This window comes from Monodelphis domestica, chromosome 3 (genome assembly GCF_027887165.1).
Source record: "Monodelphis domestica isolate mMonDom1 chromosome 3, mMonDom1.pri, whole genome shotgun sequence".
Lineage (NCBI taxonomy): Eukaryota > Metazoa > Chordata > Mammalia > Didelphimorphia > Didelphidae > Monodelphis > Monodelphis domestica.
In genome coordinates, this window is record NC_077229.1 from 201,776,766 (window position 1) to 201,920,944 (window position 144,179).

Here is a 144,179-nt window from a genome sequence, read left to right on the forward strand (position 1 = left end):
CACCAAGATAAATTCAAAATGGATGAATGACTTGAACATAAAGAAGGAAACTATAAGAAAATTAGGCGAACACAGAATAGTATACATGTCAGACCTTTGGGAAGGGAAATACTTCAAAACCAAGCAAGAATTAGAAAGAATTACAAAATGCAAAATAAATAACCTGGATTACATCAAATTAAAAAGTTTTTGTACAAACAAAACCAATGTAACCAAAATTAGAAGGGTAGCAACAAATTGGGAAACAATCTTCATAAAAACCTCTGACAAAGGTTTAATTACTAAAATTTATAAAGAACTAAATCAATTGTACAAAAAATCAAGCCATTCTCCAATTGACAAATGGGCAAGGGACATGGACAGGCAATTCTCAGCCAAAGAAATCAAAACTATTAATACGCACATGAAAAAGTGCTCTACATCTCTTATAATCAGAGAGATGCAAATCAAAACAACTCTGAGGTATCACCTCACACCTAGCAGATTGGCTAACATGACAGCTATGCAAAGTAATGAATGCTGGAGGGGATGTGGCAAAGTGGGGACATTAATTCATTGCTGGTGGAGTTGTGAATTGATCCAACCATTCTGGAGGGCAATTTGGAACTATGTCCAAAGGGTGATAAAAGACTGTCTGCCCTTTGATCCAGCCATAGCACTGCTGGGCTTGTACCCCAAAGAGATAATGGACAAAAAGACTTGTACAAAAATATTCATAGCTGCGCTCTTTGTGGTGGCCAAAAATTGGAACATGAGGGGATGCCCTTCAATTGGGGAATGGCTGAACAAATTGTGGTATATGTTGGTGATGGAATACTATTGTGCTAAAAGGAATAATAAAGTGGAGGAGCTCCATGTGAACTGGAACAACCTCCAGGAAGTGATGCAGAGCGAAAGGAGCAGAACCAGGAAAACATTATACACAGAGACTGATACATTGTGGTACAATCGAAGGTGATGGACTTCTCCATTAGTATCAATGCAATTTCCCTGAACAATCTGCAGGGATCTAAAAAAAAAAATACTACCCACAAGCAGAGGATAAACTGTGGGAGTAAAAACACCACTGAAAAGCAACTGCTTGACTACAGGGTTGGAGGAGATAAGACTGAGGAGAGACTCTAAATGAACACTATAATGCAAACTCCAACAACAGGGAAATGGGTTCGAGTCAAGACCACATGTGATAACCAGTGGAATCATGCGTCGGCTATGGGAGAGGGAAAGGTGGGGGGGGAGGAGGGGAGGGGAGGAAAAGAAAACGATCTTTGTTTCCAGTGAATAATGTATGAAAACGACCAAATAAAATAATATTTAAAAAAAAAAAAGAAATGCTGATGACTCGTGTGGGTTTATTTTGTATCCTGCAACTCTGCTAGAGTTGTTGATTATTTTGGCTAAATTTTGATTAATTCTCTAGGATTCTTTAGGTAGGCCATCATATCTTCTGCAATTACTGATAGATTGGTCTCCTCATAGCCTATTTTAATACCTTCAATTTTTTTCTTCTCTAATTTCTACATCTAGTGTTTCTAGTACCATGTTAAATAATAAAGTTGATAATGGGTACCCTTGTTTCAATCCTGATCTTTTTTGGAAGCCTCCTCATTTATCCCCATTGCAGATTATGTTTGCTGATGGTTTTAGATATATACTCTCTATTATTTTTAGGAAAGACCTCTCTATTTCTATGCTTTCTAGTGTTTTCAATAGGAATGAGTGTTGTATTTTGTCAAAGGCTTTTTCTGCATCTATTGAAATAATCATGTGATTTTTATCAGTTTGCTTGTTGATATTGTCAATTATGTGGATGGTTTTCCTAATATTGAACCATCCTTGCATTCCTGGTATGAATCCTACCTGATCATAGTGAATAATCCTCGTGATGACTTGCTGGATTCTTTTTGCTAGTATCATATTTAAGATTTTTGCATCTATATTCATTAAGATTGGTCTATATAGTTTTCTTTGTTTTTGACCTGCCTGGCTTTGGAATCAGTACCATATTTGTGTCATAAAAGGAGTTTTGTGGAAGTCCTTCTTTACTTATTCTGTCAAATAGTTTGTATATTATTGGGAATAGTTGTTCTTTGAATGTTTGATAGAATTCATTTGTGAATCCATCTAGACCTGGCAATTTTTTCTTAAGTAGTTTTATGATGGCTTGTTCAATATCTTTTTCTGATATGGTATAGTTTAGGTAATCTATTTCTTTCTCTGTTAGTTTAGACACTTATATTTCTGTAAGTATTTATCCATATCACTTAGATTGCCATATTTATTGCCATATAATTGGACATAATAGTTTTTAATGATTGCCTTAATTTCCTCTTCATTAGAGGTGAGGTCTCCTTTTTCATCTTGGATACTGTCAATTTGGTTTTCTTCTTTCCTTTTTTAATTAGATTGACCTGTACTTTGTCTATTTCATTTTTTTCAAAGTACCAGCTTCTAGTCTTATCTATTAAATCAATAGTTCTTTGTCTCATAATTTAATTAATTTATCCTTTGATTTTTAGGATCTCAAATTTAGTCTTCATCTGAGGATTTTTAATTTATTTACTTTCTAATTTTTTAATTTGCATGCCCAATTTATTGACCTCTGCCCTCCCTAATTTGTTAATATATGAACTCAAGGATATAAATTTCCCCCTGAGTACTGCTTTGCCTGCATCCCATAGGTTTTGAAAGGATGTCCCATCATTGTCATTTTCCACAATGAAATTATTATTTTTCTATGATTTGTTTTTTAACTATCCAGTTTTGGAGAATTATATTGTTTAATTTTCAATTAATTTTTGATTTGCCTCCCATTTTACCAACTATTTTCATTGCATTGTGATCTGAGAAGTTTGCATTTATTATTTCTGCTCTTTTGTATTTGTTTGCAATGTTTTTATGCCCTAATACATGGTCAATTTTTGTTTACATGCCATGTGTTATTGAGAAGAAAGTGTATTCTTTTTTGTCACTGCTTATTTTTCTCCACATATCTACTAATTCATTTTTCTACTACTAACTAATTTTCTAATTTTTCTAAAAATTCATTTATTTCTCTTACCTCTTTCTTATTTATTTTTTGTTTTGATTTATGTGGTTCAGATAGAGGAAGGTTCAGGTCTCCAATTAGTATAGTTTTTCTATCTATTTCAGCCTTGAGCTCCCCTAGTTTCTCCTTTAGAAATTTGGATGCTATGCCATTTGATGCATACATGTTGAGTACTGATATTTCCTCATTTTCTATATTGCCTTTAATCAGGAAATAATTACTTTCCCTATCTCTTTAAACTAGATTTATTTTTACTTTGACTTTGTCAGATATCAAGATTGCAACTCCTGCCTTCTTTTTATCAGTTGATGCCCAATAGATTTGGCTCCATCCTCTTACTTTCATCCTATGTCTCTCTACCTTCCTCATGTGTGTTTCTTGTAGACTGCATATGGTAAGGAATATAATCAAATTATATTCCAATTTTCCCAGCGGTTTTTGTCAAATAGTGAGTTCTTGTCCCAAAAGCTTGTATCTTTGGGTTTATCAAACACTAATTGGCTGAGATCATTTACCCCAAGTCTATCCCATTGATCAGCCAAAGCAGTCTTCACATGCTGGGTGAGCAAGGCCCTGGTTCACCAGGGGTCTATGACCCAATGGCTACCCTCACAAAGTTTGGCTGGCCTGTCAAAGCCGTTGCCTGGGGGTATGGCCACTGGGCATGTTAGCAGCTACTAATAGCTACACGTGGGAGCTGGGTGTCAGGTGGGGGTCAGAGGATGGAGAGCTGCCCTAGAAGGGCATGACAAGCCCTCCATACCAGAGATACTACCCCTCCCCAAACACCCCATACACCTTCTGTACTTCACAGACAGAAGAAACCAATAAGAAGATTCAACAGCTGAGATGGTGACGCAGCAAAGCACTGTGGAGTGCTTAGGGCGTGTTGGAGCACAAAAGACAACACGGCCATCCAATGCAGCTGAGGAAGCCTCCAGGTGTAATGACTTTTCGTGCCAATAGACCCAGGCTTCCAACACCTAGAGACTGGGACTGTCTCTGTGCATCAACTTTTCCACTTAATTCTCCTTCACACACAAGTGTCTTTGTGCACACTCATCTATCATAGATGAAAATGCACAAGACAATCATCATCCTCGGTTACCGAGAGACTATTACTATATGGTAAGGTATTGGATTCTAAAGCACTCTGCTATTCACTTGCATTTTATAGGTGAGTTAATTCCATTCACTTTCAGAGTTATGACGATGAGCTGTCTGATTTCCCAGCATTTTGATTTCTCCTCCTGGTCCTGCCTTTCCTTCTCTCACTATTTTGTTCTACACCGAAGTTTATTTTTAGTAAATACCCCTAGTTCCCACCCTTATTTTACTTCTTTTTCTAACCCCCTCCCTTCTTATTCCTCCCTTATTTGTAGTCTTTGTAGTCTTTGTAGTCTTTCTAAAACTACACCCCACCCTTTCTCTTCCTTGTACTACTTCCCTCCCCACCAGTCTATTTGTCACCCTAATACTCCCTTATAGGGCACAAATCTATTCTCTGCCCCAATGCATTTGATTGTTCTTCCCTCTTTGAGTCAATTTCAATGCATGTAAGAGTTGAGTATTTCCTATCTCCAACCTATTTACCCTTCTAGTGTATTGATGTTCTCCATGCTTCCACCATGAGCTTCTTTGTGACATATAAATTTACCACTTTTTGTTTCTTTTTCTATTTCTTTTAGTATTAACTTCTTTTGTAGCTCTAGTTATATATATATGCATATATATACAAATGTCATATGTATTTATGCATACATATATCTATATACCTATTTATGTCTTGTCATTTCATCATATACAGTTTGTCACTGTTCGCTCTAAGTGTAATTCTTCTAGCTGCCCAGTTGAAAATAACAATTTTTTTTTAAATTTTTAAACATTATTTTATTTGGTCGTTTCCATACATTATTCACTTGAAACAAAGATCATTTTATTTTCCTCATCTCCCCCCCACCTTTCCCTGTCCCATAGCCGATGCACGATTCCACTGGTTATCACATGTGTTCTTGACTCGAACCCATTTCCCTGTTGTTGGAATTTGCATTATAGTGTTCATTTAGAGTCTCTCCTCAGTCTTATCCCCTCCAACCCTGTAGTCAAGCAGTTGCTTTTCATTGGTGTTTATACTCCCACAGTTTATCCTCTGCTTGTGGGTAGTATATTTTAGATCACTGCAGATTGTTCAGGGACATTGCATTGATATTAATGGAGAACTCCATCACCTTCAATTGTACCACACTGTATAAGTCTCTGTGTATAATGTTTTCCTGGTTCTGCACCTTTAGCTCTTCATCACTTCCTGGAGGTTGTTCCAGTCTCCATGGAATTCCTCTACTTTATTATTCCTTTTAGCACAATAGTATTCCATCACCAACATATACCACAATTTGTCCAGCCATTCCCCAATTGACAGGCATCCCCTTGTTTTCCAATTTTTGGCCACCACAAACAGTGCAGCTATGAATATTCTTGTATAAGTCTTTTTCCTTATTATCTCTTTGGGGTACAAACCCAGCAGTGCTATGGCTGGATCAAATGGCACACAGTCTTTTTTCACCCTTTGGGCATAGTTCCAAATTGCCCTCCAGAATGATTGGATCAATTCACAACTCCATCAGCAATGAATTAGTGTCCCTACTTTGCCACATCCCCTCCAGCATTCATTACTTTCCATAGCTGTCATGTTGACCAATCTGCTAGGTGTGAGGTGATACCTCAGAGTTGTTTTGATTTGCATCTCTCTGATTATAGGAGATGTAGAGCACTTTTTCATGTGCTTATTAATAGTTTTGATTTCTTTGGCTGCGAACTGCCTGTTCATGTCCCTTGCCCATTTGTCAATTGGAGAATGGCTTGATTTTTTGTACAATTGATTTAGTTCTTTATAAATTTGAGTAATTAAACCTTTGTCAGATGCTTTTATGAAGATTGTTTCCCAATTTGTTGCTACCCTTCTAATTTTGGTTACATTGGTTTTGTTTGTACAAAAACTTTTTAATTTTATGTAATCCAGATTATTTATTTTGCATTTTGTAACTCTTTCTAATTCTTGCTTGGTTTTGAAGTCTTTCCCTTCACAAAGGTCTGACATGTATACTATTCTGTGTTCACCTAATTTTCTTATAGTTTCCTTCTTTATGTTCAAGTCATTCACCCATTTTGAATTTATCTTGGTGTAGGGTGTGAGGTGTTGATCTAAACCTAATCTTTCCCACACTGTCCTCCAATTTTCCCAGGAGTTTTTATTAAATAGTAGATTTTTGTCCCAAAAGCTAGAATCTTTGGGTTTGTCATATACTGTCTTGCTGAGGTCTCTTGCCCCCAGTCTATTCCACTGATCCTCCTTTCTGTCTCTTAGCCAGTACCAAATTGTTTTGATGAGCTCTGCTTTATAATATACTTTGATATCTGGGACTGCAAGACCCCCTTCCTTTGTATTTTTTTTTCATTATTTCCCTGGATATCCTTGATCTTTTCTTCTTCCAAATGAACTTTGTTATGGTTTTTTCTAAACCAGTAAAATTTTTTTTTGGAAGTTCCAAGGTTATGGCACTAAATAGATAGATGAGTTTGGGTAGGGTGGTCATTTTTATTATATTGAATCGTCCTATCCATGAGCAGTTAATGTTCTTCCAATTGTTCAAGTCTAGTTTTAGTTGTGTGGAAAGTGTTTTGTAGTTGTGTTCATATAGATCATGTGTTTGTCTCGTGAGATAGATTCCTAAGTATTTTATTTTGTCTAAGGTAATTTTGAATGGGATTTCTCTTTCTAGTTCTTGCTGCTGAGATGTGTTGGAATTATATAGAAATGCTGATGACTTATGTGGTTTTATTTTGCATCCTGCAACTTTGGTAAAGTTGTTGATTATTTTAATTAGCTTTTTGGTTGAATCTCTAGGATTCTTTAAGTAGACCATCATGTCATCTGCAAAGAGCGATAATTTGGTCTCCACCTTGCCTATTTTAATGCCTTCAATTTCTTTTTCTTCTCTAATTGCTACTGCTAGTGTTTCTAATACAATGTCAAATAATAGAGGTGATAATGGGCATTCTTCTTTCACTCCTGATCTTAATGGGAATGGATTTAGTTTATCCCCATTGCAGATGATATTAATTGATGGTTTTAGGTATATACTGTTTATTTTTTTTAGGAATGACCCTTCTATTCCTATACTTTCTAGTGTTTTTAGTATGAATGGGTGTTTTATTTTATCAAAGGCTTTTTCTGCATCTTTTGAGATAATCATGTGGTTCTTGTTGGTTTGCTTGTTGATGTGGTCAATTATGTGGATAGTTTTCCTAATGTTGAACCAGCCCTGCATCCCTGGCATAAATCCTACTTGATCATGGTGGATGAACCTTCTGATCACTTGATGGAGTCTTTTTGCTAGTATCCTATTTAAGATTTTTGCATCTATATTCATTAGGTAGATTGGTCTATAATTTTCTTTCTCTGTTTTTGGCCTGCCTGGCTTTGGAATTAATACCATGTTTGCGTCATAAAAGGTGTTTGGTAGAACTCCCTCTTTGCTTATTATGTCAAATAGTTTGTATAGTATTGGGATTAACTGTTCTCTGAATGTTTGATAGAATTCACAGGTGAATCCATCAGGCCCTGGGGATTTTTTCTTAGGAAGTTCTTTGATGGCCTGTTGGATTTCTTTTTCTGATATGGGATTATTTAAGAAAACTATTTCTTCTTCTGTTAGTCTAGGCAATTTATATTTTTGTAAATATTCATCCATATCACCTAGGTTGGTATATTTATTGCCATATAGTTGGGCAAAGTAGTTTTAATGATTGCCTAGATTTCTTCTTCATTGGAGGTGAGATCCCCCTTTTCATCCTTGATGCTGTGCCTTTCTTCTTTCCTTTTTAAAATTAGATTAACCAGTACTTTGTCCATTTTGTCTGTTTTTTCAAAGTACCAGCTTCTAGTCTTGTTTATTAGCTCAATATTTCTGTTACTTTGATTTTATTAATTTCTCCCTTAATTTTTAGGATCTCTAGTGTGGCTTTCATCTCAAGTTTTTTGATTTGCATTTCCAATTCCTTGATCTCTGTCCTCCCTAATTTGTTAATATATGCACTCAGGGATATGAATATTCCTCTAAGTACTGCCATGGCTGCATCCCATTAGGTTTGAAAGGATGTTTAGCCATTGTCATTTTCTTCAATGAAATTATTAATTGTTTCTATGATTTCTTCTCTAACTATCCGATTTTGGAGTATCATGCTATTTAATTTCCAATTAATTTTTGATTTGGCTGTCCATGTACCCTTGCCGATTAATATTTTTATTGCCTTGTGATCTGAAAAGGCTGCAGTTATTATTTCTGCTTTTCTGCATTTGAGTGCCATGTTTCTATGACTTAGTTTATGATCTATTTTTGTGAATGTGCCATGTGGTGCTGAAAAGAAGGTGTATTCTTTTTCTCCCTATTTATTTTTCTCCATATGTCAATTAACTCTAATTTTTCTAAGATTTCATTCACCTCTTTTACCTCTTTCTCGTTTATTTTTTGGGTTGATTTATCTAAATTTGATAGTAGTTGGTTCAATTCTCCCACTAATATGGTTTTACTGTCTATTTCCTCCTTCAATTCTCCTAGTTTCTCTATTAAAAATTTGGATGCTATACCATTTGGTGCATACATATTGATTAGTGATATTTCCTCATTGTCTATACTCCCTTTTAGCAGAATATATTTAATTCCCTATCCCTTTTGATCAGGTCTATTTGTGCTTTGGCTTTGTCAGATATCATGATTGCAATTCCTGCCTTCTTTCTATCAGTTGAAGCCCAAAAGGTCTTACTCCAACCTTTAATTCTAACGTTGTGAGTGTCAACCCATCTCATATGTGTTTCTTGAAAACAACCTATGGTAGGGTTTTGGGTTCTAATCCAATCTGCTATTCGTCTACGTTTTATGGGTGAGTTCATCCCATTCACGTTTAAGTTATGATTGTCATTTGTGGATTCGCTGGCATTTTGATATCTTCCCCTAGTTCTGACCTTTCTTCTTTAGTTTTCTCCTTTTGAACCAGTGATTTACTTTAGGTCAGTCCCCCTAGTCCCCTCCCTTGAGATGCTTCCCTTTCTAGCCCCTCCCTTTTGATGCTCCCTTCCACTCCCCCTCTCCTTCCCTCCCTTTTTATACTCCCTCCCCCTACCCCTCCTTAATTTTCCTTTCTTTCTTGCCCTAATGGATAAGATAGAATTCAGGATCCCACTGGAACTAGATGTTCTTCCCTCTCAGATTTGATTTCACTGAGAGTAAGGTTTAAGTAATTCCACTTCACGCTCTCTTCCTCTCCTTCTCATATGAGAGTTCTTCCCCTCGCCTTCCCATGTGTATCTTTATATGGGAAAGATTATTCTATTGAGTCCCCCCATATTTCTTGAAGTTGATCTTTGTATTATCAACAGTTCCCCCCTCCCTTTGCCTTTCTTTGCCCCCACTTTCCCCAAATCTTATTAATACCCCAATCATTCCCTATGCATGTTTCTTCTAACTACTCTTATGATGCTACAATTTATGAGAGTTACACAAAATATTTTCCCCACATATTAATATATATATAATTTGATGTAAATGTAGTCCTTATAGAAGAGAGTTTGACTTAAAGAAAAAGATAAGATTTATCTCCTTTTCCCTTTCTTTCATATTTACCTTTTCATGTTTCTCTTGCTTTCTGTGCTTGGATATCGAACTTTCCACAGAGCTCTGATCTTTTTTTAGCAAATGCTTGGAAATCTTCTATTCTGTTGAATGCCCATACTTTCCCCTGGAAGTATATAGTCAGTTTTGCTGGGTAGTTGATTCTTGGTTGAAGACTCAACTCTCTTGCCTTTCTAAATATCGTGTTCCATGCTTTGCGGCCTCTTAGTGTGTTAGCCGCTAAGTCATGTGTGATCCTTATGGGAGCCCCCTTATATCTGAGGCTCTTCTTCTTGGCTTCTTGAAGGATTTTCTCCTAGTCACTTTTTTCCCTTTCTTCCTGGAGGCTTGATTTTGGGCGATGTGAGCCATCCCTTTGGTGGTTTTATTCCCCTTTCCTTTTTGATCTTGGGTCTGGGTTATATGGGCGGTTTTTCTGTGAATTTAGGTTGCTTCAGACTAGTTCTTCCCAGCCTCTGACCTTTCTTAGAGCTCTGGGTCCCTGATCACAGCCACACTGCCCAGGTGTTCAGCTCTGCCCAGATAATCAGCGCATGGTCCGCCCCTGGTGTTTAGCTCTGTGGAGATGTTCAGCACAGCCGCCCCAAGTACAGCTCCACTGACCCCCGTAATCAGCGTCGGGTTCTCCAGTGAAACCTCCCTGAGATGTTTTTCCTGGCAGTCCCCAGATCCCAAGGACCCTGGAGTGCCCCCCCCAGACAGAGACGTTCCCGACTCACTCGCTCTACGGTGAGCGCTCAGGTAGCTCACTCTGGTTTGGTGGGGGAGGTGGGGTGGGGGAAGGGAGGCTCAGTTCACTTTTCTGTGCAAGCTTTTTCCTCTTTCTTATTATAGTGTGGAAATGTTCAAGCCCCACGTACCTTCACCTTTGTGGGATACTGGGGAGTCCTGTTCCACCAAAGTTGATTTTTATGCTCCTTTGATGTAGTCTATTTCGTTCGGTGCCAGGGAGAGGAAGCGCGTGGCGTCTAGATTGCAACCATGGTTCAAAAATAACAATTTTTAAGAGTTACCAATGACCTCTTTTCTTATTGGGATACATATCATTTTAACTTATTGAGTCTCTTAAAAAAAGTTTATTTGTTTTTCTGTTTTTTTTGTTACCCCCCACCCCCCTTCTTTTTTAATTTACTTTTGATGATTCTCTTGAGTTCTGTGCTTGGGCATCACATTTTCTGTTCAGGTATGGTCTTTTCTTTACAAATATTTGGAATTCTTCTATTTTGCTAAATGACCATACTTTCCCCTATAAGAATACAGTCAATTTTTCTGGGTAGTTGATTTTTGGTTGTAGATCTAGTTCCCTTGCTTTCTGGAATATCATATTCTATGCCTTTTGTTCCTTCAGTATGGGTGCAGGCAGATCCTATTTTATCCTGACTTTGGTTCCATGGTATCTGAATGACCTCTTCTTAGCAATTTGTAATATTTTTTCCCTGATTTGATAGTTCTTGAATTTGGCTATAAAATTACTGAGTGATGTTAGTTGGGGTTATGTACAGGAGGCGATCCGTGGATTCTTTCAATCTCTACTTTTCCTTCTTGTTCTAGAATATCGGGGCAGTTTTATTGGATAATTTCCTGTAGTATGATATCCAGGATTTTTCTTTTGTCATGGTCTTCTGGTAGAACAATGATTCTTAAGTTGTGTCTCCTGGAAAGAATTTCTAAACCTTACCTTTTGTGAATGAGGTGCTTCATATTTTCCTCAATATTTTCATTCTTTTGATTTTGTTTTATAGCATCATGCTGCCTTGTGAAGTCATTTTTTTCTAGTTGTTGTATTCAGGATTTTAAAGACTGGATTTTGTCCCTGACTTTTTGGTCACCCTTCTTATTCTGGTCTGATTTTCTTTGGAGATTATTTTTTCATCTCCCTTTGCCTCATTTTCAAGCTGGTTAATTTTGGCTTTCAAGATACCATTGTCTTCTTTTAGTTCAAGTCCCTCTGTTTACAGATAACTTATCTTACTTTTTCAGTTCTTTTCTCAGTTGTCTTCAACCTCTCTTAATTGTGCTTTGAATTTTATTTTGAGTTATTCCAGAGTCTGTATCCAATTCGCTGGGATATGTGTTTTTTTTTTTGATTGTTGTTCCTCATACTTTTCTTTTCCATTTCCTCTTTGTTCATTGCCTGTATAGAAGTTGTTGATTGTAATTTCTTTTTTCTTTTTCTGTTGTCTGCTCATATTTACTCCTTATTTACTCCCTGCAGTTACCGACACTCTTGCTCCTCTCATTTTTTTTGTTTTTTTTTTGTTTGGGGCTTTTCTGTCAGCCTTCACCTTTGGAGATTTGTCAGCAAATCTCTCAGTACAGTCTGTGGGGAAGGGGTGCTGGAACTTGAGCTTCCCTGCCCTCTGAAAGCTTTGAAAGTGATTAAGTCCAGCTGGCTTGAGCTGGATGTGCCCTGAGGCCAAAACCTTGGGAAAGGGGGAAATATGGTGTATTCTTGCTGCTGCAACTAGGCTGCCTGCTCTGCACTCTGACCTTCTTCTCTAACTGCTTCCCTGCTGACTGTGTTTGAAGCTCTGAGCCTGGCATAGCTTTGGCCACAAGGTACTCCCTCCAGACTTGTACCCTTGCCTGCCTGGAGATTCCATCTGCCATTGGAGGCTTAGCACTCTTGGTGGGGGAGGGGTCCCTGGATCTTTCTTCTTCATTCTCCTTAACCCTGAGTGTTCTCAAATTCCATCTTTTTGGAGTGTATCTTTTGAGTTGAATCTAGCAGGAGAGTTCTTTGGCTCTGTCTTGTTGTTAGGTTTGATTTTCAGTCCCCTAGGAGCATTTAGTTTATAATCCATAAGGAAGGGTTTTAAGAGGTGTTTTGCTCTCTCTATGCCACCATCTTGACTCTGCCTCCCCTATAGCAAATTTCTTTGAAAAAGGCTTGTTTTGTCAAACATATAAAGAACTGAGCAAAATTTATGAGAATTTTAAAAATCCCCCTTTGACAAATGATCAAAATTTGTGAACAGGAAGTTCTCAGATGAAGAAATAAAAACAATCTTTTGACATAAGAAAAAATACTCCAAATAACAATTAGACCAATGCAAATTTCACCAGACTGACTAACATGACAAAAAAAAAAAGAAAAGAAAAACAAAAGGAAAATGATAAATGATGGAGGGGATGTAGAACATTTGGGACACTAATATACTGTTGGTAGAGGTGTGAACTGACCTAAACATTCTGGAGACCAGTCTGGAAGTATGTCCTAAGGGCCATAAAACTGTGTATACCCTTTTCCCAGCAATAACACTATTAGGTCTATATACCAAAGAAATTAAAGATAAGGGGAAAGGATCTACCAGTACAGAAATATTTATATAGCAACTCTTTTCATTTTAGTAAATGACTGGAAACTAAAGGGATATCCATCAATTTGATAATCACTGAACAGTTTTTGATATATGAATGCAATACCATTGTGACATAAGAGATGAAAAATAAGATGATCACATAACTACTTGGATATGTTTATATGTAGCGATGCAAAGTAAAATAAGTAGAACCAGGGAAATGTTGTACACAGTAATAAAAATAATGTATGATGAATATCAATTTTTATCAACAAAAGCAGGAATCCAGGACAACTACAAGTGGCTCATGACCCCAAAAAACGAATATCCATTTTCATATAAAGAATAGAAGGAATATGAATAGTTACTGAAACATAATATTTTTCACTTTATTTCTCCCATGGATTTATCTCTATTATATCTTTCACAACAATTTTCTATGTACCTCTAGTCTTTTCATTAGAAATTCTTGAAAGCTCTCAGTTTCATTAAGTATCTATTTTTCCCCTTCAATTATACTGAGTTTTGCTAAGTAGATGATTCTAGATTGTATTCCTAATTCCTTTGCCTGGAATTTCCAATTAGTAAACATGGTTCAACTTTGGATAGTTAAAATGTTACAAAATAAAATAATAAAAATCACTCTAAACCCTCAGATAATGAAATGAATATCATATTCCAACCTTTGAGATCCCTCAAAAGGTGATTGGTGGATTGTCTTTTTCAATTTCTATACTACCCTTCGATTCTAAGGTATCATGGCAGTGTGATTGATCATTTATTTATTTCTATAAATGCTATGAAGTAATCTCATCTTATTCTAATTTTAAGGTATGGTTTTCTTCAGTTAGGTTTTACATCTCATTTTCCATTGACCTTGTTCTTCTTTTTCAGAATTGTTTTCTTCAATGACTTTTTATACCTCCTTTTCCATTTAACCAATTCTACTTTTAAAGATTTGTTTCCCTTGGCAAATTTGTGACATTTTTTCCAATTTATTTTGTTTCCTTTACCAAGTCATTGACTTTTTTTTATGGTTATCCTGTATTATTCTCATCCCTCCCCCACCCGATATACAATTTTATTTTAAAGTTGACTTTTATTATCAATATCTTTTATCTTCTTATTTGACTTTTTTAAAATATATTTTATTTGATCATTTCCAAGCATTATTCATTAAAGACATAGATCATTTTCTTTTCCTCCCCCCCACCCCCCATAGCCGATGCGTAAGTCCACTGGACATTAGATGTTTTCTTGATTTGAACCCATTGATTTGTTGATAGTATTTGCATTAGAGTGTTCATTTAGAGTCTCTCCTCTGTCATGTCACCTCAACCTCTGTATTCAGGCAGTTGCTTTTTCTCGGTGTTTCCACTCCCATAGTTTATCCTTTGCTTATGAATGGTGTTTTTTTTCCCCTGGATCCCTGCAAGTTGTTCAGGGACATTACACCGCCTCTAATGGAGAAGTCCATTATGTTTGATTATACCACAGTGCATTAGTCTCTGTGTACAATGTTCTCCTGGTTCTGCTCCTCTCGCTCTGCATCACTTCCTGGAGGTTGTTCCAGTCTCCATGGAACTCCTCCACTTTATTATTCCTTTTAGCACAATAGTATTCCATCACCAACATATACCACAGTTTGCTCAGCCATTCCCCAATTGATGGGCATCCCCTCGTTTTCCAGTTTTCGGCCACCACAAAGAGCACAGCTATGAATATTTTTGTACAAGTCTTTGTGTCCATTATCTCTTTGGGGTACAGACCCAGCAGTGCTATGGCTGGGTCAAAGGGTAGATATTCTTTTGCAGCCCTTTGGGCATAGTTCCAAATTGCCCTTCAGAATGGTTGGATCAGTTCACAGCTCCACCAGCAATGAATTAATGTCCCTACTTTGCCACATCCCCTCCAGCATTCATTACTTTCCTTTGCTGTTATGTTAGCCAATCTGCTAGGTGTGAGGTGATACCTCAGAGTTGTTTTGATTTGCATCTCTCTGATTATAAGAGATTTAGAACACTTCTTCATGTGCTTGTTAATAGTTTTGATTTCTTTATCTGAGAACTGCCTATCCATTTCCCTTGCCCATTTATCAATTGGAGAATGGCTTGATTTTTTGTACAATTGATTTAGGTCTTTATAAATATGAGTAATTAAACCTTTGTCAGAGGTTTCTAGGAAGATTTTTTCCCAATTTGTTGTTTCCCTTCTGATTTTAGTTATATTGGTTTTGTTTGTACAAAAGCTTTTTAGTTTGATGTAGTCAAAATTATTTATTTTACATTTTGTGATTCTTTCTATATCTTGCTTGGTTTTAAAGCCTTTCCCCTCCCAAAGGTCTGACATGTATACCATTCTGTGTTTACCCAATTTCCTTATGGTTTACTTCTTTATGTTTAAGTCACTCACCCATTTTAAATTTATCATGGTGTAGGGAGTGAAGCGTTGATCTATTCCTAGTCTCTCCCACACTGTCTTCCAATTTTTCCAACAGTTTTTATCAAATAGTGGATTTTTGTCCCAAAAGCTGGGATCTTTGGGTTTATCGTATACTGTCTTGCTGAGGTCGCTTTCCCCCAGTCTATTCCACGGATCTTCCTTTCTGTTTCTTAGCCAGTACCAAATTGTTTTGATGACAGCTGCTTTGTAATATAGTTTTAGGTCAGGGACTGCAAGGCCTCCATCATATGTGTTTTTTTTTTTCATTATTTCCCTGGATATCCTTGATCTTTTGTTCTTCCAAATGAACTTTGATATGGTTTTTTCTAAATCAGTGAAGAAGTATTTTGGTAGTTCAATGGGTATGGCACTAAATAGATAAATAAGTTTGGGTAGGGTGGTCATTTTTATTATATTGGCTCGTCCTTTCCATGAGCAGTTAATGTTTTTCCATTTGCTCAAGTCTAGTTTTAGTTGTGTGGCAAGTGTTTTGTCATTGTGTTCATAAAGTTCCTGTGTTTGTCTTGGGAGGTAGATTCCTAAGTATTTTATTTTGTCTAAGGTGATTTTGAATGGGATTTCTCTTTCTAGTTCTTGCTGCTGAGCTGTGTTGGAGATATATAGAAAAGCTGAGGATTTATGTGGGTTTATTTTGTATCCTGCAACTTTGCTAAAGTTGTTGATTATTTCAATTAGCTTTTTGGTTGAATATCTAGGATTCTTTAAGTAGACCATCATGTCATCTGCAAAGAATGATAACTTGGTCTCCTCCTTGCCTATTTTGATGCCTTCTATTCCTTTATCTTCTCTAATTGCTACTGCTAGTGTTTCTAGAACAATGTCAAATAGTAGAGGTGATAATGGGCATCCTTGTTTCACTCCTGATCTTATTGGGAATACATCTAGTTTATCCCCATTACAGATGATATTAGCTGATGGTTTTAGATATATACTGTTTATTATTTTTAAGAATGACCCTTCTATTCCTATGCTTTCTAGTGTTTTTAACAGGAATGGGTGTTATATTTTATCAAAGGCTTTTTCTGCATCTATTGAGATAATCATGTGGTTCTTGCTAGTTTGTTTGTTGATGTGGTCAATTATGTGGATGGTTTTCCTAATGTTGAACCAGCCCTGCATCCCTGGTATGAATCCTACTTGATCATGGTGAATGATCCTTATGATAACTTGCTGGAGTCTTTTTGCTAGTGTCCTATTTAAGATTTTTGCATCTATATTCATTAGGGAGATTGGCCTATAGTTTTCTTTCTCTGTTTTTGACCTGCCTGGTTTTGGAATCAGTACCATGTTTGTGTCGTAAAAGGAGTTTGGTAGAACTCCCTCTTTGCTTATTATGTCAAATAGTTTGTATAGTATTGGGATTAACTGTTCTCTGAATGTTTGATAGAATTCACAGGTGAATCCATCAGGCCCTGGGGATTTTTTCTTAGGAAGTTCTTTGATGGCTTGTTGGATTTCAATTTCTGATATGGGATTATTTAAGAATTCCATTTCCTCTTCTGTTAGTCCAGGCAGTTTGTATTTTTGTATATATTCATCCATTTCTCCTAAATTGGTGTATTTATTGCCATATAATTGGGCAAAGTAATTTCTAATGATTGCCTTAATTTCATCTTCATTGGAGGTGCTGTCCTCCTTTTCATCTTTAATGCTGTGAATTTGCTTTTCTTCCTTCCTTTTTTTAATTAGATTGACCATTATTTTGTCTATTTTGTTTGTTTTTTCAAAGTACTAGCTTCTTGTCTTATTTATTAAATCAATAGTTCTATCACTTTCGATTTTATTAATGTCTCCCTTAATTTTTAGGATTTCTAATTTGGTTTTCTGCTGGGGGTTTTTAATTTGATCGCTTTCGAGTTTTTTCATTTGTATTTCCAATTGATTGATCTCTGCTCTCCCTTGTTTGTTAATATAAGCATTCAGGGATATGAATTTACCTCTGATTACCGCTTTGGCTGCATCCCAAAAGGTTTGAAAGGATGTTTCGCCATTGTCATTTTCCTCGATGAAATTATTAATTGTTTCTATGATTTCTTCTTTAACTAAACGGTTTTGGAGTATCATATTGTTTAATTTCCAATTGGTTTTAGATTTGGTTTTCCATGTACCATTACTAATCATTATTTTTATTGCCTTGTGATCTGAGAAGGCTGCATTCATTATTTCTGCTTTTTTGCATTTGCGTGCTATGTTTCTGTGACCTAATGTATGGTCAATTTTTGTGAATGTGCCATGTGGTGCTGAGAAGAAGGTGTATTCCTTTTAATCCCTATTTATTTTTCTCCATATGTCTATTAATTCTAATTTTTCTAAGATTTCATTCACTTCTTTTACCTCTTTCTTATTTCTTTTTTGATTTGATTTATCTAAATTTGATAATGGTTGGTTTAAGTCTCCCACTAGTATGGTTTTATTTTCTATTTCTTCCTTCAATTCTCCTAGTTTCTCCATTAGAAATTTGGGTGCTATATTATTTGGTGCATACATGTTGATTAATTATATTTCCTCATTGTCTACAGTCCCTTTTAACAAAATATAATTACCTTCCCTATCCATTTTGATCAGGTCTATTTTTGCATTGGCTTTATCAGATATCATAATTACCACTCCTGCCTTCTTTCTATCAGTTGAGGCCCAGAAGGTCTTACTCCATCCTTTAATTCTGCCCTTGTGGGTGTCAACCCGCCTCATGTGTGTTTCTTGAAGACAACATATGGTAGGGTTTTGGATTCTAATCCATTCTGCTATTCGTCTACGTTTTATGGGTGAGTTCATCCCATTCACATTCAAAGTTATGATTGTCATTTTTGGACTTCCTGGCATTTTGATTGCCTTCCCTAATTCTAACTTTTTCTTTTTCGGCTCTACATTTTAGTCCAGTGATTTACTTTGAATCAGTCCCACTTGTCCCCTCCCTTGATGTTTCCCTTTTTAGTCCTTCACATTTTGTTCCCTCCCCCTCCCCCCTCTCTTTCCCTCCCTTTTTGTTTTCCCTCTCCCCCTCCCCCCCTTGGTTTTCCCTTCTCCTTTACCCTTGTTGGGTAAGATAGAATTCAAGATCCCAATGTATCTGGATGTTTTTCCCTCTCAGAGTTGATTTCCCTGAGATTTAGGTTTAAGTAAAAAAAAAAAAACAAACAAAAAAACCCTTCTCTTCCTCTCCTTCTTATAGGAGTTTTCTTCCCCTCCCCTTCCCATGTGAATCTTTGTGTGAGAACGATTATTCTATTTGGTCTTTCTTTACCCCCTATTTATACATTACATTTCCCCCACATGTTAGTATACATAGATTGATATAAATGTAGTCCTTATAGAAGAGAGTTTGAGTAAATGAAGAAGATAACATTTTTCCCGTTCCTTAATATTTACCTTTTCAGGTATTCCTTGCTCTTTGATTTTCGGTATCAAACTTTCCACAGAGCTCTGGTCTTTTCTTTGCAAAAAGTTGGAAATCTTCTATTTTGTTGAATGCCCATACTTTCCCTTGGAAGTATATAGTCAGTTTTGCTGGGTAGTTGATTCTTGGTTGGAGACCCAGCTCTCTTGCTTTTCTGAAGATCATGTTCCATGCCTTACGGTCATTCAGGGTGGAACTTGCAAGGTCTTTTGTGACCCTGATTGGCATTCCTTTATATCTAAATTGTCTTTTTCTGGCTTCCTGTAGGATTTTTTCTTTTGTTTGATAGCTTTGGAATTTGGCAATTACATTCCTGGGAGTTGTCTTTTGGGGGTTTAGTGTAGAAGGTGTTCTGTGTGCTCTGTCAGTGGCTGTATTGCCCCCTTGTTCTTGAATCTCTGGGCAATTTTCTTTGATTATATCTTGTATCACCATGTCCAGTTTGGTGTTTATTTCTGGCTTTTCTGGGAGTCCAATTATTCTTAAATGATCTCTTCTCCCTCAATTTTCCAGATCTATCACCTTGTTGGTGAGATATTTTATATTCTCTTCTAATTTCTTGGTGTTTTGGCTTTGCTTTATTAGTTCTTGCTTTAAAGCCTGGTTTTCTTTTACCGTTTGGTCAAACTGGTTTTGTAGATGCATGAATTTCTTTTGCATTATTTCCCACTTTTCCTCCCAGAAGGCTTCCATCTTTTTGGTCATTTCTGATTCAAATTCTTCATGGGTTTGTGGAGAGTTTCCATTTCCTTTGGAAGATTTCGGAGCATTTTCTTGTATATCTTCTTCTATCTGCTCTGTATTTTGTATTTTGGCTCCATAGAATGTGTCCAAAGTTGCCCATTTCTTCTTATTTTTCTTGGTATTTTGGGGCTTCTGTGCTTCTGTGGAGTTTGCCATCTCTGAATGTGAAGGATTAGCTTTTCTTATCTCTGTCTGGTGTTCAGAGACTTTAGTCCTGGTCAGATTGTCGGTTCTATGAGGTTTCCCTGGGTTAAACTGAATATGCCTCACTGGAACTGGAATGGAAGGGTCGGACCATGAGGCCACACTCTCCCCCCGGCTCTCTGGGTTGGGTTGCTTTCTGGAAGTTGCCTTCAGAATAGCTGGCCGTGAGGCTGTTTCGTCGGCCTGCGGGGGGATGGGCTGCAGCTTCCCCAAGCTCCGAGGGCAGGGACTTTCACTGAGACTAGGATAGCAGGTTTCAGACCATAAGGCTGTCTTGCCCGCCTTGAGGGTTTCTGTTGTTTCGACCCTCCTCTTTGCAGGGGGAGCTCTGAGGGCAATGACTTTCACTGGGACTTGGATAGAAGGCCCTGAGGGTTGTTGTTCCGAGGACCCTGCTCTCTGAGCCGGGCCGGGCTGCGGCTTCCCGGAGCCTTGGACTCTGCGCTCCTACCCCTTAGGTCCGAGTGATCTCGGGTTCTGGCTTTTGAGGGGGGCCGTACCTTTTGATCCGGGTCCAGGTCCAGGAGGAGGGTTTCCAGGGTCTGTGCTGTTGATCGTTTTGAATTTCGGCACCTTAGGAGCTTATAGTTTGAGATTGGTCGGGAAGGGTTTTCCGGAGATCTGAACTTTAGCTTTCTCTAAGCTGCCATCTTAACCGGCTTATTTGACTTTTAAAGTCCATTTTGAGCTCTTCCATTATATCATTTTTTACCTGAGACATATATATGTCTCAGATCTCAGGTAAAATATATATATATATATATATATATATATATATATATATATATATATATATATATATATACATATATATATACATACATATACATATATATGTTTTAAACTTATATAGATGTTTTAAAACCCTTACCTTCCATTTTGGAATCAATACTGCATATTGGTTCCAAGGCAGAAGTGTGGTAAGGGCTAGGCAATGGGAGTGAAGTGACTTGCCCAGGGTCACATAGCTGGGAAATGTCTGAGGTCAGATTTGAATCTAGGATCTCCCATCTCCAGGACTGGCTCTAAATCCACTGAGCTACCCAGCTTCATCTGAGACCATATGTTTTTTGATGCTTCACATGTATTTATTTTGTCAAAGCTATCATCTTCTATATTTGTATTTTTAATTTCTATGTCACCAAAGTAACTATCAAGAGTTTATTTTTTTATTCTTTTGTTTTGTTTTGTTTTGTTTTTTGGTCATTTTTATTTGTTTATTTTGTGATTTCTAAACTATATCTAAAGTTGAACTCCATTTGTTAATTTTATACAATATTGTCCAACTTTTTTAATACTGAGGCTTGGGGGCTTTGCTTCTGCTTTGCAGCAAACCCTGGGATCTATTTCCTAGCATACACTAGTATTGGGTATCCCTGCTGACTTATACTGCTGGGAAGCCCCACTGCTGCTTTCCACTGATGGCTTTTCCTGAGAAAAGTCTCACTGCTGGGTTGGTCCAGAAGCAGAGACTCATTATTAGGGAGCTCTGGGGATGGAAGCTTTCTACTGGCTAGTGTAACAGTTAAAAGTGTTGTTGCCTTAAACTGTGACTGCAGAAATTTGGTTTCAAGACATTGTCTTGAGTTAAATCAAATATAAAGTGGTCGCCAGGGATAAATCCCCAAATATGAAATATACCCCAGACAGCTGGGTTTTTATGGAGATTTTAATTAATACAAATAAGGTTTTAATTAGAGAGAGAGAGAGAGTAAGAGGAAAACAATGAGGAAAGGGCTAGGCTCATCTAGGCCCAAGCCCTAAGAGAGAGATCAGTCAGTCTTTAATCCACTCACCACAAGATTTGTCCCATGTCCCAAGCAAGATTCTATTGTTCAGAGAGACCCACCAGTGCTCCACTTCAGCTTTCAAGGCTGAATTCCCCTCCAGAGGCCTTCTGATTCTCCTTTTAAAGAGAATTTTCTCTTATGTCATCTCCCCTAAGTTCTCACATCTACCAATCACAGTAGACGTTTTCACAGGATTGACCATTCATAATTCACCCCTGAGTAGGCTAAACTTTTGAGAAATTCACACCTGAGTAGACTAAAACCCCGCACCTCTTGCTAAGCTTGCTTGAACCTTTAGTGATTAATTTGATCTTCATAGGTACTTAGCACCTTTTGGTATTAGATCTAAAAATAGACTTAGCTTAAGTGCTTGGCCTCACTATAAGTATGGGTTAAATACTTTTCATTGTTCAGTAAAGAGTTTACAACTTTATCTTCCCCTAAAGTATGCTTAAGTATGGGTGGAGTAGATTTCTCACATTCCTGATCAAGTACCTTCATTGTTTAAAATGGGGAATAGTCTTAACCAAATCTTCTGAAGTAGGGTCTGAGAAATTTTAAGATTCACACTAGTCCCAGAGATGGAGCCTCACAAGAGGCTTGTATAATTCCTGGCTATTGGAATGCAATCTACCCTTGCTCCTGCCTCCTCAGATTTCACTCCTTTCATATCCCAATGAGACAGACATTTTGTACTAATCCTCTAATCTCCTCTGGTCTGGAAATCTAAATCTCCAAAAATTATATAGGAGATTTTTGTTTAGTGTTTTTGGAGGAGAATTTGGAAGGACTGAGGAGAGTGGCTTCTTTACTCTACCATCTTGGCAACAGAAATCTGATTATGCCACTTTTATTTCTGTTACCATAGTGTTTAGCATAGTAGAGTACCTTAGTAAATGCTTGTTGATTTATTGAGTTCTGTCATCATTCAGCAGGATCTGACTCTTTGTAACCTTTTGTACAGTAGCTATCCATGGAGTTTTCTTGGCAATGATACTGGAATGTTTTTTTTTTTCATTTCCTTCTTTTGTGGATGCTTTTTTGGGGCAATCAGAAATGAAGTTATTTGCCCAGAGTCATATAGCTAGGAAGTATATGAGGCTGGATTTGAAATGAAATCTTCCTGACTCCAGACCTAATGCTCTTAAGCAATGAGATATAGCTGCCTCTGTGTCTGATTTTACCAAGGGGAGAAAAGGGCTATATTTCTTTGCTTCAGAACTTACATTTGAAGAAAGGCAGAAAGCTCTTTTAGCTCTTCAGATAAATACATAATAGAAGTCTTCCAATGCAAGAAACATAGAAGATTTATTAAGTATATATTGTTCTAGGCCCTAACTAAGTGTTGAGGATAGAAATACTAATAAACAAGGTATTCTGTGGCCCTCAAGGAGCTTGTATTTTAATGAAAGATGTTCATCACACATTAAAAGAAGTTAGAAGGGAAGGAGTATAGCTAGGGCAAAGTGCAGATGGTCATAAAGTGACTGGTTGCCTAATTTCTGGCAAGACACTGCAAAACCTTTCCCTCATAAACCTAGGCGAAGTTGGAGTACAAATTCCTAGTAGAATTGAGATGGTCAGAGAATGAGACTTAGTAAGATGTTTTTAGAATTCATTTATGATTTCATTTAAGACAATGAAAAATGAAAGAAAAAAAGAAATTTTGTAATATACTATATCCTTAAATTTTGAACTTAATCTCTGTGTGTGCTAAGAAATGTCACCATTAAATATATACAATATATACAAATATATACAAAAATAGTCCCTCAGGAAATCTTAAATCCATGGCCGTTGTGCTATATTAGTGTCGGGATAAGGATTATATAATGATAAGGGTTGTATTAATATCATTTTTTCTCTCTCTTTCAATTTGTCTTATTAGAAATAGTTGTTCTTTTAGCATTATTAAATAATCAGGGGAGCACATACACATGGCATAACTTTAGCCCAGTTGTTGCCTATCAAGACCCTTTAAATCTTTGCATTTCTTGGTTCAATTGTAATTTGGAGGACTGACCTATACCTAGAAACAGGTTTCTCTTGGTTGGAGGCAAGATAGCCCATTTGTCTAAAATATAGATGTGTTCTTCTATGAAGAGCCAAGACAATGAATTGCTGATGGATGATCTGACCTGCTCAGAATGGTGGCAATCATTTGCTTCTTAAACTACCTCCCAATGCTTTGGCAAACGCAAACCCTTTCCTGGTGCCAAATCTGTAATTACTTTACTAAACAGTGATGACATGTGTGCCTGTTTTGCAAGAACCCATTCTGATACCTCTGTAGTTGGCTAAAAAACACTCAGTATTTGAGATAATAACCTCATTCCTGCATCTGTCTCTCTGCAGAATGGGATTTGGTGGGGGGCAGCAAAAAGTAGAATTGAAAATGGAGCTGTTTTTATTGTTTTATTTGGAATAATTTTGTAGTCATTTCAGAGCATATAGAGAATAATCTCTAAGTTAAATTTAATTGTGACTTGGATTATTAACATTCTTACAATCAAAGAGTATGCATATGAGGATATGTGGTGATCTCAGAGTCAAATTCTCCTTCCTATTTTCCAAAGGTATATTTCAAGGCCCATTGGCAAAATGAACAGTACTGAGTTAATGGGGCATTGATACACTGACTAAATGGTACCCTAGTATTCCTAGAGGATAAATGTGCCTCTCTGAGAATGTAGAAATTATAAGTCAGGTAGTAGTAATAAAGAAATCAACTGGGAGAAATTTTTAATAAATGATTTTCATCATTAGGAGATATAATCCAAAAATTATAAATAATGTACAAAGAAATTGGTTTTCATTTTTTGAAAAGGTTGTCTTTCAAGAGATGTTTTGTAAATTGTTTCTGCAAAACAGTTGATTGATATTTAATTATAGAAACTATGTATGTGCATATATATATATAACCCTTACCTCCTGTCTTAGAATCAATACTAACTATTGATTCCAAGGCAGAAGAGCAGTAAGGGCTAGGCAATGAGGGTTAAGTGACTGGTTCCAGGGTCACACAACTAGGAAGTGCCTGATCTCAGATTTGAACCCAGGATCTCCCCTATCTAGGCCTGGTTCTCAATCCACTGAGCTACCTAGCTGCCCCCTAGAAACAATATTTTTAAAATAATTTTCCTAGAATAAAAATTTATTTTTATTGTCCTATCTATCTTGCTTAGTATTTTACATGTATTGTCTCTTGAACATCCTAACAACACTGTGAAGTAGGTATACTTGTTTTTCTGATGTTATTTATAGAGGAATTAAGGCATGTGGTGGTTAAGTTACATTCACAGGCTCACAAAACTAGCAAATGCTAGAATCAAAATTTTAAATTGGGTCTTTATGATTGCAAGTTTAGTTCTGTATACCCAAGTCTAAGCTACTACTCAGAATCCTTCCCACTTTATTATGTACTGTAATCAAGAAGTCCTGAGTCCAGTTAGAATAGCTCCATTTCTGAGCCTTAAAACTGATAAGAGCCCTGAGTACCATCACGTGGGGAAAGGGAGCAATGTTAGATAGAATTGAGAGCAGAACATAGTAGGGAAGTCACTGTCTTCTCTTGACTCCACTCATATCCCAAGTCACCTAGCCGGGCTCTTCTGTAAATGCAAACCAAACATCCTAGGAGAATTATGTTGTTTATAAGCAAAGCAACTCTTCTCTCAAAAAATTCTAATACTCTGTATTCTCTAAACTCCAGAGTCAAGATTACTTTTATTTACAATTAAAGATGTTCCAGCACATACTTGCCTCTCGAAATTATGCTTATTATGCATGATCTTTTTGTTATCATGTATTTTTGGTAGCACTGTTTCCATAGCTGCTGCAGGAATAATGTAAACTTCAAACCCACCTTCATTCTCACTCCCTTTACATTACACTGTTTTGAGTCATGAGCTCATGTTGGAAAATGGTTTTAAGTATTCAGAACAAAGGAGCCACAGAGCTAAGGTGGGCCATGCATGCATGTCATGTCTGGCCTGACAGAATTGTTCATACACATTTGTGAGAAAAGTTAGTCTCCTGTGTTTATACTTGCCTCACATGTTAGTCATTCTGCCAACCCTGCTTTCTCACCTGTTCTATTTTGTAATCAACTATATAAACATAGGAATATGTTTATATCTATATCTATTTACACACACAACACATCCTTAAATGTATATGAAATGACAATATTTTCTATATATTATATGATATTATACATATATTTTTATACATACAAAAACTTTACTTTCTTAGGTATGGCAGCTGTCCCTGCTATATACTATTGTTTTCATTGTATTGGCCCTTAACTATGGGGTTGCAAGTCAGTAATACCTGTTCAATGTTACAGTGCATGTACTATTTAAATGGTGGGGGAAACCTGGGGCTCCTTTCAACTGATGCCAGAAAAGAGGTACTTTAAAGATTACCTTACATGGGAATGAAGTGCTAAAGTCAAAATTTGGGAATAAGTATGAAAGAATAATAGGCAAAGATAATTAGGAATTCCATAATAAAAATGATGTTTAAAATGCAAGCACCAAATTTTGGCAAAATTCCTTGTAAGTGGGTCAAACTATCTTTCTTAGATATGAAGCTTTTTCTTTATGATTTGGTATGGAGTGATGTCAATCATAGTGGCAAATGATGATAGGATTCTTTATTATTTATAAAAATCATAATGATTATGACATTTATTGAAAACATTTCAGCTAATTTGTTGTCACTGAGAACTAATCAGACAAAGTTGAGGTGGAATTAAAATCATTTCAAGTTGCATTTATGAAGGCCATACTCTACAAGGCACAGAGCTAAGCCCTGAGAATACCAAGGCAAGACAAATGGTTCCCATCTGTCCTCCTGGAGCTTTCCTTCAACTTTGGATTAGGGTTGAGAGAAGGGGGAGAGACAAGACAAGCAGACATATAAGTTTGCAAGCATTTGAGAATGAAGACAGCATTAACTGGGAGAAACATAGACATATAAATCATGTAATTTAAGCAATGAAAGCGTTCTTAGAAGTCAGTGATATAAACAAGATTTGAGTGAAAATGTTAAGAAAAGATAAGGGAAGACTATTTTCTGGAACTTTTAAGCTTATCAGAAACTTCAGTTTATATAGAATTTCTATGATAATTGCAAAACAGTCATTGTTTTGCATTTAATCTGAACCCTTATGTAATTTTACTGATTCACAAATATCTGTGGGTGGAAATACAAAATTTTTTGATGTAGTTTTCTCTTGTAATACAAACATCTCATACAGTTTAGACCATTAATTAATTTAGGCAAACCATTTTCTCCATATGTCTAAATTAGAAAGGTTTTACTTTACTTTATTTTACACTGATAGAAGTTATGAGTGGAAACACAAATTATAATGTCATGATATTCTTAATAACATTATTTTATTTGGTCATTTCTGAGCATTATTCATTGGAGACAGAGATCATTTACTCTACCCTCCTCCCCCACCTATCCCACAGCCAAATCGCAATTCCACTGGGTATCACAAATGTTATTGATTCGAACCCATTTCCATGTTGTTGGTATTTGCATTAGAGTTTTCATTTAGAGTCTCTCCTCAGTCATATCCCTCAACCCCTATAGTCTAGCAGTTGGTTTTCCTCGGTGTTTTTACTCCCACAGTTTGTCCTCTGATTGTGGATAGTGTTTATTTAGATCCCTGCAGATTGTTCAGGGACAATACATTGACACTAATGGAGAAGTCCATTACGTTTGATTGTACCACAGTGTGTTAGTCTCTGTGTACAATGTTTTCCTGGTTCTGCACATTTAGCTCTGCATCACTTGCTGGAGGTTGTTCCAGTCTCCATGGAATTCCTCTACTTTATTATTCCTTTTAGCACAATAGTATTCCATCTCCAACATATACCACAATCTGTTCAGCCATTCTCCAATTGAAGGGCATTCCCCTCATTTTCCAATTTTTGGCCACCACAAAGAGCGCTGCTATGAATATTCTTGAACAAGTCTTTTTCCTTATTGTATCTTTGGGGTACAAACCCAGCAGTGCTGTCGCTGGATCAAAGGGCAGACAGTCGTTTATCACCTTTTGGGCATAGTTCCAAATTGCCCTCCAGAATGGTTGGATCAGTTCCCAACCCCACCAGCAGTGGATTAGTTTCCCTACTTTGCCACATCCCAGCCAGCATTCATTACTTTCCTTTGCTGTCATGTTGACCAATCTGCTAGGTGTGAGGTGATACCTCAGAGTTGTTTTAATTTGCATCTCTCTGATTATAAGAGATTGAGAACACTTTCTCATGTGCCTATTAATAGGTTTGATTTATTTATCTGAAAACTGCCTATTCATGTCCCTTGACCATTTATCAATTGGAGAATGGCTTGATTTTTTGTACAATTGATTTAACTCTTTGTAAATTTGAGTAATTATACCTTTGTCTGAGGTTTTTATAAGTATTGTTTCCCAATTTGTTGCTTCCCTTCTGATTTTAATTACATTGGTTTTGTTTGTACAAAATCTTTTTAATTTGATGTAGTCGAAATTATTTATTTTGCATTTTGTGACTCTTTCTAAGTCTTGCTTGGTTTTAAAATCTTTTCCTTCCCAAAGGTCTGACATGTATACTATTCTGTGTTCACCTAATTTTCTTATAGTCTCCTTCCTTATGCTCAAGTCATTCACCCATTTTGAATTTATCTTGGTGTAGGGTGTGAGGTATTGATCTAAACCTAATCTTTCCCACACTGTCTTCCAATTTTCCCAGAAGTTTTTATGAAATAGTGGATTTTTGTCAAAAAAGCTGGGATCTTTGTGTTTGTCAAATACAGTCTTGCTGAGGTCACTTACCCCGAGTCTATTCCAATGATCCTCCTTTCTGTCTCTTAGCCATTACCAAATTGTTTTGATGACAGCTTATTTATAATATAGTATGAGATCTGGGACTGCAAAGTCCCCTTCCTTTGTATTTTTTTTCATTATTTCCTTGGATATCCTTGATTCTTTGTTCTTCTAAATGAACTTTATTATGTTTTTTCTAAATCAGTAAAAAATTTTTTTTGGAAGTTCAATAGGTATGGCACTAAAAAGATAAATAAGTTTGGGTAGGATGGTCATTTTTATTATATTGGTGCATCCTATGAATGAGCAGTTAATGTTTTTCCAATTGTTCAAGTCTAGTTTTAGTTGTCTGGAGAGAGTTTTGTAGTTGTGTTCATATAGTTCTTGTGTTTGTCTTGGGAGATAGATTCCTAAGTATTTTATTTTGTCTAAGGTGATTTTGAATTGGATTTCTCTTTCTAGTTCTTGCTGCTGAGCTGTGTTGGAAATATATAGAAATGCTGATGACTTATGCGGGTTTATTTTGTATCCTGCAACTTTGCTAAAGTTGTGTATAATTTCTATTAGGTTTTTGGTTGAATCTCTAGGATTCTTTAAGTAGAACATCATGTCATCCACAAAGAATGATGACATGGTCACCTCCTTGCATATTTTAATGCCTTCAATTTCTCTTTCTTCTCTAATTGTTATTGCTAGTGTTTCTAGTACAATGTCAAATAATAGAAGTGATAATGGGCATCCTTGTTTCACTCCTGATCTTATTGGGAATGTATCTAGTTTATCCACATTGCAGATAATATTAGCTGATGGTTTTAGATATATACTGTTTATTATTTTAAGGAATGACCCTTCTATGCTTTCTAGTGTTTTTAATAGGAATGGGTGTTGTATTTTATCAAAAGCTTTTTCTGCACCTATTGAAATAATTATGTGATTTTTGTTGGTTTGCTTGTTGATATGGTCAATTATGGGGATGGTTTTCAAAATATTGAACCAGTCCTGCATCCATGGTATAAATCCTACTTCATCATGGTGAATGACTCTTCTGATCACTTGCTGGAATCTTTTTTTCTGGTGTCCTATTTAAGATTTTTGCCTCTATATTCATTAAGAAGATTGGTCTATAATTTTCTTTCTCTGTTTTTGGCCTGCCTGGCTTTGGAATCAGTACCGTGTTTGTGTCATAAAGGGAATTTGGTAGAAATCCATCTTTGCTTATTATGTCAAATAGTTTGTATATTATTGGGGTTACCTGTTCTTTGAATGTTTGATAGAATTCACTTGTGAATCCATCAGGTCCTGGGGATTTTTTCGTATGAATTTCTTTGATGGCCTGTTGGATTTCTTTTCCTGATATGGGATTATTTAAGAAATCTATTTCTTCTTCTGTTAGTTTAGGCAATTTATATTTTTGTAAATATTCATCCTTATCACCTAGGTTGGTATATTTATTGCCATATAGTTGGTTAAAGTAGTTTTTAATGATTGCCTTAATTTCCTCTTCATTGGAGGTGAGGTCAACCTTTTCATCCTTGATGCTGTTAATTTGCCTTTCTTCTTTCCTTTTTTTAATTAGATTGACCAGTACTTTGTCTATTTTGTCTGTTTTTTCAAAGTACCAGCTTCTAGTCTTGTTTATTAGCTCAATAGTTCTGTCACTTTCGATTTTATTAATTTCTACCTTAATTTTTAGGATCTCTAGTTTGGTTTTCTTCTGGGGGGTTTTAATTTGTTCGCTCTCAATTATTTTGATTTGCATTTCCAATTCATTGATCTCTGCTTTCCCTAATTTGTTAATATATGCACTCAAGGATATGAATTTTCCTCTGAGTACTGCTTTGGCTACATCCCATGAGGTTTGAAGGGATGTCTCACCGTTGTCATTTTTGTCAATCAAATTATTAATTGTTTCTATGATTGCTTTTCTAACTAACTGATTTTGGAGTATCATATTATTTATTTTCCAATTAATTTTTGATTTGGCTCTCAATGTACCTATAGTGATATATTTTTATTGCCTTATGGTCTGAAAAGGTTGCATTTATTATTTTTGCTTTTTTGCTTTTGAAAGCCATTTTTTCTGTGACCTAATGTATGATCTATTTTTTGAATATGCCATGTGGTGCTGAGAAGAAGGTATATTCCTTTTTGTCCCTATTTATTTTTCTCCATATGTCTATTAACTCTAATTTTTCTAAGATTTCATTCACCTCTTTTACCTCTTTCTTATTTATTTTTTGTTTTGATTTATCTAAATTTGATAGTGGTTGTTTCAAGTCTCCCATTAATATGGTTTTATTGTTTATTTCCTCCTTCAATTCTTCTAGTTTCTCCATTAGAAATTTGGATGCTATACCATTTGGGGAATACATGTTGATTAGTGAATATTCCTCATTGTCTATACTCCCTTTTAACAGAATATATTTACCTTCCCTATCCATTTTGATCAGATCTATTTTTCTTTGGCTTTGTCAGATATCATGATTGCAAATCCTGCCTTCTTTCTGTCAGATGATGCCTAAAAGGTTTTACTCCAACCTTTAATTCTAACCTTGTGAGTGTCAACCCCTCTCATATGTGTTTCTTGAAGACAACATATGGTAGGGTTTTCGGTTCTAATCCAATCTGCTATTTGTCTGCGTTTTATGGGTGAGTTCATCCCATTCATGTTCAAAGTTATGATTGTCATTTGTGTATTCGCTGGCATTTGGTTATCTTCCCCTAATTCTGACCTTTCTTCTTCAGCTATAACATTTTGAACCAGTGATTTACTTTAGGTCAGTCCCCCTAGTCCCCTCCCTTGATATGCTTCCCTTTCTGTCCTCTCCCTTTTTATGTTCCCTTCCCCTCCCCCCTCTCCTTCCCTCCTTTTTTATACTCCCTTCCCCCTCCCCCTCCTTAATTTTCCTTTCTCTCTTACCCTGCTGGATAAGATCGAATTCAGGATCCCATTGGATCTAGATGTTCTTCCCTCTCAGAATTGATTTCACTGAGAGTAAGGTTTAAGTAATACCACTTTGCAATCTCTTCCTCTCCTTCTCATATGAAGGTTCTTCCCCTCCAGTTCCCATGTGTATCTTTGTGTGGGAAAGATTATTCTATTTAGTTCCCCCCCCCATTTCTTGAAGTTAATCTTAATATCATCAACAATTTCCTCCCTCCCTTTTTCTTTCTTTGCCCCCCCTTTCACCAAATCTTCTTGATGCCCCAATGTTTCCCTATGCATGATTTTTCTAACTACTCTTATGATGCATACAATTTTGAGAGTTATACATGTTCCCCACATATTAATATATACATAATTTGATATATAATCCTCATATAAGAGAGTTTGACTCAAAGGAAAAGATACGATTTTTCTCCTTTTCCCTTTCTTTCATATTTACCTTTTCATGTTTCTCTTGCTTTCTGTTATTGTATATCAAAATTTCCACTAAGTTCTGGTCTTTTCTTAGCAAATTCTTGGAAATCTATTTTTTTGAATGCCCATACATTCCCCTGGAAGTATATAGTCAGTTTTGATGGGTAGTTGTTTCTTGGTTGAAGACCCAGCTCTCTTGACTTTCTAAATATCATGTTCCACGCTTTGCAGTCTCTTAGCATGTTAGCTGCTAATTCATGTTTGATCCTTATGGGAGCCCCTCTATATCTGAAGATTCTTTTCTTGTCTTCTTGTAGGATTTTCTCCTTAGCTTGGAAGATTTTGAATTTGTTGATTACATTCCTAGGGGTTGTCTTTTGGGGATTTAGTATAGAGGGTGTTCTATGAACCCTTTCTATTTCTATTTTCCCCCTTGCTCCAGAACAGTAGGAAATTTTCTTCTATAATCTCCTGTAGTATAGCATCGAGGTTTTTGTTTATTTCTGGTTTTTTTTGGGCAGACCAATGATTCTCAAGTTGTCTCTCCTTGCTCAGTTTTCCTGGTCTCTCACCTTGTCAGTGAGATATTTTATGTTTTCTTCTAATTCATTAATTTTTTAGCTTTTCTTCATTAATTCTTCCTGTTTTGCAAGCTCACTGTCTTCCAGTTGCTTATTTCTGGTCTTTGGGGACTGGATTTGCTTTTCAGCTTGTTCTACCCTTTTGTTAGAGACTTCCAGCTCTTTCTCCAATTGTGAAGTCTTGTCTATCAGACTGCTGATCTCTTTCTCAAATTTTTCTTTCCAGAAGGTCTTCCATCTTTTGGATGAGCTCCAATTTGAATTCTTCCAGAGTTTGTGGATAATTTCCATTTTGGGGGGCATGTTTTGATTTCATCCTCTTTCTCTTCTTTTCCTTGGGTACTCCCACCATAAACATTTTCAATAATCACTTTTCCCCCTTTCTTCTTGGTGGCTTGATTTTGGGCCATGTGAGCCATCCCTTTGATGGTTATTTTCCCCTTTCCTTTTTAGTCTGAGGTCTGGGTGATATGGGTGGGTTTTCTGTGGATTTATGTTGCCTCCTATTAGTTCTTCCCAGCTTCCATTGTTTGTTCACATGCCTGCCCCTATGCTCAGCACGCCCCTTTGCTCTGTGATCTCTTCTCACTGGTGTGCAGGAATCTCCTGTAAAACCACTCTGAGGGGTGGATCTCTGGTATTCCCTGTCAGTTTCCAGGGAGCCTGGCTTTCCCCCCCCCCCCACCCTCACTACAGTGAGTGGCAATGTTTTGGCCTTAGGCAGTTTTTACAGAATCTCCTGAGTCCTCACTGTTTGCAGTTTGCAGAGGCCCCACAGTCTCTGCGCTCTCCAGTGCACAGGGTTCTCCTGTGAAACCGCCCTGAGAGCTCATTTCCTAGCAGTCTTTAGATTCCAAGGACCCTGGTGTGCCCCCCCCCCACCCGACAGAAACGTTTCTCACTCACTCGCTGTCCCAGTGAGCACTCTGATCCCCTACTCTGGGTCAGTGGGGGAGGCTGGAGGGGTGAAGGGTGGCTTAGTTAACTTTTTTGTGCAAGCTTTTCCTCCTTCTTATAGTGTGGCACTGTTCAAACTCCATGTACCTTCATTTCTGTGGAGTACTGGAGAATCCCACCATTCTTTCAAAGATGATTTTTATGATCTTTTGAGGTAGTCTATTTCATTTGGTGCCACGGAGAGGAAGTGATTCACATCTAGATTGCAGCCATGTTTACCCGAAAGTCCATCATTATATATATATATATATATATATATATATATATATATATATATATATATATATATATATGTGTGTGTGTGTGTGTGTGTGTGTGTGTGTGTGTTAGCTACAATTTATACATAAAATAGTTCCCATTTGGTTTTCTAATGAATTTTCTAGCAGAAAAGGCAGATGACCAAATAAAAGTAAATGACTTTTTAAAAAATTACTCTATGATTTGTGAAACACATTATATACATTAACTCCCTTGCACCTCACAGCAATGTTATGAGATTGATATTCTAAGTTTTATTATGCCCATCTTACACTCAGAAAATAACAAAATTTGAGACTTCCCCATTGTTCTATAGAGTTAGATATAGGATATGTACTCTGGTTTTCCTACCTCTTGTTAACCACCACTCTCTGGTCCCTATAATAGACTAACTGATTTCATCCCTATCCTCCTATATCTTTCCCCAATCTATACAATACTTCCACTGTGATTTCTGAAAATTCTGCTATAACAAACTTCCCTTCACATTAGATTTATACCCTTGTCTTGAAAATTACTATTAATTTTGATCCTTGAATCTAGTTCTCCATGTGCATAGTTGATCCCTAATTAAACTCCTTCCTCCCCTCCTTTCCTCAAAACCTAATATGATTTTATTAGTGGACGAAGCAGCAGAAGCATTAACACCTGTTTTGCCACTTTACCCTAAGGACCATAAGATTTTTTCCATCTGAAGTGAAGCTGAAAATTTCCATATGCAATCACTCCTTCATTAGAAAGTGAGCTTCTTGAGAGCAGAGACTTTGTTGCTTTTCAATTTATATCCCCAGAACTTAACACAGTGCTTTGCACATAATAACTGCTTAATACATGCATTATTATTTGCTCTTTCACACTTTCATCCCTATATTCATTCACCAGCCCTTCTTCCAACCAATGAATGTTCAAAGAAACAATTGTTATGGAGATGCAACCTGGACATTTATTCTGTATGTGCTATATATAGCCCCTGCCACCTCAGTATTCCTAGCTATTGAAGAACCAGCAAAGACTCACTACCATAGTCCTTGTTGCTATTAAATTGTTAAAATCAGAAACAGCTTTAGTTTTATTAATAGAAATGACATGAAAGCATACATGCTGCCATAGACTTTGTCCCTATACTTTAAGGACAATTAGACCTTCCCACCTGACTTGTAGCTGAAGTCTTCTATAGGTTGTTTCCCATTATTTGTAAGTGAGCTCCTTGATAGCAGAAACTGTCTTACATTTCCAGTTATAAAGCCAGAGACTACTTTGCAGTGTCTTTAACATAATAAGCCCTGAAAGGGGCAGCTAGGTAGCATTTTTTCTGGGTTTTTATATAATGCTAAATTGGTTTGCCAAGTTTTCCATCATTTTATAACTTGGAAATTTCCAAAGGCAGAATAATTTTCTTTCAAGTGCTTTTCATCATTAGAATATTATTGCACACTAAATGCTGTAGTACTTTGTTTTTCTTCATATTTTAAACTGTATATGTAAAGTGTATCTAAAAATAGATATAATTCATAATATGTGTAAAGCATATATGTATAGATACATACATACATTAAAATATGCTGAATTATTTTGCTCATGGAAAAACAAATGTTTTATTTCTAGTGAAAATAACCCTTGACTGATGCTGATGATGTGATGACAGTGAAAGGGAAATTTAAAGGAGTAATCAGACATAATTGCAGAATTTTAGGAGTAAAAAGGGTTTGAGAGCACATTTAAAGGAATATTAATGACCCTAAGCTTTTCCTGAAAAAAAAAGGATGCTTTTTAAAAAATCATTGTTCTCTCTTTAGACATCTGACAGGAGAATCATAAGGTACATCATTTTCCATAATTTTGAAGATAAGGCTAATTCATTTGTTAGTGGAGAGGTACATGGTGGATATTCATATTATGCAAATTATTAGGAATAAAGAATTGTATGGAAGTAATATAGGTGACAATATGTACATATACATAAATATGTATCTATACATACACATGAGCATAAATATGTAGAAAATTTGTTAAGAATTGTTGTTCAGTGGTAAAAGAATACTTTAAAACTAGCTGCCCGAACTAGGACACTATGAACATCAAAGAATTGAAGAGAGCAGCAGTCTAGGTTTATAAGGGTCATACAAAAAGACATGAGGAAAACAGTAAATCAGTGGAAGACTTACATAAAGAAATTGAAATGTTAAAAAGAAAACTAAAAAATCAGAGAGAGACCATAACCCCTTTACAGAAATCCACAGATAAATCAGTAACATACCTTTACTGTGGAAAAAAGAGGCTATGTAATAATGGTCTGTAAGAACTAGCTATGGGAAAAAATAATAACAACTTTAGAAATAATAACTAAAGAAGTGACTATGATAATGATAATAGAAATCACAACTTTTTAAGTGATAGAAATAACTATAATGACTATCAAAATTATTGAAATATAAATTGGGAAAATGATAATGCTAAAACTGAGTCAAAAGAACATACACATCAAAATAGCAAACAATATATAAAAAGTGGAGCTCATCCATGCTATACCCAGGGTGAAAATCCCCCTCAGCATGGAGAATCCCAGGAAACTGCCCAAGCACCTTTCTGATGGTGTGATGGGGGGAGGGTTGGGTGGGAGAAGGTCCTTGGAATCAAAGAAAAAACCTTTGATTTTCCAGACCCTGATATTTTAATGCCAATTATCCTTGTACATTCACCCCATATAGGAAGGAACCTTATGTCACCTTAAAGGTGAGAAATTCATACTATGATTGTCTCATGGACACTGGAGCCTGTAGGTTGGTCTTGGCAACCAAATCAGATGCAAAATATGACTCTATTGGCTCTATAAATGCATTAGGTATATCAGGAACATTTCAAAAATCCCCAAAACTTTCTTCTTGCATGGTGTGTGTGGAACCCCTAACGATTGAACACTCTTTTCTTTTAAAGCCTAGATGCCCACAAACTTGATGGGGAGGGATTTACTATGCAAATTATAGGTCACAATAATTTGTACTCCAGATGGCTCTGTGTCGTTGGAAGTACCTAAGGAATCTTTAAATTTACCTCCTCTTCTTCTCTCAAAGACCCAGGAGGTAAAAGAGCCTTCCACTTTTACAATATCTGCAGATATACCAGAGTCTCTTTGGGCCACATCTTCTTCTGACATAGGCTTACTTAAATCAGGTATCCCTGTCCAAATAAAAACTAAATTTAGCCCACCTCCTTCCTTTTCTAAGTATCCCCTCTCAAAAGAGGCAGTTGAGGGTATTACCCCAATAATAAACTAATTAATTGGCAAGGGAATCATAATCCCCTGTAAATCCGAATACAATACACCAATCTGGCCTGTTAAAAACCAAAATTGGGGCCCAATGGCAAGCACCTCTATAGATTTGTACAAGGACTGAGAGCAGTGAACAATCATGTTATAAAGAGAAACCCTATAGTTTCCAATATAAATACTATTATTTCTTCTGTTCCTAACATAGCTACTTACTTTATAGTGGTAGACTTGTGCTCTGCCTTCTTTTCCATACCTATACATAAAAATTCCAGATGTATTTTTGCCTGCACATGGAAGGGCTCTTAGAGGATATGGACTCATTTGCCTCAAAATTATGTGGAAAGTCAAGGACTTTTTGCACAAAGTTTAAGTCAATACACTAACAATATAAAGTTTTAAAACAGCAAATTAATAAAATATGTAAATGATCTACTCTTGGTTTCAACAGATGCTGAAGCCTACCAAGAGGATAATAAGCACCTCCTCCTAGAGCTACATAAAAGAGGTTACAAGATTTTGAAGGAAAAGTTTCGATGGTATCTCCCAAAGGTAGAATACTTGGGATTTATTCTAACTGCTGCTGCCCATGAAATGTCTCCTAAGCACATAGAAAACATCCAAAAATTAAGAGCTCCTACCACTAAATAGCAATTGAGGGAGATTCTTAGAGCAACAGGATTTTTTTCTGCAGTTGATCCATTGTCATTGGGAGTTTACCAAGTCCCTTTTATCACTTACAACAAAACTCAGTCCCTGAACCACTTAACTTAGAAACAGAACACCTTTACAGAAATGTACATCTTTAGTGTTTATTGTTGATGAACCTTGTAATGATTTACTCGACACCTCTTTGGATTTAATATTATTTACAGGTGGGTCTTCATTTATGAGAGATGGCATGTGCTATACAAGAGCTTCAATAATTAATGAATTTGAAACTCTGTGGTCAGCTTCCTTACCCTCAAATGTAAGCATACAAGGTGCAGAACTCACAGCATTGAAACAGGTCTGTCTCATTGCAAAGGATAAAAAAACATAATCTACATGGACTCATGCTATGCCTTTGGTATATGTCATGCTGTTGGCATGCTATGGCTCCAAAGAGGATTTTTAACTTCAGCTGAAAAATCTATAACCAATGCAGAAATTATTAATGAAGTTCTTTCTGTTTTCCAGCTTCCTGAAACCATAGCTGTAGTTAATTGTTCTTCACATAGAGGTGTCCATGACCCTGTCTCTAGGGGAAATGACTGAGCAGATTCCACTACAAAACTAGCAGCCATAGAAGGGCCTGAATTAATTTTAACATTAACAACCACTGATGACTTAAATTTATCACTTTCTTTTAATGAAAAGGAAGTGTAAAAATGGAAACAAAAATTTAAATCAAAACAGATTAATGGAGTATATCTGCCATCTGAAAGAAAACCCCCCTGCTCCCTAGAAGTTTTTATCAACAAATTTGCCAATCTATTCACAAAAATGGTCATTTTGGCACCCAGGGCATCATGGACTCTGTTAAAAGAGTATGGCTAGCCCCCCATTATGACTACTATAGTGTCTAAAGTATGTACAGCCTGTGCTACCTGTCAGGCCTTTAATTAATATGCCTTTTGTTGTAAAACTTTTGGTGGGCATCCTCTCACCTACACACCATTTGAACATTTACAAATTTATTTGATATCTATTCCGTAAGCTGGACAGTATAAATTTTGTCCGGTCATAGTTGATCAGCTGAACAGATGGACTGAAGCATTCCCCTACTGCTCGTGCCACATCTGCTTTTCTTATCAAAGTGCTTTTAAAAGAAATTATTCCCAGCTTTGGTCTACCAGAATATATTGACTCAGATAAAGGAACTCATTTTACTGATTCAGCCTTATCACAAATTTATTCATGTTTGGGGCTATGGCCAATTTGAACGAATGAATGAAGAACTTAAAACTATGATTAGAAAACTGTGCTTGGAGACTCATTTGAAATGGCCTGAAATTCTACCTCTGGCCCTATTTTATCTCAGAAGCAGATCCAGAGGTGATTTACACATCTCACCATTTTAGATTCTATTTGGACATCCACCTATTCAGGCATAACTATTTACCCCTGCTTATACATCATTCTTAGGAGGGGATACAATCATTGCTTCATATATTAGACAATTACAAACAAAATTGAAAGAACTCCATGACTCTGGAGTTGCTGTTCAAGCAGGCCTTATAGACTTCTCTCTTCATGATCTAAACCCAGGTGATAGTGTGTATACAAAGAATTTCAAACATACTGGGTTGACTGAACCTGCTTATGATTGGCCATTCCATGTCCTATTAACTACACAGATGGCTATTAAAATTAGAGAGAGAAACTCATAAATTCTTTGTAGCCATGTAAAATGAGAACCCTCTATTGATAATGAATAATTGAATAAGTTGATTATATTTAACTATTGATTATGATAAAACTTCCCTATTGATGGATCTGTACTATTTATTGCACTTTATTTTTGCCATAAATTATTTTATTTTTTTCTTGCTCTTTCTTTTTTGCATTTGAAGTACATGTAATTGTATTGAAAAGATTTTATATTTACTATTTTTGTTTTTTTTTCAATAAGCTAAGATATCTATTTGCTTAAGCATATAAATGCATACCCCAAAGCTTTAGACTATGGAAGCCTGCCATTTATTGATAAATAAATATTAATATTATGGGACTATTATTTATGATTGTGTCTGATTCTAGGGATCAAAAAAGCAGCACAGATTTTATCTACATAGTTCCATAGAAGCCCAGATTTAACCTGAAAAGTGCCAAAAGATCACACAGGCCAAAAGGAAACCAATCCATGTGGGGCTGATGAATTTCTATGCCAATATGAAATGACTTGAACCTAGTGTGAGACTCGAGGTTGTGGCACTTGACATATGTTAAGACATAGGACTCCTTGAACTACACTCCTTGTAAAATACTTTCTATGAAATTACCTAACAATTGGTTAGACTGGCTCTCTTATCCCTGAGAAATAGCAAAAGATCAGACTAAGGAATGACACTTCCCTTTTTACACAAAAATCTAGTTTTTTTTTTCTTTCATATTACTGCAACTTCCTTTAGTCCTGACATAAATGGATAAATAGGTTAGTGCAATTTTTCCCCCTACATATTTGTAGGACAGAAATTTACTTTAATTGGACCCTAATAACAAGGGCCTATTATAAATTTATTCTTTTTCTTTCAGAAATTTTAGATACATAGTTTTTTTTATATTTTGATTTTGATTTTGACTTTTTATTTCTATAAAAATCTCAATTTTTTCCTCCATTTATTTTTCTTTTATGTTTTTGGTTAATTTTTCTTAATTGACTCACATACCTATAACTCAATTACTTTGAGATGATCCAAGTGTTGATAAATATCCTCTTCAGGAGTGATTGTATTGAATTTTTATTTTAAAAAATCCAAGATTTAAATTTTGTTTGAGAAGAATTTCAGGAAAAGATGTTTGCTAACTCCTTGAACCTAGAAGAATGAATGCTTTGAAAAAAGATGTTTGTCTAAACCTACACTGCATCAGGAAGATCCAGAACGAACTTTTGGATGCAATCGATTGAACAAAAGGGTTTTGAACATTTATTGTAAATGTACACTTTTATGCTAAAGGGGACTATCCCCTAATTGACTTTTTGTCAATGAGCCTAGCAAAACATTGGTTATGTTTTTTCTCTTTTCTATTTATCCCTAACTATTGTAATTTCCTCTTAGAAATGGAAACATTGTATACATCTGTAGTTAGGAGGTTTTAGGACTACAAGATGATTCTGTTAAATGATCAATGGGGAGACTAGTCTCCCAATGATCATAAGGGGAAATTGTGAAGATTGAATTTAGATTTCCTCTGATTGTAACAATAAAGGTACTTATCTCTTCCTTGATTGTGAAGACTGAATCATAATCCTGTGTCTATTTGTTGATTTAATCCCCATAAATGTAAGCACAGTACTTGAAGTTGAGTGGGTAGATCTGCCCATGTTAGGTCTGATCACCAAGGGTGTAAATCTCCCACTTAATCATGAGATGGGAGGTCTGTGACCCACGTGTGAGGTAGTGGGTAATGAATTAGAATCAACTAATTGCCTTCTGGGAAGTCCTAGAGAAGAGTGTCTGCTGTGATTTGTAGCCATGAAATTTAGGGGAGCTGACACAAGAGGAAAAAGATCTTTAAAAAGAGGACCACGGAAGGGATTTGGATTGGAAGAACTCTGACTCAGAGTTGTACTGGAGGACAGACACTTGAGGAGAGACTGAAAGAGGAACTCTACCCTAGAGGAGCTCATGGAGGAGACTTCAGATTGCTTTCCTTTTAGATGGTCATTGTTGAAGAGTGAAAGACTGACTTAGTGACTTTGCCTTTCTGGAGGCATGAAGCTTCCAGGAAAGGCCTATCTATTGTCTTGAGACTTTTTTCCCCTGGCTGGGGCTTAGAATCTTAGAATTTCAAACATGTTATCAGAGGAAGCCAGAGTGTTCTCTCTCTCTCTCTCTCTCTCTCTCTCTCTCTCTCTCTCTCTCTCTCTCTCTCTCTCTCTCTCTCTCTCTCTCTCTCTCTCTCTCTCCTTTTCTTTCTTCCTTAATATCTTCCCTCTATTCTAAATAAACTACCACAAATTACATTTATTTTAGTAATTCATTTTTGGATATAGAAATTAAATTCCTGGTGACCACCTACATAAATATTCAGAGTCCAACCACAATTAAATTTAAAAATATACATAAATGCACATGGATATATATATATATGTGTGTGTGTGTGTGTGTGTGTGTGTGTGTGTGTGTGTGTATCCACATATATCTGTACTTATGTGTGAGGCAAAATGGTCTGGAGCATTAGGTAAGTGATTCTGGAAATATTATGAAAGCACTCAAAGTAGATGAGTGATACATTTACCAGTGTCATAAGTGAAAAACCTGGAGAATAGAAGTGATGTTTTATCTAGTTGCAATCCTTCCATGTCCTATTTTCATTATCCCCTAAAAGAAGGTAACAAATGACCTGGTTCATCTCACCCTGCTTGAGAGACCCCTATTTTCTGCTATTCTTCCATGATCTCCAGCCTCAAGTGAGAAAAGAAATGACCTTCCTCTGATGTTTTTCTCCTCTACCTCTTGTGCCCTTTTATTAGGAAACTAGCATACATATTGAATCACCCTAAAATACTGTAATTGTTTAGTTCCCCAGATTCCTCATTTTCTAAGACCTATTCCTACACAGCAACTTGACCAAATACAGAGATGCTTGTATCAATGATTTTGTCACCACCCACAAATGTACCACTTCCATGTTTAAGAATTCCAAAATCCTTGTAACTGTTCCTAAATTAATGTTGTTTTTTAAATTTCTCTACCTACCTGTAATTACCAAACCTTAACCTTTATCTTCACGTTTTTTGAGTTTTTCTCTAGGAAAAAATAATTCAATAAGGTAATTTGAATTATATTTCAATTGTAATGATATTTTTGTGTTAATAGAAATGAGAATATTATATACAGCTTTTATCAAAAAGAAAAGAATAAAAGTCCATAATTCAAGTCAATAATCATCAAGATAAGAATACTTTTTGAAAGACATTTGAATCATTTCCTGGTACTTACATCATTTTCCTTTCAAAGAATTCACAGGTATTTTTAAGTACTTCTATGAGTATCTGGAAGTTTTCAAAAATGTTGACTTCTACTCTCTTCTTTCATTTTATAATTAAAAAAAAGTTTATAACTTTTTAGTATCACACATAATGGCAAATAAAACTCAATATCATTCTAATATCTGCTACATGAACTAACCAGTGAGCATTAAAAATTATGAATAAGTATTCTTTCTTTTCAAAATTGGAAAATTTACTTTAAATAAATGGTTTAAGACTTGTTATTTTTAAATACAGAGAAATTCCATGTGGTAGAGAAACATCTCATTTTCAACTCTCATTTTGTAACAAAAATTAATTTTTAAATTTTCTTTTAATATTTCTTTTTAAGTAATATTTTGCTTCCCCCAATTACATGGAGAAACAATAATTTTAACATTCATTTTCTAATTTTTTTATTGCTTCTCAATATTTTGGTTAAGATTAAGTGTAATTTCTTTCTTACATTTTGGTTCCAATTTCTATTATGCATTTCTGATGCCCAACCCTCCAATCTCTGCTACTTCATTTATCTCCACCTGCAATGATAGAAATAAAACAATGCTTCTAAAAATGTGATGAATTTTATGGCTATTCTGAAATCTTCTAGGACTGTTGGAAGAGTTTTTGTGGCATGAAAAGTTTTCCTTTTCAATCAAAAATTTTATTTGGGTAAAAAATGCTTTCCCATTTTCAAAATGTCAGTGGCCTTTCCAGTTTCCAAATGTCACTCTGTGTGTGTATATGTGTGTGTGTGTGTGTGTGTGTGTGTGTGTGTGTTTGGTATGTTTTTGTGTATTCAATGCATCAGCATTCCTATTCTGAAAAACAACAACAACAAGGAACTGAATAATTTGAGATATGCCTGTAATTTTACCTGGTTATATATTGAAGGAAAATAATAAAGCAAAATTATAGATTCCTTAAATTAAATATATTTTTATGAATTGACAAATTAAAGAGTTCCAGATTAAAAAAAAAACTATTTATTTATTTATAATATTTCTGCATGGTTATATGATTCATGATTTTTCCCACCTATCTTCCTTACCACTTCCAGAGCTGACAAGCAATTCTCCTTGGCTATACATGTATCGTTACTCAAAACCCATTTTTATATTATTCATATTTGAAACAGAGTTCTCTTTTTATGTTAACACTCTGATCATATCCTCATCAAACCATGTGATTAATTGTATGTTTTTCTTCTGCTTTTCTACTCCCAAAGTTCTTTCTCTGGATGTGGATAGCATTCTTCCTCATAAGTTCCTCAGTATTGTCCTGGATCATTGCATTGCTATTGGTAGAAAATTCTGTTACATTTGAGTGTGCCACAATATTTCACTTTCTTTGTACAATATTCTCTTGTTTCTGCTCATTTTGATCTGCATAAGTTCTTGGAGGCATTTCCAGTTTACCTAGAAATCTTTAGTTCATCATTCCTTTAAGCACAATACTATCCCAACACCATTAGATACCATAATTTGTTCAACTATTCCCCAATTGATGGATACCCCTTCATTTTCCATTTTTTTCTTGCCACCACAAAGAGCACAGCTATAAATATTTTTGTACAAATATTTCATTTTCAACTTCCAGGCATTGAGCAAAGATGTTGGAGTAATTCAGAACATCTCTGTGCCACCATGAGAAGGTTCTCCAACTAAGATTAAAATATCACCACAAAATGAATACAGGCATGAAAGAAATAACAAGGAGACAGTGTGAAACAACTTTCAAGAAAGGAAAAACCCAAAAGGTAGCAAAGAACATCTGGGGTACTGGAGTGAGGAGAGTAGAACCAGCAAGAAGCTGTAGCAAGGAAGGAAGAGCAAGCAAAGAACAAGACACACCCCTCCACCACATATCTGCTGTCTAAGGTTTGGGAACCTATGTCCAAGCCAAAATCCATATCTAAAGATCCTGCCTAGGCAAATAGTGGGACAAGCCAACCCATACCCCTTGAAATTTCACACCTGTAGAGAAGTATGGATCCCTAGACCAGGGAATTTTAGTATGGGCATGGGATAAGGACTTAGTTCACACTTTGGGGTGTCTGATTGTGAACCTTAAAAAATTCCCAGACCCTACTTCATAAGATTGGATTAAGACCATTCCCCATTTGAGCAGTGAACTCTACTTAGATCAGGAATATGAGAAATCTACTTCACCTACTTAAGCCTGCCCTAGGGGAAGATAAAGTTGTAAACTCTTTTCTGAACAATGAAAAGTACTTAAACCCATACTTATAATAAGGCAAAAAGTTCTTAAGATAAGTACCTATAAAGGTCAAGCAACTTGAGAATTTACAAGGAACCTTTGTTCCTTGTAGGAGCTGAGAAACTTACTCAGAGCTTTCCTGGTTTGAATTACTCAAAAATTTACACCTTCTTAGGTGTGGACTAAGAATGGTCTGTCCTTTGAAAAATGACTACTGTGATTGGTAGATGGAAGAACTTGTGGGAGGTGACATAGGAGAAAATTCCCTATATAAGGACAGAACCAGTCCTTGAAGCTGTTGAGAAGAAGAGTCTCAAAGGAGGCTGTTGGGAGAGACCTCTTGGGAAATGCTCTTGAGGACAATCCTTTGAAGACAGTCAGATGAATCCCTCTCTGGAGAAGGATGGCTGGCTGAACTGGTGTCTGAATCCTTGCTTGGACAGATCTTGTGGTGAGTGATTAAGGACTGACTGATCTCTCTCTTAAGACTCAGGTCTAGGCCATATTGGCTTAAGGCCCTTCATACTTATTCCTTTCTTACTCTTTCACTCTTTCTTTAATTCCTCATTGTATTAATTAATTAAATCTCTATAAAACCCAGTTGACTTGGGTATATTTCATAATTGGGAACATTTCCCTGGCGACCACCTTATATATTGATTTAAAAACAAGACACTGTCTTGAAACATATTTTCTGTGGTCACAATTTACTCATCCACTCTTTTATCCACAACAATTTATATCTTCCACTATTTTAATCACTACAGTTTATGGCTTCAACTATTTTAACTCTTACAGTTTATGGCTCCCACTCTTTTAAATCTTACATGATAGTGCTAAGTACTAAGTACTGATCTTTTTGACTAAAGGTCAGGGCAGGGCTTTAAGACAGGACAATAAAGAATGTGCCTGGTTGGATTAAGTATACAGTAAAATAAAAAGAATCTTGAATCTAATCTTGGGACTAGAATTTGATCAATCAAGGGAAAGAGAAATGAAAGTTATGCAAAAAGAAAGGAAAGTGATGCAAGGGGAAATGAAAGTGATGTGAGAAGAATGGGACAATTGAAAAAAGAGAACCAAAAACTGGCAGAGGAAAATCAGACCTAAAAAATTCAGAACTGACCATGTAGAACCTAATGATTTAATGAAAAATTAAGAAAGAATAAAGAAGAATCAAAGGAATGAAAGAACAGAGGTAAACATGAAATAACTTATTGAATAAGCAAATGACCTAGAAAATAGATCTAGGAGAGACAATGTGAGAATTATTGGACTACCTGAAAGCCATGATCAGGAAAAAAAAAACAAAAAACAAAAAACAAAAACCTTAGACATCACATTATATTAAATTGTCAAAAAAAACTTTCAGAGATCCTTGAAGAAAAAAATAATGAAATGGAAAGAATTCACAGATCAACCCCAGAAAGGAATCTTCAAATTACAACTAGGAAAGTAATCACTAATTTAACAAAACTAAAAAGTTCATGAAAAAATACTTTAAACAGCCTTAAAGAAATCATTCAAATACCATGGAGTTAACATTAGTAACATGCAGATCCTAGCAGCTTCTACATTAAATGACTGAAAGGCATGGGATATGATATCCAGGAAGGAGAAAGATTTGAGATTCCATCACAGAAACACCTATACAACAAAACTTAGTATATTATTTTAGGGGAAATATGGACATTCAATAATATAAAAGTTTTACAAGTATTCCTGAGGAATAAGCCAGATCTAAACAAAAAAATTGAAGTCCAAACATGAGACAAAAGAGAAGCTCAAAAATGTAAATAAGAAAGAGAAAATTTAAGGGACTCATCAAAGTGTTTTTCCTTATTATCTCTTTGGGATACAAACCCAGAAGCAGTATGACTGGATCAAAGAGTAGGCATTCTTTTAAAACCCTTTGGGCATAATTCCAAATTACCCTCCAGAATGGTAGGATTTATTCACAACTCCACCAGCAGTGCCCCAATTTTATCACATCCCCTCCAACATTTATTACTTTTCTTCGCTGCCACTTGAGTAGTCAGATAGGTGTGAAGAGGTACCTCAGTGTTTACTTTCCTTCTAAATTTGGTTGCATTGGTTTTGTTTGTACAAAATTGTTTTAATTTCACATAATAAATTAGATTTTTTATGGTACTTTCTCTGCATGAAAAGAACTCACATCTTTTGATTAGATAGTTTTTGATATGGACAGATATGAGGTCCTATTCCAATATTTCTGACTTCATTCCATCATAATTTTTTCATATAAAATATTATTGTTTCTTTGTCCCTTTATGTGCATTAAGACAAATGAAAACTATGTTGTACATAATCTCTAATACTTCCTTTAATTTGAAATTTCAAAATATTTCCATAAAAATACAAGGGGAATGAAGCTAAAGTTAAATATTTGATTTACATTGAAATTCCTAAAGTCTATTTTTGAATGGCTTTTAAGAGACATGATTTATAAATCTGAACAGAGATAAATAATTTCTATATGAAATAATCAAAGTTTCAATGACTAAAATGTATAAGGCAAATAAGGAAAATGAGTTGGGTTTTATAATTTTTCTAAATTATTAACACTTTTTGTGGCACTTAACACTAGAAAACAGTAAAATATTTTAGCAAGAAGTCACAAGTTGTATCCTTTTTAGAATTTGGCTATTATGATTGAAATGATGCGGTTTTCCATTACTTTTTAGCAATAACTTTTCTCATATCCAATTTCATTTGTATTTTCCTTGTTCAGTGATTTTAATATGTGTAATATTTTCATAGAATAGCAATTCACAAATAATTATTTTATAGCATATGATATATCCATTCATTTATAAAATGGTAGTGTGAAGAGAAAAACGAAAGAAAAAACACTACTCATAGGACTTACAAAGCTCTGAATTATCTGTTAATTAAACTGTGAATGTAATCTGTTAGAAGTGAAAGAAGGTAGCTTTAAGAACCCAGATACTTTCTCAACAGTCTTACTTGTTTGGACTTGCATAATTTATGATAATAACCTTCATTACTATCGATATTATGAAAAAGTTTATCTTATAAAACTATTTGTTTTGGGAAAATTTAAGAAACAATGAAGATAACACACCTCCTTGTATATACTAATAAAATAAATTGTAAATAAGTGATAATGGAAAAGAACATGGTTTTATGGGTCACCAGTATAAGACAATGGGTTTTTATTCTTTTATAATTATGCCATTTCTAGAGGTACTCAAGTATTTTTTAAACCCTTACCTTGTGTCTTGAAGTCAATACTGTGTATTGGCTCCCAGACAGAAGAGTGGTAAGGGCTAGGCAAAGTGGGTCAAGTGACTTGCCCAGGGTCACACAGCTGGGAAATACCTGAGGCCAGATTTATAATTAAGGCCTCCTATCTCTAGGCCTGACTCTCAATCCACTGAGACACCCAGCAGCGCACCAAAGGTACCCAAGTATTGACAAACTATATCACCCCAAAATTTGTAGGGAAGAAAACTGGGGTGAAGCAGCATCTAGAAGTATAATAATAAAAATAATAATTTCAGAGTAGCAATGCTATTTTGAGACATCTGCCAGATTGTAATGAAATATGAAAATGTCTGATTTCAACTGGCTATGAAATAATGAGTACACGTAATTCTACTTCAGTTTATTGCCTGCATTTATAGTTAAAGGAAGCACTACATTCTCATTACAGGGGAATAAAAGTAAAAACACATTTCTTTCTCATTGATATTCAGGATATATTGAAATCTAATTATGGATAAGAATCTTTGATTGATATGTTCTGATATCTATCTCCTCACTTCTTAAGCTAGTTTATTTATTCATATTTTTCCATCTTTACAGTATGAAGATAAGCATCATGATGACAGTCTAACTGAGAGAACATTCCTATTTGTGTGTATGTGTTTGTGTATGTGTGTATGTGTAAAACACTTTCATGGCAAGTCCAAATCACATTTTATTTTTCCTTCATGGTACAGCGTAAAAATCCTGAATTTTAACACCAAGCAGCTTGTGTTTAAACATCATATTGAAAGTTGAACCAAAATGGCTTAGTAGCAGTGAAAGCTGAAACTGCTCTGACAATCATTCCAAACTAATTTTTAAAAAGCACCTCAAAAGAACAGGAGTAAAAAACTAACAGCAAGATGGTGTAAGGGGGCTCTCCCACTGAACACAGCTTAAAAGGTATGGAGAGAGAGAGAGAGAGAGAGAGAGAGAGAGAGAGAGAGAGAGAGAGAGAGAGAGAGAGAGAGAGAGAGAGAGAGAGAGAGAGAGAGAGAGAGAGAGATGATTTGTTGATTTCATGGAATAAGGGGAAACTGGAAGCAAAACTGCATATAGAGGAGTGTAGGCTGACCACCTCCCATCACCTACTGCACAAGGTTCCATGACTGGGCATAGGCCAACTTCTGGAACCCATGACCCTGGATACAGGAACACAGAGCAACCCATACTTCAGTCTTGAAGTCCATAGCACTTGGTCCTTTCAAGCCTGTACTGCCTATGGTGAAGAATTATTCCCAGGGCAAAAGAGTTCACATGCCCATCCCTGCAAGGCAACAACAGAAGAGACAGAATCAGCAAACAGCTTTCAGAATTCCTAGTCCACAGGCAAAAAAAAGACTGGAACAATTAACAAACTGCAAAAGAATCTCCTAACACAAGAAACCCTAGAAAATTTCTATGGTGGCAAAGAGCAAAGCACAGAACCAATAGGGGATCATGAGAGTCAGGGAACAAATGCAAAACTTCAAAGAAAAATGGAAATTTGTCTTAAGACCTAGAAGAAGTCAAATTAAAAAAAAAAACAAAGAAAAGGTTAAAGAAAAAAGGGAAAAAGAAATGAAAGTGACAAAAAAAATAATAGCTTAAAAAGAGATATCAGTCCATTGGAAAAAAACAGAAATTTAATGAAGAAAGGAGTTTCTTTGGAAACAGAATTGACATACTGGAAAAAGAGGCCTAAAAATGCCAATAATTAAAGAGATCCCTGAAAAGTAGAATGGATCAAATGAAAAAGGAGGATAAAAATGTCCTGGAATTCTGTTTTTCAAAATTAGAATTCATCAAATTGAAGCTAATGAACTCATTATATATCAAGAAACAATGAAACAAAATCAAAAAATGAAAAAAAAATAGAGGATGGATAACTCATTGAAAAAATAACTGCATTGGAAAACAGAACCAGGAAAACCAATGTATTTATATATTTATTTTATATAAAGTTCATTAATTAATTAGATAATTAATTAATTTTGAATAATTTTCCATGGTTATATGACTCATGTTCTTTCCCTCTCCACTTCCCAACACCCTCCCATAGCCAACTGGCAATTCCACTGGGTTTTACATGTATAATTGATTAAGACCTATTTCTGTATTATTAATATTTATACTGGAGTGATTTTTTTAGAGTGTATATGCCCAATCACATCCCCATTGAACTATGTGATCAAGTGGTTGTTTTTCTTTTGTGCTTCGACACCTAAAGGTCTTTCTCTGGATGTGGATACTGTTCTTTTTCATAAGTCTCTTGGAATTGTTCTGGATTATTGCATTGCTACTAGTAGAGACATCCATTACATTTGATTGTGCCACACTGTATCAGTCTCTGTGTTCAAAGTTCTCCTGGTTCTGCTCCTTTCACTTTGCATCACTTCCTGGAGGCCATTCAAGTTTACATGAAATTCCCAGGAGAGCCAACTTAAGAAATATTGGACTCCCTGAAAGTCATAACCAAACACAACCTCAAACTTGACATGCTATTACAAGAAATTATTAAAGAAAACTGCCATCATCTTCTTAAGAAAGTAGTTAAAAAGAAAGGGAAAGAATCTACATATCACTATCTTCTATAAATTCCCATATGACAACTCCCAAGAAAGTAACAGCCAACTTCAACAGCTCCCAGGTCAAAGAGAAAATATTGTAAGCAGCCAGAAAAAGAATAATTCAAATATTGTCGGGCCCTAGGCTGGATCACACAGGATCTAGCAGTTTCCACATTCAAGCACTTCATGGAATATGATATTTTAGAAGGCAAGGAAACTAGGTTCATGAAGGAGAATTACTTACCCATAAAAACTGATTATATTCTTTCAGACAAAAATTTGGTCATTTAATAAAATAGAAGATTTCCAAGCCTTCCTAAAGAAATGACTAGACTTAAACAGAAAATTTCATGACCAAACACAAAGTAAAAGAAAATCATGAAAAGGTAAATAAGAAAGAGAAAAAATTTAAGGGATTTATTAAGGCCAACTTGTTTATATCTCTTTTTGGAAAGATGATATCTGTAACTCTAAAATATTGTTATCATTATCATAGTAATTAGAAGAAGTATATGTAGACAGAGGGCATGATAGCAAGCAATTTAGCATGGTATGTTAAAAAATCCAGTGTTGAAAAAGAGCATTGTACTAACAGAAAAGGGAAGTGAGATTCCCTTACAGAGTGGGACATACAGATGTTAATCATAATCATGAATATATACATAGGTTGAACTCAGTCATAAAACAGAAATGGATAACATAATAGATTCAAAACCAAAATCCTACCATATTATGTTTACAAGAAACATATTAGAGGCAGATACACACACAGAGAGAGACTTGGAGCAGAATTTATTGGGTTTCAACTGAGAAAAAAAAGGAGTAGCAATTTTGATCTTGGACAAAGCTAAAGCAAAATATATATCTAATTAAATAGATAAGGAAAGTAATTATATTTTGATAAAAGATAGACATAAGACAAGAAGAAATATCAGTACTTATATGCATCAAAAGTTATAGTATCCATATTTGAAAACACTAGAAAGTGTAGGAATGGAAAGGCCACTCCTCAAAATAATAAACAGTATACATTTAAAACCATTAGCAAGTATCATTTGCAATGGGGACAAATTAGAAGTCTTCCCAGTAGGATCAGGAGTGAGGGAAGTATGCCCATCATCACCAACATTATTTGACAAATTAACAATTTACTAGAAATGCTAGTAGCAGTAATAAGAGAAGACAAAGAAAAGAAAAGAAAAATGAATGGAATAAAGTAGGCAATGAAGGTAAACTATCACTCTTTGCAGATGATAAGGTGATATACTTAAAGAATCCTAGAAAATCAACTAAAACATTAGTAGAAATAATTAACAACTGTAACAAAGTTTCAGGGTACAGGATTAAACCCATCATCAGCATTTCTATATATTTCCAACAAAATTCAACAGCAAGAGTTAGAAAGAGAAACACCATGTAAAATCACTCCGGACAATATATAATATTTAGGAATCTATCTGCCAAGACAAACACAGGAATTATATGAACCCAACTTCAAAACACTTTGGTCTAAATAATTAGAAAAAACAACATTAATTGCTCATTGGTATGATGAGCTAACATAATAAAAATTAAAATCCTACCCAAACTTATTTACTTATTTAATGCCTTATCCATCAAACTACCAAGGAACTTTTTTACTGAAATACAAAAAAATGTAATAATGTTCATTTGGAAGAACAAAAGAATAAGAATATCAATGGAAATAATGAAAAAAAACCGTTAAGGAATGTGGTCTAGCAGTACAGAGCAGTACCAGAACTGTACAATAAAACAGTGGTCATAAAAAGAATATAGTACTGACTAAGAGACAGAAGGGAGAATAAGTAGAATAGACTTGGGGTAAGTGACCTTAGCAAAACAGTCTATGATCAATCCAAAGATCCCAGCTTTTGGGACAAAAATCTGCTATTTGGCAAAAACTGCTGGGAAAATTGGAAAATAGTATGGGAGAGATTAGGTTTAGATCAATATCTCACACCCTACACCAAGATAAACTCAGAATGGGTGAATGACTTGAATATAAATAAGGAAACTAGAATTAAATTAGGTAAACATAGTTTAGTATACCTGTTAGATCTTTGGGAAAGGAAAGATTTTAAGACCAAGCAAGAGTTAGAAAAAATTACAAAATGTAAAATAGATCATTTTCATTATATTAAACTAAAACATTTTTGTATGAACAAAATCAAAACAACCCAAATTAGAATGGAAGCAACAAATTGGGGAAAATTCTTTATAACAAAAACCTCTGAGAAAGGTCTAATCACTGAAATTTATAAGGAACGAAATCAATTGTACAAAAAATCAAGTCATTCCCCAATTGATATATGGGTAAATGAATAGGCAATTTTCAGATAAGGAAATCCAAACTATTAAAAAGCACAGGAAAAAGTGTTCTAAATCTCATAATCAGAGAAAAGCAAATCAAAACAACTCTGAGATACCACCTCATACCTAGCAGATTGGCTAACATGACAACAAAGGAAAGTAATAAATATTGGAGGGGATGTGGCAAAATTGGGACATTAATATGTTCATAGTGGAGTTGTGAATTGATCCAACCATTGTGAATGGCAATTTGGAACTATGACCAAAGGGCATTAAATACTGCCTGTCCTTTGATCCAGCCATAGCACTGCTGGTTTTGTACCCCAAAGAGATAATAAGGAAAAATACTTGTACAAAAATATTCATAGATAAGCTCTTTGTGGTGGCAAAAAATTGGAAAATGAGGGGATGTTCTTCAATAGGGGAATGGTTGAACATATTGTGGTTCATGTTGGTGATGGAATAGTTATGTTCTTAAAGGAATACTAAACTGGAGGAATTCCATGTGAACTGGAACAACCTCTAGGAACTGATGCAGAGTGAAATGAGCAGAACCAGGAGAGCATTATACACAGAGCATGATACACTGTAGTACAATAGAACATAATGGACTTCTTTACTAGCAGCAGTGCAATGATCCAGGACAGTTCTGAGAGATCTATAAGAAAGAACACCATCCACATTCAGAGGAAGAATTGTGGCAATAGAAACACAGAAGAAAAACAACTCCTTGATCATATGGCTTAATGGGGATACGACTTGGGATATAGATTAAATGATCACACTAGTGCCAATATCAATAATAATATGGAAATAGTTCTTGATCAATGACACATGTAAAACCAAGTGGAATTGTGTGTTGATTATGGGACAGAAGTGGGGGTATTGGAAGGAAAGAATAGGAATCCTGTAACCATGGGAAAATATTTTAAATTAATTAATTAAATAAAAATTTCCAAAACTTAAAAAATAAAACTTCAGTCTCTCTTTAAAAAAATAAATAAAATCATGAGACCATATAAGATACTTGGGAATCTATTTGCAAGAAAACCACAGGAATTATATGAACACAATTACAAAATATTATAAAAATAACATTAGATAGAAAGAATTGGAAAAATATTAATTGCACATGGCTAGTCTGAGCTAATATAATAAAAATGCCAATCCTTCCTAAATCAGTTAATTCATTTAGTGCCATGTCAATCAAACTAAGAAAAACATTTTATAGAACTAGAAAAATATCAAAATTCATGTAAAAGAACAAAAGGTCAAGCATATCAAAGGAATTGATAAAAAAATGTGAAAGATGGTGGCCTAGCAATATTAGATCTTAAACTGTATTCTAAAACAGTAATCCTCAAAACAATCTGGTACTGGTCAAGAAAAAGAAGGGTTGATTAATGGAGTAGATTAGGAGTGAATGACTTCAGCCATCTAGTGTTTGATAAACCAAAAGATCCTAGCTTTTGGGATAAGAATTAACTATTTGACAAAAATCTGCTGGGAAAATTGTTAAACAGTATGGCAAAAATTAAATTTAGATTAATATCTCATATTCTTTAAGATCATATCAAAATGGGTATATGATTTAAACATGAAGAGTCACATTATAAGTAAATTATGGGAACATAGGATACTTTTCCTATCAAATCTATGGAAAAATAGAAGAATTTATGATCAAGAAGAAATAGAGGACATTACAAGATGTAAAATGAGTAATTTTGATTATATTAAATCAAAAAGATTTTGTACAAAGAAAACCAATGCAACAAAGATTAGAAAGGAAACAACAAACTTGGAAAAAATTATAACAAATTACTCTGATAAAGGTCTCATTTCTCAAATATATAAAGAATTAAGTCAAATTCATAAGAATTCAATTAACTCCCCAGTTGATAAACAGTCAAAGGATGTTAATTGGAAGTTTTCAGATGAAGCTATCACTAATCATTAAAAATATTTAAAATTCCTCTTGATTAGAAAATTGCAAAATAAAGCACCTCTGAGGTATCAGCTCACACCTATCAAATTAGCCAATATAACAATAAAGTAAAATGATAAACTTTGGAGGGAATGTGGCAAAATTGACACAATAATGCATTTTTGGTTGATCCAACCATTCAGCAGGGCAATTTGGAATTATGTCCAAAGGACTATAAAAGGATTCACACCTTTTGATTCAGTAATGCCACTTACTAGGTCTGTATCTCAAAGAGTTAAAAAGATGAGAAGGACTCGTTTGTATAATTATATTTAAAACTACTCTTTTTGTGGTGGCAAAGAACTGAAAACTAAAGGTATGTCCCTCAACTGGGGAATGGATGAACAAACTGGTATATGATGGTGATGGGATATTATTATACCATTAAGAATGATGAACATGATGATTTTGGAGAGAACTGGAAACACCTACATGAACTAATGCAGAGTAAAATGAGTAGAACCAGGATATCATTATACATATGGGATATTATATATCCCATATATCATTTCCCATATCCCATATATCCCATAGTAAATGGAATAGGCTTTTCTTCCAACAGCAATGCAATGATCAAGGACAATTCTGAGGATTTATGAAAAAGGATGCCATCCACCTTCAAGAGAAAGACACCTTCAAGAGAAAGAACTTTTGGAACAGAATGTAGATGAAAAGAAATTATTTATTTCCATTTTATTTCAGTATATGTTTTGGGGCTTTGATTCTATAATTATCTTATAATAATGAATAATTTGGAAATATTTTGCTTCATAATACATGTATAACCCAGATTGAATTGCTTGTCAGCTCCAGGAGGGGGAGTAGGGAAGAAGGAGGGAGAAAATATGAATCATATGATTTTGGAAAAGTTATATAGAAATTTATTAAAATTTAAAAACATATGAAGTAAAAGAAAAGAAAAAGATTAATCTGGAAATGTGAAAAATATCAGTTATATCATTTGTTACATCTAAGATAGTGGGCAAAAATTATTTCATCTTTTTATAAGAATGAGAATAATAAACTAGATTACCTCTAAATCCCTTCTAACTCTAAATGTCTATAAAACTTTAAAACCAGAAAGAATATTTCTTATAATTATATCTCATTTTTGATGACCCGAATAGACCATGTAAAGTGGGAATAAGACAAAGGGTGGTAGAGCTTATCATATTGAGTCTTGGTCATTCAAAGAATATCTACAAATATAAGTAGTGGCTCTGAAAGAAGGAAAAATAAATGCTATTTTTTCTCTCTTTTTTTTTCTGAGTATTTGAGACAATGTATACATTTTCTTCCTTGAAACATATTTCAAATATATTGAGAAAAGCATCTCACAGCAAAAGCCAATCCATGTTCAGATGGGAAAAACAAAAACAAAAACAAGGGCTTCCTAGGGTTTCAGAAAGGCAACTGTTTATGACAAAGGTGGCACTAACTGTTCAGAAAGATTATTATTTTAAGAAAAAATATGAAGTTTAGGGGGTTAAGGATAAAGAGAAAACAAAGGATTGCTATTGAAAAATGTTAAAGTAAAAACAGTCAAATATTCTTCTATCATAAGCATAAATTTATGTCATCATGTACATAGGAAATATTAGATGGATTGCTATTCAGTTTTCTCATATTCTCTTTCAGATTTAAAATAATTATGGAAATCTCAATTGTTTTGTTCCAATGAAGGAGCTGATTTCCATCACATTTTCTTAATAAAAGATCATACAGTCAAACAGGATAATTTTTATTAGTTTGAATTTTCTCCAGGGAAAGCACTTACCCTAAGAACCATCTCACTTGATGATAAGTAGCAATTGTACTTACTTCAAGTGTCCAATGCATGGCTTTGCCTAATTTGCATCTATTCACTAAATGGTTTAATTAATTTTGCATTGTGCTTACTGACTATTTTTAATTAGCAGTTAAATCAGTTCAGTTAACGAAAAATGTAGGTGTTTACTTGAATGCAAATCACAATGAGTTCTCAGGGCTAGATTCAAAAAACTGTTCCACACCATTGGTGTTGGATTTCTTCAGGGTTTACTTAGGAGTATAAAGTATGAACCTTTATGATTCATTAACTGGCTTGTACCTCCTTTCTCCCCCTTGTGCTCTGTAGTGGAGAGAGTGGCATGCCCAGGGCAAGGGTGAAGACACTCCAAAAGGATCTTCTCTGCTTCAATGAAGGAAAAACAAGTAGGCAAGCGATCCTTGCACTGATGCTTGAAGGCAGGATTTGCCTGATCAGACTTCCAGAGGCAGCAGTAACTTTCTGATGAGAAGATATGAATTTCCTTGGAAGATGGTTAAGTAGCAATGCATCTTGCCTCTATATCAGAATACTGTGAATGGTAGAATTTATAATCATTTTGTTGGTTATATCCTAGCTTTAATATCATGTAGTTTTCTCAAAAGATGTTTTCATCTGTTGTCCAGCTTATAGATCTTTTTGAATTGTGACTTTGGTCTGGGAACCATGTCTTATTTTCTATTCATGAATTTGAAATCCAATGAAATAAAATAAAAAACCATATCAACAAAAATGTATGAATATTTTCCCCTGACAAGTGCTTAATTATATGTCTCCAAATTGAGGCTTTTAAATATGATTTCTACAAGCTTAGACATTGTTCAATTTTGATAGGAATTATTATCAAGAAAGATTACATTTTTAAAATAGGCAGGATACATTTAAGAAGAAGATATCTTTAAACTTCCTTCCAAATGTAACTTAAAATCTCATGATCCTATATAACATTGGAATCATTTTATATTTGACATAAAATCTAAGGTTTCTCCAAGGAAAAGAAGGACAACAGGTCCAATTGACTTTGTCTGAATAGGCAAAAGTACACTGTTGATTCTATTATTTCTATCATTATTCATAAAATTTGATCAATGTAGACTATAGAAAATAATCTGGGAAAAAATGGAACATTAATGACCTATTGGTGGAGAAGAAACTGTTAAAAACATTTCTGGAGAGGAATCTGAAACAATGTCCATAGGGTCATAGAATTACATACCCTTTGACCCAGCAATACCACTATTATATATGTATACCAAAGAGATTAATGGTAGGAGAAAAGAACTTCCCTTTACAAAAAATATTTGAATCAGCTTTTTTTGTGGTGACAAAGAATTGGAAACTGAAGGGATGTCCATCAATAGGGAAATGGCTGAATAAGTTGCTGTATATGTTTGTAATGGAATACTATTGTTCCATAAGAAATGATGAACAAGACAATTACAAAAAAACCTGAAAAAACTTTTATGAAATGCTATAAAATGAAGTGAGCAGAACCATGAAAATACTGTACAAAGTAAAAACAATAATGTATGATGATCAACTGTGAATGATGTAACTATTATCAACAAGGCAAAGATCCAGGGTAATTTCAAGAGACTCGACTGAAAAACAAAAAGATATCTATCACCAAAGAAGGAACAGATGTAGTCCAAATGAAGGTTTAAGCATTCCATTCTTCAATGAATTTTTATCTGCCTTCTTTCACAACCTGACTAACATTGAAATATATATAATATGACAATATATGTGTGACCTCTATCATATTACCTGCCTTCCCTGGGAAAAAGTAGGAGGAAGAAAGAAAATCAATTGAAAAATATCAGAAAATGAATATTAAGATATTGTAATGACATGCTATCTGGAAAAATTATATAAGAAAACATAAATGACCTATTGACAAAATATTAATTTTCCTCAAAAGTTAATTATGTATCGATTAATCTTTTATTTTTACTGTTATGGTGATGCTTAATTCTTTTTCTTTTTCTTTTATACCTTACTTTCCATATTAGAGTCATTAATGTGGATTGGTTCCAAAGCAGAAGAATGGTAAGAATGAGGCAATGGGTTTTATGTTACTTGCCCCAGGGCCCCACAGCTAAGGAGTGCTTGAGGCCAGATTTGAATACAGAATTTCCTTCATCTCTGGGCCTGGCTCTCATCCACTGAGCTACCAATTGCCCCTGCCCAATTTCTTTATCCTATATTAACTATCCTATATTAAAAATGTGTAAATGGATTTAATAATAATGCACTCATCAAACATCTCTAGTTATAGGTTTTTCTTCTCATAATGCTAATATTCCAGGCATAGACAATATTTAAAATCTCAAAAACTGCATCACATACTTATTAGAAGAGAAAATGAGCAATCTGAAAACAAATATTTTCTTGGAATCATACTATCATAAAATTTCAAAGCATATAACTTCATATTGGGGAAAAAAACTCTCTTAGATATCATATAGTTTAACCCTTTATTTTTTTTCAAATCGTGAATATTTCCAACAATACTTATCTGTTTTCTGCTTTAAGATCTCTGATATCAGGAGACTAATTTTTCCATGAAGGCATTGGAATTTATTCTGTTTTCAGATGGTGTTTCTTATGTGAACATGAAATCTTCCACAGTGCCCATTTTACTAGGAAGAGGAGTTAGATGTCATGTAGTTGATAGTGCTTTTTCTGTAGTGAGCAACCTAGAGAGGTGAAGCAACTTTCCAATTGTCTCAAAGGAATAAGGCTGCAATTAAATCAGTTCAGAATTGGGAGTCTAGGTTTTACTTTTCTTACAATATACGTAGAGCTCAATTCTGTGCTTAGCAGGTAACAAAGCACTTCAAAAATTTCTGGGGGGTAATTTTCACCTTTCTTTTTGTCAATATTGAAACCCATTTCTGAAGGTACTGCTCTTCTTGTAAGTGTGCAGATTCATCACTATTAAAAATACATCTGCCAAAAACCATCTTCCTAATGCAGAAATCTGGCATTCCAGAGGCCCTGCTCAAAGATTTTCAGCATCATTCTGTGGTATATAGGGGAAAATATCAATATTTTTTAGCTTATTCAACATATGCCTGATACAAGTTAAGTTTCTAGGTTGATGAATGTTTTTCTTCTTTTGGAAAATTTATAATGAGACTAAACTGGCCTTTTGGCAATTCTTTGATTAGCCTTTACTTTTCCCCTAAGCCATTCTTTTTTCTTAGGTAATTACTTATGATAGAGTCTATTCCTATGTTAGCTTGATGTAATTCTTCACTTTTTTAGCTTCAGATAAAATGTCCCCTCAACGGAACTTACCCTAACCCACCCAGAGTAGCGATCTCTTTTTCCCCCAATTTCAGCATTCCTTGTTTTGGAGTCAAGAAGCACTTTAGGCCAAACCCTGGCTGCCTGAATTACTAACCATGTGGCCCTTGGTAATTTGTATAATTTTCAACCCTCACTTTCTTTATGAAATGGAGATAATAATACTTATATTACTCACCTCATGGGATTTTTGTGAGTGAACTGATGAATAAATCCTTATGTGTCATATATATGTATATACATACATACATATATATATATACACACACATATATATGTATATATATATATATATGGGCTTTTCTATTTAAATCTATCCTTTATGTATATTATATTCCATCATAGAAAAAACTCATATTTATCTGCATTCCTTAATTCCATCTCCACTTGCTGGTCCTTAGATGTGAAATGGGAATAATAACAGTATTTAAATCATAGAATTGTTTTGAGGATGTAATTTAATTTAATTCTGGTTTTGATATTCCTGATAACAACTCCATTCCCTTGTATATACTGGATGCTTACTATTTTTTTAAAGTGATAAAATGGAAATGTCACCAAATATAGCTCTTTCAGACCATTCTGATTTCAGTGTGAGCCTTCGTTCTTCTATACTCTTCATTGCCTAGCCTGTTTATATGTCTATTAATCATGGATCATTTTTTGACATATCATGAATTGTTATTTTGAACTATTGTTCATCTCTTGCATTGTGATTTAACTCTCTAAGTATTTATACCCTGTTTTTACTACTAGATTATAAACTACAGGAGGGTAAACTTTTATATGATAAACCTTTGTATTTTCTAATAACCTCATTCACTGTTATAATTATTTATTTGTTCACTGATGAATGCAAAGTAGTTAGGGTTTATTTGTGGGAATAGAGTTGGGGACTCAATAACTGAAAAATATAACAGGAATACTGCCAAGTCATTTTATTATGTAGAATACCCTATACTCAACTTCAATAAATGATCAACTCCACTAACCTCAATACTATACACTATGACAATATCTTTTGATTGCAGAAATGCTTTTCATAGCACTTTGTGGAAGTTGTTGATTCTTAGAACCAAATAGATTGCTGAGAACTAAAAAAAATTAACCTGGAGATGCAGATGTGATTTATTTATTAAAGTAATTAATTTACTTTTAAGGGGTTATTACTAAATGTTAGAAATTTATACATTTAAAATAATACAGTCTGCTAAATTTTTGCCTGCCTGTGCTTATTCCATTAATGCCTTTTTTGGAACCTCATTCCTTTTGCCAGGATTTCTAAAATGATATTATTTAGGTATGCCAAGAGAGGATGTACTGGTTTAACTCTGGTTACTAAAAATACTTTTTCCAGTAATTCCTTGCTAAAATGAATATTAGTTTATGAGTATATATAATCTCTCTCTATATGTACATACATATATATTTATATCTTCATTAGATATAATTCCATCACTGCATAAAAACAGTTTCCTATTAGATAATTATAACTATTCTCTTGGTTCTATTAATTTTACTAATTTCATATAGTTGTTTCTAGTTAAAAAAAATCAGTCTGATCATTGTTTCTTATGGTCCAGTTTTATTCCAACACAATCATATATCAAAATTTGTTCAGCCATTCCCCAATTGATGTACATCTCTCTGTTTCCAATTCTTTGCCACCAAGAGAGTTGAAATAAATATTTTGGAACAAATCAGTTCTTTTCCTTTTCCCCTGAGCTCCTTGGGAAAAAAAGATTCAGGAATAGTATTGTTAGATCTAAGGGAATGCAGTTTTATAACCCTCTGGGTGTAAAACCAAATAGTTTTGTAAAAAGACTGTATTAGTTCACCATTCCATCAACAGGGCATCAGTGTCCTTATTTTTCCAAATCCCCTCCAACACTGATCACTTTGCCATTTCATCATTTTAGCTAGTCTGGTGAGTGTGAGGTGATACCATAAGTAAATTAGAAGAACCCAGAATATACTATTACATTTATGGACAGGAGAAGAATTCATGAGCTAACAAGAGATGGAGAGTATTGTGAAATATAAGATGGATAATTTTAATATAATAAATTTAAAAAGTTTTATAACAGTAAAATAATATATTATCAAAATTAGAAGGAAAGCATAAAATTGGGAGAAAAAACTATAGACAACCCCTCAAGTAGAGGTCTCATATCTCAAGTATATAATGAATTTTGACAAATGTATAAGAATGAAAACCATTCCCTAATTGATAAATAGGCAAAATATATGAATAGACAATTTTCAAATAAAGAAAACAAAGGCATATATGAGCTTAAAAAATTATCCAAATCATTACTAACTAGAGAAATGCAAACCAAAACAACTCTGAGTAGGCATAGTTTTATATCACTTTTGTAGATACTTCCAAATTATCTCCAGAACAATTGGGTCAGTTTATAATGCTACCAACAGCATATGAGTGTCCTACTTTTCCCACATTCTTCCCAACATTTATCATTTTCCTTTTATGTCTCTTATGTGACACATCAAATTGAACATCTAATAGACATTTTAAATACTATACATACAAAATAAGCCAATTAGTCTTTCTCCCATAAAGCCATTCTGACTCAAAATTTCTCTATTACTGTAAAGAAAAACACCATCCTCCTACTCCCTAAGGCATCAGATCTAGGTGTCATCTTTGACTTCTCATTTTCTTTCATCCCCCACCCATATTCAATTTGTTGTCAAGACCCACTAATTTCTCTATTGGAACATTTCCCAAATACACCACCCTCCCCTCTGACATTGTCACCACTCCAATGCAAACTTTCCTCAGCTCATTCCTAGACTATTTAGATAGCCTTAAAATGAATTTTCCAGCCTAAAATCTCTCCCCACTCTAATCTGTCCTCCATTCAGTCACTAAAGTGCTTTTCCTAAAGTGCACATTTGACCATGCCATCCTCTTACAATATAAACTCTAGGAGCTCCCTATTACCTTTATGATCAAATACAAAATTCTGTTTTTGACAAAGAGCTTCATAATCTAACCCCCTCTTACCTTCCTAGTCTTTTTACTCCTTCCTCCTTAATATATAATCTTCCCAAGCAATTGACTCTGGACACCTTACAACCAAAGCAAGAAGACACTCCATCTTGGCCTCAGGTGTTGGTTTTTTTTTTCTGGTTGTCCCTCATGCCTATAATTCTCTCTCACTCTCTTCTTCTCCTCTGCCTATTGAATTTCCCCAGTTTCTTTAAATTCCCAACTAAAATCCCATCTTCAACCTTTCCCCTCCCCTCCTAATTTTCTATGATTTAGCTCTGTCAGTCCTTTCCTATTTGTTCCATTTATATAATGAGGGAAAATAACAAAGTAGGAAATCATATATATATATATATATATATGTATATATACGTATAATTCAACCATGATTTTAGTTGACTTGTGATTAAGTATATTATCTACCTTCTGACTGAAAAAATTATGGAATCTGTTTATGGACTAAATATACATTTTTGGAAAAGGCCAACATAAAAATTTGTCTTGCTTAATAATACATATTCATTTATTTGTTTATTTGTTTATTTGTTTGTTTTTCTTCCCCATAATTAGTGGGGATTATTTAGGATGAAAGGAAGAAAAAAAATGCTTGATAATTGAAAACATATAGATTACTTTTAAAAAGAAAGGATTGTAAAACAATTGTTTTTTATCCTGTTGCTAAAATTCCCTAGTTTACTGACTGAGATTTTCACTTTTCTATCAGTTGACGTACATTTAGATGTGTGTGGTGAGAAAACATTTTTGTTTCCTCTTACTCATTATATTACAAATTATTGTATTTTAACAAGACTTGATTGCTTTTTCTTCTCACTGAAGCAATGTACATTTGAGATTTCTGTAATCCAAAGCAATTGACCTATATGAAGTCAATATTTATACATCATGAGACCATCTTTCATTAAGAAAATAGAGAGATTCTATCAAGTTATATTCTATAACAGATAAATTTATAGTCTTAAGTTGAGGAAATGTGTGGCAAACATAAGACAGTGTCCTACTTTCTATTTATTGACTTTAAAAAGTAATTAAGTTAGTTAAAAGGATTCTTTTTCTCCCATACGGTCTTTCATAAATATGGTAAAATTTTGCATTTTCTCATACTCTAGCATTTCTCATTTACCTTTTTCTGTCATGTTAGTCATTGTGATAGGTGTGAAGTGGTATCTGGAGTTGTTTTAATTTGCATTTATCTAATTAATAGAAATTTAGAACATTTTCTAGCATCATTATAGATAGTTTTGACTTCTTCTGAAAACTACCTATTTGTATCATTAGACCATTTATCATTTGAATAATGTCTCATTTTTTATGATTTTGGCTCTTTTCCATAATGCTTTAGAAAAGAAGTATTTATTAGAGAAACTAACTGTATTTTATTCTCCTATTTCCTTTGTTTCTTTTAAATTTCACTGTACTAGCAAAGTCTTAAAATAAAAAATGTAAAACTTTACTATGATTATTCTTACTATTTATTAGGAGCAAAGATTCATTAGAGAAACTATATACATATTCATAAGGGGAATCATAAATCCATGTCAATGAACATGTATTTATTAAGAACTTGCATTGTGCCAATAATATATATCACTGTTACTTCCCAGATCAAAACATCTTTTCCTCTCCATCTCTTCCCTCCAAAAGTTGTCTCAACCTTTTAGAGTTTCATCTATATGAAAAGATTGACACATAGTAGGCTTTAATAATTGCTCATTGATTTGCCATATTACCAATGCATAGTAAAGTTTCATAAATGTTATAAATATAAAACAACATATAATTTTCAAATCTCAAAGTGCTATATAAATGCTAGTTCTGGTTTTCCCTAATATAATGTAAGCAAAATTCATTTATTTAGTGCTTACTATGTTATTACTTGTTGTTGTTGTTGTTGTTGTTGTTGTTGTTGTTGTTGTTGTTGCTGGTGGATCTGAGTACCAAAACAGGAGCTGATGATAATAAAGTAACTCATTTCAGACATGGGAAGTAGACTATGGAAAAGTACTAATATTTGAGATGGAATGTCTTGTAAAAGAAGAAAGAATACAGCCAAGAATATGTTATATCTGGTTGCTTTAGCATAAAAATTACTTATTCATTCAATCATTTATTTATTTTAATAACAAATATTCCACATAGGTTATCTGAACTTCTATGACCCATATTTTCCCCTCCATTCTTCACCCTCCTCCCATAGATAATAAATAATCAATATGGGTTACACATGTATAATCAAGTAAAACATTTCCATATTATTCATTTTTGTAAGTGAATAATGTTATAAGACCACCTTCCCCCAATACACACAAATAAACAAGTGATAAATGATACATTTATTTCTATTTCAATAATTCTTTCTCTGGAGGTGGATAACATTCTTTTTCATAAGTCCCTCAGAATTATCATCGATCATTGTATTGCTATTATTATCAATGTCTATCATTCCTCAATATTGTAGTTATTGTTTATAATGTTCTTCTGGTTCTGCTTATTTCACTCTGCATCAGTTCACATAGATCTTTATAGTTCTTTCTGAAATCATCCTATTCTTCATTCCTTATAGCACAATAGTATTCCATCAACATCATATACCACAATTTGTTCAGCCATTCCCCAGTTGAAGGGACATCACTTTAGTTTCCATTTTTTCACCACCACAAAAAGCACAGTTATAAATATTTTTATGTAAGCAGGTCCTTTCCCATTTTTGTAAATCTCTTCAGGATGAAGACAGCAAGGCTATTACTGGATCAAAATGTATGTATTTTTTAAAAAACTTTTGGGCATAATTTCAAATTGGTTGGATCAGTTCACAAACCAACCAGCAATGTATTAGTGTCCCATTTTTCCTACATTCCCTTCAATGTTTATCATTTTCCTTTACTGTCATATTGGCCAATCTGATAGATGTAAGGTAGGACTCAGAGTTGTTTTAATTTGTATTTCTCTAATCAAAAGGAATTTAAAACATTTTTCCTATGGTTATTGATATTTCTTCTTCTGAAAATGGCCTATTCACATCCCTTGACCATTTATCAATTGAGAAAAGACTTATAAAAATCATAAAATTGACTTGCTTCTTTATATATTTGAGAAATAAGACCTTTATCAGAGAAATTTGTTATAAAAATTTTCCCACTTTTATTGTTTCCATTCTAATTTTGTTCGCATTGGTTCTGTTTATGCAAAATCTTTTAAATTTAATATAATTGAAATTACTCATTTTACATCTTGTAATGTACTTTATCTCTTGTTCAGTCACAAATTCCTCCCTTCTCCATAAATCTAACAGCTAAACTATTCTGTGTTCTCCTAACTTATTTAACATATCACTCTTTTTGTTTGAATCATATACCCATTTTGATCTTGTATTGGTATAGGGTGTGAGATAGTGATCTAAAGCTAATTTTTAGCATGGAAATTATTTAATAGTAACAACATCATGAAATAGGTGGACTTAAAATGTAAAAGTTCATTTTGTGTGTCCCTGGATAAGTAATGTTTCATTAGCTTAGGGTACTCTCTGAAACTACATGGTACCAATGACTCCCCAATCTGCACATTAGTTGAAGGAGTTTACTCACCAAGGAGTTCTTTTTATGTAGAATAGTAAAATCATAAATCCAGTCCCTATCCCTACAAAAAATTAGAAAACAAATAGCTAAAAATCCTCTAAGAATACTGATAAAACAAGTACTTCTGAATTAATATGTTTAAATGCTTTTTTATCAGACTTCAAGTGGTTATTTTCTTTCAATGGTCTGGCTATACTTTGAAAAATATGAGATGGGTAGAGTCAAAATAATTCTCTACTATTTTCTCTATGTTTTATGACTGGGTTGTTAACAATGGAGTTAATTAAGAGTTCCCTATAAATTCTAGTTCAAGTAGAAGGAGCCAAAGTTTCTCTCCCACTGCATGCTCCCACCAGTTACAACCCTCCTTCAGAATTTTCCCCCATTGGTAAGGAAGAATGGAGAATATTTTAGAGAATGAAGAAGTACATTTAGTAGAAACTTTTTCTGGATTTAAGCATAAAGGAAGAACAGTGAATGAACTATCAGACTTGAAAGTTAGAAAAAAACTTGAATTTCAGATTTTAACTCAGACTTCCTAGTATAACTAAAGGGAGTCACCTTTCAGCAGGCTCTTTGAAAAATTTAACCTGGTGATGGGACTAACTATTGTTTTTATATGTCACCCAAAAAGTAAAATTTGATCTTTGTACTCTATCACAATATACAACCATCTTCCTTTCATGCACAAAACATTAAAAAACTCTTCAATATTTTCAAATTGATTAATATATTTCCATAAATTGTGATGAGTTTATAAGAATACTTCTCAATATCTAGTTGCTTTTGAGCTCACATTTAAAATTTTACATTATCTACTTGTAGTATAATCTATATAATCCATATTGAGCATTTTACTGCTATTGTACTTTTATTTAGACCATACTTTCCCGAGGTTACATTGTGTTCAACAGAAGAGTGTGTCTCCAATTTGAGGGAAAGATTACTATAACTACTTTTCTCAATATATCTTAGTAGATACCTTTGCTTAAAATATAATGAAGCTCTTCCGGGTAATCATGGCTGCAATCTAGACGCCACACGCTTCCTCTCCCCGGCAACGAACGAAATAGACTACATCAAAGGAGCATAAAATCACCTTTGGAGGAACAGAAGGACTCCCCAATACCCAAAAGAGGCAAAGGTACGTGGAGCTTGAACATTTCCACATTAAAATAAGAAGGAAAAGCTTGCACAGAAAAGTGAACTGAGCCGCCCTTCCCCCACCTCACCTCCCCCACTAAACCAGAGTGAGCTACCTGAGCGCTCACCGGGACAGCGAGTGAGTGGGGAGCGTCTCTGTCTGGGGGGGCACTCCAGGGGCCTTGGGATCTGGGGACTGCCAGGAAAAATCGTCTCAGGGCGCTTTCACTGGAGAATCCAGCGGAGCTGCACTTGGGGTGGGCTGCCCTGAACACCACCCACTGATTAGCTGGGCGGAGCTGAATACCTGGGCTCGGAGGCTGGGAAGAACTAGTCTGAAGCAACCTAAATTCACAGAAAAACCGCTCATATAACCCAGACCCCAGACCAAAAAGGAAAGGGTAATAAAACCACCAAAGGGATGGCTCACATGGCCCAAAATCAAGCCTCCAGGAAGAAAGGGAAAAAAGTGACTATTGAAAACTTTTATGGTGGAAGTACCCAAGGAAAAGAGGAGAATGAGGAGGAAATCCAAAAAAATTCAGAACACGCCTCCCAAAATGGAAACTATCAACAAGCTCTGGAAGATCTCAAACTGGAACTTATCCAAAAGATGGAAACCTGGAAAGAAAAATGGGAGAAAGAGATCAGCTGTCTGACAGATAAGAATGCTCAATTGGAAAAAGAACTCGAAGCATCCAATAGAAGGGCAGACAAGGCTGAAAAGCAAAATCAGTCCCTAATGACCAGAATTAAGCACCTCGAAGAAAGTGAGATGATAAAACAGCAAGAATCAATAAAGCAAACCCAAATAATTAATGAATTGGAAGAAAACATAAAATATCTCACTGAGAAGGTCACAGACCTGGAGAACAGAGGAAGACGAGAAAATCTCCATAAACAAATTGGATATTATTCTACAGGAGATTATAAAAGAAAATTGCCCCCACGTTCTGGAGCAAGGGGGCAAAATAGAAATAGAAAGGATTCATAGAACACCTTCTATACTAAATCCCCAAAAGACAAAGCCTAGGAATGTAATTGCCAAATTCAAGAGCTTCCAAGTAAAGGAGAAAATCCTACAAGAAGCCAAGAAGAAGACTTCAGATATAAGGGGGCTCCCATAAGGATCACACACGACTTAGCGGCTAATACACTAAGAGACCGCAAAGCATGGAACACGATATTTAGAAAGGCAAGGGAGCTGGGGCTCCAACCAAGAATCAACTAACCAGCAAAACTGACTATATACTTCCAGGGGAAAGTATGGGCATTCAACAAAATAGAAGATTTCCAAGCATTTGCTAAGAAAAGACCAGAGCTCTGTGGAAAGTTCAATATCCAAGCACAGAAAGCAAGAGAAACATGAAAAGGTAAATATGAAAGAAAGGGAAAAGGAGATAAATCTTATCTTTTTCTTTAACTCAAACTCTCTTCTATAAGGACTACATTTATATCAAATTATATATATTAATATGTGGGGAAAATGTTTTGTGTAACTCTCATAAATTGTGTCATCATAAGAGTAGTTAGAAGAAACATGCATAGGGAAAGATTGGGGCATTAAGAAGATTTGGGGAAAGTTGGGGCAAAGAAAGGAAAAGGGAGGGGGGAACCGCGATAATACTAAGATTAACTTCAAGAAATAGGGGGGGAATCAATAGAATAATCTTTCCCATATAAAGATACACATGGGAAGGGGAGGGGAAGAACTCTCATATGAGAAGGAGAGGAAGAGAGCATGAAGTGGAATTACTTAAACCTTACTCTCAGTGAAATCAAATCTGAGAGGGAAGAACATCTAGATCCAGTGGGATCCTGAATTCTATCTTATCCATTAGGGCAAGAAAGAAAGGAAAATCAAGGAGGGGGAGAGGGGAGGGAGTACAAAAAGGGAGGGAAGGAGAGGGGGGAGGGGAAGGGAGCATAAATAGGGAGGGGCTAGAAAGGGAAGCATCTCAAGGGAGGGGACTAGGGGGACTGACACTTTCTCACTGGTTCAAAAGAAGAAAGCTAAAGAAGAAAGGTCAGAACTAGGGGAAGATATCAAAATGCCAGCGAATCCACAAATAACAATCATAACTTTGAACGTGAATGGGATGAACTCACCCATAAAACGCAGACAAATAGCAGATTGGATTAGAACCGAAAACCCTACCATATGTTGTCTTCAAGAAACACATATGAGAGGGGTTGACACTCACAAGGTTAGAATTAAAGGTTGGAGTAAGTCCTTTTGGGCCTCAACCGATAGAAAGAAGGCAGGAGTTGCAATCATGATATCTGACACAGTCAAAGCACAAATAGACCTGATCAAAAGGGATAGGGAAGGTAAATATATTCTGCTAAAAGGAAGTATAGACAATGAGGAAATATCACTAATCAACATGTATGCACCAAATGGTATAGCATCCAAATTTTTAATAGAGAAACTAGGAGAATTGAAGGAGGAAATAGACAGTAAAACCATATTAGTGGGAGACTTGAACCAACCACTATCAAATTTAGATAAATCAAATCAAAAAATAAATAAGAAAGAGGTAAAAGAGGTGAATGAAATCTTAGAAAAATTAGAATTAATAGAAATATGGAGAAAAATAAATAGGGACAAAAAAGAATACACCTTCTTTTCAGCACCACATGGCACATTCACAAAAATAGATCATACACTAGGTCATAGAAACATGGCACTCAAATGCAGAAAAGCAGAAATATTAACTGCAGCCTTTTCAGATCACAAGGCAATTAAAATATTGATCGGCAAGGGTACATGGAGACCCAAATCAAAAATTAATTGGAAATTAAATAACATGATACTCCAAAATCAGATAGTTAGAGAAGAAATCATAGAAACAATTAAGAATTTCGTTGAAGAAAATGACAACGGCGAAACATCCTTTCAAACCTTATGGGATGCAGCCAAGGCAGTACTTAGAGGAAAATTCATATCCCTGAGTGCATATATTAACAAATTAGGGAGGACAGAGACCAAGGAATTGGAAATGCAAATCAAAAAACTTGAGAATGAACAAATTAAAAACCCCCAGAAGAAAACCATACTAGAGATCCTAAAAAATTAAGGGAGAAATTAATAAAATAGAAAGTGACAGAATTATTGAGCTAATAAACAAGACTAGAAGCTGGTACTTTGAAAAAACAGACAAAATAGACAACGTACTGGTTAATTTAATTAAAAAAAGGAAAGAAGAAAGGCAAATTAATAGCATCAAGGATTAAAAGGGGGATCTCACCTCCAATGAAGAGGAAATTAAGGCAATCATTAAAAACTACTTTGCCCAACTATATAGCAATAAATATACCAACCTAGGTGATATGGATGAATATTTACAAAAATATAAATTGCCTAGACTAACAGAAGAAGAAATAGTTTTCTTAAATAATCCCATATCAGAAAAAGAAATCCAACAGGCCATCACAGAACTTCCTAAGAAAAAATCCCCAGGGCCTGATGGATTCACCAGCGAATTCTATCAAACATTCAGAGAACAGTTAATCCCAATACTATACAAACTATTTGACATAATAAGCAAAGAGGGAGTCCTACCAAACTCCTTTCATGACACAAGCATGGTACTGATTCCAAAACCAGGCAGGCCAAAAACAGAGAAAGAAAATTATAGACCAATCTCCCTAATGAATATAGATGCAAAAATCTTAAATAGGATACTAGCAAAAAGACTCCAGCAAGTGATTAGAAGGGTCATCCACCATGATCAAGTAGGATTTATACCAGGGATGCAGGGCTGGTTCAACATTAGGAAAACTATCCACATAATTGACCACATCAACAAGCAAACCAACAAGAACCACATGATTATCTCAATAGATGCAGAAAAAGCCTTTGATAAAATACAACACCCATTCCTACTAAAAACACTAGAAAGCATAGGAATAGAAGGGTCATTCCTAAAAATAATAAACAGTATATATCTAAAACCATCAGCTAATATCATCTGCAATGGGGATAAACTAAATCCATTCCCATTAAGATCAGGAGTGAAACAAGGATGCCCATTATCACCTCTATTATTTGACATTGTATTAGAAACACTAGCAGTAGCAATTAGAGAAGAAAAAGAAATTGAAGGCATCAAAATAGGCAAGGAGGAGACCAAATTATCACTCTTTGCAGATGACATGATGGTCTACTTAAAGAATCCTAGAGACTCAACCAAAAAGCTAATTGAAATAATCAACAAATTTAGCAAAGTTGCAGGATACAAAATAAACCCACATAAGTCATCAGCATTTCTATATAATTCCAACACAGCTCAGCAGCAAGAACTAGAAAGAGAAATCCCATTCAAAATTACCCAAGACAAAATAAAATACTTAGGAATCTATCTCCCGAGACAAACACAGGATCTATATGAACACAACTACAAAACACTTTCCACACAACTAAAACTAGACTTGAACAATTGGAAGAACATTAACTGCTCATGGGTAGGATGTGCCAATATAATAAAAATGACCATCGTACCCAAACTCATCTATCTATTTAGTGCCATACCCATGGAACTTCCAAAAATTTTTTTTACTGATTTAGAAAAAAACATAACAAAGTTCATTTGGAAGAACAAAAGATCAAGGATATCCAGGGAATTAATGAAAAAAAATACAAAGGAAGGGGGTCTTGCAGTCCCAGATCTCAGACTATATTACAAAGCAGAGGTCATCAAAACAATTTGGTACTGGCTAAGAGACAGAAAGGAGGATCAGTGGAATAGACTGGGGGCAAGCAACCTCAGCAAGACAGTATATGACAAACCCAAAGATCCCAGCTTTTGGGACAAAAATCCACTATTTCATAAAAACTGCTGGGAAAATTGGAGCACAGTGTGGGAAAGATTAGGCTTAGATCAACACCTCACACCCTACACCAAGATAAATTCAAAATGGTTGAATGACTTGAACATAAAGAAGGAAACTATAAGAAAATTAGGCGAACACAGAATAGTATACATGTCAGACCTTTGGGAAGGGAAATACTTCAAAACCAAGCAAGAATTAGAAAGAGTTACAAAATGCAAAATAAATAATCTGGATTACATCAAATTAAAAAGTTTTTGTACAAACAAAACCAATGTAACCAAAATCAGAAGGGTAGCAACAAATTGGGAAACAATCTTCATAAAAACCTCTGACAAAGGTTTAATTACTCAAATTTATAAAGAACTAAATCAATTGTACAAAAAATCAAGCCATTCTCCAATTGACAAATGGGCAAGGGACATGAACAGGCAATTCTCAGCCAAAGAAATCAAAACTATTAATAAGCACATGAAAAAGTGCTCTACATCTCTTATAATCAGAGAGATGCAAATCAAAACAACTCTGAGGTATCATCTCACACCTAGCAGATTGGCTAACATGACAGCTATGCAAAGTAATGAATGCTGGAGGGGATGTGGCAAAGTGGGGACATTAATTCATTGCTGGTGGAGTTGTGAATTGATCCAACCATTCTGGAGGGCAATTTGGAACTATGTCCAAAGGGCGATAAAAGACTGTCTGCCCTTTGATCCAGCCATAGCACTGCTGGGCTTGTACCCCAAAGAGATAATGGACAAAAAGACTTGTACAAAAATATTCATAGCTGAGCTCTTTGTGGCGGCCAAAAATTGGAAAATGAGGGGATGCCCTTCAATTGGGGAATGGCTGAACAAATTGTGGTATATGTTGGTGATGGAATACTATTGTGCTAAAAGGAATAATAAAGTGGAGGAATTCCATGGAGACTGGAACAACCTCCAGGAAGTGATGCAGAGTGAAAGGAGCAGAACCAGGAAAACATTATACACAGAGACTGATACATTGTGGTACAATCGAAGGTGATGGACTTCTCCATTAGTATCAATGCAATTTCCCTGAACAATCTGCAGGGATCTAAAAAAAAAATACTACCCACAAGCAGAGGATAAACTGTGGGAGTAAAAACACCGCTGAAAAGCAACTGCTTGACTACAGGGTTGGAGGAGATAAGACTGAGGAGAGACTCTAAATGAACACTATAATGCAAACTCCAACAACAGGGAAATGGGTTCGAGTCAAGAACACATGTGATAACCAGTGGAATCATGCGTCGGCTATGGGAGAGGGAAAGGCGGGGGGGGGGGGGAAGGGGAGGGGAGGAAAAAAAACGATCTTTGTTTCCAGTGAATAATGTATGAAAACAACCAAATAAAATAATATTTAAAAAAAACAAAAAAAAATATAATGAAGCTTATTGGCTATTAGCCATTGGAAAACACAATGGTAGAGATTATTGAGTTCTAATTCTAGAAACCTAGCCATTCACTCTTACCCCTATAACTTTTATTAAGTTAGGATTTATCCACTGGGAGCTGAAACTGCCAGTGAGAGTAAGTTGAGGGAGTGGCCCCAGATGTCTTGTTACTTTTAACTCATGGGACCTGTTCAAAGATTAATCAAATGGTATTCATACGGAGTTCTGTGACACTAAGATGAAAGATGCTGGGAATTCTAAATGACAAGTAATACTATTGAGATCTTTTTTAAATCTCTAGAGTTGGAGTATTTTTGTTTGCTAATATAGAGAAGTTATAAAAAGAATTTCATGAAAAGCATAGTTTTAATATTTATTCAACTTATAGTGAGAGATCAAAGTCACTCAGGTTAATTATTTGGGGAATGAACTACTATGGACAAACATTTTTCTGTAGAACAAATATCCTTTCAAGCTTATATTTTAAGTCTGCATAATTTGAACAGTGCTACTTCCAGATAGATTTAATTTTGTAAACTAGCCCTCAGTTGTTTTGTTCAGAGCTTTAGTGCCAAAGAAACGTGACAAAAACTCTTTCCAAATCTGTAAGTGAAAAGACTGTTTGTATTGTTTTTCTCCATTTGGACTGGTTCTCAATTTAATCCTAGGATTTCATTGTGGGACCTGTTAATCTGGTACTTATTAGTAAAGCTCTCTGAGAAGCATGAATACTCCAAAAGTAGGCTATACATACATGAGCAACATGGATAATAGAGGTAATAATTCAGATAATTTAAAGAAAAAAAAGGTCTATGTAAATTTCTAAACACTTTAGCTTTAATTATCTGGATATTTTGGATAAAAAGATTTTTTTCTGGCTTTGTCAAGTGTCTGTAATTTTATGTGTATTATTTTTACATACATTGGTTAAATTATAATTATCTGGTTTATTTTTGCTTTTATCATTTTTTTTCCTTAAAGTAATTTACTCATGGCCCTTTGAACATATTAAAGAGTTTCATTTTTTTCATATTCTCTCTGGGTTCTCTTTGGACTAGACTATGAACAAAGATAATGACATTCATTCTTTCATTGCATAGAAGACATGATTTATACATGCCAAACATCATAGAATTTTGGAATGGAAGATGATAGAGAAACAATCTAATCGAATGATATTTTAGATATGGGGAATCTGAAACCTTTGAGGTTGTGTAACTTGAAAAATTCATATGGGAAGTAGTAGAACTGGTATTGAAACCAGCAGCTTTTAAAAATCATTCCTCTTATAATTAAATAATACTGTTGAGAATTAGATACCATTACATAATTTCTTTTATACAAGTCTCATTCATAACAAAATGCAAGTGTACTAGAGATAAAAACCCTGGGTTCCTATTTCTGGTTCAGTCATTAACTAGGGGGGGTGTTTTGAGAAAGTCACATAAGCCACATAAATCATATTTCTCCTATAAAATGAAGGGACACCAGCTAAATTAAATACTGTAAGACCTTTCAACTTCAGCATCTTAAAAATTAAATCAGAAGTTAATGTTCTCTCAATTGTGAACGTATTTTTCTTGGCTGATCTTATACCCTGTGAATATAATAGTGTAAAGAACATTTGGACTTAATATAATGAGGTTAATGTTTGGCACTTATTGATTGTATACTGATAAAAATTATTCTTAGTATTTCTTAGTTTAAAGTTCTTCATCTGTTAATTGTACATAAAAATATTTATCTATCTTCCTCTGAGGTTTGATTTTAGGAAAATTATTTGTAAACCACAAAACCTCATATAAGTATAGGTCTTATAAGACTATTAATCTAAATTCCTGTTTAATACCTGTTTTAGTGTTTACACACTTACAATTAGTGAAGTAATTATGCCTTTCCTTATTCTTAAGACTATCCCCCTATCCACTATACCATCCATGCTGCTTCTCAAGGACAAATTCAAAGAATTATTGGATTGAAGTAGTCTATAGATATTGTCTTCCAGCATTGCTAATGTTAACACACAGCACATGTCTATAACATTTCATTCCATGATAAAGGTTCTAAAAATGACTTGGAAGGAAACACACATTTATTAAGCACCAAATACTAAGAATTATTCTAACAAACACTTTACAAATGTTATCTCATTTATCTCAAAACTAACCTAGGAAAGCATTACATAATTCCCATGAGAGAATGAAATTAAAAGAGTTTCCTAGAATTTTGTTGTTGTTCAGAGATTTCACTCATGTTCTATTCTTCATGACTCCGTTTAGGATTTTCTTGGCAAAGATACTTGAGTGATTCGCCATTTCCTTCTCTAGGTCATTTTGCAGATAAAGAGACTGAAGTAATCAAACTTAAGTGATTTGCCCAGGGTCACAGAGTAAATATCTAAGGATAGATTTGACCTCTGGAAGTTGAGACTCATTCAAGATCTGGCACTCTGTTCTCTGTGCCACCCAGCTGATGTGCCTAGGAATATACAACTAGTAAGTATTTGAGGCTGAATTTTGAACTCAAATCTTGACTATAGGCCTGGGGCTATATCTACTGTACCACTTTCCTGCCTGTTATGTGGCTACATTATAGACAACCCAAAATCAACTTGGAATGAAAGAGGATCAATCATTTTATGTTTAATGTATCAGATTAAAAGTACTTTTCCCTTGTCACCTTACCACATTTCTTGACAAAGAAGTGAGACTGTGTATAGTAGCTTACAATGGAATTTGGGTTATGGAAACAGAAATAGTAGCCCAAAGTGGAATTGCAACTCAGTAGAGGCACAGTGTTCCTACCTGGTGCTGGGAGGGCATGATATACAATGCTAACTTGTTGTCTAGACTACATCACATGAGGGCACTGTATAGCATCATTTACAATGATCCAGGAAGTTGGAAAAAAAGAGTCAATCAGCTTCCCTGGCCAACAGAGCTTTTAATAGGCTGGCCTTTCATTAAGTGAATTCCTAAATGTTGACCAAATTCCTTTAGACCCAGGCAGCTAATGGCTCAGCATGCATGCGATGCACTTGTCATTCCATAGATACTGATAAAATTTAAAAAAAATCCTTGAAGCTGCTTTTCCCAGAAAGTTCACAGGAGGAGAGGGGTGGGGGAAGGAAAGGGAAACTTTTCTTCAGTGGTTTCTTTCATGTCAAAGAAGGAAGGTCATGTGTTTTAGTTTAGCTGATACATTCCAATAAAATGATTTTCAAAGGGACAGGACAAATAATAGGCGTTTTACATATGGTGACTGTGGATGTCAGATGGAGCTAATTTTCTAGTACACAATATATTTGTTATTCCTCAAGCTGGTTATAATTCATTTAAAGTTCTTTTTTATTTAATTTTACCTAATAAACTAATGAAATGGCCCAGTGAAGTCTTTATGGTCAATATAATTTGAGTGAGTTATTTAGCCTACATTTCCTTTAGGATATTAAAGATATATCATTACCCTCCCAGATTTTTTTTTTCACTTCCACTAAGCAGGGGGAAAATAGTGTACCTTTAGTCTTTAAAGCATCATAATTATTATTCTATGTGTTAAGATTCTAATAGAAATAAATCAGGCTTTAATTCATTTTTCTTGCTTCCAAATATTATTATTGGCAAATAATTCCCTTCATTTCTCATGGGTGCATGTAATAGCTATCAGTTGCTTTGCACCTTCATGAAATAGCGATTCCTCTGGATGGTGAGACCACCTCTGATCCATTTTTGAAGGAGGAAAAATTTCCCTTGAATGCTGCAGGATAAGTCCTGTGAAGTACTAGGAAGGGGAGGAGGAATTGCCCAAAGGTTATGAAGTGCCTTTCTGAAAAACATGAAGAAATGAGATCCCCTTTGCTTTCCTTCACATTGCTAATCAACCAAGCTCTCCTGTTGGTTTTGAGACAAAGGTTTTCATTAGAGCCCTGCCATTGTGCCTTACAATTTAGTGCATTTGTCACCTCTCCTGCCCTTATAAGAGGTGATGTGGCATCTCTCCCTAGAATCATTGTGACAGAATGACAAATTGAGGATCCAGGCATTCTCACAGCAAAAGGAGATTGAATGCCATAACATAATCATTAACCAGAAATGTAAAGTTCTAAGTTGTACTAATGGGTGGAAGGGGCTCCTCTGCATCACAGGATATAGAGTTCAATTAGCCTGAGTCAAAACACCCCAGATATACATTGCTTAAGGTAGAGGCACAGATCCAGAGCATTGGTAGTGGCACAGTCTGCAGGCCAATTGTCTCCCCACTGCAGGATGGTTTGGACTTAAGTTCTTAAATAAGTGAATGGGCAACCAGGCATATCAAAACCTGAATGACTTGTTTGCAACTAATTATCTGTCCCAAGATTTACAGCCACTCACTTTTGGGGGAGGGCACTTTCTTAGAAAGTGGAATTAAATCGCTCATTTCCCAGTAAAGATAGGGTCATTAAAAGTAGTGGATAAGAAAGATAGCACATGTTTTGAATGGCTAAAATGTATCTTTTTATAAGTGTGAGAATATGCAACACCTATAGCCTCATAGGTAGGATACAGTGTTCTTATGTGAATGTCAAGTCAGTGGAAGATGAGAGAGCATCATCAGGGGCTGCCACTCAAACCTAAGCCTTGCTATTCGTTCTCTTTTAACTCCAAGGGCATCTGTATGCCTGGCACCATAGAGAAACCCATCCAAGGTGTGTAGGCTATACATGTGATAACATTTAACAGTCATCACTACAGCATTTTAATATTCCCCATTTAGGGGCCAGTGATTGAGTGGCAAGCCCATTAAAACTGAATCCCTGTCTCCCATCACTGAGAAGTGCCTAGAGGACAGGCATAGTTAATGGCCTCACTGCTTAATCAGAGAACTCTTTCTTTTCCCTGTCATCCTTACTGTTCATGAGGTCTAAGGTTGCTTTGAGAGATTGAGTTCTTTCCCCATACAAGACCATGAGTTTCTTGATAATACCCAGTCTCATTTCACATCTCCTTTCATTTCAAACATCCTGTGCAACCTGCTCTCCCTGGACCAAATTAAAAACTGGATGAGAGCTCAACTGGCCCCAGTTTTGACAAGAGTTTAATTATGGAGAAAACAGCTGAGGAAAGTGACTAGGTGATTTCTACCTCCCCAGTTAAGTAGGTTTTATTTCCCCTGGTGACCTAACAGATGATAATCTGATTACCTTCAGGTCACTGGACTCATCACTATACTATTATATCCATCCATGATAGTTTCATAGATCCTTGTCTGTATATTGAGGAATGAAAAGCCTTTTCCACCTATTTAGTACTTATCCTTAAAATAAAAGCTTTTTATAAAGGCAGTATAGTCATCTTTGATGAATGTGTATAAATAAGGATAACTGCAAAATATTATGAGCCATTTTGTTATTATGCTGTGCTGCCATTGTTGTCCCATCATTTCTTCCTTTGTTTGAAAACATGGCCTGACATGAGTACCTGACATGAGAGTTAATTTACTTCAATAGTTGTACACTGGAAGGAGAGCCATTGAAATCACAGTTTAAAAATCTGGCTACAGAATATAATCCCAGGGTTCCTGGGACCATGGTGAGCATATATGCAAAGTCACTAGGGAAGTTGGTTTGGCAAGGTTATTTTTGAATGGCCATACTTGTAGTTCCTTCTAGTAGTACAGACATAAAAGTCCTATTACCATTGAAAAAAATATGTTACATCTATAAAGAGAATAGACTTTGGAGTAGAAGGGAAATTAGAAGTTTTAGTCTATTTTTTTCCACAGGACAAATGAGGAAATTGAAATTGAAAAGGAGGATGCTACTTGTCCAGAGACATTCAGGATATAATTACAACTAGTATTTCACCCTAGGATTTACATGTTCTAATGGCAATACTCTTTCTCTCCTACTATGCTAATATAAATAAAATATTTAGGGAAATTTCACTGAAAACTGTTACATCTACATACACATATACACACACACTAACACAAAATAAAGTCATGTGTGTGTATGTTGTGTGTAATTATTTAGTGAAAGAAAACAGTTCTCCTTAAAGAAAATTTCATTGATCTCAATTAACTATTTCATTGGTTCATATCCAGTTTGTTCATGGTGCTAATATGGTCATTATTATAGATTTAGTCCATTACTCCTTTATTTGTTTCTTTTATTTACAATTTAGGAAATATGTATATACATATAGATATATATCCAATCTTCTCACACCCACAGTTGTTCATTGGAAGCAGAATCTTTATAGTCACCTGGAATTTGGGTATCAAATAATAGGCCTAGATGCCCCTTGTACACCTTGGCCAACTTTCTAGCTGTTCATCACAAAGGGTAGTAAGCATGAAATTAGGATAAATGTATTCAAACCTATAACACACTACTACTTTAAAAATCCCTCAATATGCAGACCATAATAATTGCAGCTCAATGTTGTTGTTACCTTAATATACAAATGGAAACAACATAACTGTTACTAACTATGTGGATAAATTTAATTAAATGCAACTAGCAACTCTAATAGGTATGAGGTAGTCAGTTGTATCCTAGTACACTGTAGAATCTGGTGCTGCCAATTGCTCAGAATTCAGTCTAGATTATGTTTGTGTATGTTGTGACTCATACAGAATACCACAATTGATTTGTCTTTTCTTTTTTGAAGTCCTTAATCTCTTGGGAAGTTCTTTTCTTAAAGAAAACAATTCTGGGAGAAAACAATTCTCTTTTCTGGCAAAACTGGAGGAAAAATTCCAGGTTTGGTAGTTTTGTGAAATTGTGAAAGCCTGTGGTTTTCCTTTGAAGTTTAATGTGGGTCTTTGTGAGGAAGCAAAACAGTTTTCATGGATGAAAAAAAATGCCATTTCTTGCATGAGTAAAAAAGTTATTCAATGGTGAGGGCTTATTGTCATGAGAAAATGGAAACATTTTGCCAAGTTTGTTACAAATAAATGTTCACTGGTGGTGGTGGCAAAGTAAATATGTCACAGCTGAGATGTACATAGAACTTAAGGGAATAATTATAAGTTGCAGAAAATCTGATATTTCTGTTTCTTCATATTTCAGGTTGACCAAATACAAATACTGTTTTTTTTTTCTCAAATGCAACTATCATTAATTAAGAAAACACACACCTCTCTCCCATTTCCATCTCCACCTCCCTTCATTTATAAAACTACTTATTGGAAAAATTTCATACTGAAAGAATTTACGCAAGGTTTCAAAAATTAATCTTTCATTTTAGGGAAGACTCCTCTTATGTTTAAATTATATAAGTATCTGAATCAATGGACTCTTCTTGTTTAACAGGATGAAGAATCCAGAATAGCTTTCTACATTAATTTCATGTTTCCATCTCTGTTTCTCTTTGAATGGGGCACCATAGGTCCAAACAACATAGAATGTTCTCTCTGCTGGTGCCCTTAATCTGAGTGGCTGTTTGTTTTGAAAAAAAAAAAAAACGTAAGGACATCCTTCCTAATTGGCCACAAAATTCGGGGACATATGAAAACAAGGTGACATTTCTAAATTCCTTTACAATTTTGGTACAAGGAAGACATTGCCCTCTACTAAGTTCCCACTGGCTTGCAATAAAAATCTCATAAAGGTGTCAAGATTATGAAAGCTAGACCAGAAAAGCAAAAGCTCTAAAAGGATCCATCAAATTGGAAAGGTCTTGAGTATAGGTCTGATGCTTTGTTTGTTTGGAAAGTTGTAAGGATAGTGGATAGAAACATAGTGGAGTTGAATGAAAATAGTGGAGTTGAATGAAAATCCTTTCTGGTGATAATGGCAGCATTAATTTGGTTATGCATTTCCTTCTGTTCTTTGTAGAAATGAGAAACTGCATATGCAACCTTGAATTTATAAGACTACCAGATTTGGATAATATATTGCTTTGGTGAACTGCTTTCTTAAAATCTTATTAAAATGTTCTTTTAAATTTTTGTTAAAAGAAATTATTTTCACTGTAGGAAAAGGAGGAAGAATGTATATGAAAATGAAAGTCAAGAAAAAACATGAATAAATATTTTAAAATTAATAAAAGTAGAAAAAGTAAAATAAATAAGAACCATTCAGTTAGTACTGAGCAAGAGATAAATACAGAGAAAGTAAAAATATTATAGATCTCAAGCTGCCAAAGGCTGAAAAAGCTATCTGGTCCAACTCTTGAAGTTTACACTTACGGAATTTGAAGCTCAGAGATAAGATGTGCTTAGGTTTAGTGAGGTAAGAAATAGAAGAGCCAAGATGTATGTAAAATTCCTCAGTCTACAAATCCATTCCTCTTTCAATTGCACCAGTGAATTGTATCCATCTGGGAGTTCCTTAAGAAAGTTCAGATAAAGAAACCAAACAATACTTATTTTTTTTAGTTTAATATAATATATTGAAATAAATCTATTTTTCCATTCCACTCTGGCTAGATTATCAACTCAGTAAACAAAGATTACATTCTTCTTGAATCCCATTAAAGTTGTCTTAAAGAATTTGGAGCACACAAAGGTTTTGCTAATTGAGGAAACAGAAACTAAACCAAGAGTTTCCAAATTTTACTTATAGAACTGAATAATCCTTATTGGCTATTCCCCTGCCTCACTTCAATCAGATAATTGCCAGATTACCCTTTCACTTTGTTCAGGGGATACACAGCCCACATGAAGGTTTCCCTAATTTCTTTAAGTGGTATTGATATAAAAGGATTCTATTTTATGTGCTCCAATAATGGATCTTCTTTAACAAATACATTTTCAAAATTTGCATAAAACATGTTCCCAGTGTATAAATTCCACTCTTTGAAATTTTACTTCAGTCTTCTAAAAGCACTTTAATGGGCATAAATGGCCACACCCTGGAGTCTAGTACACAGGATGTATTTTTTTTTTTTGGCTCCAGAAACAGACAAATTAGGTATGGGAAACAGCTGATCTTCATTTGAATACAGTCCATGCATTTTTAAGGAAGAAGACAGAGAAACATTAGAAATATCATAGAAGTAGTAATTCTATCTGACCTTCTAATGAGGGTTGTGTTTATGTTTCTTTTTATATCACTGCCACCCAGGATGACACTGTTGTGGGCCAGAGGAATACTAGCTTTATTGCATGGATAATTTCACTTCTGAATAAAGTGCTGATGTCCTTTAGGAAGCCGTTAGTCTTACTGGCTCTGCTGTTACATGGTATCTGTCTTATCCCAATAAATATTTGGGGAAATTCAAAACCTGAAACATACATTGTCATTTCCTGCAGAAAAAAATATGCAGTTGGTCAAAATGTGCTTACATCAAAGAGATCTCAAATCATTATGATAAGGTTTAGGCTTGTCACTCCAAAAAAAGTAGCCAGGAGCAAAGATTAAGAAATCATATTTGGAAATTAGAGGGAAGGTTGGATAGAACTCCAATCTTGCGTATTTATATTTGAACTTAGCAGCTTCCTTGCTAGGAAAGCCTACAATTTCTGGATTTCCTACAGATTCTAGCAGTGTATAAAAGGCCCCTGGCTGAGAGAAAGTTATAGTGCCAAGGTGATAGAAAGCTATTAAGATATGTGCCAGCTAAGTCATGCCAAAATACCTGAGGGGAGCACACAGCCCATGGCATCTTCTTTTAAAATGCAAGCCCATGGTGGGCATTAACACTAAGAAATTTTAGGGGTGACTACAGTTTTTGAGTCCTTCACATAGCTCTATTTAATGCAAGGCTTTCTACTTCTGGCGAGGTTAATATTGAAAGCCTGCATTTGAGCAGCATTTCTACAACTTTTGTAAAAGTAATAATACTCTATTATAATTTGTCTATTTAACAAAGTTCCACACAAAGCATTCCTAATAGCGTTTGGCTTGTGGAAGATATTTTGAACTCTATTGATGAAATTGTACATTTTACCTTACTCCAAAAAAGTATTCATTTTTGCCTCCCCTGTCAGAAACTTAGAACTGTATTTATTGCCAACTCTAGTAATGTGCTTAACTCTGATGCCTGCTAACATGTACTCCTAGTTCCTTAAATGGTTTTGGCTTTGTTTTATTCCTAAATACTTTAAATAGATTTCACTTTAATCTATCTGCAAGCCATTTTGAGTCTTGTTTGTGTATGAGAGAGAACCTTCCACCAACTCATGGTCCAAAATATCTATAACAGTAGATTGTTCTTTGGGAATTGCCCAAGGCCCAGAAAGGTACTTTCCTGTGGTCAAATGGCTTCTAAAAATATGAAAAAGAAATAAGAAATAAAAAAAGAAGTGTAGCAAAACTAGCCTAGAAAACAAATATTCAATATTTTAATAAATGTTCTGTCCCCACAGTCCCCTAATTCTTCATGGTAAACAGAGAAAATTAATTTCATATCTCTTCTTTCGGGATAAGTTTGGTCATCATTATTAAAATTACATCATTTGGTTATTCTTTCCATTTGCATTGAACTTGGCATTTTTGGTTCAGTATTTTTTTTCTTGATCTGCTTCACTATCTTTCTCTTTATATAACCCTTCCCAGGGGTGCATGTATTCTTTAAATTATTTTTTTCCTAAAGAGCAATAATATTAAATAACTTTTAAAGCGTGCACAGTGGTTCATGATTTTCTAAATCCAAAGAAATCTTAGAAAATAAATGATAGACCTCTGTCTCTCATGTATTTTCAAAATTAGTTAGATTGACAGATATCATACTACAATGGATTTATCTACACTTAAGGAAATTGATCATATATAAGTAGTCTAGGATTAAATACAAATGCAGAATAATAGGTAGGCATATGAATGCATGAATGCATGCATATACACACATACACACCTATATATATTTGCATATATGAAGAATATGTGTGTACTTATACAACATATATATTGTAAATAACTAATAAGTATGTATATTTGTGTCCACACACACATATATATGTTGAATATATATATATACACCACACATAGATATACTATACACAAACAAACACACATCTTTGGCATGTTTGTGACATCTTTGGTGCCCTAAAGATTTAAAAATAAAAGGTACCTCAAATTCATCAGATGTTCAAAGATGTTAAGCTACTTGCCCAAGGTCACACTGGTATAAATGGCAGTGAGAGGTTTTAAACTGATATTGTGTCATTCCAAATCCAGAACACTTTTACTGGCTTCAGAAATATGCCAGTGTGCACATGTCATTTGCTTTAATCCACTAAAGAAGAAAATGGCAAACCACTCCATTATCTTTGTCAAGGAAACCCTATGGATGGTACTGGCATCCTATGGTCCACAAAGTCTCAAAGAGTTGGATGTGATGCAACAACTGAAAAAAAAGAACATTTTCTCTACCTCTTTTAACTCAATACATCTCTTCCCAATGGTGAATGTCCCTCTCTTCCCTGTTATATCCCTGTTCAGATCACTATGCCCTGGAATCCTTAATCTGTTTTATGTCACACACTTATTTGGCCATCTGTTGAAACCCAAAGACACCTCAAAACAATGGTTTTCAAATAAAACAAGATATTATGTAAGACATCAATTATATTGAAGTATAAAATTATCTGTATCTACCAATATAGAGGTCTGTCTATACGTCTCTACTTATCTATTTATGTATCAATGTTTTAAGGTTCATTATCATCAGTTTAAGAATTACTTATTTGTGAACAAACTTTCTTAGAAAGTATCTCATGCTTTGGACTCTTCATTTATGTTTCCTATTCTTGACAAAAAATCTATTTACTCCATGATAAAAAACCCACTATGTATAAAAGTGATCATTTTCATTAGGAAAGCCTTTGTTTTAGACAGCTATATCTCTGTCTAGTTGCTAGGCTGATTCTGCCAGCATATCAGCATTTGGTAAATTAATCCCACTGTCATTAGTTAGACTTCCCTATATATTTTTTCTACCTGACTCAGCAATCTTGGTTCCTTTCCTTTTCACATTCAGATACTGCTTGTCGTATATCAACCTCAATAATGGCAGGATATTTTTGCTGTGTAGCCAAATGAAGTAATTACTAGGTTTGTGCCATTTCAGGTTCCATTTTTTTCATGTCATTTGTACTACAAGTGAGATGAAGAAATGTAGACTAAGAAGTAGCAAAGCTCAGAAAATTTTACCAATCCTATCTAACCATTCTTCAACATTACTGATTAATAAACCCGTATCAGCTTCAGTAATTCCCTAATTATCTGCTACAGTTCTCTGACTTGACCATATCCTTTTCAATACTTTTATCGGTTACTTGGTTACAAAGGTAGATGTAAGGCTTACCAAGATTTGCAAAGTATTTCTTGTTTAGAGACAGGGTAATCCACTAGCATGGTAAAAGGGATCAAATGTAAAAAGATTAAATGTATTAGTAGTAAATATGAACTCTTCTACTGAGTGTCAAATATTAATTGCAGAAAAACAGAATGAGAGGAAGATGGATTGGGTAAGGGCAAGTCTAGGAATCAGTACATATGGGGTGATGGGAAAGATTTAAAATTAGCCTTGGGAATATCATGAGCCAAGAGACAATATTTTTCAACTCAATTCAACAAATATTTGTTAAATAATTATTATAAGGAAGCTACTATGCCAACCACTTTACTAAGAATGAGAGGTACAAAGATGAAGACCAATGTAATCCTTGAAATTAAGAAACATACTACTACTACTACTACTATTACTACTACTATTACTACTACTACTACTACTACTACTACTACTACTACTACTACTACTACTACTACTGCTGCTGCTGCTGCTGTTGCTACTGCTACTACTATGGATATGACACCTACATAAAGATGTATGCTACAACATAGAATATGATAAGGATAAAATAGCAGTTTGAAGTGCTTGCTTTTAGAACTGAGCCTTCACAGAGGCTTTGAGGGAGAAGTATTTCAATACTCTGAAATGTGAAAAGCACAATTAAGTTGTATTCCAAAGTATCACTGATAGGAGGAGACAAACTTGGTTCCCAAAAGCTATTTCAACATCATACCATCTCTGGAAATGTTTGTCAAGCTGAATAGTCCTTGAGTATGGCAGTGATGATGAATTATATACCTACAATATGAGGATGCTCATGCTTACATTAGATGAGTGATCATTTTCATTAGGAAGGCCTTTGTTTTAGACCACTTATTGATTTCAGGGTAGTGCAAGTTCTCATTAAAGCATATATTGAAAATCACTGGATTATTGTTCCAGGAAGATGGAATTTCTTCAGTTCAGTATAAAAAGGAAGCCTTTGAACAACTAGAACTGTTCAGATATAGAAAGAACACCCTTAATATTGATCATTGGAAATAATACTGTTGAAAGGAATCCTTCATTGGGTAAGAGATTGGAGTGTAAAGTACCTTAAGACTCTAGCAATTCATAGTTCTAGGATTGTAGGTCCCCCTGTAAGACACACACATGTAAATATATATAAATATATGTATATATATACACACATATGTGTGAATAGATGTATATATAAACACATCTCTATATATCCCTCTACATGTATCTATATGAAAGTGAGGATGACAGAAAATTATTTTTATAGTATATATATTCATATACACATACATGTGTATATATTTTCATATATTTAATTAATATGAATTCAGTTATTTTAAATTTGTTTATATTTAGAAAATATATTTTATATTTATCTTTAATTATATTTCATTATTGTTTTTATAACTCTATATAGATATAAATGTAGATGAATCAGGAAGACCAGATGTCAAATGTGGTCTCAGACATTTACTACCAGTGTGTCATTAGCCTGGAATAGCCTCCATTTACATTTGTATCATCACCTTTAAAATGGGGATAATAATAGCACGTCCCTTTCTGGATTCTTGTGAGGATCAAATTAGATAATATTTTTAAAGTGCTAAGCATAGTATTTTGTATAGCTGGTACCATTTAAATACTATTCTTGTCATTTACTTATTTACTTACCCACTCTGGTTTAAAGGAAAGAGAGTTGAACTTGGAGTACAAAAGACCCAAGCTCGAATCCCACTTCAAAAACATAAAATCTATATGCTTTTAGACTATGCCCATATGTTCAAGGAAACTTGCTTTTTACATTAGAAAAATAGAAACGGTATCTAAGGACTTCCAGAGATCAAATAATGAGGACTTTGTAAAAAACAAAACAAAGTATAAAATTCTTATCTAAGTGTCATTTTCTATCATTCTTAACCTCATTATCATGTAATTCAGTTCTGGGCTTATATGTGGAGCTCTTGAAGCTTTTACTCTTCCTGCCCAGCTTTAAAAGCTGAGGGTCATCTCCTCTTGCCATTATGGCTTTTGCATAATATTGTAGAGAAGTAGTCATTGAAACCAAATTAATAAAAATACTAACAATTTCCCCTCATTCGTTAACATTTATGAAGCTCAAAGTATTTTTCTCTTTAGAATGACTACTGCTGTAAAGTGGTTTTTCCCCTGTGACAGATTATGTACCTAAGGAGAGTGCAGATGTGGAGGAGGACAGAGGGTCAACTGCAGTTATTAAACAGGAAAAATTTACATTTTTAATAACCTTCAGAGGTTAGGCAGTGTCATATTTTAACCATATATATGGCAAGCCCTCAGTGTCTGTTTCCTCCTTTATTTGCATAAGCAATTGACAGCTCATTAAGAGCTCATTAGGAACACTGAAGACCAGAAAAAGAAAACCAAAGTGGAAAGATGAAAAGAGTCTCTTTTTATCTTTTGGAAGTTAGTTGAAAAAAATCAAAAGTTTATGAAGGAACAGATTGTGCAATCTGATTATTAAGGTATATTAAATATACATAGATGTATATAGAGAATATAGCAATTATCCAGACTGCCAACCTTTCCCCTGCATCTCATTTGCTTTAAACAGAATATAAAGCATGCATATGTGATGTATTCTATAATTCACCAAGTTTCAAATGAAATGAGAAAAAAAATTATAGGAAATATACATTTTTCCAACAGCTCTTTCTTTAACTTCTTTCATGGATACTTTCAAATTGTGGATGAATTAAACAACTTGGATCTCATAGATTTATATTTTGCTTCCTCTTCTTAAGAAAAAGCCACCAGGAAACAAACATCTTAATAGTCTTCTTGATTGTCTGTGCTCAGAATTTTTTTTAAAAGAAAAGTTAAAAGAAAAGAAAAAATAGAATCCTTATTATCATGTATTTTTTGAGCAGAACAGACTAAAATCAATTCATAAAGGAATATACATTTTCCTACTTGTTCTAGTGTTTAGGTGTATATCCTACTGTGAAAAGCAAAAAGCGAACATTGGGCATTTAAGGTACGACCTCTGCTGTATGGGGGGGCCAGTCTTGTCTTTTGTACTGCATTTTGTAATACATATTAAAGAAAAAGTACTTTTAAACACCCCAGAACCAATACAAAAGAAACAGTAGGGACATATTTATTCCTGTTTAATTTGATTTAAGCACTGAGGAGTTTTGGCTTGACCAGATGTTGCCAAGTTTCAAAGACAAATCTGTTCTTCCCTTGGCTTATTAGAGAAAGAGTGTTCTGCTCATGATCACTAAGACGGTTTTCTATTAGGCAGGCTTTTCCCCCCTCCACATATCTTTTATGGGAGAGTTTTACTTAAAAAGAGAGAACTAAAGATTCTCCTCTATCCTTCCTTGCCACTATTTCTAATGCTTTATGACCTTTCTTATTCAGGCTGCTTTTCAGCCCTTTATGAGTTAGGGTCTGAGTGCCCAATTTGGTCTCAATGGAGCATCTTTTGTAACATGAAATATAGCATGATCCTAAGGAAAAGTAACTACATATCCATCCAGTCTCTTTGATAGCAGTTGGTAAAGCTTAAATCTTGGCTCTCTGTGTGGTAGTTCCCCTCCTCTTTCTTTTCTAGCATGGTGACAAGCAGGCATTGTCCCCTCCGTGAGTTCTGCAATATTACTTTGACCCCAACCCATCAATCTGCCTCAATTGGATAATGATCTGTAATCACTTTCTTTCAGGGGAGTCTATAAATTTGCCAAAGCCTCATTCTTCTCTGAAGGACTCCTTATGTTCACTCCCATTTGTGCAAATGCTCTCTCTTTTACAGCACTAAATAGCCATGCACATGGCCCATTCTGTAAGGAGGCACCAGGCTGTTCTCTGTTGATTTTCCATGCTCGGCTCTCTTAAAGGAGACTAAGTACTACATGCCAGGACTCGGTGGGGTGCTGGCCCAAGCCATGCCACATCACAAGCAGCCGCTTTTCTCATTAAGACTGACCCATCATTAGGTTGCTTTGTACTATTCCTTGTAATCAATGAGCTTAATGTGTAGTGCAAAAAAAGTTCATAAGGAAAGTAGTGGGAAAGCAGGGGAGGGGGAAGGAATAGAAAAAAGGACAATAAAAGCCACCTTGTGTAAGCCTTAGCAACTTATCTTAAGACTAAGACTTAAAAAGAGGCCTTACTTCCATTTCTCCAAATACAATATAAATAATTCCTCATATCTTCTGGATACATCCTGTTTGTTTTCTCTAAAAAAAATCAAATGAAATAAGAAGATTTAGATTTTACTTTACCACACCCCCCTCCTTCCCAGTAGACTCTAGTCTCATTAAGTAGGATCAAAGGCTTGATGAGGGGCAGATAAGTGTGTATTCAGTGAAGCAAGCATGGGGTCCAGAGGGATATGGGATAAAGTCCATGTACATATGGACCATGAGGGTCTATTCTATGGTAGATTTGTGCATGTGTTTGTGTTTGGAAAATAATTTTGTGTTTCCATAATAACTCAGTGATAAGAAATGCTTATTGGAAATAGATTATGAGCCAAGAAGAGGAACTTTGGGGATCATATTTGCTACCCAATTGAGACTGATGAACTCTATGTTTGGTATAAGTATTAAGGAAAGGTAAATAGGACCAAATAACCAAGGCATGAGAGCATTTTCTGATGGGTAGCCATGGGTGGCAATTGGTGACAGGCATTTGTGGCTTTATGAATTTTGTAGAAGGTGTATGGATTTCTGCAGAAACCTCATAAAAGAATTGTATTTTCAACTTGAAATATAAACTCAAAATTTTGTGATATTCGCTGGGAAATGGGGGAGGGAACAAAAGAGTGAAAAAAGTATATGTACCTGCAAACCATTAAAATAATAAAAGAAAAGGAACATTTTTTTACTTTGTTTTTTTGAATTGGAAAACCTTTGTATTTTAAAAATGTTTCAATCCTCATTTTCTAGTAGAGAAAACTTGATGGAATGAAGGAAAAAAATCTGGATTAAAATTTTCTTTTTGCAATTTACCTATGGAGAATCACCTGACCACTTTGCTTCAGTTTCTTCATCAATTAAACAACAGAATTTGACTAACGGGTATCTCTAGGCTCTATATTCTTTGATGTGCTGTTTTAATTTTTGATTTTATAGAATATTTTCCCCTTCAAATATGTTGTTCTGACATAAACTTAACTCCTTTTCATTTCAATTCCTGTATTATTATAAGATTATAGTAAGGCATTTGAGAGGTACAATGTATAGAGTAGAGAGAATGCTAACCTTAAAGGACAAGCTGGCTTAAGAAGTTGTCTCAGACACATGGCAGCTGTCTGAACCTCTGCAAATCACATTCTCTTTCTTACTGATTTCTCATTTGTAAAACAGAGATAAAAACAGTTAACTATCTTACTAGCCAAATGTCTTGTTCAAATGAAATTATGTATGAAAGCATTCTGCAAACCCTAATGTGCTATGTCCATATGAACTATCACTTTCTGCATAGATGTATTATCACTTTATGCCATATTGTATGTTATTACTAACAATGTATTATTCCAGAATCATACTTTTAGAACTTTAGCATTTAGGGATCATTTTGCCTAACTTTATTTTTTTTAACAGATGAGGAAACTGAAATCCAGAGAACTTATTTAACTTTTCTGGAGTGGAACCAAGGCAAGAGCCCATGGCACTTGAAATTATACCCAGTGCTTTGCTAACAGTCAGACAATCAATATTGATTGAGCACCTACTACATTCCAAGCAATGCACTAAGCACTGATACTCTTTTGGCTTCTCCATGATAAGGATAAAGCTAAAAATTGGGTATATGATTTAATTGGTATGGGAATTACTAGAAGAGATATCTAATATTGAGCATATCTAGTATGCTATGCTGACATTTAGCCATCACTCTGTGGTTTGCAAAGTATGGTATATGCCATTGTGCATGAATTTGTATGTTTCTAGAAGGGACATCAAACTCTAAAGGTTTTAGGAGCTATTTCTATCTCTGACCTCTTTTGGCTACATGTCTCTGGGCAAGGAACCTGAAACTTTAGTCCCAGTATATAATTGCAGAGATGGTGTCTCTTTCATCATCAGTAAAGGGAATTCAGTCATCTGGGGATCCTCTATGCTAAGGAAAGCACAGACCCAACCTCCATCACCTATGCCTATATATAACAATGCATTTGATCACTACAACAATATTAGAAGGTAGGTGTTATTATCAACACTATTTTACAGACCAGGAAAAAGGGTCTCAATAAACTTTCTCTGATCATGTAATATGTGAAGATCAGAGGTGAGATTTGAATTCAGATCTCCCTGAATGACAGATCTATCTCTATTGCTACTATTTGGTATAGTGATTGATATTAAATAGTCTGTAAAAAAATCATCTTATTACTTTTTTCCATTTTAAAAGTGGGACCATAATTTCCTTGGGGAACTACTTCAAGATTATTTCCTCTTCCAAAGTAATATTATATAAGTAATATCTTTCAATTCCTTAAATACCTTAGGAATTATCATCAGACCCTGATGATTTAAATACATCCATTTAATTTAAGTACCCTTTAACTATTTTTCCTATCCTGATTTCACTTACTATCCTTATAATTAGAATTTACTCTCAATAGCAAAATATACCTGATATTTTCCTAAACACATAAAAACATTAAATCTTTATTTTCATTATTTCCTCTGATCATTATTTTCTTTTTATCATGTTGTCCTTTGTCTTTTTATCTCATTTTATTTAATATTTTTTTCAATTTCTTTTTCTGTCACTTACTAATTGCCTCTCTTCTCAAGTTCTCCTAATCTCTCCTCAATAGCTAGGTTATTTAGCAATATTTCCCTTTAGAGATCTGACTTTATGTTTGTAGCTTTCAGGTTTCTGAGTTTAATTAAATTACTATCCTGATATTTTGTTTCTTCCTTCAAGGTGAGGCCATCAGAGTTGGATTAGAGCTGAGTACTTTTGATCTTACGCTCTCTTCCCATTTAATAGATAAGAAAATGGAGTCCCCAGCAACTGTGACTTGCCTGTGTTCATGGAACTAGTTGGTGAACTTAAACTGGAAATCAAGTTGCCATAGCCTCAATCTAATGCTTTTTTATGTTCTTTTGATTGGATTATTCTTGGTCTTCAGGAATGATAGTTGCAGTGTACATAAACTTTCAAGTTTGCAGTGTTTTACATACTTGATCTCTTCTATGACGCATAACAAGCTTTAGAGGTAACTATTGTAAGTTTTATCATTCCTATTTTACATATAATAAAACTGAACTCGGAGAAAGGTCAAATGACTTTCCCCAGGTCATGTTTAGGGAAGTATCAAATTTGAACCCAAGTCTACCTGTCTCAAGTTTCAACCCTATCCAGTAAGGAACATGATCCACTTTCATTTTCTCCATGAGATCCTTTTCTTAGATTTCTATGTTTTCTTCTTTAGCTTTCCAAATTTCACACTTAACATATATTTTCTTTCCTTAATAAAACAAGGTGGCAAAGTGGATATTGTGCTGGGCCTGGAATCAGGAAGAACTAAATTAAAATCTGGCCTGAGATACTTACTGGTTTTGTAACCCTGGACAAATTACTTAACCATGTTGGCCTCAGTTTCTTCATTTGTAAAATGTACAAAACAGTACAATATCTTTGTCAACACAATTCTAAATTGGGTCACAAAGAGCTAGAAGTGACTGAACAACAACTCATTTCCTAAAGTTCATTTTCTTTTCCTGCTGACTTGTGCTATCCTATCTCAACAGATCTTGGATTTATTTTTTTTCCAAGGTTTCCATATGCATCTTTCAATCCTCACCTAATTTGTGTCTTATAACTAGACTCAAATCAAGAAGGACAATTCCATTACTGTATTCTTTTTTGTTGTTAGTAGAGAGAACATCAAATAATAACAAAAAATACTCCTTCTGCCAACAGTGCAGCTGGGAGTTTATTTGCCCCTTAAGGGGGAAAAACAGGACAGGGACAGAATGAAGCTCTTTTTGTGACCCTCTGTAAGATGATTCCTAACTGGAAGTAAGAGAAGTCCAACAGCTATAGACAGCTCATTCCCTTGATGCTAATAGAGGGAGGACTATGGCTATCCCCATCTGCATAGCCACTAGGCAACTCTACTCAAGATGTTTAACTGGAGGCTTGACCCTCTGGCATACTTTCCTTTTTTGTACAAATGGTGTGGTTGAGACATAAAATGGCACTGTGGCTGTTGCTGCTGGGGGCACTACACCCAGGCCTGGATAAAGTAATTCTGATTCATGCTCTATTCCCTCACTCCTAGATAAGAGTATATCAGAGAATCAGCCATTCCTAGGTAATTACTGATGAGGGGACTCTTTCTAAGTACCCCTCCTTGAAACTCATTCAAATTTCCTTTCTAAATTCCTCCTCTCTACACTGACTTGCTCTGATATTTTTACAATATCACCTACAAATTGGTAAAGGTACAAGGTTTGCAACTGTGCCTTATGGAAAAGTCTGTTAGTTTCAGGTCTAACTTTTCTCAGAGTCATTGCACCTTATGTCCTGCCATAGAAAACTGGAGTAAACACTCATGGATACTCTTACTGCAGGCAAAATGTTCCCATGCTTTGTTATTTAGACTATATGTAGTCAACAAGTCAAGAAGCACTTAGCAAGAAGGGCCTTCTATGTACCACAGAGTGCTACTTTATGATATATAAAGCAAAGTAAAAAGAAGCCTTACCTCAAGAAGCCCAATGAAAAGAAGTATGTACAAACATAATATACAGGATATGTTGGGGAAAATGTAGAGGGGTCAAAGATGCTCTCCTTACACTTTAACTGATGAAGATCATCCACTTACTACTTTAGGATATCCAATCTGTTTCATTGAAATTAGTGTTTTATTACAATGTTTTTCATTGTTGTAACAGTAGTTGAATTAGTACTAGTTTGGGGAGTAGCAATGTTGGTGTTTAAGGGGCCAATATTGGTGTTCCCATTCATTTGCAAAAGAGATGTAAATGAGAGTGATTGGTAAAGGATGTCAATAGGGAATGGAAATTCCTTGGGGGAGAAAGGGAAGGAAGACCAAATTATGTTACTATTTTCCTAACTGAATTTCATTTATCCCCTTAAGGTGGTACTTGTAGGTTAAGATGATGGTAAGTTATGCCAATGTCTAGGGGTTCCTTTTGGGGAGTGACATTTAATCTAGCTGGCTGTCAATTTGACATCTTTCTTTTACAAGCAGGGATTTCACAGGAACATGCCTTATGCAAATATTCCAAAGTGAGGTGGTTGTTAATTTGCTATACTTCAGAACAATTTCTTTTAATATTTTGTCAAATATTTTGGAAAAGAAGGGTGGCTGTCAGCAGCTGGAGGGATCGCCCAAGTCAATTGTAGGACTAAAGCTTACAACTAGGATTCCAGGAGCAGCCCTTGCTTTAAAAGCTCTCTCTTCCAGGATTCTGTACAACTTGTGTCAACACAATGTTTTTCACATGGAAGGGTTTTTCCCCCTTCTTTTTCTTTCTTCACATTGCTGTAAAAGAGGAACCACCCAGATCTACTTGATTCAAAACAGAGCTGCCTGACAATTCAGCTCTAACTGGTGGTCAAGGCTCTAGAGAAATATGTGTTTGCTTTGTTTTCTGTATTGTTTGCCTTATATCCATTATGCTAAATGATGACTGCTCAAAGGTCATTTGTTTCCACTATGTTGAAAGTTCCATTGGAAAGTTGCTTTCCATATAAAATGCACTAAGTACTTAATTGCCATTGGGGAAAGGTGGGGGAAGGAAAGCAACCTCCCCACACACACCTCAGGCCCCTCTCTGTTTCAGAAGATAGCTTCAGTGGAGCCAGGTCTGTTGGAACTTCTAAACTCTTCCAGGATTCTTAAATGCTCTAGTAATGTATCAGTGTCACTGGCACTTGGGAGCTCCCCTGTTTTTAAAAGCCTGCAAGGGATCCATGTCCTACTTTTCAATATCACCACCAAATCCCATTTCAAGGTGGTCAAAATTATCTAAGAATAAGAGAAAATAATTACTTGGATTCTTTGTGTCAGAGACTGGGAAAATGGAGGCATGAGGTGGAGAAATGCTCAGAGGAAAAGGTGAGTGGCCCCTTCCTCCTTTAAGTACTTTCTAAGGAAGACAGAAATGGTACCTTTTCTGGGAATAGTTGAATATGTATGTGGAGGGATTAGGAAGTATCAAATTACCATTAAGAAGTCTGAAAAAATTCATTTTATTGTGCAGGTTGCTTAAAAGGATTATTACTTTGAATAAAATGATTTTCTTGAAGGATTAGGGCAAGTCTGATGCCTTTATTGCACTTTTTCTCAAGAAAGTTAATAACCTGAAAAGTGACACTGACCTGAAGGTCATGTCTAGAGAGAATCCTTGTGTGAATTTGTCTTGCTGTCCCCTATGTTTTCCATATTAAATTGAAGGGGGTTGTATCTTTAAAACAGAGCAAAGAAAGTTTTAAAATACCCACAGTGCACCCTAAGCTTGAAGCCAATCATGCTTTTGGACCCATAAGGGGGGATAGATAACGTTTTCACCAATGGGTCAAAAGGTTTGTCTCATTTTCTTTCAATTAACAGCAAGTTAGTAAGAAGAGAAAACATTCCTCATAGATAAACATTTATTTTTTCCTAATACTCAAGTGCAAACATGCAAAAACACTATAATTTGTTAGTGGTTAAGCCAGGACTATCATTCACATCTCCTTATTCTAAGCTTAGGGTTCAACCATGATGCCACTCAATGTGAAGATAAGAATTTGAGTGTTTTTCGAAGAAGAATTAGCTTTTTATTTCCAATATGAAGAATTCAATGTGCTTGGATAGGAGTGTCAACATAGAATCTAGGAATCCAGATTCCATGTTGACAGGAGCAAGTATCAAAAATGGGTTTTACTGCAATCACACTATACTTTTCGAAAATCAGATTATTTCTATGGTATTTATTTGATTAGTTTGGGTACCACATTTTAGAAATATATTAAAAAGCTAGCCCACAGATCGTGAAAAGACTAGAGACCCTGCCATACAAAAAATAAAGGAATCATCCTGGAGAAGAGAAAAACAAAGAGGTGCCCATGATAGCTTGCTGCAAGTATTTGTTGTTTTTCCTTTTCCTTTTGAAAATATATTTTATTCATTTCATTAAATATTTCCCAATTACATGTAAAACTTTTGATTTCCAGATCATCTCTCTGGCTCCTGTTATTCTCTTGTCCTTGATAAGACAATTTGCTATTGCTCATACATGTGAAATCAAGCTAAACATATTTCTCTATTAGTCACGTTGCAAAAGACAACAGACAAAAAAGAACAATAAAGTAAAAAAAATATGATTGATGTGCATTCAGAGTTTATCTATTTTCTCTTAGAGAGTATTTTTCATCATATGTCCTTTAGGATTTTCTTGAATCATTTTCCTGATCAGAATAGATAATCCTTTCATTGTTAATTATCCCTATTATTGCTACAGTCTACAGTGTTCTACTTTTGCTCACTTTGCTTCAGTTTCTATATGTCTTCTCAGGTTTTTCTGAAACAATTTATGTTGTCATTTCTTATAACATGATAGTATTCCTTCACAATCATGTGCTAAACTTGATGAGTCATTCCCCAGTTTATGGACAATATCTCAATGTACAATTATTTGACACCACAATAGAGCTACTTTTAATATTTTTGTACAAATAGGTCCTTTTTTCCTTTCTTTGATCTTTTTGGAAGAGGCCTAGTGGTACTACTATTGGACGAAAGGCATTCATAGTTATATAGCCCTTTGTAAGAAGTTCCAGATTGTTCTCCAGAATGACTAGACAAATTTACAACACCAATAATACATTAGTGTCAAAATTTTTCAATATCCATTTCAATATTTGTCATCATCATTTTCTGTTTTTCTTTCTAATTTTGACTGCATTACTCTTTTTTGAAGAAAGCTTATTAATTTCTTCTACTCTGAATTATCTACTTTACTTCCTCTGGACTTTTCTGTCTCTGGCTTAGTCATTCTCTTCTCTTAGCCAAAAATCTTACACACATTTTTCCATGATCCCCTAATTTGTTTGTTTATGATATCATTCATCAAGTATGAATTCTCTATCCATTTTAACCTTATTTTTTGTACAGTATATGATATGGGTTTAAGATTAGTTTCTTACCAAGGCTTTTCAATTTTTCCAACAAATTTTATCAAATACTGAGTTCTTACTTCCCGAACTTAGATATTTTGGTTTATCCAACAATAGATTATTGTGGTCATTTACTATTGCAGATTTTGTTCTTAATATTTTACACAGATCCACAGCTCTATTTTTTAGCTAGTACCATATTGTTTTGATGGTTACTACTTTGTAATATAGTTTGAAATCTGGGGCTGCAAGGCTGTTTTTTTTTCCCTACATTTTTGTTCATTGCTTCCATTGATAGTACCCTGACCATTTGTCCTTCCAGAAGAAATTTAATATTAGTTTCCAACTCTACAAAATAATTGTCTGGTAATTAGATTGGTAGAGCATTGAATTAGTAAGTAGAATCATTATTTTTATTATGTTGGCTCAGCCTACTCTTGAGCAATTAATATTTCTCCAGTTGTTTAGAGCCATCCTTATTCATGTAATAAGTTTCTTATAATTGTGTTCATAAAGTTTCTGGGCTTATATATCTATACTTAATATGTATATAAAAGATAACATATCATATCTATATTTATTATATTGAAATAGTAAATATTTACTGTGACTTTTGCTCCTGTCAGTCAATGATCTGACCATAGAAGTTAAGTTTATAATCATGAAGATAAAATTAAACACTCCCCTGATTATAAAAATGAAAATACTTAATTCTTCTATGGTTGTGAATATTTAATTGTAACCCCTGCCTATTTTTAGAACACGGTACTTAGAAATTCAGTATGTAGATCTACTCATTTTTAGATTTAATCACGAAAGGTGCAAACACCTCATTTCATGTGTGTGATACTGGATGATGAATCAGAATCAATTGACTGCCTTCTGGGCAGTCCTAAAACAAGGTGTCAACTGTGATTGGTAGATGTAAAATTTGGGGAAGACACAGGAAGTGATACAAAAGAAGGGCCTTGAAAAGAACTGTTACTTCCTGTGAGATTTAATTCTTTATTTTTTGGAAGTGGGGACTGGGGAATTCTTCATGCTTTCGAGTTAAGGCTGGTGAAAAGGGGCAGAAGAATCTGCTGACTGGAATGACACGTGGTGAGTGAAAGGTTGACTCTTTAACTGCTGTATTTTTTTTTTAAAATCTATCCTCTGGAGAGACTTACTCTTGAGGGATACTTCCTGGTTCACTGAGGCCAGCTGAAACTAATTCTCCCTGCCTTGAGGGGCCAGGAGTAAATTACTTAGAGTTTAGGCTAGATATCTTACCTTATCCTCTCTATGATTTCTTGCTTCGTTCTTTCTACATTTTTAAATAAATTGTAAATAAAATCTCTTTGGAATTAATTAAATTCCTGGCAACCTCACACTTAAATAATCAAACCTAACCCTTTAAAAATATAATCCCTTTCCCCCTTTACATAAAAATGTGAATGAAATGACATGTTTGTACAATGATTTCTAAAAACATTGAAATATATTTGAGAAATGTTTTTTTCTCAAAATTGTCATAATATTTTCTCCTGTAATATTATGTGATTCAAATAGAACTTGGCTGTGTTAGTGACCTTTGATGAAGCCAGAGAGATTTGAATTATTAGATGAAAATTAAAGAATCTACTATATGGATTCTGGGGAGATAATTTAAAGAAATGCAATTGGAAAAACATAGGATGGAAAAATAAATAGTGGCAGATCTAGGATTAGAAATTAGGTTTCATGGAATCTATTCTGTTTCTTTCGTACTATCCTTTGTTTTCTCATTATATAATCATTTGAGAATAGGGTAATATAATGTTATATTATTAATAATAAAAATAAAGTTATAATAAAAATGTTTGATAATTGACAATATCATGCTTCAAATCTTATAAAGTGTATAATATACATTGTCTCATTGCAGAGTAGAAAAAAGAAGACAACCTACAAAATGACATTTTTCAAGAATGTGTACATGTGAATATCATTGAGTTTTGATTTTTCAAAGGAAAAATACCATTATAGAAGAGGCAAGGGTAAGGGGAAAATATTTATTAAATGGCTGCTATGTGCCAAGCACTGTGTTAAACACCTTTACAGATATTAACTCATTTGATCCTCATCACAATCCTGGGAGGTAGGCTATGGCAGATAAAGATAAGTGACTTGCATAGGTCACATAGCTAGTAAGCTTCTGAGATCAGATTTGAAGTGAGGTCTTTTATTGGGTTCAGATCCAGCAATCTCACCATCAATCATTCCTCTATGCCAAAGGCAAAGAGGATGAACAAGAAGATTTCAAATGTAATGTGTTCAATGATAGGGCATTTGTGAGCAAACAATTAATAATACAACATGTTAATGGTATGTCAATATCTTAAGGAGGAAAAGTAAGATGGAGATTGTTACATCAAAACCAATAAAACAGTTTGTGATAAAACCTGAGCATACCCATGAAGATATATATTCTGTAAATGTCCTTGAGGCTAAATTATCTGAGGAGAGAATATCTATAACACACCATGACCCTTAGGAGTCTCAGGCCCTGTCCATTTGTTGTCACAGAATCAATTTTTACTGGCTAGATCTTATTTTTGGTTCACTCAAAATTATTTTATCCATTTATTCATTTACCTATCATTAAACAGATAATAATCTCTTAGATGAATAACACTGTAGGAGATGAGTTTAGAACTTTAAATAATAAGTAATATTAATATTATAAATAATCATATTTATTGTGGGTCCATACATTGTGGGTCTTTCAATAAGTAATACTCGAATAGAATGGGATATCAGCTGAATAAATGGAATCATATTAGCCATATTGCAATACAAAACAAAACAAAAAGAATAGAAAGTTTTTCTCTGTCAGAGGATTAATGATCTAGTTTGCAAACAAGATACGATAATTACCATGGAACAAATGAAAAATCCCAAGGCTATTTAGAAGTTCTTACTCCCCCCTCAAATTATCTCATGTAGTAAGAACTATGGGATTTGGTCAAAGGATATGAACAGATAATTATCAGATAAAGAAATTAAGGCTATCTTTAGTCATATGAAAAATATTCCAAATCACTATTAATCTGAGAAATACAAATCAAAATAATTCTGAGGTACCACTTTATACTTATCAGACTTATTAATATGACAAGAAAAGGAAAATGATAATTGTTGGGGAGGATGTAGTAAAACTGGAACAATAATACTCTTGGTGGAGCTGTGAATTAATACAACAATTCTGGAGAATTTTTAACCATGGCCAAAGGGCCTTAAACTATGCATATACTTTGATTCAACAATAAAACTCCTAAGTCTATATCCCAGAGATCAAAGATAGGGGAAAAGGACATACCTATACAAAAAAAAAATTATAGTAGTTCTTTTCATTGTAGAACTGGGAATTGGAGGGTTGTCCATCAATTGGAGAATGGCTGAACAAGTTGTGGCATGTGATTGGAATTGAATACTATTGTGTCATAAGAAATGATGAACAAGATCATACCAAAAAACATGGAAAGACTTATATGAAATGATGCAAAATGAGACGAGCAGAGCCAAGAGAACATTGCACTGAGTAACAGCAATAATGAACAATTATCAACTATAAATGAATTAACTACTATCAGCAGCCTAAGGATACAGGACAACTTCTTGATGAAAATGGCAACCTATTAATTGTCATACAAGGAACTGAAAGTCTGAATGCAGATTCAAGCATACCATTCTTCACTTTATTTCCTCATTATTTTTTCCTAGTAAAAGTGATGCTTCCACTTTCATGACATGAGGAATGTGGAATATACATCACATGATAACAGATGTACAATATAACATATTATTTGCTATATTGGGCAAATGTGAAGACTTGGAGGGAAGGAGAGAGCAAAGTGACAGAAAATGATTATTAAAAATTATATTGAAATGTAAGAATATAAATTAAAAATGATAATGTGCTTTTCCATCTTCACTTATAAGTCACCCTTCAGCCTGTTGTTTGACTTGAGTTTGATAATTTTCATTCATCATTCTCAATTCTAGTGTAATCCAAGGGTATATATGAATAGTGTCTCATTAATTGCTAACCTGAATAATTTTCATTAATTAGTTATGCCCAGAACCTCCAACCCCATTGGAAGAAAATTCCTTTGTAATAATTAGTTGTTCATGTGTCTCTCTATTAAAACTTCTAATCTTTAGGTATTAAATATCAGTTACTAAATATACAACTTGTTAACATGATATCAATAATTAAAAGCCCTAAATATTTATAATATTTAGATGTAAGAAAGAGCATAGCTCAAATGCCCTTAAACTATCACTGTAAATGCAGAAGATTTCACTTCTTGAAACATAATTCTACACCATTTATAACAATTAAAGTCTATTCATATGTAATTACTGTATTCTTTTTTTTTGTAAAATAAAGGTCACCATAGTTTATTTAAAAAAAAGAAAGTCTTTTATCTTTTATTTCTCTATCATTTCCACCTTATCTTCAACTGGGATAGGAAAATAATCTCTTCCTCATATTTCAAGCTATCATTCTTAACTGTTTCTCTCTATTCACTTCTCATAATATTGTCTTCATAATGTGTCTTCATAAAACACTAAGTTGAGATTTTTCCCACAAATACAATATTTCACCTCCTTTTCCCTTTTCTTCCAAAGTTTTCTCTAAACCATCTCTTTTAACTCCCTCTTTTCAGTTTCACAGAAAAATTTCTCTTTCCTGCTAAATTTTAAAAATTTGATTTAGTTCTTAAACTATAGTGATAATAATTATCCAATTACAATAGCTAGCAGACAGGTGGCACAGTTGATAGAGCACTGGGCCTGAGATCAGAAAGATCTCAGTTCAAGTCCAGCCTCAGACACTTGAAAATAGTGTGATGCATCACTTAAAATTGTTTGCCCCAGTTTCCCCATCTGTAAAATGATCTGGAGAAGGAAATGTCAAACCATATCATGCTTCATAAGTCACTTGACTTCTGTTTCCTTATATGTAAAAATACCACTAATTTATTAATATATAAAAATGTAGAAAAAGTTCTTCAAGCATTTCCTTATAGTTTCGTTGTGAGATTCAAATGAGATAATACTCATATAATTCTTTGAAGACTTTAAAACAGTATAGGAATAGAATTGTTATTTCCATTTTTGTCACTGTTGTCCAGATTGTATCTATTTTGCCTCAGACTCTGCTTCCCTAAGTTGTTCTGAAAATTACCTGAAGAACTGGGCCTAAATTTCCTATTTTATATTAAGGACCAAGATTTCTTAATTCAATCTAATGCCTAGATTTGAGGTCAGACTCAAAGTTTTCAAATGGTTTTGGATAACAATTTAACAGAATTAAGCCAATGAGATCTCGAAGAAAGGAATGGGAATATTGGTTTATAAAATGGATTTAGTGAATTTTGACAGATGAGTAAAGAATGCAGTAGATTTGATCAAAATCTAGAATGAGCTCTGAGTGCTTGAGAGACTACTAGTAAGCTCCTCATTCAGTTAAGGATGCCTCAGAGAACCTAATTTATTGCCATGGTTATAGTGCATTTCATGGAAAATACTTTTTTCTAAGCACCTATACAATTCACCTTCAAGACTTCTATTTCTGATCTCTTATAGGTACAATTTTAAGGTAGTATGAAATTGAACATTGGGCAATTTTTTGTTTTGGTATTTAGATTTTCCTAAGTCTAAATAAAACAAGAGTTCCCTTTATTGTGCCCCTGCTCATGTTATAACTCCCAAATAAATGACTTTATTAGTAAAGTACCTAAAATATAATATGCTTGCAGAGAAGAAAAAACAAAAGAAAACAATAAAGTGGATGATGGACAAAAATTTTGTTTAATATGTTCTGTTGTGGCCATACTTCCAGTTAGGAATCATCTTCTAAGGATACTTATATCAAATGTGTCCTTTGATCATATTAACAGAGTAATTACTATATCCTCACTTGATTTTGTTTCCCATAGGCCTGGTCTCCTTATGAGTAACATTCTTGTTTCAAGTACTCTGTAAACATTAATTAATCATTGCAAAGCCCCCAAGTGATGGGTCATCCCTCTCACCCCTTCATTCCAAAGCAGGGAAAATTAGGCCAGAAAGGTTAAACGATTTGCCCCAGGCCAGTATAAGGGCTGGAGCTGGAACTCAGATATTTTGAGCTTCCGATTCTTTGGCCACTCACATTATAGTAATGTTATGTATTTCTCACTGTCCATACACTCCATTGAAATCTGATCATTTGTTAAATTTCCTACTGGAGTGATCTATTGTCATTCTTCATTCAAAAGCTTCATTTTGTCCTCTTGTAGACAATATTTAAAATGAAGTGCTATTCAAGAACCTTTGTACAATATCTATTTGTGTGTTTTCCCTAACCTATACGTTTTTCAGTAACCTAAGTTCTGTGATGCCACACATACCTAATGATTAATAAGGTAGGAAAATATGTGTAATTTACTAATTATAATATCAATTATAATAACCAATCACATTCCAGAGATCCTTAGGATTAACAAGATTCTTTTTCATGAGCAATTATAGTTCTCCATATTGGAATGTTTTAGGGAAGAAGGTAAAATTATGGAACTGGAAGGGAAGCTATCTGATTATTCTACTGATTCTGACTCTCTTTTCTCTCTTTTCAACTTGTTCTTTCATTTTGTATACCTTCTATTGCTACCAAGTATTAAGGTATAAGTATAATAATCATGAGTTAATGTCAGGTCTTAAAAATGTATTGTCTCTCAGTACTTACTACTCTGTTCTAAAGAAATAAAAAAGAAAGAAGGAAGGAAAGAAAAGAAAAGAAGGAAAGAAGGAAGGAAATAAAGGAAAAAGAAAGAAATAAAAAAGAAAGAAACAATGAAAAAAAGAAAGAAAGAAAGAAAAGAAAGCAGGAAAGAAGGAAGAAAGGAAGGAAATTCAATAATATACTATTTTTCTTAGGTCCCATTCGGGGCTAAAAGAAACAGAGATCATTTAGCCCAGGTCTTTCATTTTACAGTAGAGAAAACTAAGGCCCTGAAAGGGGAAGGGATGGCCCCAGATCAGCTAGTTTGGTAGAACCAGGGATGTCTTTGTGGAATGATTATCTGTAATTATCAACTTTTTATCTCAATTAATGACCTATTTTCAGAGAGTCAAGAAGAAATGAAGGGATAAATTGTGTTTTAGGCTGAAGTAAAAATGCAAGTAAAGATGTTATCAAATTGTTACTAGTTTCTCAGATTATGTAAATTTGTTTAGTAATGTTTTACTTGTTTATATAATATTTTTCATTTACTGTACTTAAACTACATACATATTCAAGCCAGTGATGGATATATGTGAATATTAATGTACATAATAGCTCAATAGATAGATGAATGGATAGATACTTACATTTATATTTTTATATGTTAATGTACAAAATAGCTATAGATAGTTCTATATCCATATATATCTATTTATATCTATGTAAATGTACATGATATGTATATAAGGATATACTATATTATATATGCATATATGTGCATATGAGTATACATACACACACACATATATATGTGTGTATATATATATATATATATATACTGCATATATGTAGTATTATGCATCACCCTACATAAACGACCCAGTTAACATTTGGGTGGAAACTACAAATGGCAAGGTGAGGTATATGAGTTTTACTCATAAGGCATGCTAAGATTAAGACTTAGTCTTAGCATAAGACTAAGATATAAGACTAAGAATGAAAGAGGAATTTCTTAATTCTCTCCACTTAAAGTTTGGTTCTTTTTAAATTTGAGTTATTTAAAATATTATTTTAAATTTGAGAGAATTAACAGCTGTAAAGAATGTAAATGTGGTTTGAAATTGCAAAGTGGAAGTAGTGTTGAGCTATAAAATAATAAATAAACATATTTCTGGTGAAAAAGTCACAAGAATAAATTAGAGCAGTCTGGACTCGTGTATCTAGAAATCTTGTTAGTGTGACTCAGTCAGTTATATGAGAGAAAAGACACATGTTTATTCATTATGTTTCAGCATCTACCAGTAGTATATTCTTCCAGGAAATTTCTGTTTGTTTATGTTACATTCATGTTGCTAATGCGACACATTATGTCATAACTTGGAAGCTGAATAGCTTTCTCCCCCACCCCCAAAGACTTTATCACTAATAAGGTCTTGTTAATTAAGCCATTTGTTTGAGAGAAATAAAAAAAGTGCTAAACTTAAGGTGTTGACTGTCAATGTATTTGCATCTCATGGTAAATAAAATATGGCCCTGGAGGGCCGATGTGGTTTTTTTTCTTAGTGAGCAATTTACTATGGTGTTGCAATTCCTCATTAAGGCAAGTATCTCTATTCTGGAAGCTGTCAAGCTCCTACCCTAAAGTACATTATGATGTTTTTACCATCTAATTATTATTATGGTCGACATTTTATTTACTCCAAAGTGGTTTGGGGCTAATTGATTAGGTTGCACCATGTCATGAAAGCGCAGATGCCAGGCCGAACATTGTATTATATACTGGGAAGAGATTGAGACAAAGGCCTCCCCCCTTCCTCCCATAGAGAAAGAGCCTAGCAGTGCTGCTGTGCTGGCAAGACATGCTCCTCTTGTAGTGGGTGGTCCATTGGGAGAGTAATTGGAGCTCTGCAGTACGTCCACTACAATCAACACAAGGGTACAATAGCTGCTCTGTAGGGAATTGTTGCAGGAGAATTTGTTTAAATAAAATTGCAAGGTTGTCAGAATGTTAAAGCAATTCTTCAATGCTCTGTGCATCGTCTCAGGGAAGGTCGACTTAAAATTATTTACTTTCAAAGACAAAACATTAATAGAAAAGTAGAAAAAAACCCTTAAAATTGAATGGGTAATATAAAATGAAAGCTTGTGTGTTATCATCCACATGCTGATGGCATGCAACAAAATGTTCTATGTTCTCATTTCTTGCTGTATACAACTGTTTAGAAATATGAAGTTCCATTCTTATGTTGTGCCTAAGAAACAAAAATCAGATGGTAATAAGTTAGCAATGATTTTGCTTTACTCTTTTTAACTGGGACTCAGTGCTTTGTTTCTAGGGGAAGCAAACTTTAAGAGGAAGATATTAGAAGTTGCAAATGTTCAGTAAAATTCTGAGGAGGAATTATGTTTAGTGATGCTTTATTTATCCAATTCCATAAATGTGTCAAACTAGACATGCACTATCCTGTGTGCATGTTGGACCAAAGAGAATGTTACTTCAGCCAAAGAAATTATCACACCCTCTGGGCTCAAGATTCAAAGGAAATTAAGTCATGGCTAAACCAAATTATACCTTGAGAAAGTCAGAATTAAAATCATGGCCTATGGCCATGGCCCTGAAGATCATTAGGTTACTGAAGCTCACTGTCACCAGGTGATTCAACACATAGAGGGAAAAGTAACCTCAGGAAGGACTGATGCCAATGTTAGAGACTAAAAACACAGTGAGCTAAATATTTTTTTCTCTGTCAAAAAATGTGCTACTGAGCTGAAAAACCTATTTAACACTTTTTTTCATTTTTGAAAACAATTGATTTTCATCAGAATTATCTATTGGTAAATTAAAATGAGAAAAGGATTACTTTCCATTTTTTAAGCCTTATGTCTGCTCCAATGATGACTAAGTGACTAAGTGGTTAGAGTGCTACTTTATAGCCAGGAAGTCTTGAATTCAGGAAATCTGACTTGCTAGTTTGTGTCACCCTGGGCAATTTGCATCATTTCTATAATCTTTAGTTTCCTTACCTATGAACTGGGCATAAAGATAACACATATCATAGAGCTTTCGTGCATACCAAATGAGTTATTATAGATAAATCCTATCACAAAAGTCAAAAGTGTTATATCAAATGTTAGTTATTTAGGACCATAATGAAAAAAAGGGAGGAAACACATTGGTAAATATATCATTGTGACATTGTTTCCTTGTTCTGAATGTGCATGCCTATCTATATCTATATCTATATCTATATCTATATCTATATCTATATCTATATCTATATCTATATCTATATCTATATCTATATCTATATCTATATCTATATCTATATCTATATCTATATCTATATCTATATCTATATCTATATCTATATCTATATAGGAATACACTTATATATACAAACATATACTTATGTAAAATGGGGATGAGGGGTTTGGAAGGAGGTGGGTCTTTTTTATTTTAAGGTGCTCTATTTTTCTAATATAGGCATAGGAAACCATATGAAAGAAAATCATGCCAGCCTATTGGATCACATTCTTTTCTCTAATAAAAGTTAATGATCAAATTGCTTTTTGTTTATTTGATAATGGGACAAATTACTTAACTAGCATTAAATCAATCATCTTTCAAGAATTCTCTAGACTCTGGTGATAAAAAATGAAGGTGCTCACCATTTACCTTAGATGGCTGGGTCATGACGCAAAGAGTAAGCCCCCCACAGAGCACGGAAGCCAGACCTTAATCTGGTCCTCATTTGACATTGCCATTCTAGATCTGAGTCACCATCTACCTTATCTACCTTGAATCAACTTGCATATTGTCCTACACCACCATCAAACAATCCTCTATATTCAAAATGCAGCTGAGATACAATTTTCAACATGGAACCATTCCTGACCTACCTAATTACAAGATTAATATTTTATCACTATTAATATTTAAAAAAATAATATAGTCATTTTATAGCACCTACTATTTGCCAGGCATTGTGCCAGGTACTTTATAAATATCTTAATTCTCAGACTTCTTTACATTTAATCATTTTGTATTTATTATTTTTAAGTATAACACAATGCGTATTTAAAATATATATTGAAAACAAATAGGCTATTACACATATATTTATATACTCATGGAGTTATTGTGCTAACAAAAATACACATGCATATGTCTATACATTCAAAAAATCTACATATTATGTTGTTGTCACTGTTGTTCAGTCACTTCAGTCACATCTGACTCTTCGTGGCCCCATTTGGGTTTTTTTCAGCAAAGATACTGCAGTAGTAAGCCATTTCATTCTCCAGTTTATTTAACCCTGAGGAAATCAGGATTAAATGATTTGCCCAGAGTCACACAGATAGTATCTGAAGCCTGATTTGAACCCATGAAAATGAATCTTGATTTCAGGCAGAATACTCTATCCACTTCACTTAATAGATGTGTATACATAAATATGTACACATATACATATATGTGTATTGCTGAGTGCTTAGTAAGTACTTAATAAATGCTTAGTGATTGATCTACCAAAAATTAACATAAATACATTGAACCTAGTAGTCAGAATTGGCATTTTTTATTCTAAAGTAACTATCTTACTCTGACTTAATTTTAATAAGACATTAGACTTAAAGATTTGAGAAGAATCAGCTTCATTCCTGAACATTAATATTCTCTGGGCATAGTGTAGAACTTCCATTCAATTTTTAAAGTATCCTATTCTATAATTTTCAAAAGCAAAGGGAAAATCAAATAATCCACATAGATGATTCATATGTATGAGAAAACGATGGTCTAGAGAAGTTAAATAACTATTTAGGATTCTACAGGAAGTAGAAAGTTTGAATGCATGATTCCATAGCACTTATCTATTTTTATTTCTATTCTGATCATGTGTCTACATTTATCATCTTTCCTAATAGACTACAAGCCCTTTGAAGGATTGGACAATGGATCTTACATATTCAGCTTCTTCATTTTATTTAGATGAGGTTGATGAAGACCAGAAAACTCATGTGTCAATCTCAAGGTCAACATATCATGTTATTAAAGATTATGAACATTCAATCTCAGAAATCTCCAATCTATTTCAATAGAATACTCTTATTTACTAATCAGTGGCAGAACTAGGAATTCAACTGTATTCTGCCTCTAAAATCCCTTTGTGGAGTAATTCATTCAATCATGTTGTGAAAGACAGGAAGAGAAGTAATTCCACTAAATGATTAATATTTCTTCTGAAAATCATAGAAGTACCATTGAAGTGACAAATGACTAGGCAATCATAAACAGCTATGATATTAATACTTACAGATTAAATAGTTTTTAAAAGTCCTGGTAATTAGCTTTCAGAATTCATTAGAAAGTAACGAAGGGAATGAATCAGTTTGAGTATAACATTTTCCATCTTGGCTTATTCTGAAGAAGACATGTGTGCATAGCATTAGGTATTAAAAAATAGAAACTCTCAAGTATTCTTGAAATCCAGTCTAAGAGAGAACATAGGTGGTCACTGATGTCAAGGTCTCAGCTTTTGTCCTTAAATAGGTCAAGGCTGTTTCTTTCTTTAGATACAGTCTTAATTTACTAACATAGGGAATGTTATATTTCATTTTCATTTGATAACCTTCAGTTTGATAATAACTGCTTGCACAAGAGTCTATACTCCATCACTTAGAATTAGCATATTTGGTTGTAAGTGAGAGCAGTTTTCTCTCCCTTAGAATAACACTGCCTAAGAAGGCAAGTGTGACTCAGAAAGATAATGCTATCCTGGAGCACATTTTAAAAAGAAAATCTCTAGGAAAATTGCCTTCTTGACTCCAAGGAGACCTAAAGGGGTAAGGATAACTACCAGGAGGGAGAATTGCCCCTGAAGTTCTAGGCAATGATGCCAACATGAACAAGAGGGGGGGGGAGCTTAATCACAAGTTTTCTCTAGGTAGAAGACTCCAGATAAGCATTCCTATTGCATGTCTATAACCATCAAGCTCACTGATCTCTTAGTAAATTTTTCTTCAGAAATATTTTTCCAGGCTTTTCTTTTTGCCTCAGCAAGACATTTCACTTCATGCAAATTCCTTTTCTAACATAAAAATGAGTACTTAAAAGTACATAGTCTAAGCCTAATCTTCCATTCTGTCTAAAAATGTCTAAATAACAATAGAGTACAGGAAGTCAAGTACTCCAATGCATTTTGATGTGGGCTTCTGCTGCTGATTACTGACAGGGAACTGGGCTCTCATAATCATGACTCACTAGTGGTCTTTGATTAAACCCAGGCTTGGATTTAGTTACCACAATATGCATCAACTTTGTTGTATTCCTTCCTGGTCTTACTTCCTGCTTTAGAAATGAATTCCCACAATTCTCAGCCATTCTATCAGGATCTATCATCAGCATTGGGCTGAACTAGTTAGGAAAGGAAGATTCATTTTTACATTTATATTACATTTATACATTTTTTCTATACATATGTATAACTCAGCAAAGAAACTTTGTGGTAGTTCCTCTGGGACCAGGATCTTGTCAGCATTCAGATTTTTAAGACCACTGGAAACTGGTGAAGTGAGGGGGCAGTCTTCTTAGATTGGCAAATTGAAAATTTCTCCTCTTCAGGTTGCCAGTATTGAAACAATGACAGGATAAAGACTGAGGGTGCTTCAATTGCTATATGATCATAACCATGACTCACCTTTATAACATAGTATATAGTATTTATATATGTATATATATACATATATATAATATTTTAATACTACTAAAGTGCTTCCATCACAGTGATCCTATGTTCCAGACAGAGCAATTATAATTTGCTCTATTCCATGGATTAATCAACCAAATATTTAATTAATCATTTTCTTTGTGCCGAGCACTCTGTGGTTGAGGAAACGGAAAAATATTAAATTACTTTTCTCAAGTCATCATTTTGGAAAGGAAGTAGAAAATGTAGGATTTAATACCAGGAATGTTTACTTCAAACCCAATGTACTCTTCATTATACTATGCTGTAAATTGTAATCATCTAAGCAAGCTATATAATCTACTTTAGGACTTTCTTCTTTATATGAAATATTGCTATGGAATGTTATGTGCCTCTCCTGATATATTTTTCCTTCTTCTGCTTGCAAATTTGAGATCTCCTAATTCAAAATAATCTACATTCATTTTTGGCAAGATTCAACTTTAAACCTTTCAGATTGGCAGATTCTAAAATATTTGTTAGATTCCATAATGATGACATATTCTCTTTGTATCTTCCTTTAGAGATATCATTTTTAAAAAAAATTCTTTAAGGAAAAATAAGTTCTTTTTACACTCTTAAATCTTAAAGTGTTTGTCATCTCTGAGCTAGTAGTATCTTATATTCATAAAACAGTGGAATTATAGATTTGGAAATAAATTTCAGGTTCTTTTAATCTCTAATATTGTTCAATATTAAGATCTCTTCTGCAGTGGCCATGACAATAGTGTATGGCATAAGACTGGCTATTGTGTCATTCATTTTCATGACTCCACTTCATAAACATATGTTCCTTTCATTGAATATATATCTGCTTATTGTAAAGTTTCCCTATTGGTTAAAAAGTGTCTACCAGCAACACAGAGCAAATCTATGTAGTGTGGTGGACAGAAAGAGAGTGAGGGAGGTAGAGGTAGGAAATAGATAAATCCTAATACGTAACAGGTACTTGCTCTGGGACTGTGAGTAAATAACTTCACCAAAAGGGTAAAGCATTCTCTACAAGTACAGCTTCACAAAGTTATTGTGAAGACCAAAAGAGATAAACCATTAAATAAATAAATAAATATCATATCAATGTGATATATTCACATGTGATGTTGAGATGGTTATCATATGTACCATTAATCTCAGCTTTTCCAAAATTTTAAGTATAAAACATTTTATAGTTACTTTAAAATTAGATATATTGTCACTGTCCTTGATTCCAATTTTGTACCCCACATTCATAGTATGGTTTTAATGTTTACCTAGTCTCATCACTCCAGTAATGTTCTGACATTGCCATTTCTAAATTCTGATTCACTTTTCACATTTTAATTAATATTTTATTTTTAACTCAATTACATGACAAAAAATTAACCTTTATTTTCTTTACATTCAAGTGAAATGTTCACCCTCCCTCCTTCCACTGTCCCCTCCATGAGATGGCAAGCAATCCAATATATATTTTACTTGTGTAATAATATAAAACATCTTTCTATATTAGTCCTTTTGTGAAAGAGAACTCAAACAAATGAAGGTAAAGTGAAGGAATATTGTGAAATATAGTATGTCTTATTCCTCATTCATATTACATCAGTTGTTTCTCTGGAGACAAATGACATTTTTCATCATGAGTCCTTAAGGATTTTCTTGAATCATTGTATTGCTATTAACAGATAAGTCATTCATAAGTGCTTATCATAAAATATTGCTGTTACTAAGTACAATGTTCTCTTGGTTCTGCTCACTTCACTTTGCATCAGTTCACTTCCACATCTTTTATTTTACTGTATGTAATAGCAATACATGAAATTAAAAATGGGGAGGGGGAATCCTACATTTCAATCTCTCCCAAATATTTGGTTTGATCTAAAAGCCCATTTCCACTTGAAGCTAAACTGATTAACATGGAATTGATTTCTTCTGTAAATGTGGGCTAAAATCTTTTCCAAGTTATTCAAACAATCTTTTAGGAAGGTATTAAAGTATGCACTCACTTTTTATGTTTAAATCTGTGCACATAGCAAAAGATCTCAACAATATTGAATAGCTCTCTGTCTTAACAACTAGCCTTGTCATAAGATGAGACAACACTGTAAATGATCTGTCTATTATATAATATTCTGATACCAATAGTGAGGCATATATCTTGATTTTTGCTCCCATATTCAAAAACTCCATTAATTTAAAGTTCTATAAATAACTTAAACTCTTTCTCAGCTCATTACCTCTGGCTAGTGAATTCAAATGTATTCCATTCCCAGACTACCAGGATTATATAGAATTCTTCTACTTCTAAAACTCATCTTTGGTAATTATGGAACAAGCAGTAAAACTAATAAGTTTTTATTGTTGCTTTTACATTACTTTTATTTCCTATAATATTCTTTTTATTGACATTTTATTTTTCCCAATTACATGTAATAACAATTTTAACATATATTTTCCAAAGTTATTAGATCCAAATGTGTCTTCATTCCTTTCCTTCCCCTTTTCCATAGAAGGACAGGAATTTGATGTGGGTGATATAGGTGTTATTATGCAAAATTTACTTCCATATCACTTATTATTGTAAGAGAATCCTCATATAAAACCCAAACCCCCTAAGAAAAATACAAACTAATGTGAAAAATAGTATGCTTTGATCTGCATTTCAAGTCCAACAATTCTTTCTCTGGAGGTAGATAGCATTCTTTGTCATAAGTCATTCAAAAATGTCTTGGATCATTGTATTATTGAGAATACCTAAGTCTTTCACAATTGATCATCTTATAATATTGCTGTTACTGTGCATAATATTCTCCTGGGTCTGCTTATTTTACTCTATATCACTTCATTGAGGTCTAGGAATAAATGGGCCAATCTTTAAAATGAGTAATATCTATCTAAAACCATCAGCAAGTATCTGCAATGGAGGTAAGTTAGAAGCCTTCTCAATAAGATTAGGGATGAAACAAGGATTCCCATTATCAACATTTCAAATATTTTACTAGAAATTCTAGCTTTAGCAATGAGAATAAAAAGAAGTGGAAGGAAATAAAGTGGGAAATGAAGAAATTAAAGTCTAGAGGTACCAAATCTTAAAATATACTATAAAGCAGTGATCATCAAATGAATCTGGTACTGGCTAAGAAATAGATCAATGGAATGGATTAGATACACAATGTACAGAGACAAATGCCCATAACAAACTAGTGTTTGATAAATGCAAACATCTAAGCTTTTGGAATAATAACTCACTATCTGACCAAAAAAAAAAAAAAAACTTCTGGAAAAACTGTAAACATTATCGATAAATTAGGTATAGACCAATATCTCACAATTTATACCAAGATAAGGTCAAAGTGGGTATATATTTTAGACATAAAGGTAATATTATAAATAAAAAAGGAGAATATAGATTAGGAACATAAGTATTGGACTTTCTTGAATTCCTTAATTTTTTTCTTATTTATCTTTTCATGCTTCTCTTGAATCTTTTATTTGAACATCATATTTTCTGTTTAAGTTTGGTCTTTTCATTAGGAATGATTGGAAATCTTCTATTTTATTAAATGACTATTTTTGTCCCTGGAAGAATGTACTCAGTTTTACTAGGTAGGTGATTTGGGGGTTGTAGACCTAGTTCTTTTGTCTCCTGGGAAGTCATATTATATGCCTTCCAATACCTTAATGTGTAAACTGCTAAGTGTTATAAATGTGTCTTCATGACATTTTAATTTTTTTCTGTCTTTTCAGTATTTCTTCCTTCAACTCTGGGCTCTTGAATTTGGCTGAAATATTCCTGAGAGTTGTCATTTGGAAATTAATTTCAGGAGGTGATTGTTGAATACTTTCAATGTCTTTTACTCCATTGTTCAATAATTTTAGGGCAGTTTTATTTTAGAATTTCTTGTAATATGATGTGTGGGATTTTTTTCTATCAAGCTGTTTGGGTAGCCAAATAAGTCCTAAATTGTCTCTGTTGGATCTATTTTTCCAGGTAATTTGTTGTTGGATTTTTTCAGTGATACAGTTCATGTTTTTTCATTCTTTTTATTTTTTTTTTTCTGAATGTCTCATGAAGTCATTAGCTTATACTTGGTGAATTCCAATTTCTAAGGATTCATTTTCTTCCTTCAAATTTTGAATTTTCTTTTCCCTTTGGCCAATAATTTTTCAGAACCCTTTTGTTTAATTTTTTGTACCTTTTTTTCCATTTGGCTAATTCTGCTTTGCATTGTTTTTATTTATTTTCCTCATTTTTTCTCAGATTCTTTATTTTGACTTTGACATCTTTGAGTTTTTGTGGAGTATGAGACAATTTCCAATTTTTCCTTGCTGTTTTTCACAGAATTTCTTTGATATCAATGTTCCCTTCTAAGTCTTTGCTTTGCTCTCCTTTGTCTCCAAAATAATTTTACAATGTGAGGTATTGCTTTTATTTTTTTAACTTTTTAATGTGCATTCATTTTCCTAGCCTTTTTATCAATTTTTATTTTTATCTTTAAAGGTGGGCTCTGTTTTCAATGTAGCGATGGCACTCTCTTAAACTTTACTTTTTCCTTGCCACTACCTTCATTTCTAGTTCTTGTTTTCTGCATGTTTTGGTTCTTCCAAGGTAGTATGATGGCCTGTGGATGTGGAGCTCTACACTTTACCTCCCACTGCTGATTCAGTTTCTCCCCCTAGGGACTGCTGATAGCTTGCAGGGCTCAGAGCACCTTGAGCTACCTTGTGCTGAGACTCAGGGCCTAATCTCAGGGTTGAGTAAGAACTTTGGGCCTCACTCTGGGCTTACACAGACCAGATTGCTGAGAATTGGCTTGCACTGGGATTCAGATCCTCACTGTAGGATTGAAGAGATATCCTGGGCCTCCCTTTGGTCTTGATCCACTCTGGTGCCCTATGGACTAACTTGTTCTGGGACTTTGAACCATACATTGAGCTTGGGCAAGGGTTTCAGGCCTCACTCTCAGCTTATACAGGTCTGGAGCACAACACACTGCCTTGATATGGGGTTCAGGTTCTCACCTCAGGCTTGTGATAAGGCCTGGATCTTCAAGTAGTGGGTGTGAAGTGCTCTTCAATGAGCTTAGTCAGAGTCTCAGGGTCTCAGAGCCTCAAGTTTCACTTGATCCCAGCTTTAGAACCTAGAAAAGTAGGTATGTGGTGTAAATCTTGAAATCTCTCAGACTTGTGAATGTTAAAAATTTCCCCATCAAGGAATTCTTAATTGGAACAAATTCCCTACTGAGAAACATTCCCCATTTTGATGTGAGAACTCGCCAGGATCAGAAATGGGAGGACCTCTACTCCAACCATACTTAAGACTGCTTTAGGGGAGAAAACTCCTTGCTATGGGAGGACCCCTACTCTACCCGTACTTAAGAATGCTTTAGGAGAGAAAACTCCTTGCTAAACAATGAAAGTACTTGGACCCATGCTTATAATAAGGCAAGAAGTTCTTTGAGCCAGGCCTGTTTTTAGAATTGATACAATGGGATGCTAGGTACCTAAAAGGGTGGGGCAAGTTTTCACTTGATGCGATTAGTTGACTCCTTTGTGTTTTCTCTCGTTCAGACTTACTAAGGAGATTGGTTGACACAGCAACATTTTTTTCTGATTCAGACTTACTGAGGAGATTGGTCGACTTAGCAGGAATTTAGATGGGTAGTCCTTTGGAAAGCGTCTACAGTGATTGGTAGATGTAGGGACTTAGGGGAGGTGACATGGGAGAAAAACACCTATTTAAGAAAAAGCAGAATCTCTTGAGGAGATATCCTTTTGGAGAATTCCTTTTGGAGGATCTCTGATGAGGATCGCTTGGGAAGAATCTCTTGAGAGAGGCTCTGGAGAAGGGAAGATTTTGGAGGACAATCTCTAAGGAGGTCTCGCTGGAGCTCCTCTAAGGGGACTCTGTCCCTCTGGAGGCTCTGTAGAGAGGCCCTTTGGAACAGTATCTGGCTGGAAGGCTCTCTGGTGAAGTCAGCTGAGATGGAACTGGCCTGGTGTTACTAGAATCCTTGTTTAGTCAGACCTTGTGGTGAGTGTTCAAAAACTGACTTATTTCTCTCTTAAGACTCAGGTCTAGGCCATATTTGCTTGAGGCCCTTCATACATATTCCTTTCTTACTCTCTCTCTCCATTTCTTTGATTACTCATTGTATTGTTAATTAAAATCTCTATAAAACCCAATTGACTTGGGTATTTGAATAATTGGGAATATTTCCCTGGCGACCACCTTATGTTTGATTTAAAACCCAAGACACTGTAGTGAAACATATTTCTGCGGTCAAATTTACTCACCCTTTCTTATATCTATCACAATTTATATCTTTCACCATTTTAACTCACTACAGTTTAATACATCAACCATTTTATTTTTTTTAATATTATTTTATTTGGTCGTTTTCATACATTATTCACTGGAAACAAAGATCGTTTTCTTTTCCTTCCTCCCCTTCCCCCCCGAACCCCCCCCACCTTTCCCTCTCCCATAGCCAACGCATGATTCCACTGGTTATCACATGTGTTCTTGACTCGAACCCATTTCCCTGTTGTTGGAGTTTGCATTATAGTGATCATTTAGAGTCTCTCCTCAGTCTTATCTCCTCCAACCCTGTAGTCAAGCAGTTGCTTTTCAGCGGTGCTTTTACTCCCACAGTTTATCCTCTGCTTGTGGGTAGTATTTTTTTTTAGAACCCTGCAGATGGTTCAAGGAAATTACATTGATACTAATGGAGAAGTCCTTCACCTTCGATTGTACCACAATGTATCAGTCTCTGTGTATAATGTTTTCCTGGTTCTGCTCCTTTCGCTCTGCATCACTTCCTGGAGGTTGTTCCAGTCTCCATGGAATTCCTCCACTTTAGTATTCCTTTTAGCACAATAGTATTCCATCACCAACATATACCACAATTTGTTCAGCCATTCCCCAATTGAAGGGCATCCCCTCATTTTCCAATTTTTGGCCACCACAAAGAGCGCAGCTATGAATATTTTTGTACAAGTCTTTTGTCCATTATCTCTTTGGGGTACAAGCCCAGCAGTGCTATGGCTGGATCAAAGGGCAGACAGTCTTTTATCGCCCTTTGGAATAGTTCCAAATTGCCCTCCAGAATGGTTGGATCAATTCACAACTCCACCAGCAATGAATTAATGTCCCCACTTTGCCACATCCCCTCCAGCATTCATTACTTTGCATAGCTGTCATGTTAGCCACTCTGCTAGGTGTGAGATGATACCTCAGAGTTGTTTTGATTTGCATCTCTCTGATTATAAGAGATGTAGAGCACTTTTTCATGTGCTTATTAATAGTTTTGATTTCTTTGGCTGAGAATTGCCTGTTCATGTCCCTTGCCCATTTGTCAATTGGAGAATGGCTTGATTTTTTGTACAATTGATTTAGTTCTTTATAAATTTGAGTAATTAAACCTTTGTCAGAGGTTTTTATGAAGATTGTTTCCCAATTTGTTGCTACCCTTCTGATTTTGGTTACATTGGTTTTGTTTGTACAAAAACTTTTTAATTTGATGTAATCCAGATTATTTATTTTGCATTTTGTAACTCTTTCTAATTCTTGCTTGGTTTTGAAGTATTTCCCTTCCCAAAGGTCTGACATGTATACTATTCTGTGTTCGCCTAATTTTCTTATAGTTTCCTTCTTTATGTTCAAGTCATTCACCCATTTTGAATTTATCTTGGTGTAGATTGTGAGGTGTTGATCTAAGCCCACACTGTCCTCCAATTTCCCACACTGTCCTCCACTTTCCCACACTGTCCTCCAATTTTCCCAGCAGTTTTTATGAAATAGTGGATTTTTGTCCCAAAAGCTGGGATCTTTGCGTTTGTCATGTACTGTCTTGCAGAGTTTGCTTGCCCCCAGTCTATTCCACTGAACCTCCTTTCTGTCTCTTAGCAAGTACCAAATTGTTTTGATGACCGCTGCTTTGTAATATAGTCTGAGATCTGGGACTGCAAGACCCCCTTCCTTTGTATTTTTTTTTTCATTAATTCCCTGGATATCCTTGATCTTTTGTTATTCCAAATGAACTTTGTTATGTTTTTTTCTAAATCAGTAAAAAAAATTTTTGGAAGTTCCATGGGTATGGCACTAAATAGATAGATGAGTTTGGGTACGATGGTCATTTTTATTATATTGGCTCGTCCTACCCATGAGCAGTTAATGTTCTTCCAATTGTTCAAGTCTAGTTTTAGTTGTGTGGAAAGTGTTTTGTAGTTGTGTTCATATAGATCCTGTGTTTGTCTCGGGAGATAGATTCCTAAGTATTTTATTTTGTCTTGGGTAATTTTGAATGGGATTTCTCTTTCTAGTTCTTGCTGCTGAGCTGTGTTGGAATTATATAGAAATGCTGATGACTTATGTGGGTTTATTTTGTATCCTGCAACTTTGCTAAAGTTGTTGATTATTTCAATTAGCTTTTTGGTTGAGTCTCTAGGATTCTTTAAGTAGGCCATCATGTCATCTGCAAAGAGTGATAATTTGGTCTTCTCCTTGCCTATTTTGATGCCTTCAATTTCTTTTTCTTCTCTAATTGCTACTGCTAGTGTTTCTAATACAATATCAAATAATAGAGGTGATAATGGGCATCCTTGTTTCACTCCTGATCTTAATGGGAATGGATTTAGTTTATCCCCATTGCAGATGATATTAGCTGATGGTTTTAGATATATACTGTTTATTATTTTTAGGAATGACCCTTCTATTCCTATGCTTTCTAGTGTTTTTAGTAGGAATGGGTGTTGTATTTTATCAAAGGCTTTTTCTGCATCTATTGAGATAATCATGTGGTTCTTGTTGGTTTGCTTGTTGATGTGGTCAATTATGTGGATAGTTTTCCTAATGTTGAACCAGCCCTGCATCCCTGGTATAAATCCTACTTGATCATGGTGGATGACCCTTCTAATCACTTGCTGGAGTCTTTTTGCTAGTATCCTATTTAAGATTTTTGCATCTATATTCATTAGGGAGATTGGTCTATAATTTTCTTTCTCTGTTTTTGGCCTGCCTGGTTTTGGAATCAGTACCATGCTTGTGTCATGAAAGGAGTTTGGTAGGACTCCCTCTTTGCTTATTATGTCAAATAGTTTGTATAGTATTGGGATTAACTGTTCTCTGAATATTTGATAGAATTCGCTGGTGAATCCATCAGGCCATGGGGATTTTTTCTTAGGAAGTTCTGTGATGGCCTGTTGGATTTCTTTTTCTGATATGGGATTATTTAAGAAAACTATTTCTACTTCTGTTAGTCTAGGCAATTTATATTTTTGTAAATATTCATCCATATCACCTAGGTTGGTATATTTATTGCCATATAGTTGGGCAAAGTAGTTTTTAATGATTGCCTTAATTTCCTCTTCATTGGAGGTGAGATCCCCCTTTTCATCCTTGATGCTATTAATTTGCCTTTCTTCTTTCCTTTTTTTAATTAAATTAACCAGTACGTTGTCTATTTTGTCTGTTTTTTCAAAGTACCAGCTTCTAGTCTTGTTTATTAGCTCAATAGTTCTGTCACTTTCTATTTTATTAATTTCTCCCTTAATTTTTAGGATCTCTAGTATGGTTTTCTTCTCGGGGTTTTTAATTTGTTCATTCTCAAGTTTTTTGATTTGCATTTCCAATTCCTTGGTCTCTGTCCTCCCTAATTTGTTAATATATGCACTCAGGGATATGAATTTTCCTCTAAGTACTGCCTTGGCTGCATCCCATAAGGTTTGAAAGGATGTTTCGCTGTTGTCATTTTCTTCAATGAAATTGTTAATTGTTTCTATGATTTCTTCTCTAACTAAACGATTTTGGAGTATCATGTTATTTAATTTCCAATTAATTTTTGATTTGGGTCTCCATGTACCCTTGCCGATCAATATTTTAATTGCCTTGTGGTCTGAAAAGGCTGCAGTTAATATTTCTGCTTTTCTGTATTTGAGTGCCATGTTTCTATGACCTAGTGTATGATCTATTTTAGTGAATGTGCCATGTGGTGCTGAAAAGAAGGTGTATTCTTTTTTGTCCCTATTTATTTTTCTCCATATGTCTATTAATTCTAATTTTTCTAAGATTTCATTCACCTCTTTTACCTCTTTCTTATTTATTTTTTGATTTGATTTATCTAAATTTGATAGTGGTTGGTTCAAGTCTCCCACTAATATGGTTTTACTGTCTATTTCCTCCTTCAATTCTCCTAGTTTCTCTATTAAAAATTTGGATACTATACCATTTGGTGCATACATGTTGATTAGTGATATTTCCTCATTGTCTATACTTCCTTTTAGCGGAATATATTTACCTTCCCTATCCCTTTTGATCAGGTCTATTTGTACTTTGGCTTTGTCAGATATCATGATTGCAACTCCTGCCTTCTTTCTATTGGTTGAGGCCCAAAAGGTCTTACTCCAACCTTTAATTCTAACCTTGTGAGTGTCAACCCATCTCATATGTGTTTCTTGAAGACAACATATGCTAGGGTTTTCAGTTCTAATCCAATCTGCTATTTGTCTGCGTTTTATGGGTGAGTTCATCCCATTCATGTTCAAAGTTATGATTGTTATTTGTGGATTCGCTGGCATTTTGATATCTTCCCCTAGTTCTGACCTTTCTTCTTTAGCTTTCTTCTTTTGAACCAGTGAGAAAGTGTCAGTCCCCCTAGTCCCCTCCCTTGAGATGCTTCCCTTTCTAGCCCCTCCCTATTTATGCTCCCTTCCCTCCCCCCTCTCCTTCCCTCCCTTTTTGTACTCCCTCTCCCCTCCCCCTCCTTGATTTTCCTTTCTTTCTTGCCCTAATGGATAAGATAGAATTCAGGATCCCACTGGATCTAGATGTTCTTCCCTCTCAGATTTGATTTCACTGAGAGTAAGGTTTAAGTAATTCCAATTCACGCTCTCTTCCTCTCCTTCTCATATGAGAGTTCTTCCCCTCCCCTTCCCATGTGTATCTTTGTATGGGAAAGATTATTCTATTGATTCCCCCCCTATTTCTTGAAGTTAATCTTAGTATTATCACGGTTCCCCACTCCCTTTTCCTTTCTTTGCCCCCACTTTCCCCAAATCTTCTTAATGCCCCAATCTTTCCCTATGCATGTTTCTTCTAACTACTCTTATGATGATACAATTTATGAGGGTTACACAAAACATTTCCCCACATATTAGTATATATAATTTGTTGTAAATGTAGTCCTTATAGAAGAGAGTTTGAGTTAAAGAAAAAGATAAGATTTATCTCCTTTTCCCTTTCTTTCATATTTACCTTTTCATGTTTCTCTTGCTTTCTGTGCTTGGATATTGAACTTTCCACAGAGCTCTGGTCTTTTCTTAGCAAATGCTTGTTTTCCAATTTGTTTCTACCCTTCTGATTTTGGTTACATTGGTTTTGTTTGTACAAAAACTTTTTAATTTGATGTAATCCAGGTTATTTAATTTGCATTTTGTAACTCTTTCTAATTCTTGCTTGGTTTTGAAGTCTTTCCCTTCCCAAAGGTCTGACATGTATACTATTCTGTGTTCCCCTAATTTTCTTATAGTTTCCTTCTTAATGTTCAAGTCATTCACCCATTTTGAATTTATCTTGGTGTAGGGTGTGAGGTGTTGATCTAAGCCTAATCTTTCCCACACTGTCCATCCAATTTTCCCAGCAGTTTTTATGTAATAGTGGATTTTTGTTCCAAAAGCAGGGATCTTTGGGTTTGTCATATACTGTCTTGCTGAGGTCACTTTCTCCCAGTCTATTCCACTGATCCTCCTTTGTGTATCTTAGCCAATACCAAATTGTTTTGATGACCACTGCTTTATAATATACTCTGAGATCTGGGACTGCAAGACCCCCTTCCTTTGTATTTTTTTCATTATTTCCCTGGATATCCTTGATCTTTTGTTATTCCAAATGAACTTTGTTATGTTTTTTTCTAAATCAGTAAAAAAAAAAAACTTTTGGAAGTTCCATGGGTATGGCACTAAATAGATAGATGAGTTTGGGTACGATGGTCATTTTTATTATATTGGCACATCCTACCCATGAGCAGTTAATGTTCTTCCAATTGTTCAAGTCTAGTTTTAGTTGTGTGGAAAGTGTTTTGTAGTTGTATTCATAAAGTTCCTTTGTTTGTCTTGGAAGACAGATTCCTAAGTATTTTATTTTGTCTAAGGTAATTTTGAATGGGATTTCTCTTTCTAGTTCTTGCTGCTGAGCTGTGTTGGAATTATATAAAAATGCTGATGACTTATGTGGGTTTATTTTGTATCCTGCAACTTTGCTAAAGTTGTTGATTATTACAATTAGCTTTTTGGTTGAATCTCTAGGATTCTTTAAGTAGACCATCATGTCATTGGCAAAGAGTGATAATGTGGTCTCTTCCTTGCCTATTTTAATGCCTTCAATTTCGTTTTCTTCTCTAATTGCTACTGCTAGTGTTTCTAATACAATGTCAAATAATAGAGGTGATAATGGGCATCCTTGTTTCACTCCTGATCGTAATGGGAATGGATTTAGTTTATCCCCATTACAGATGATATTAGTTGATGGTTTTAGATATACTCCCTTTTTGCTTATAATGTCAAATAGTTTGTATAGTACTGGGATTAACTGTTCACTGAATGTTTGGTAGAATTCACTGGTGAATCCGTCAGGCCCTTGGGATTTTTTCTTATGAAGTTCTTTGATGGCCTGTTGGATTTCTTTTTCTGATATGGGATTATTTAAGAAAACTATTTCTTCTTCTGTTAGTCTAGGTAATTTATATTTTTGTAAATATTCATCCATATCACCTAGGTTGGTATATTTATTGCCATGTAGTTGGGCAAAGTAGTTTTTAATGATTGACATAATTTCCTCTTCATTGGAGGTGAGATCCCCCTTTTTATCCTTGATGCTGTTAATTTGTGTTTCTTCTTTCCTTTTTCTAATGAGATTAAGCAGTACTTTGTCTATTTTGTCTGTTTTTTCAAAGTACCAGCTTCTGGTCTTGTTTATTAGCTCAATAGTTCTGTCACATTCGATTTTATTAATTTCTCCCTTAATTTTTAGGATCTCTAGTTTGGTTTTTTCTAGGTGTTTTTAATTTGTTCATTCTCCAGTTTTTTGATTTGCATTTCCAATTCCTTGATCTCTGTCCTACCTAATTTGTTAATATATGCACTCAGGGATATGAATTTTCCTCTAAGTACTGCCTTGGCTGCATCCCATAAGGTTTGAAAGGATATCTCGCCCTTGTAGTTTTCTTCAACGAAATTATTGTTTTTATGATTTCTTCTCTAACTAAACGATTTTGGAGTATCATATTATTTAATTTCCAATTAATTGTTGATTTGGCTCTCCATGTACCCTTGCCAATCAATACTTTTATTGCTTTGTGACCTGAAAAGGCTGCAGTTAATATTTCTCCTTTTCTGCATTTCAGTGACATGTTTCTATGACCTAGTGTATGATCTATTTTAGTGAATGTGCCATGTGGTGCTGAAAAGAAGGTGTATTCCTTTTTGTCCCTATTTATTTTTCTCCATATGTCTATTAACTCTAATTTTTCTAAGATGTCATTCACCTCTTTTATCTCTTTCTTGTTTATTTTTTGGATTGATTTATCTAAATTTGATAGTGGTTGGTTCAAGTCTCCCACTAATATGGTTTTACTGTCTATTTCCTCCTTCAATTCTCCTAGTTTCTCTATTAAAAATTTGGATGCTATACCATTTGGTGCATACATGTTGATTAGTAATATTTCCTCATTGTCTATACTCCCTTTTAGCAGAATATATTTACCTTCTCTATCCCTTTTGATCAGGTCTATTTGTGCTTTGACTGTGTCAGATATCATGATTGCAACTCCTGCCTTCTTTCTATAAGTTGAGGCCCATAAGGTCTTACTCCAACCTTTAATTCTAACCTTGTGAGTGTCAACCCATCTCATATGTGTTTCTTGAAGACAACATATGGTAGGGTTTTGGGTTCTAATCCAATCTGCTATTTGTCTGCGTTTTATGGGTGAGTTCATCCCATTCATGTTCAAAGTTATGATTGTCATTTGTGGATTCGCTGGCATTTTGATATCTTCCCCTAGTTCTGACCTTTCTTCTTTAGCTATTTCCTTTTGAACCAATTATTTACTTTAGGTCAGTCCCACTAGTCCCCTCCCTTGAGATGCTTCCCTTTCTAGCCCCTCCCTTTTTATGCTCCTTTCCCCTCCCCCCTCTCCTTCACTCACTTTTTATACTCCTTCCCTCCTCCCCCTCCTTAATTTTCCTTTCTTTCTTGCCCTAATGGATAAGATAGAATTCAGGATCCCACTGGATCTAGATGTTCTTCCCTCTCAGATTTGATTTCACTGAGAGTAAGGTTTAAGTAATTCCACTTCACGCTCTCTTCATCTCCTTCTCATATGATAGTTCTTCCCCTCCCCTTTCCATGTGTATCTTTATATGGGAAAGATTATTCTATTAAGTCTCCCCCTATTTCTTGAAGTAAATTTTAGTATTATTGATTGTTCCCCCCCCTCCCTTTTCCTTTCTTTGCCCCCGCTTTCCCCAAATATTCTTAATGCCCCAATCTTTCCCTATGCATGTTTCTTCTAACTACTCTTATGATGCTACAATTTATGAGAGTTACACAAAACATTTTCCCCACATATTAATATATATAATTTGATGTAAATATAGTCCTTATAGAAGAGAGTTTGAGTTAAAGAAAAAGATAAGATTTATCTCCTTTTCCCTTTCTTTCATATTTACCTTTTCATGTTTCTCTTGCTTTCTGTGCTTGGATATCAAATTTTCCACTAAATTCTGGTCTTTTCTTAGCAAATGCTTGGAAATCTTCTATTTTGATGAATACCCATACTTTCCCCTGGAAGTATATAGTCAGTTTTGCTGGGTAGTTGATACTTGGTTGGAGACCCAGCTCTTTTGCCTTTCTAAATATGGTGTTCCATGCTTTGTGGTCTCTTAGTGTGTTAGCCACTTAGTCATGTGTGATCCTTATGGGAGCCCTCTTATATCTGAAACTCCTCTTCTTGTCTTCTTATAGGATTTTCTCCTTTTCTTGGAAGATCTTGCATTTGGCAATTACATTCCTAGGGGTTGTCTTTTGGAGTTTAATATAGAAGGTGTTCTATGAATCCTTTCTATTTCTATTTTGCCCCCTTGCTCCAGAACTTGGGGGCAATTTACTTTTATAAACTCCTGTAGAATAATATTGAGTTTATTGTCTATCTCTTGCTTTTCTGGGAGACTGATAATTCAGAGGTTTTCTTTTTTCCTTCTGTTTTAGAGATTGGTGACCTTCCCAGGGAGATATTTTATGTTTTCCTCGAATACATTAATTTTTTGGGTTTGTTTTATTGATTCTTGCTGTTTTATCATCTCACTTTCTTCGAGGTGCTTAATTCTGGTCGTTAGGGACTGGTTTTGCTTTTCAGCCTTGTCTGCCCTTCTATTGGATGCTTCGAGTTCTTTTTCCAATTGAGCATTCTTATCTGTCAGACAGCTGATCTCTTTCTCCCATTTTTCTTTCCAGGTTTCCATCTTTTGGATAAGTTCCAGTTTGAGATCTTCCAGAGCTTGTTGATAGTTTCCATTTTGGGAGGCGTGTTCTGAATTTCTTTGGATTTCCTCCTCATTCTCTTCTTTTCCTTGGGTACTTCCACCATAAAAGTTTTCAATAGTCACTTTTTTCCCTTTCTTCCTGGAGGCTTGATTTTGGGCCATGTGAGCCATCCCTTTGGTGGTTTTATTCCCCTTTCCTTTTTGGACTGGGATCTGGGTTATATGGGCGGTTTTTCTGTTTTTCTTCCCTAATTCTAACCTTTTATTCTTCGGCTCTACCTTTTAGTCCAGTGATGTACTTTGAATCAGTCCCCCTTGTCCCCTCCCTTGATTTTTCCCTTTTTAGTCCCTCCCTTTTTGTTCCCTCCCCCTACCCCCTCTTTTTCCCTCCCTTTTTGTTTACCCTCTCCCCTTCCCCCCCCCTTGGTTTTCCCTCCTCCCTACCCTTGTTGGGTAAGATAGAATTCAAGATCCCAATGGATCTGGATGTTTTTCCCTCTCAGAGTTGATTTCCCTCAGATTAAGGTTTAAGTAAAAAACCCCTCTCTTCCTCTCCTTCTTATAGGAGTTTTCTTCCCCTCCCGTTCCCATGTGAATCTTTGTGTGAGAAAGATTATTCTATTTGGTCTTTCTTTACCCCCTATTTATACGTTACATTTTCCCCACATATTAGTATACATAGATTGATATAAATGTAGTCCTTATAGAAGAGAGTTTGAGTAAAAGAAGAAGATAACATTTTCCCCCTTTCCTTAATATTTACCTTTTCATGTATTCCTTGCTCTTTGTTTTTCGGTATCAAACTTTCCACAGAGCTCTGTTCTTTTCTTTGCAAAAAATTGGAAATCTTCTATTTTGTTGAATGCCCATACTTTCCCTTGGAAGTATATAGTCAGTTTTGCTGGGTAGCTGATTCTTGGTTGGAGACCCAGCTCTCTTGCCTTTCTGAAGATCATGTTCCATGCCTTATGATCATTCAGAGTAGAACTTGCAAGGTCTTGTGTGACCCTGATTGGCATTGCTTTATATCTAAATTGTCTTTTTCTGGCTTCCTGTAGGATTTTTTCTTTTGTTTGATAGCTTTGGAATTTGGCAATTACATTCCTGGGAGTTGTCTTTTGGGGGTTTAGTGTAGAAGGTGTTCTGTGAGCTCTGTCAGTGGCTGTATTGCCCCCTTGTTCTAGAATCTCTGGGCAATTTTCTTTGATTATATCTTGTATCACGATGTCGAGTTTGGTGTTTATTTCTGGCTTTTCTGGAAGTCCAATTATTCTTAAAGTCTCTCTTCTCCCTCTATTTTCCAGATCTGTCACCTTGTTGGTGAGATATTTTATGTTCTCTTCTAATTTCTTGGTATTTTGGCTTTGCTTTATTAATTCTTGTTCTTTTCCACGATCTTTGTCTTCCAGCTGCTTGATTCTGCCCTTTAAAGCCTGGTTTTCCTTTTCAGTTTCGTCAAACTGGTTTTATAGATTCGCGAATTTCTTTTGCATTATGTCCCACTTTTCCTCCCATAAGGCTTCCATCTTTTTGGTCATTTCTGATTCAAATTCTTCATGGGTTTGTGGAGAGTTTACATTTCCTTTGGAAGGTTTCGGAGTATTTTCTTGCGTATCGTCTTCTATCTTTTCTGTATTTTGTATTTTGGCTCCATAGAATGTGTCCAAAGTCACCCCTTTCTCTGTGCTTCTGTAGAGTTTGCCATCTTTGAATGTGGAGGATTAGCTTTTCTTATCTCTGTCTGGTGTTCAGAGGCTTTAGTCCTGGGCAGATTGTCAGTTATATGAGCTTTCCCTGGGTTAAATTGAGTATGGCTCACTGGAACTGGAGTGGAAGGGTCGGACCAGGGGGCCACACTCTCCCCCGGCTCTCTGGGTCGGGATGCTTTCCGGAAGTTGCCTTTAGAATAACTGGCCATGAGGCTGTTTTGTTGGCCCTGAGGGTTGCTGTTGTTTCAGAGGATTCTGCTCTTTGTGGGGGAAGGAGTCGCGGCTTCCCTGCACTCCGAGGGCAGTGACTTTCACTGAGACTCCAATAGAAGGATCCAGCTGGTGAGGCTGTCTTGCCCGCCCTGAGGGTTGCTGTTGTTTCAGACGATCAGGCTCTCTGATCCGGGTGGGGCCGTGGCTTTCCGGAGCCTTGAACTCTGGGCTCCTACTCCTTAGGTTCAAGTGTTCTCGGGTTCTGGCTTTTGAGGGGGGCTGTACCTTTTGATCCAGGTCCAGGTCCAGGAGGAGGATTCCCAGGGTCTATGCTGTTGATCTTTTTGAATTTCGGCGCCTTAGGAGCTTATAGTTTGAGATCGGTTGGGATGGGTTTTCCGGAGATCTGAACTTTAGCTTTCTCTAAGCCTCCATCTTGACCGGAAGTCCCTCCTTCTTATTATAGTGTGGAAATATTCAAGCCCCACGTACCTTCACCTCTGTGGTATACTGGCAGTCCTGTTCTGCCAAAGGTGTTTTTTATGCTCCTTTGATGTAGTCTATTTCGTTCGGTGCCGGGGAGAGGAAGCGTGTGGTGTCTATATTGCAGCCATGATTACCCAGAAATCCCCAATAAATGCTTTTTAATGTATTTATTCATAATAGGGAAAAACAAGCATTTATTTAGTGCTGACTGAACCAGATACCATAGTAAGCACTAGAGATACAAACAGAAGGGAGAGGAAAAGCAATTACTTTTATAAAATAACTGAAAATTGGGGCAAAGTGGATGATGATGGAAAACTACTGGGGAGGTGGCACTGATATGGAGGATGATCAATTAGAGGGTAATAAATGTTGTCTGTCTTGATCTCTTCTCCAAACTAGAAGCCTGAGGGAAGAAATCATGAAAAATATAAAAGATCTCAAATAGTAAAAACGGAAGTTCCACTAGAGAGAAGAGATGTCCTTGAATGAGGTAGCCCCCCAGGCTTTTTCTTTATTACTTATAAATACATTACTTTTGTTCTTGCTTAAGGTTTTTTCATTATCACATAAATAAAATCATTATTTTATTTTTTAATAATTACCTCTATCTAATTTTTGGTTAAGAATTAATCCCTAACTTATTTTTTTGTTAAGGGTATTTACCCATTTCTTTTCCAATTTCTTTTACCATCTTTAGTTTTCAGTCAATAAAGCCATTGTGAATTTATTATGATATGTGGTGCAAAAGCTGGTCTTGATCTCATTTCTTTCAGATTTTTTTCCAGTTTCACAGAAATGTTGGTAAAATAGAAAGTTCTTTTTTAAGTAACTTATGTTTTGAATTTTTTTAACATTGGATTATTGAGTTTAAATGTTCCTATTTTTATCTTTACAAAGTCTATACTATTCCTCTTCTTCATTTCTTTTCCCCAGTAGTTATTTTTTAAATGATTCTCTTAATTCTCTGCTACTATGATATAATAAATTCAGGAGTTCTCTTAAAAGTTGTGGATCAGAAACTCTTTGGCTACCTTATCATGTTTTCCTAAAAGTTATAAGAAAGATTTCTTCACAATATGTTGAAGGTCTTCCTTGTTTTCTTTTCTCATCAGGATGGTCCCAGTTACTCGTTCTAGTCATTCACCTTATTATGCTTCATTCTTGACATATTATCACTCCTTTTTCATTATGTCACATATTTTCTAGCTGGCATACATTAGTTCTACTCTCCAAAGTTCTTCATTTGTTATACGTCACCATTTCCCTATACTCAACATGTGCCTTTTTACTGTTCTCTGTGTGATGTTAATTATTAGTTCTTTCAAGTCAAAAGTATTCTAAATTCTCCCTGTCATACAGCAACCCAAATGAATTATTTGAATTGAAAAAATGATATTTTTATGTTAGGGGCACCTTAAGGTCAGTAAATATATTTTTGAATTTCACAGAAGCAAGCTAGTCTGCTCTTTTCTGGTTTTTCAACTCTGGTCCCAGCAAACATATCTATATGTAAACATATATGCATGTGTGTAAACACATATGTGTGTGATTACTTCATTCTAAATTAATCCTAAAAGTTAGGTTCCCTCTTCATTTCATTTTTATCTTCATTGCCCTTGATAGTACTCCAAAGGAATGGCATTATTATTATTTTTAGTTCCATAAGTGACAGTTTGAATGGTATTGTAATGAACCTATGAACTAATTTTGTAGTATTGCTGCCTTTTTTGAAATTGGCTTGGCTCAGCTATTGATTAATATTGATTAAAGTTCTAATTATTTAAATTGTTCTTTATTTAGTTAAAGAATATATTATAATTTTATCTATATAGGCATTGAGTATGCTTTGGCAAGTTGTCTTGCACATATTTTAAATATTTAAAATTATTTTGAAAAGGATTTCCATTTTTATTATTGTGTCCAGGATTTTGCTATAGTTTTATAAAAATAATTATTTTGTAGGTTAATTTTATAATGAACTACCTCACTGAAGTTCTTAACTATCTCTATTAGTTCCTTTGTTAATAGTTTTCAAGTAAATTATCCTGGTCACTTCTGTGAGACAAAAATGGAGAAACACTATATCACTTTCATTAACACCTAACTGGTTGTGGTATAGCAAGATATATGGATTTGGGAGGGAGGAATACCAAGTTTCTGAACCCTAGTGATTATTTTATTAACACTTTGCACATACTTCCATTACAAAAGGCATCTCAGAGGCTATCAAGTTCCAATCCTTCTTTTTACACATGAGCAAATAAAGATCCGAAGGGGATGTATTATATAACTTCATGAACAAGACTTTAAATGTTAGTTCTGCCATTGGCTCCAAAGTCATAAAAACCCTCTTAGGTAAATGAGATATATATCATGATTATTTTATAGGTCAGGAAATTAGTTTTCAGAGATGTTACTTACTTTTTTTTTAATTATTATATTTTATTTGATCATTTCCAAGCATTATTCATTAAAGACATAGATCACTTTCTTTTCCTCCCCCCACCCCCCATAGCCGACGCGTAAATCCACTGGGCATTACATGTTTTCTTGATTTGAACCCATTGCTATGTTGATAATATTTGCATTAGAGTGTTCATTTAGAGTCTCTCCTCTGTCATGTCCCCTCAACCACTGTAGTCAGGCAGTTGCTTTTCCTCGGTGTTTCCACTCCCATAGTTTATCCTTTGCTTATGAATAGTGTTTTTTTCTCCTAGATCCCTGCAGATTGTTCAGGGACATTACACCACCACTAATGGAGAAGTCCATTACGTTCGATTATACCACAGTGTATTAGTCTCTGTGTACAATGTTCTCCTGGTTCTGCTCCTCTCGCTCTGCATCACTTCCTGGAGGTTGTTCCAAGCTCCATGGAACTATTCCACTTTATTATTCCTTTTAGCACAATAGTATTCCATCACCAACATATACCACAATTTGCTCAGCCATTCCCCAATTGATGGGCATCCCCTCATTTTCCAGTTTTTGGCCACCACAAAGAGCGCAGCTATGAATATTTTTGTACAAGCCTTTTTGTCCATTATCTCTTTGGGGTACAGACCCAGCAGTGCTATGGCTGGATCAAAGGGTAGATATTCTTTTGTCACCCTTTGGACATAGTTCCAAATTGCCCTACAGAATGGTTGGATCAGTTCACAACTCCAACAGCAATGAATTAATGTCCCTACTTTGCCACATCCCCTCCAGCATTCATTACATTCCTTTGCTGTTATGTTAGCCAATCTGCTAGGTATGAGGTAATACTTCATAGTTGTTTTTATTTAGATCTCTCTGATTATAAGAGATTTAGAACACTTCTTCATGTGCTTATTAATAGTTTTGATTTCTTTATCTGAGAACTGCCTATCCATGTCCCTTGCCCATTTATCAATTGGAGAATGGCTTGATTTTTTGTACAATTGATTTAGCTCTTTATAAACTTGAGTAGTTAAACCTTTTTCAGAGGTTTCTATGAAGATTTTTTTCCCAATTTGTTCTTTCCCTTCTGATTTTAGTTACATTGGTTTTGTTTGTACAAACGCTTTTTAGTTTGATGTAGTCAAAATTATTTATTTTACATTTTGTGATTTTTTCTATGTCTTGCTTGGTTTTAAAGTCTTTCCCCTCACAAAGGTCTGACATATATACTATTCTGTGTTTACCCAATTTACTTATGGTTTCCTTCTTAATGTTTAAGTCACTAACCCATGTTGAATTTATCTTGGTGTAGGGTGTGAGGTATTGATCTATTCCGAGTCTCTCCCACACTGTCTTCCAATTTTCCCAGCAGTTTTTATCGAATAGTGGATTTTTGACCCAAAAGCTGCGATCTTTGGGTTCATCGTATACTGTCTTGCTGAGGTCACTTTCCCCAAGTCTATTCCACTGAACTTCCTTTCTGTTTCTTAGCCAGTACCAAATTGTTTTGATGACTGCTGCTTTGTAATATAGTTTAAGGTCAGGTACTGCAAGGCCCCCATCATATGTGTGTTTTTTTTTCATTATTTCCCTGGATATCCTTGATCTTTTGTTCTTCCAAATGAACTTTGTTATGGTTTTTTCTAAATAAGTGAAGAAGTATTTTGGTAGTTCAATGCGTATGGCACTAAATAGATAAATAAGTTTGGGTAGGATGGTCATTTTTATTATATTGGCTCGTCCTATCCATGAGCAGTTAATGTTTTTCCATTTGCTCAAGTCTAGTTTTAGTTGTGTGGCGAGTGTTTTGTAGTTGTGTTCATATAGTTCCTGTGTTTGTCTCGGGAGGTAGATTCCTATGTATTTTATTTTGTCTAAGGTGATTTTGAATGGGATTTCTCTTTCTAGTTCTTGCTGCTGAGCTGTGTTGGAGATATATAGAAAAGCTGATGATTTATGTGGGTTTATTTTGTATCCTGCAACTTTGCTAAAGTTGTTGATTACTTCAATTATCTTTTTGGTTGAATCTCTAGGATTCTTTAAGTAGACCATCATGTCATCTGCAAAGAGTGATAACTTGGTCTCCTTGCCTATTTTGATGCCTTCAATTTCTTTTCTTCTCTAATTGCTACTGCTAGTATTTCTAGTACAATGTCAAATAGTAGAGGTGATAATGGGCATCCTTGTTTCACTTGCTAGTATTTCTAGTACAATGTCAAATAGTAGAGGTGATAATGGGCATCCTTGTTTCACTCCAGATCTTATTGGGAATGCATCTAGTTTACCCCATTGCAGATGATATTAGCTGATGGTTTTAGGTATATACTGTTTATTATTTTTAGGAATGACCCTTCTATTCCTATACTTTCTAGTGTTTTTAATAGGAATGGGTATTGTATTTTATCAAATGCTTTTTCTGCGTCTATTGAGATAATCATGTGGTTCTTGCTGGTTTTCTTGTTGATGTGGTCAATTATGTGGATGGTTTTCCTAATATTGAATCAGCCCTACATCCCTGGTATAAATCCTACTTGATCATGGTGAATGATCCTTCTGATCACTTGCTGGAGTCTTTTTGCTAGTATCCTATTTAAGATTTTTGCATCTATATTCATTAGGGAGGTTGGTCTATAGTTTTCTTTCTCTGTTTTTGACCTGCCTGGCTTTGGAATCAGTACCATGTTTGTGTCGTAAAAGGAGTTTGGTAGAAATCCCTCTTTGCTTATTATGTCAAATAGTTTGTAGAGTATTGGGATTAACTGTTCTCTGAATGTTTGATAGAATTCACTGGTGAATCCATCAGGCCCTGGGGATTTTTTCTTAGGAAGTTCTTTGATGGCTTGTTGGATATCATTTTCTGATATGGGATTATTTAAGAATTCTATTTCCTCTTCTGTTAGTCTAGGCAGTTTGTATTTTTGTATATATTCATCCATTTCTCCTAAATTGGTGTATTTATTGCCATATAATTGGGCAAAGTAATTTCTAATGATTGCCTTAATTTCCTCTTCATCGGAGGTGCTCTCCCCCTTGTCATCTTTAATGTTGTTAATTTGCTTTTCTTCCTTCCCTTTTTTAATAAGATTGACCAGTACTTTGTCTATTTTGTTTGTTTTTTCAAAGTACCAGCTTCTTGTCTTATTCATTAAATCAATAGTTCTATCACTTTCGATTTTATTAATTTCTCCCTTAATTTTTAGGATTTCTAGTTACGTTTTCTGCTGGGGGGTTTTAATTTGATAGCTTTTGAGTTTTTCCATTTGTATTTCCAGTTGATTAATCTCTGCTCTCCCTTGTTTGTTAATATAGGCATTCAGGGATATGAATTTACCTCTGATTACAGCTTTGGCTACATCCCAAAAGGTTTGAAAGAATGTCTCACCATTGTCATTTTCCTTGATGAAATTATTAATTGTTTCTATGATTTCTTCTTTAACTAAATGGTTTTGGAGTATCATATTGTTTAATTTCCAATTGGTTTTAGATTTGGTTTTCCATGTACCATTACTAATCATTATTTTTATTGCCCTGTGATCTCAGAAGTCTGCATTCATTATTTCTGCTTTTCTGCATTTGTGTGCTATGTTTCTGTGACATAATGTATGGTCAATTTTTGTGAATGTGCCATGTGGTGCTGAGAAGAAGGTGTATTCCTTTTTATCCCTATTTATTTTTCTCCATATGTCTATTAATTCGAATTTTTCTAAGATTTCATTCACTTCTTTTACCTCTTTCTTATTTATTTTTTGATTTGATTTATCCAAATTTGATAATGATTGGTTTAAGTCTCCCACTAATATGGTTTTACTGTCTATTTCTTTCTTCATTTCTCATAGTTTCTCCATTAGAAATTTGGGTGCTATATTATTTGGTGCATACATGTTGATTAATGGTATTTCCTCATTGTCTAAAGTCCCTTTTAACAAAATATAATTACCTTCTCTATCCCTTTTGATCAGGTCTATTTTTGCTTTGGCTTTATCAGATATCATGATTACCACTCCTGCCTTCTTTCTGTCAGTTGAGGCCCAGAAGGTCTTGCTCCATCCTTTAATTCTGACCTTGTGGGTGTCAACCCTCCTCATGTGTGTTTCTTGAAGACAACATATGGTAGGGTTTTGGATTCTAATCCATTCTTCTATTTGTCTATGTTTTATGAGTGAGTTCATCCCATTCACATTCAAAGTTATGATTGTCATTTGTGGACTCCCTGGCATTTTGATATCCTTCCCTAATTTTAACCTTTTCTTCTTCAGCTCTACCTTTTAGTCCAGTGATATACTTTGAATCAGTCCCCCTTGTTCCCTCCCTTGATTTTTCCCTTTTTAGTCCCTCCCTTTATGTCTTTTTGTTCACTCCCCCTATCCCCTCTCTTTCCCTCCCTTTTTGTTTTCCCTCTCCCCTTCCCCCCCTTGGTTTTCCCTTCTCCCTACCCTTGTTGGGTAAGATAGAATTCAAGATCCCAATGGATCTGGATGTTTTTCCCTCTCAGAGTTGATTTCCCTCAGATTAAGGTTTAAGTAAAAACCCTCTCTTACTCTCCTTCTTATAGGAGTTTTCTTCCCCTCCCGTTCCCATGTGAATCTTTGTGTGAGAAAGATTATTCTATTTGGTCTTTCTTTACCCCCTATTTATATGTTATATTTTCCCCACATATTAGTATACATAGATTGATATAAATGTAGTCCTTATAGAAGAGAGTTTGAGTAAAAGAAGGAGATAACATTTTTCACCTTTCCTTTATATTTACCATTTCAGGTATTCCTTGCTCTTTGTTTTTCGGTATCAAACTTTCCACAGAGCTCTGGTCTTTTCTTTGCAAAAAGTTGGAAGTCTTCTATTTTGTTGAATGCCCATACTTTCCCTTGGAAGTATATAGTCAGTTTTGCTGGGTAGCTGATTCTTGGTTGGAGACCCAGCTCTCTTGCCTTTCTGAAGATCATGTTCCATGCCTTACGATCATTCAGAGTAGAATTTGCAAGGTCTTGTGTGACCCTGATTGGCATTCCTTTATATCTAAATTGTCTTTTTCTGGCTTCCTGTAGGATTTTTTCTTTTGTTTGATAGCTTTGGAATTTGGCAATTACATTCCTGGGAGTTGTCTTTTGGGGGTTTAGTGTAGAAGGTGTTCTGTGAGCTCTGTCAGTGGCTGTATTGCCCCCTTGTTCTAGAATCTCTGGGCAATTTTCTTTGATTATATCTTGTATCACAATGTCGAGTTTGGTGTTTATTTCTGGCTTTTCTGGAAGTCCAATTATTCTTAAATTATCTCTTCTCCCTCTATTTTCCAGATCTGTCATCTTGTTGGTGAGATATTTTATGTTCTCTTCTATTTTCTTGGTATTTTGGCTTTGCTTTATTAATTCCTGCTCTTTTCCACGATCTTTGTCTTCCAGCTGCTTGATTCTGCCCTTTAAAGCCTTGTTTTCCTTTTTCAGTTTGGTCAAACTGGTTTTGTAGATGCGTGAATTTCTTTTGCATTTTTTCCCACTTTTCCTCCCAGAAGGCTTCCATCTTTTTGGTCATTTCTGATTCAAATTCTTCATGGGTTTGTGGAGAGTTTCCATTTCCTTTGGGAGGTTTCGGAGCATTTTCTTGCATATCGTCTTCTATCTCCTCTGTATTTTGTATTTTGGCTCCATAGAATGTGTCCAAAGTCACCCCTTTCTCCTTATTTTTCTTGGGATTTTGGGGCTTCTGTGCTTCTGTGGAGTTTGCCATCTCTGAATGTGGAGGATTAGCTTTTCTTATATCTGTCTGGTGTTCAGAGGCTTTAGTCCTGGGCAGATTGTCAGTTCTATGAGCTTTCCGTGGGTTAAATTGAGTATGCCTTCAGGCAATGACTTTCACTGGAACTGGAATGGAAGGGTTGGACCAGGGGGCCACACTCTCCCCTGGTTCTCTCTGTTTCCCTGCTGCTAAGGTGCTCCCTCCACTGGGTCGGTTTGCTTTCTGGAAGTTGCCTTCAGAATAGCTGGCCGTGAGGCTGTTTCGTCGGCCCTGAGGTTTGCTGTAGTTTCAGAGGACCCTACTCTCTGCGGAGGAAGGAGCCACGGCTTCCCGGAGCTCTGAGGTAGTGACTTTCACTGAGACTTCGATAGAAGGATCCAGCCCGTGAGGCTGTCTTGCCCTCCCTGAGGGTTGCTGTTGTTTCAGACGACCAGGCTCTCTGAGGGGGGCGGGGCTGCGGCTTCCTGAGCCTTGGACTCTGTGCTCCTACCCCTTAGGTCCGAGTGATCTCGGGTTCTGGCTTTTGAGGGGGGCCGTACCTTTTGATCCAGGTCCAGGTCCAGGAGGAGGATTCCCAGAGTCTGTGCTGTTGATCATTTTGAATTTCGGCGCCTTAGGAGCTTATTGTTTGAGATCGGTCGGGAAGGGTTTTCCGGAGATCTGAACTTTAGCTTTCTCTAAGCCGCCATCTTGACTGGAAGTCGATGTTACTTACTTAAGAATGCCCAGATGACATGTGGCAAAACTAGAATTCAAATCAAGCTGTTCTTTTCATTTTCCTGAGTTCAGGTCTAGCATGTGTTTTCTACTATGGTATGCTACTTCTGTTTTCAATGACAGATTTTATTTAAAAAAGAAATTCACTTTATTGTCTGTAGGTATATTATATATCTCATTTTTGTGAGAGATTCAGTTTAATGATCTTTGTATTATATAACTCTCTCTCTCTATGAGTGCATGGAATTTCAGCATTGCAGAAACCTCAAAGGCAGCTAGGTGGCTCAGTGGATAGAGTGCTGGGCCTGAAATCAGAAAGACCTAAGTACAAATATGGCATCAGACATATATTAGCTACACGACCTTGGGCAAGTTACTTAGCCTCTGTTTGCCTTAATCCACTGTCGAGGGAAATTGGCAAACATGCCAGTATCTTTGTCAAGAAAACCTCATGGGCAATATGGCACATGGAATCATGAAAAGTCAGCACAATTGAATGATTAAATAATAACTGATCAATAATTCTCTCTACAGTCTACTCCCTTGAATTAAAATTTTATCCAATGTTTACATATGATTTACAGATTGTCAAAGTGCTTTGAGTATATTATCTCCTTTGATCTAATGAATAGGTGAGGTAGCTGAGGTTTAGCCAGGTTAAAAGATTTGTTCAGGGTCATAAAGCTCATGGGATCATTAGTCAATTGAGACCCAGAAATGTTGCCCTACCTCTATCAAGTAGTAAGGAACTCAGCCAACATGGAATTGTGGTCCTCTGATTCCAAATTCAGTACCTGTTCCATTCTATATACCATCCTGATGATGAGCATCTTAACTGTTGTTCTTGTCGCTCAGTCATTTTGCTTGTGTCCATATTTCCATGACCCAATCTGGTGCTTTCTTGGCAAAGATACTGGATTAATTTGCCATTTCCTTTTTCTCCCCCTTTCTAACTCATTTAATAGATGAGGAAATTGAAACAAACAGGGCTAAGTGACTTGCCCACGGACACACAGCTAGTAAATTGTGGAGGCAAAATTTGAACACAGAAAGATGTCTTCTTGATTCCAGGGCTGGTGCTCTAATCACTATAACACCTAGCTGCTCAATAAATACCTTAGACAAGTTTCAAACTCCCACCTCCCTGACTCTAAGAAAATCCAAAAAGAAGATATCTTCTAAATATGGAGGACAGCATGTGAATATGCTTGAAACAAAGGCAGTATATAACTCCAATGCTCTCCTGCTTAAGATCTGACAGGTGGCAAGTGATAGAGGAAGAAATCTGAGCTATGACCCTAGGAATTTAGAAAGAACATATTTCTTCTTCATCATACTACCTTCAAGTATGTGCAGAGGTTCTGGCCAAATACCCATTTGGGGGGCTCTTGCAATAATCCTGCCAATTCTTCCCTAGTTTAGCCTGTCTCCTGCCTTCTCAAGTTGTGACTGACAGGATTTTTTCCAGGTCAATGTTGGACTCTGAATCCTGCTGGGCATCTAAGAATGCCCTGCAGCTCCCGAGATTGGAAGACTATAGCTGTTCTTTTAATTCTTAATTAAGGTTCACTTGAGTTACAGTTTTAGGCTCAGATTCAACCTCAGGCTTATTTAAGACTGCCTTTTTGGCTGATCTCTAGAAAAGAGCAACATTTTAAAGAGACATGATGCCAGGAATATACACAGGGCCTGAGGCAGTGGGGTGTCTCTAGTGGCATGAGAGGACAATGACTGCAAACTTCCTCAACTAAGGCAAAAGGGTCAAGTCCTTATGAAGCTATGGGTGAAAAACCTAAAATCACAGAACAGAGTGGCTTTGGTAGTTTAGATTGCAATCAATTTGCATTATGAAGCAAACTACAGCACCATCCTTGCTCCCTTTGAATGGAAGGGATTAATTCTGTGGAGAGAAAGATAGAAGGACAGGAAATAGGTAATCTTAAAAAATCCTAGAGGTTCTTCTAGTAAAACAAATAGGCATACCTTTGCTTTGGGTGAAAAATGTTCTAGCAAATGCTGGATGCAATGTATCTGTGTGGGGAAAACTCATGGAGATTGGTAGCTCTCTCAGAGCACTTTCCATAAGGGTCACATAGAGTCTGCATGTAATACTGTGATGTGTGTATGCATGTTTACGTCAGTTACTGCCACATCTTATTCATTTGAGCTTGGTAATCAAATTGTTGTGTTGAAAAAGGGAAAACATTTCTTGGCTGAGTGAATGAAATGATTTTGCTCAGTTTCCCTCAATGCACAGCAACAGAAACACAAGTTGCTGCTCTGTGGTTTACAGGCAAACCAAAGTCTCAATTTATATTTAACTATTGGAAATTTGGTGGTGAAATGAGCATAGAAGATGAAGGGGAATAACATTCTAAAGCTACATGTAATAAGAGGCAGCAGTTTGTGTTTTAAAGGCCAACAAGAGTCTCAGCAGTCTGTTAGCTTTATTTATATTTTTCTACAAAGGTTCCTTATATTTAGCTGCTGAATAAAGACCCACAAATCTGATCTGAGGCAAGTTTCCCCACCACCACCACTCCTCCCCACCCCCTTCTTTATATCACACTAAAGAAACTCAATATAGAATGAGACTCACATCTAGGGCAATTAGACAAGAGGTCAGCACAAATGAATTCAATAGCTAGGGCGTTATCATCGCCCAAATATCTCTTGATTACTGTACCTTGTGACAAAGTAAAAGCTATTTCAGCTGTTAGGTTGTGATGGCTATTATTTATGAAACATAAAAAAGATACTGAAATACAAAAGGACTTGAAAAGACCAGGGTAAGATCAGATAAAAAAAATGGAAATGGGAAAGAAACAGGCATCTTGGGATGGTAACTACGCTGCCATGTACTGACAGGGAGGTTGTATATTTTTAGAATATACTGAAAGGAATGGTGCTTTTACTTAGGTTTTTATGGTTTACCACGAGATGCAATTTTCTGGCCTTATATGCAGTTGTAACAAAAGTCAGAGAGATTTTATGATAGCTGCCAGAGTTCATAAATGATGGGATACACTAAAATATTTATAGAACTGTAAAATCTTGATTTCTCTCTGGTTTAGCAGATGGGGCCCTAAAACTAGTTCCCAGATTGTCACATTTCTTTACCCTTTGATGACAAAGAAGTCTGTTATCACTTTTCTTCCCTAACAAACAAGTTCACTAGTGTAATCAGGTTCATACTTCTGGACAATTAACTATTAAATAATGAGAATGGTGAGAACTTCCCACATGATTTGCCATTTTCCCAGAAATATTCATAGCACTAAATGCTGGGAGCCAGAGAGTCTCTATATCCCCTGTCACCTGTCTGTTTCTACTTTCTTGCTTCATTTTCCATTCATAGGAAACTGGTGGCCAACCTAGTTTTGAGTTTGCATCAGCTGTGGGGATAAAAGTGACTTTAGCATCAAGCTCAGCATGTTTCAGAAATGGATATGAATGCAAATATGGTGCTACTTCTTGGCCTCTTAACAACAATGTAAAGGGTTGTTGTCCTTGGATCAAATAATGATTCCCCATGGTGCTACTAAGCTCAAGTGCTCTTCAAAATTCAAAGACAAATGGAGGAAGGGCACTGAAAAATCATTAAAATCTCTACAGTTGTGGATTGCTGGTAGGGATTTCCCCCTATTTCAGGGGGATTTATCAGTAAAAGATTATGGAAATGCTAATAAAGCTTAGTCTCATATGACGGTTATCACTAAAGAGATGTCCCAAATTAATCTCCTAGACAAGGTAACCCACAACTATTTCTAGGTGAAACAGCAGATTGTAGATGAAGAACATTTGTGTCTGATAAAAGTTAGTGACATTAATTATTAAAGGCCCATAGGTTGTTTATTTATCCTTTTGAGGTGTTCTTAAAAATCATACTTCAAAAAAAATCTCCTGCAATATCAAATGTCCCTAATATAAAACATGAAAATGAAGAAGGAAAATTGAAAGAAATCTTAGATGGTGGGACTATATTCTAAAGATATAGCTCTAGGTTCTCAGCCAAAAACATAGTACTTACTGGGATTAGCTCTATTTAATTGATCTATGTCCAAGACACTTTGTCAGGTGGATATCATTTTGGGCTATATCTGCATAAGGAAGTAACCACCCTAATACTCTGCATTACTTACTGTACTTTTGTAGACCTGGTTTGGATCAGTCTTAATATGCTATAGTCCTTCCGTTATTCTTTCCTTTCTCCTTCTATCTATATTCCTACTTTCATCAAATGCTCAGAAGGCCCTACTACTTATTTCAGAGGATTGTCTTTCTCTTGCCCTTTCAGAAAGTTTTCTTCTTTCTCACACGTAAAGAAATTTGTAATAAGAGATTAAAGAAATGTTTGTAAACTGGAGTTGGAATTAAAATGACCTCATTTCTAATCCTGCCCTAGTCACCCATTAGCTATGTGACATTGGGAAAGTAACTTAACATCTCTTAATCTCAATTTGATCATCTACAAAATGAAGATAATATCTACCTCTGAATGACATTATGAGGATAAGGCCAAAAAGACTTGAAGTCTTTTGTAAACCTTAAAGTCTTATATCAAGTTTAGTGATTCATAATATTTTTGCTTAAAAGGGAGGTCAAGATAATTTCTTAAGAACTGTTTGAAAATACAGGGAGAAATTTTAGTGTGAAACTTTTTCAGTTAAAACAAACAAACCAAAAATGTCAAAAACTTCCTACATTTCCTGCCTTTTATTTATTCAAGTCTTCTTCCTTTTATAAAGCAGACTGATAGGAATTCTGAGTCCTGGGAGTTCTCTGCCATTACTACTCCCATGATGAATATTTCCATTTTCCAAAAGACCTGGTGTTTGTGGGTACTCCTTCAATTGACATAGTTGAAACCTCTCTATTCTTTAGGAGATAGTCTTTAGGAAATTCCACAGCTAAAAAATTTGCTCATTTAGGAAACCCCTAAGTGATGAATGTTTTTGTACACACAGCCCATCAATAGAACTCTCTGAAGCCTTTCTGGCTTGGCAGCTCTGGTCAGAACTTATGGTTGGTGGGTAGAAATATCAAAAAACCAGTCATTTCTAATCTATGATCTAGCATTGAGTGGAAGACACAAATCCAAACTCCACACAATCAGGTAAAAGGGGATATCCTATGATCCTAGGAATTCATTTGGTTATGATCTTTGACTTGAGTTTGGAAATAAGAAGTATCAATACTATTATTTGATATTTCTGGGTTGTATCATTTTTGTATGTCAAGCTGTGGGTGAAGGTCTCCTTTAGAGGGTTTTTTTTTTGTTTGTTTGTCTTTTTTTGGCTGTAAACAGTTTAGCAATGTGAGAAACTAAGAAAGCAAAGGAATAGTTAGGACAGGGGGCCATTAGCAATCCAGGGGCAATAATATAAAAGAACAGCATGAAACTTAGGCTGTGAATTGGCCAGTGTGCAGAAGTCACATAGGGAGAAGGCACTGATGAATTCCATTTCTTTTCACCTTGGATAT